The following is a 144,179-nucleotide window of genomic DNA, read 5'->3' as shown; positions in this document are numbered from 1 at the left end:
AATCAAGGCCACCAGCCTTCCTTTCCTAAAGTTATGCCCAGGAAATTAATTTTGTACCAAAGGAACAGCTATTAGGCATTTTCTGAATTAATATGGTTTACTTTGGTTGATTACGGTTTTACACCAGTCAGTAAACCGCTGTAAACCGCTCAGTCAACAAGTCCTTACCGAGGACTACAGAACACAAAGCAGAAGGTGCCCCAGGTGGTAACCCGAGTTTGATATGCCTGTCTGAGAAAGCACTGTTCTGGGTAATTTTACCACATTCCTGGCACATTTGTGTTTATTCAGAAGAAGAAAAATGACAAAGTAAAAATTGTAAAGGACTCCATCTAGTTGTCAACCTCCTGCAGCTTCATTAAAAAAATACACAGACATTTCTTGAGAGTGTTCTGTGCTCACTGACCTCACTTCCTCATATGCAGCTTATTCTCTAAAAAAGATACTCTGCATTTATTTTTAACACACAAATATTTAGGAAATGCTAAATATATAGAAAAATAAACAAGCATATGCATATCCACCAATCAGATTTAACAAATATCATTTTTCTCTGTCATAGATCATTGTTCAAAAAAACAAAATATCACAGAAACACTTAAAAACTCCCTCCCCTAGCACATCCTTCCTCTTCCCATCTAAATGTAACCCCTATTTTCAGGTTGTTATATGACATTCCGTGCTTATGTTTATAAATTTAGTATGTATGTGTGTAGAATTTTTTTCTTAATCTAGTATCATATCCCTAAAATTGCTTCTTGGAATTTTAAGGATGGTTTTTCACCTTTAGGACCTGGACCCACAGGGAATTTCGTTTCCATCACAGTGTGATGGTATGTGGTATTGAAGATCTGGGCCCCGGGACAGACTGCCATGTGTGGACCACAGTTCTGCATCTGCCACCTACTCACCATGTGCCTGTGAGCGAGGCTGCCTCTTTCTGAGATTCCATGTACTCATCTGTAATGTATCTCATTGGTAGAAAGGATTAAGTGAGTTACATGTACAGCATTTATTAGACCAGTGCCTGGCAGGTAATGAGCACTCAACAAATGTTGATTATTATTGTTATTGTTGTTGTTGCTGCTCTATTATTATCAGGTGAAGTAGATATTCACTTTAATATATTATGAATGGATAATTACTGCAGCAATATTTATCATACAGTTAATTTTTTTTCACCACTGGCTTCTAAAGCCACCTCATACAACAGGCTTCTATACATGCATGTGTCTATTCTGGTCTGTCTGCTGTTCAGGTGTTCCTATTGCCTCTTCTTGTATTTATACCACACTGTCCTGATGAGTAGCCGCATAATAAAGCTTGTCTCTAGGATACCTAGTCCATCCTCCTCTTCTCCCTCTTTTGTGTAGTTTTGGCAATCCTTGGCTCTTTATTCTTCCATGTTAAGTTTAGTATCCATGAGTTAAATTGCTTTAAAAACGGCAAACAAGGGGCCGGCCCCGTGGCATAGTGGTTAAGTTGGCACGCTCTGCTTCGGCGGCCCAGGGTTCACAGGTTCGGATCCTGGGTGCGGACTTACACACCACTCATCAAGCCATGCTGTGGCGGCATCTTCCTCTTTCTCATAGAGGAAGATGGGCACGGTCGTTAGCCCAGGGCCAATCTTCCTCAGCAAAAACAGGCGGATTGGCAACAGATGTTAACTCAGGAATAATCTTCCTCACCAAAAAAAAAAGACGACAAACAAGCAAACAAAAAATCCACTGAGGGGGTAGTGGTTAGAATTACAGATATTTCATGTTGCCATTCAGGTACATGACTTATATCACCAGTTATTTTGATCTTTTTAGAATACCCTTCAATAAAGTTTTATAATTTTTCCATAAAGTTTATTCTCTACTTTTCTAAAATATGTTCCTATGTACTCTTGCTGCTGTCAGGGATAAGATTAGTTGAATTATATTTTCTAAATTTTTACTGTTGCTGTTAAACATTATTGTTCTATCCAGTAATGTCGATGCACTTTAATTAATTCTAATAGTTTGTGCATTTTCTTTCTTTTTTGTCTAGATAATCATGTCACCTTTGAATAATGTTCATTTTGTTTCTCCCAAATTGCACATCTTTTACATTTTCCTATCTTATTGATCTGGCGAAGACTGAGGGTACAGTTCTGAAAGAAATTGCTGATAGCAGGCAGCCTTATCTTCTTTACTTTAGAGGGAAGGCTTTAATGTTTTAGCATCAAATACAATGTTCAATTTCAGATGTGGATTGACTAGCTTTGTAAAGTTAATGCCATTTTTTAATGCCTAGTTTAAGAGATTTTTAAAAATCATGAATATTGAATTTTAGCACGTGCTTTTTTGCATTTATTAAGATAATCATACAGTTTATCTCCTTTAATCATTAATTTGTTAAAGTGATGAATTATAGATGTAGATTTTCTAAGGCCAAACCATCTGTGAATTACTGGGATGTGCTCTACTTGTTCACTGAAGAAATGGCTGGATTCAATTGACTTTACTAATATTTTATTTAGGGTTGTTGCATCTGTCTTCCTATATAAGATTGACCTATAGTTTTTCCTTTTGATACTTTCTTGGTACAATTTTAGAACTGAGATTATATTACCTTTATAAAGTGATTTGGAGAGCTTCTTCCCTTTGCCCGTTTCCTGGAATATATTGTCTATTAAGATTGCTTTAACTTACTTTCTAGGTAGGATTTTTTGGGGGGATGGGGGAAAGGAGGGATGGGTAGATTTTTGACCATCAGTTGAACAACTTTAATAACATAATTTCTAACCAGGTTTCTCTCTCTCCCTCTCTGTCTCTTTCCATCTCTCTCTCTCCCTCCCTGTCTGTCTCTATTTCTCTGCCTCTGTCTCTGCCTCTGTGTCTCCATCTCTCTGTCTCTGTCTTTCTCTCTCAGGGATTTGCCTACATCACTAATCTTTTCAAAGAACCAGCTCTGATTTTTGTTAATCGTCTTTGTTTTCCTTGTTCTTGTCTTTCTCCTCTTTATTATTTATGCTTCATTCCTTTCTTTATGCTCACTCTACCAGTCTTTTCATACTTCATAAATTGAACACATAGCTCACCAAATATTCTAATCTGGGTTCATTCTCAATTTGTGCACTTAAGGCTCCAGCCTTCATATTACTTCAACTGCATCTCGTGAGTTTCGACGTGTGGTTTTTCAGATCTCTAGATGTTCTAATTTCCATTCTGAATTCCTCTTTGACTTATGAAGTGCTCAAATATTCACATTTTAAAATTTTCAAACAAGTTGTTTGGTTACTTGTGGGGATATTTTTGGTAATTTGTTTTTAATGTTGTTCATACCTTATCAAATTCTGGCACATCTTGGGATATTGTCGATTTTTTATCATTATTATTCTGTGTCTGTTACAAAACAATGAATATCTTAATTGTTGGGTACAGAATTTTATACAACAATTTAGCAAATTTGTTATTGTGCTCTTTGATTTTTTTTACTTTTTTCCCATTTTTCCTGATTGTTCTGTTTCTGACAATTGACAAGTAAAATCTTCTGCTATGATTTTATTTTATCAATTTTCCTTGTAATTCTGTCTATTTTTTGCTTTATATATTTTGAAGTTATACTGTTAGAGATGGATGAGTTTAGTATTATTTTATTTTCCTGGGGAATTGTTTATTTTATAATCTCTATGATTATCTTTGTCACTAATATTCCTTGGTACCTTTAAATCTAATTGGCTGCCATTAATATTGGTATACAATTTACATCTTTATTTAGATTAGCATTTGGCTAATGTCTTTTCCCATTTTTTATTAGTACCTTTTCTGTAAAATGCCTGTAAATTGCATATAACAACTTTTTGTTTATCCAGTTAGATGATCTTTATCTTTTAACTGATGAGAATGCTGTATATTTATAGGGATTAATGGATATGTTTGGAATTATTTGTATAATTATTTTTTGTGTATTCATGCCGTTTCCTGATTCTTTTTTTCTCCTTTTCTTAATCATCTTTCTGTGGGATAATTAGAATTTCTTTCTGCTTTTTCCTCTCCTACAAAATTAAAATATATTCTATATATTTTGTCTGATATAATGATGTAACGTTAAAATGAATGTCTGAATTAACAGGGTCGTCTCGTGAATAATAACAGACTGTTGAATGGCCACATCTTCCATATTATTGTTGTGTAGTATTTTAGTGACATCCTGTGTTACCCCTCCTCCACAACTAGGCATTATTTTAATAATAACCATTAATTTTTACAATAATCTTCTTTAAATTTACTCATGTTTTTCTGATTTATTTTCTAACCACTCATTTTTGCTTCCTATTTCTTCCTTAGGTTCAGTTTCCATCTTTGCGAGACACATCCTTCTCCTTCCCTCTGCAGTTCGCTATGACGCATCTCACTGAATGTTAGTTTTTATTTATCCAGCTCAGGAAGTCATATGATTCTTTATGATGAAGATTCATAGTTTTTTTATCAGATCTGAAAATTCATAGCTATTTATCATTTTGTACATATTTTTGCCCAAGTTTTCATATTCTCTTCTTTTGGAACTCTTATTAGACACATGCCAGTCATTTTTATTCTATTTGCCTTGACACTCAATCTTCTCATTTTCCATTCCTTTATCTCACTGGTTATTATTTCCTGTAGTAATTGGCACACACTAATTTTTCAGTTCACTAATTCTTTACTCGGTTGTGTTCAAAATTATTTGTTCAGTTGTGTTCAACATGATGTTTAACTAAACCTTCAAGTATTTAATTTCAATGACTATATTTTCATTTTTAAAAATTCTATTTTATTTTTCTCTCAAAAGTATTATTACTAAAATGTTACCTTTTATTATAATTTTACTGTATCTTTTAATTCTGTAACAATTTTAAGCACATTTTATGATTTCTCTATTACTTCTAATTCTTGAGGCCTTATTCCTAGTGTATATTATTAACCCGATTCTCCCTCAGGATAGATTATTTTCTTGTGTGGTTTGTAATTTTTGTGTGTCCCTTTTTATTTAGCTAAGATATGTGTGTGCATGTGTGTGTGTGTATTTGTGTGTGTGTCTGTGTGTGTCTGCTGGGTGAAAAATCCTCCTAGAAAATGCTTTTATCTCTGTTTGCTTAAGTCAGGATCGCAGCATATCTTCGCTCTGGGACCAATATTTATGCAACTTTTTCTCCCCATTTGGCTATACTGTAGATTGGGGCTTCCATTTCCCTATGAATATTTTTTCCCCACTTACATGTCCAGGAAGAAATCAGGATCTTTGTCCCTTCCTTGAGTTAGTGAATGGATTTATTTTAGTTTTCCTTTCACTCAGCGAGCAACCCTCCCCAGCTCTGGACTTTGTGCCAGAGCCTGGGTTACATATTGCTTCTTCCATTGTGCCTGAAGAATGACCCCACCTCTTCTCAAGCACCATCACTCTAGCCCTGGAAATTAAGAATCATATTGGAGTTTGATTCCTTCCCAGGCTGCCAGGGCATCACTCATGAGCTTTCCTCGCTGACGTTAAGTTCTTTCTTTGTTTCTGGCATCTAGAAATTTCGTTTTCTTTCTTTTTAGGTGAAATATATATTGTATTTCTAACATCCATCTCTGTCAGGGGTTGGCAAACTTTTACTGTAAAGAGCCAAATAGTAGATATTTTAGTCTTTTCAGGTTACATACGTACATACATTCTCCGGCACATCTTCTTTCCTGCGTGTTTGTCTGTTTTACCTGTCATAGAAATGTAAAAAACATCCTGACCTTGTGGATTGTGCAAAGATAGGTCACCGTGGATTTGTTTGACCCATGGGCTGTAGTTTGCTGACTTTTCATCTATGTTATCGCAGGCAACTATAGTTATTTATTTATATTGCCTTACAGCAGGTTACATTTTTTCATTCTAATGTTGATGTGCATTTGAGTTTTTTACTATTATTATTATTCTTTTAGGAACATACTTGAACATATTTCCTGGTATACATATCCAAGAATTTGTACTTAAGGGTGGAATTGCTTAGTATGCATATATGCTTAGTATGCATATTTGACTTTTGAAAATATTGTCAAAAACTTTCCAAAGTGGTTATACCAATTTATACTACCACCAAATAGTATAACAGTTCTTATTGCTTTATATCCTTGCCAACATTAGTAGCAAGGGAATGTCAGATTTTAGCCAATCTTGCTGATACACATAGCATCCCATTGTGGTTCTAATCAATGTTTTCTTGATTATTAGTGAGGTTGAACACATTTTCAAATGTTTATTGGCCATTTTGATTTCTACTTTTGTGAAGAACCTGTTCACATTTCTTTTTACCAGTTTTTAAATCGGCGTATCTGTTTTTTTCTTCTAGGTCTTTTTTTTTTTTTTTTGGTAGCAGTTCTTTATATATTTTGGATAGCAGTTCTTGACCAATTATTTGGGTCACAAATATTTTCTTCTACTCTGTGACTGGTCTTTTCTCTCTATAAATGCTGTCTTTTGGTTGACAGAAGTACTTAATTTAAAAGCAGCTCAGTTTGTCGATCATTTATTTTTGGAGTCTCATTTAATAAATATTTTTCTATTGCTAGATCATAAATATATTCTTTTATATATATAAAATTTTAATATTTTACCTTTTATATTTACATTGTCCACCCAACTGGAGCTGATGTTTTGTGTATGGTGTGCAGTAAAGTTCAAATTTATTTTGTCCACATGGAAACCCAGTTGTTCTAAAACCACATATCAAAAAATGATAATTCTATTGTATATTAAATACTTAAAAGTTCATGGTTCAGTGCCAATGACCTCTATTCTACTCCATTACAGTACCCCAGTGCAAATACAAAGCTTTTTCCATTATTGTAGTTTTATAATAAGACTTGAAACCTGGTAGAGCAAATTCTTCTGAACAGGTTCTTCTGGAAAAGTGTCTTTTCTTTGCTTGACAAGTGCATTTCTGTGTTATTTTCACAGTAAGCCCATCATATTCTAGAATAAAACAACAACTGCTGGGTTGTTGATTGTGATTGCATTGAAAGGTATTAAGGTAATATTAGAGCTTCCAAGCCATCAATAGAATCTATTCATTCTTTTACTTATGTTTTCTCCTTCAATGTCTCTCAAAAAACACTTGATGCCTCATAATTTCTCCATAGAAATCTTTCACACATTTCGTTAGATTTTTCTTAAGTGCTTCATAGTATTTGATGTTATATGAATAGTAAACTTTTTTCTAAATTTTATAACTTCTAATGTCTAAATGTTCTTTTTTTCGCTATATTGCAGTAAAATTAGTTGTCTTTTTATATTGCTTCAATGTTCAGGTACCATTTAAAAACCACCCATTAATTCTAATAATTTACGTATAGTTTTTTAGAATATATATATAATCATATTATCTCTGTATGACTGCTGTTCACTTTCTTTCACTGCAATCCTTATAATGTTTAATTCTTTATCCTGCTTTATTCTATCAATATAATGTAAACTAGAAGCAGTGATAGCACACAAACTTATTCTGTTCTAGCCTTCAAAGGGAATGCTCTTACTATTTCACTACTAAGTATGATGTTGCTTTCAGTTTTACAGAGAGTTCTCCGAGATTAAGGAGTTTTTCTTCTACTCCTAGTTTGGGAGTTGTATCATGAATGAATGTTGGATTTTATGAAAATTTTTTTCTAAATGTCTTAAGAAAATCATATTAATTTTCTTTTTTAATCTAATATTGTGAATGAGGTAAAATGTGAAGGTAAAAATTTAGTAATCACTGGTATATAAGTTATTCTTAAAACCAAAGGAATTTATAAGCTAATATATGGAAGAATGTAGAGACAGAGGAGAAAAGGCGAGAACTGAGCCTTAAGTAAATACAGGTTTTGTAAAATAAAGGGAGCTGGAAAATCATTCTGAAAAGTGATATTTGGTGAAGTAGAAGAAACACCAGAGAATTGAGCAGTCTAATAAAATATCTACTTGTTGGCAACATGGGAATCTTTAAGTAACTTTTGCAATAAACATCTTAACTGAGTGGTAAGGGGTCGGAAGGTGGGTTTAGAGAAGCCAAATTGGAAAGAATTTAAACTGGATTCTCAAAAAAAATGTTTTGAGATCAGTGCTCCCAATAAAAACAGTTTCAAATCTAGTCTAAAATATTTTCAAAATCTCTTTAAAAACACTGAAGAGCTCACCAGAGAGTGTAAACTTGCTGGAAAAGTTCTAGAGGAAAGCTGGAATCCAGAGATTCAAGCAGAATGTTAGGGTAAGCAAGTCAATTTTGTCTGAGAGTATTTTGAGTGTAGTAATCAAGGGCAAAAGATAGTGTCTGAGAATTACCCATTGGCCCAATACTGTCCTTAAACCCAGGTAGGAAAGAGTCTTGTCTAAACCCCCTGCTTCAGATTTCCGCTCACACCACAAGTCCAACAGAACAGCGAGGTTACAATTATTCCCCCTGGGCACCCCTGTCTTCTGGGATACACACTCGGTGTTGGCGCAGCACTTCCACAGCAACTGCCCACACCTGCTCACTGACTGACACCACCCGAGGAAACACTGCCACAATTCTTGCACTGTATTCTTGAAAGAACAGGCAATTTTGTTCAAATGCTGTAAAGATTTCAGGGTTGTGTTATTGCTAACATCGGAGAAGGACAGTGCTTTGAACTGCCCGGTGGGTTTGAGGGGGAAAAGCACTTAGACACATAATTTAACCCGTCCAGCCCTATCTCTTAGAGAGCATGAATACCATCAATTTTCATACTTCCCATGAGTGTATAGTGTCCATTTTTGTTTTCTCTTTGGTTTCAGTTTGGTTCAGGAGATCTCTACAAACAAGCATAGAATATGGTACTAGCACAAACTGCACATAGTGTCTGAGGAACATCTGCCATATCAAACAATTAACACTGCTCTTGAATTTGTATATATGTCAGACTAGATGTAAAATGCATGAAGAATGATACCATTTATTTACCTTTGCTGCGAAATGGATATTAACTGTTAAAAGTTCAAATAGTTTTACTTTTGCAAAATTGTTTAATAAGGCTTACTTATATTTAAAAGAAAACATTAAATTTTCACCTTTATTTAGGAAATTTGTGTTTATAAACTTTGATATTTAGACATATGGTATGTGGGCCTCCTTTTACACTTCTGGCCTAGGCCTCACAAACATAAGAGACAGGATACCACATGGGCCACATCAATAGGGCTGGGTAGGTCATAGTAAGGCAGTAATTGTATTCTTTATGTGATAGAAAACTATAAGAGAATTTTAATCAAAAGAATGATATTAACTGACTTTGATTTAAAGGAATGATTCTCATGTTATGTGGAAAATTTACTGTGGATGAATAAAAGTAAATGCAGGAGACTAAATTAGAAGATTCTTGTGATAATCTAGGCTGTGTAGAATGATGGTTAAGACCATAGTATCTGGAGACAGGTTCTCAGGTTTGAAATCCCTTCTTGGGCACATGTCATTTCTGTGACATTGTGGACATGACAACCTCTGTATTTTTGCTTCCATATCAGTAAAATGAAGGTAAAAATAACCTAGTTTGTTAATTTTTTGTAAAGATTAAATAAGTTATGAAAAGCGCTTGCAAGTGTGCCTAGCACCCATATAGTGGATATAGTAAATGCTATAGGAGTGTTAACTGTTGTTACTGAATGTGGAATGAGAAAGAAAGAGTGAAATTGAGGGCAATTTTAATGTTTTTGGTTCAAGCAACAGAATGAATAGTGGCAGCGTTTACTGAGGTAAGGAAGACTGAGAGATAAGCAGGTTTTGGTGAAGAGGATGGAATCAAGAATTCAGCTTTGAATGTACTGAATTTACAATTTCTATTAGACATTTAAGAGGAGATTGGATGTTGAGCAGGCAGTTGGATAAATGAGTCTGTAGCTGAAAGGAATAGTTAATTTATATAAATTTGGGAACCAAAAGTGTACTCAACAGATTGAGATTACCTAAGGAGAGAGTATAGATTTAAAAGAAGAGACATTCCAAGAAATAGCTTTGGGATGCTACAACATTTAATCATTTCATAGTTGGGAAGAGGAGAAGATTCAGCAAAGAAGAATAAGAAAGAGCAGTCAGTGTGGTAGAGGAAGAACCAGAACACTGGTGATACGGAAGTCACGTCTGAAAAAGGGTCTTAAGAATGAATGGTGGTCATTTGTGGAATAAGCTCCTGGGGGGTCAGATAAGATGACTGCAAACTGACCATTAGATTTGATGTTGTGGAGGTCATGTGGACCTTGATGACAATGGTTTCAAAAGAGTGAGGAAGAGGTAAATATATCCAATAGATTCAAGACTGAAAAGGAAGAGGGAAAGTCAAGAGTGAATATAAACAAACTTTTGAGGTGGTGTCTGCCAGGATTTTCCACTGTAAATTTACTCTTTTCCTGTTTGAAGTATGTAAGTTAGTTGCGGGTAGTTACTTTGACATTATGTAAATATTCCATTTCAAAGCAAACATTCAATTTATTCCTTTGTTTATTTATATCAGAATAAGACTCATGGTTTTCTATTTTATCCAATGGGTTATAATCTGTTAATATAATTACTGATTTTGATACTCAAGTTGTTCCTTATTTGGCCAGTGGGCCCTCGTTCAAGCTGGCTTCTATGTCCTTTTGATATCATGCCCTCTTTATCCTGTTTGGCTTTGACATCTCATGCCAGGCTGCCCTCTTGCGTGGATGTCCCCCTTATCCTTCCTGGGATACGACACTGTTTGTTTTTCCACCCCCAATGCCTACAATAGATCCCTCCTTACCTTGCCTGCGCTCAGACACACTGAGCCACCATGGGTCTTAAGATCTGGCTCAGATACCTACCTTGCTTGACTCCACTTAGTGACTTGTGCATAGAATTGTTCCAGAAGGGATGAAAGTGGAAGGGAAATAAAGGCAGAAGAAAAGAAAGGATATAAAGGAAAAGAAAAGGAAAGGAAGCAGCAGAAGAGGTAGAGCCAAAATAACTTCTCAGTTGGTCTTTCCGTGTTCACCCATGTCCCTTCTGCATCTATCCACAGAGCAGCTGAGTGGTATTTGTAAAATCTCCATCAAATCATGCCAGTGTTTTGTTTATTCAAACTCTGTAACATGACCTAAAAGGCCCTGAATCATTGTCTTCTGTTGACTTCTCCATCTTCCTCTCTTCTACTCGCCCCTAAGGGACTGCGATGCCACTATGCTCAAGTGACTCTGACCTGCTTTCAGGTTCTTACACTGTTAAGCTCTTTCCTTCCTCCAGGTCCTCGGCATGCGCTTCCTGTGTCTGGAATGTTTTTTTCTCCGTCCTTTGCCTGGCTAACTCCCACCAATCCCTCTGATCTCAACTTTACTAGAACTTCCTCAGATGCCATCTCCAACATGCCGAACTATAAACTATCTCCCCTGTTTTAAATGCCCCCCTCATTGCACTGAACACAATGGGTAATTGTGTTTATGTTTTATTTTTCAAATGTCAGTCTCATTCATTAGGGATAAGGTCTACTTTCTTCATCATTATCTATGCAGTGCCTAACATATTTTAGCTATTTAATAAACACATGTGGCCAGATGAATGTCAAAATGAATTCATAAATAAAGGTATCTGACTTCAAAGCCAGTTTGAACCATTAACCTACTCATTGCTTACCACTTCTTTCCTAGGAGCCATGCTTTCTCTCTTACCATGGTTACTTTTGAACCTGCCACCTTGACCTTTAATGACGGTCTGAGATGTGTACAGGAGAAATAATTCATATTCTTGTGTTATCCTGCCGTACTTTATCCTAGAGACAGCTCCCAGAGGAGCCTGTTGGATGATTTCCTGATTCTGAAACTCTACTGTTGACAAGGTGTGAATCACATTACAGAACTGAAAAGATTTCTTTAGGGCAAGGTCACAATAAACTATACTTTCGATCAGCAAGCCAGGTAGGCCATGCTGCCACCACTGCTACTACTACTACTGATAATAATAACGTTTTCATGTATTGATCACTTCTTATGTATCAGTCATCTTGCAGATAATTTCACTCGTTTATCTCGTTTCTTTCATTCATTTATTTCAGCTAACTCTGAGTTAAATACTATGGTGGATGTTGTTGTTTTCATTGGCCATATATGAAAAATAAGTAAAATAATACCATACTATTTACCTCCAGATGAGAAAACTGAGCATCAGAGCGGTAGATTCCATGGTGAGATTCGAACCCAGAGCAATCGGACTCAAAAAATCATAACTCTTGACCTCAGGGCACTCTCCAGTATCCCTTTTCCAGGTCCTGCCCCAGCTGCCCACACACTCACACAGTGTATACACAATAAACATCTAAAAATGGCTGAAACAGAGGGCTAAATAACAAGCTCGCCATCATATGATTTGCCACATCTGTTGCTAAAAGAAGCCCCATCCAGAATTATGGGAGGGGGAGGATAATTTCTAAATCTTAGCACCTTTTATTCTTCCCCACCTCACCTTCTCAAAGTCTGAAACTATAGAGCCTCATTGCAGCTACGTCTTTTGAAGCAATACATTACCATTCTGTGCTCAGAAAAGGGAATCTTGACGGAAGGGCATTTGCCTATTAGAGCCTATTGAGGAAGGTATCTGACGTGCATTTTCCCTTTCTAAGTGCCTCCACTGATGTCTGGGAATAAAAAAGACCAGGCTTCTCTGAACTCTGTCACCAAATCGGACCTTCCTGAAGCCAAAGTCACCAGACTGAGTCACCCGCTGATTAGCACTTTCTAAAAGGAAGTGCCTGCAGACAACTGCCTTTATATGCAGAATCATTGGTGTTTGTTTTGGAGACTCTTTGCTCCAGAAGCTTTGAAGAAAATATGCTTTGGACTAAACACCCTATAATGACCTGTTACAGTTCCTGGTAGACTGACTTCGAGACTTGGGGGCTGTGATTTTGATTGTTTTTTTCCTGTTGAAATCTGAGTGATGAGGTGGCTAAATGTTTCCGTCTCTCGAAGTTATTTTTTATGAGTGGGGCACTGCCCTCAGCAACTTGCTCCTTATCTTAGAGACTGAGGTTTGATAACCTTACAAGAAATTTCATCATCCACAAGTTTTGGTTGTATTACAGTGATTTCCGGTTTCATCAATATTGACAGAAACTGGAATAATATTTTTTAGAGCCTGGAAGTATTTTTTAACTACAGCTTTACAGGATGTCCATCTCCGATTAAAATAATATATTTTATATTCTGACATTTAAGTACTGTGGTAAGTACTAGGGCTTGTATTATGCCTCATTCCATGAGATATTTGAGGCAGCTTGCCAAATTGCAGGGGAAAATTTAGATTGGAACATATGATTGAGCTTGTGGAGAGAGTTAGAAAACAGCCTCCTGGGTTATGGGAATGGGGAATGTGTCTTGGCTGAGAAAAGCCGGAACTGAAACAAGGCAATATACTGAGGAAAACTCCTCCCCAAGCTCTCCTGGATTGTGGCAGGACAATGGGAAAGTGTCACCTTTCGTATCTCTTCCTCTCTACCCCAGTTCAGTGTCCAAAGTCATTGAGTTGACTGTGGTAGCCTGTGTAGCAAGGCACCATGTGAGTCCTGACCCTCCCAGACCTGGAGTGGGGCTGCAGCATGGGGGGGTGGGAGATCTCATCTCAGCCGTGTTTTCTCTGCCTCAGGTCAGGGGGCACAGGACTCAGGATGCCCCCAACCAGTTCAGGCCTGACATCTTCCAGCAACTCCACTTATTCCCTTCTTGGCTCACACACTTGTAAATTCAAAATAGCTTAGTAAGTGCCTACAAGATTAATAATCACTATTTCTTAAAGATAACTTTTTATGTTCTGAGTTCCTAAAACAGTTAGGTTATATAACATATAATTATTATTGTGTATAATCATCTGGTTAGTTATGTTCTCCTCATTTTAGAGAAGAATGAGCTAAACCTTGAAGAGGTTAAATAATTTGCTTACCCCTATAGACTAATAAGTGGAAGTGTTAGAATTGGAACCCATATTTGGTTTCAGAGTCTACACTTTTTCCATTATTCCACATTGCCTGCTAGGAAAAAGTCCTGACAGGGGCTTTGATGGACACCCCAAAAGGAAAAGAACTGTGTCTACTGCAAGGTCCTCCAGATTCTCTGATAAAGAAGAAAAGATGTGCTTATGTGAAACTGGTCAAAAAAGACATACGGCAATAGATAAAATGTTTCAGAATTGAAAGCAGGGACTCGAAGAGATGTTTGTACACCCATGTTCATAGTGGTGTCAGTCTCAACAGCAAAAAAGGGCAGAAACAACACAAGTGTCCATGAATGGTTGAATGAATAAACAAAATGTAGTATATACATGCAATGGAATACTATTCAACCTTAAAAAAGAAGGAAGTTCTGACATGCTACAACATGGATGAACCTTGACATCAGGCTAAGTGAAATAAATCATCACGAAAGAGCAAATACTCCCACTTACATGATGTACCTAGAGTAGTCAAATTCATAGAGACAGAAAGTAGAATAGCAGTTGCCAGGGGCTGAGGGAGAGGGGAATGGGAAGTTGTTGTTTAATGGGCGCAGAGTTTCAGTTTTGCAAGATGGAAAGAGTTCTGCAGATGGCTGATGATAATGGTAGCACAACAATGAGTATGTACATAATGCCACCAAACTGTACACTTAAAAATGGTTAAGATGGTAAATTTTATGTTATGTGTATTTTACCACAAGTTTTTAAAAAATTTTGAGATCACGCAGCAAAGGCAAAGGTCTTGGTTGGTGAGGGGTCTGTGAGAGCCGTTGGGCAAGGAAGCCTGATGTCGAAAAAGCCACTTTGGAGGGGTGGATTCTGGTCTGCGCTTCTCCCCTTCCAGTGACAGCCTTGGCCCAGAGCCGCAGGACCAGAACAGTCGACATTAGAGTCATCCTCTCCTTTTGCAGCAGCCAGGGTGATTTTTCTGAAGTATGAACATGATCACATCTCTCCTCTTTCTAAAAAATTTCATGGACTCCCTATTGTCCTCCAGATAATGTCAAAAGCCCCTGATATAGCTCCCAGCCTTTTGGGATCCAAACCTTGGGGACCTCTAAGTCCCCACCTCTCTCCTGCCTTTTCCCGTCCTTGCTTCCTAAGCTCTAGCCCTACTGAACTCTTTTCAGATCTGAGAGACACTATATTCTTTTAGATCTCTGGGCCTTTACATACTTTAAGTCCCCTCTCTCCTTCTCCTCTCCATCAGCCCCTTTTGAAACACTCTTCTCCCCCCCGTTCACCTGGCTAACTCTTTACCGTCCTTCAAGACTTAACACTTGAGTCATCACTCCGTTTAGACATCACTCCCTCCAGGAAGCTGTTCTTGAGTCTCTCTGAGTCTGGATAAAGTGCTCCTCTTTGCTTTTGTATAGTACCTTGTACTTCCTCTGTCATAGTACTTATTAAACTTCATTAGACTTCCTTTTTCTTTGCTCTACATCCCCTAAAAGCCTACAAGCTCAATGAGAACAAGGACTTTTTTGATCTTGTTTACTGTCCTATCTTTATTGCTTAGCATGGTGTCTGACATGTAGTAGGCAGGCTGTCAATATTGGTTGAATAAATAAATTCAGTGTATAACAATGTTTACTTTTATGCAAATATCTACAGAAGCACCTTCTCATTTTGTCCTCTTACAAATTCTGCCAGTGAGATTGAATAGACCTTACAGTTTTTCACAGATATGGAAATCAAGTTCTTAAAAAATTAAGGCAACAATGTAGGGCTGCACGGAGAGAAAGTGGTGGAGCGACCTCTTGTTAGAACCTTTGTTTATATCATAATACGTCATGTCTTGTCTCCCTATTTCACGTAAAGAAGGTGACTTCTCTCTAGTTATCTCTTCATTTGTTTCTCTCCAAATGCAGCTTTTGTACGTGTGCACTACAGTTTCCTCCGGTGACTGCAGCAGACACTATTGACCCCATATCCCCCCAGTCCACCTCTGAGTCCACCTGTGGCAGTGGCAGACAGTTTTCAGAGTGTTGAGAACTTTCCACCTCAATTACCTACATTTCTCTTCCCTTCCACCTGAGTGTTTTCTTTAGCAGCACTTGCACTTGCTCTCTGCATAATGCAACCCAGAATTGTGTGTAGGGGGCTAATGTCCTTGGGAGCAATCCTCAATTAATGGGATTGGAGCCACTGGATAAATCATGCAGCCTTCATGCTCTCTGGTGGGACAGCTCTGAGGTGTGCGCCCTCCTCATGGTTTCCTGCAGGGTCTCCGTCAGGCCTGAACCCTAGTTGCCTGCAGAGGTTAGCCCACACAGTAATGCACCCTCTAATGGACTTTTCTCCCTCCTTGTATCGTTGTAATCACTATCTCATTTGTGCTTCCAGAGATTACTTCACAAATAAATTACTAACACTCAAGTCTTTGTCTCAGGGACTTGTTTTGGAGAAAACCAATACAAGATATTAATAAATCCACAAGAAGAAGGACAGGGAAAAGAACACAGCTTTCTCTCCACTACTAAGTCAGTGTCCTTGTGAGACACTCTCCTGCCTCCTCACCAGATCATCTTTCGGGTCCCCTCATCTCTGAGGTCACTCATTCCACTCTAGGATATACGGTGGCAGGCTGCTAACTGGCACAGAGCAAGCAATTTCCAACCTCTGTGCCCGTTCTCTCTGTCTTTTGTGTATCAGAACCGGCTGAATTACCAACTAGAATCCCTGAGGGGAGGACAGAAGTTGCAAACAACCATGGCTGTCTAGCCTCCATTAGCTGAAGCAGACAGGGCCAGCAGCACAATAGAGCATTAACTTCCAGACATAGACATTTAGTTTTAGACAGTCCATGAAAAAAGGTGGAGAGTACACGGAAGAAGACATACCCACGCAGCAAAATGCAAATGAGCGGCACAACAAACGCCCTTGGTCAACTATTGCACAACAGGTTTCTGAAACCAGTTTTCCCAGAGTTACTGAAACATTTGTTTGTTCAAAGGACAGTTCTCTAAATTCTAAAGGTCAATTTGGCTGATTCATGTCAGTGCCACTTCCACCACAAAATGTGCACTTGTGACTTGCGTCTTCCTGTCACCTCTCCTTGGGGATAATGGTGGCTCCCTGCTTGGCACCACCTGGGCAGCCACTTACTGTTTTCTTACCCCCAACTACTTCACCCGATGACTGTTCCACCACACACTCCACCCTCGAAGAAAGAAATCACAGGTGCAAAGAGGCAAATGTGCTTCATGGGCAGTGGATTACACTTGATCAAACCCTAGGCACCTAAGTAGCTCTTGTCTTATTTATCTTCACATCCCATTCTTAAGTAGAGTGTCTGGTACTTAGCAAATGTTCATTAAATATTTGTTGAATCCTTGGATGCATACATGAATGGATTAATGAATACATGTATAAGTCTTCCAGCTTGAAAGATTGAGGCTTATGCTATGAATATATTTTCTGAGTAATTAGCTCTCTGTATAGTGGGTGCTCAATAAATGTGAATTAATGGATCAATAATGTGCCTAAAGGGCTTTGCAGAGAATAAATCACTATGGAGGCCTGTGGATATTCCCCATCTTGCTGTTAATGGATCGTGTGTACCCGCTGAGTGATTATAGTCTTACGTAACTATATAAGTGATTCTTATGATAGTTTGCACTGCTGAGATTGGTAAACCATCATTTTAGTTGGGCTTTCTATTTCAGCATATGCTCTTTACCCATATCCTGTTTTGTATTAGTTTTTTGAGGCAGCTAGGCAGGGTTAGATTACAGGGGAAGACCAGAGCTATAAGTAGGTTCTGGACAAATCCCCTAATTGAATAAGAGTTTGTCTATGGTCTTAAGTATAGGCTATTAGTCCCCAAGGGGAAGTACTAGCTATGTTATATATAGTACACTGTGGGCATGCAGTACATTTTATAAGGCTATACCAGAGTAATAGGTACAATCATTCATTGTTATCTTTATCCCTTTAAAGTTGCTTCAGAGTCCTATATCAAATATAGCTTCCTCTCTTCGCTTTGTGATATTGTAGAATTGAGATAATTTGTTTTTCTATTCTCATATAGCATTGAATATGTCTGGAAAGTTGTATAAATAGTATACTCTGACTCAACATTTCTTATATTGAATAAGAGTGATAATAATAATAGTGACAGCAGTTGCCATTTTTGAATATTTGCCACGTGTTAAACTCTGTACTAAATGCTTTATATGCATAATCTTATTTATTCATTGGATGAAGCTTTTGAAGCATTTTTTATTATTTTCAGTTTATGTATGAGGAAATGGAAATTCAGACAGGTAAGTAATTTGATCAGTATCATATAGCTGGGAAATAGAAGTCTGTTTGATTCAAAATCCTTTCCTTTTAATTATTTTACTAGTATACACACAGGAATACTTTACAGAAAGCTAAAATTAGGACCATCATTTTAAAAAGCGGGACTTTGAATATTAACGGCTGTCATCAGATGTTATGCTAAGTATATTATAAAAGTTGTCTCTTTCAATATTTAGACAGCGCACCTAATAAATTAGGTACTATAGCCCTTTTATACAGATGAGATCGTTTGAGTTCCTAAAGGTCATGTGATTTGCTATAGATGACTAGCAACTAGGTAGTAAAGCTATGACCTAAACAAACTCTGTCTGACCATGAAGCCTATCAGCACCTCCATAACATTCTACTGTGTCAAGTAAGGTAGAAATTGCCAAAGTATCTTTAATATATAGTTATCATTTTTTTTTGTCTGTATAGGATCCATACCCCCTTCTTATCAGCACTTTGATTTTGCATTTTATTTTTTTGTGGGGGAAAGAGGTGATTACCTCTTCTTACGTGTGTAGAGTTGTTGAGATAGTGAATCCATGTTCCAACCTTTTACTAAAGGTGAAGGGACCAGATTTTATCTTCTATCAACTCATGTGGACAAGATGTGGACAGATGACCTAAATTTGACAATTGGAATCCTTTTTTTTTTCAGGAACTTGAATCTTGATGGACTGATGCAGGTAGGGAAGATATGACTGGAATGTATTAATCTCATTTCTTTTTCATCAAATTTCCCTGCTACGATATCATTCTTGTGATTCCTACATCACTATAACCTCACTCAGGCATGGCCCTGAAGCATAATAGAGAAAAGAAATCCATTCTTGAGCCAAATTCTAAAGAGCACATTTCATCAACTTTCCTTAGGAGAGATGGCTTGAGATAAGATCCTCACTTAATCATAGACAGTGGCTAATAGTCTGGTCAGATTATCCTATCCAAGGAACTTGGAAGGACCCTGATTAGAGAATTGATGACAAGGAAGTTTTGAGGAAAAGTATGTGGATAGATCTTGAAAAATGCATCCTACATTATTTAGGATTAGTTTCAGCTTACTATAGCAGAAAACTCTACAAAACAGTAACCAAACAAGATGGAAGATCCTTCTTTGTTTTGTTTTGTTTTCTGTTCTCATGTAAAAGGAGTTGTAGGTAGGCATCTAGGAATCATATAACAGCTCCACGGTCATCATGATTACTTCATGGTCCAAGATGTCTGCTGGAACTCTAGCTAATCATGTTCTAGGCTTTGAAAAAGAGGAAGAAGAAAAAAGCAAAAAGAGGAACACCTCCCAACTGAGTCAACTTCTTTTAAGCCATCTTCCTGGAAATTCCATAGAATATTTCCATCTACATCTCATCGGCTAGAATTTAGTTACATGGCTACACTTAGATGCAATGGAGGCTAGGAGGTATAGTTTTTTTAGCTAGATGGTTTGATACTCAAAATAAAATCAATATTCAATTTCATATAAATTATCACCAACAGTCCACCACTGTGAAAGGGAATCTTAATAATCAGGTGGACAGACTTCCTTTGTACTAAGTTCCTTTACTGGTAGCCCCAGAGTTTGCTCAATACACTCACGAACAAAGTAGCCATGTTGGAAGGCATGGAAACTTTACATTGGTTCAGACACAAGGACATCCTCTCACCAAAGTTGGCATGTAATGACCATGCTGAATATCCAGTAAGTGCCCACTGCTGAGCACCCAGTTTAGCACCATTTGCTGATAAGAGAATCCAGCATGATGACAGTACATTATTCACATTAGGCCCCTTCCATCACGAAGGGGGCAAAGACTGGATTTTCTGGCACAAACGTGTTTTCTAGATTTGGATTTGCTTTCCATGTCTTTCATGCATTTGCCAACCCTAATCTATGAGCTTGTAGAAGTCCTTATACACCATCATGGTATCTTACACTTTCATGATATCAAGGATCTTGCCTCATTGTCAAAGTAGTAAGACAATGATCCTGTGCTAATGGTATTTGTTGATCCTATTCTGTATCTCATTACTCTGAAGAAACAGTTGTACCACGGCTAAGATACAAAATGTTGCCATGTTGTGCTGCTGTCCTGAAGAATGTAATGAATGTTATGAAGCAGTGACCCAAAATATGATTGTGTTCTACCCACAGCCAGAATACATGGTTCTTAAAACTAAAAGATGGAGAAAGATAGATTACATATCTGCTTGCTGTCTAGAACATCATCGCTTTCTGTTCTCAGGACTTAGAGATTTGAAACTTTTAATTCTAATTTACTTGGGAACTTGGGGTTCCCCAGGTAACTAGGTGAATATGTTAAAAGAATGTTATGGCTTTAGCTATCTGAGGAAATTGGGTTTATTCATATACAGCTGGGCAGGAAAGAATAAGGATGAGACCCAAGTTACTCCCCTTGGGTTTTCCTTGTACAACTATGCCTAGTAGTAAAGGTTAATGAAAGTCCTTAATAAAAAGACTGCCATGGTCTCAATTCCCTAAACAAGGCAAAGGTTTTGGTCACCACGTTAGATAATCCTCTCACAAACTGGTTGTTGGCAGATGGAAGGGAACACAGCATTTGTATGAGAGGAAAGGACAGAGAAATATTAGTTATGGTCTTGTGACCAGTTATAGAAATGAGATCTACAGTCCCCAGCTTTATGCATTTATTGTGTTGTGTCTATACATTTCCACAAATATTTTTATATTTCTGTTAAATTATCTTCTTATTTCTCTTTCACTGAATAATTGTCCTTTATCATTGAATAATTGTATTTGGTTTTTGTTATGTTGTATAATATAGAGATGAAACCACAGCAGAACTAGTGGAGGAGGGATAGTCATCAAATAGAATTCTTTGATTTGGAGATGGATATATAACTTATAAGACTTAAGTTACATAGTTTCTATTGTATATCAAACAGCTGTATTATATTAGTGGGTGGAGGTATTTTAGAAAATTCATCCAAGAGGAAAAATGTATGAATATTGAGCAGCAAAATAGATAATCTGCAGTTCACATTTGATGAATATTGTGTGTGAGTGAGATCTTCCCAGTGCTCATTCTCTCTTCCCCAAAGCATCCTATTTTCCTTTGGGAAAGTTTGTGGTCTTGACAGAGCAGGAAACCCAGAAGCCTAATTCAATGAGGAAAGCTATAAGGGCCAGAGTGACACTACTGCTCATTTCTGTTATCATGGGGTAAGTACGTGGCCTAAACTTGGGCAATGGATATTCTCTTTTTCTCTGCATTTTTTTTTTTTTTTTTGGTGAGGAAGATCAGCCCTGAGCTAACATCTGCCAATCCTCCTCTTTTTGCTGAGGAAGACTGGCCCTGGGCTAACATCCACACCCATCTTCCTCCACTTTATATGGGGGAAGCATGGCTTGCCAAGTGGTGTGTCCGTACGCACGGGGATCCAAATCCGCGAAGTCCGGGCCGCCGCAGCAGAGCGCGCACTTAACTGCTTGCGCCACCAGGCCAGCCCTGTGCATTTTTAATTTTAATAGTTCAAGATTATTCATCCTGATACTGGCAACTTGACCAGCTTGATGGAGATAAATATTGGAATTCTTGTTCCTTAGCTCCCTGCTGAGGTGTTTTGCCTCTTGCCTTTTTCAAAGTCTGGTTATAGGACTTCCAATTACAGAAAAATGGACAACGCATAGTTTCCCTACCCCATTCTGTTAAGTATAGCTAAAGTCCCTTGATATTATATGTAAAAAAACATAAAAAAGACCTTGAAAGGTGAAGATAGGAAAGCAATCAGACTAGGGACCTCAGGACCCACATAATGACATAGTGGTCAGTTCACTAGGTTTTCTCTTTGCTTCATTTATCCCTGACTGGATATTGGAGAAGCCAGCAACTCAGAAATGCCAATGGGTGCCGACAAAAAAGCCCCAACAAAAGTCTGCTATCCTTAGCCAAAGGATCAGGACAGGGGCAGGCCTGCAAGACAGAAAAGTTAGAAACTAGCCACTCTACTCCAGCCAAATACCACAGAAAAACTGCTGCGCCATACCCATACCTGCCAACAAAGGCAATGGAGAACATACGCTGTAATGAGGTCCCCTAACCCCTTCGCCAGCGTGTTGTCAGAAAAGGCAGAGTGAAGACCCAGGACAGTCATCCCCACCAGGCCTCCCCGTCTTACATGGTATCAGTGGAGACCACGTGGAAGCCTGGATTTCCATCACCACCTGACAGCAATAAGGTGCCCTCCGTTTCTCTGTTGCAGTGGTATCAGAGGAGGCTAGAGGAGAATCACCACCCAGTGGTGATGAGGTCCCTCTCCCCAACCATGATCTCAGTGGGGAGCAATAACAAGACAGCACTGCACCTCTCATCCAGGAGAGTATCAGCAGAGGTCTAGTGCAGATACTGAACTCCCACCCCAATAATAATGAACACCTCCATTCCCTGGGTGTCGATGGAGGCACAGTAGGGAACTTGGGCTTCCACCCCCATCTGGCAGTAGATGAAGAGATGCCTCTCTTTCCCTGAAGAAATGGTGTCAGAGAAGGCTTGCTACACCAGAAAATTTAAATAAGGCCCAGAGTGTCTTAATATAATACACAAAGTATGCAAGTTTAATCACAAATCACTTTTCATACAAGGACCAGGAAAACCTCAATTTGAATGAAAAAAGACACTCAACAGTCACCAACAAGGAGATGACAGATATATTAGAATTATCTGACAAAGATTTTAAAGCAGCCATCATAAAAAGAATATTTCAGCACACAAATACAAACACACTTGAAATAAATGAAAAATATAAAGTGTCAAGAAAGAAATAGAAGACATACTGGAAGAATCAATATGGAAATTTTAGAACTGAAAAATAGAATAACCAAGTAAAAAATCTCAATGGATGAGCTCAATAGCAGAATGGAGAGGAAAGAAGGAAGAAGAGAAGGTGAACTTAGAACATTAGAAATTATTCAATCTAAAAAAAAGAAACACTGAGAGAAAACAATGAAAAACATAAACAGAGCCTTGGAAATCTGTGGGACAAAAATTTTAAAAATCTAATATTTATGCCATTAGAGTCCTAGAGGGAAAGAACTTACTTAACAAATTTGTCAAAAGATACAAACTTACAGATTCAAGAACCTGAGCTGACACCAATAAGGATAAACCCAAAAACATCAAACTCCTGAAAATTAAAAACAGAGAAAATTCATGGAAGCAGCAAGAACTGACACTTATCTATAGGAGAAAAACAATTTGAAAGATAGTGGATTGATCTTTAGATCAGAAGTCCAGGGAGAAGCGGCACACCATTTCTCAAGTGTTGAGAATGGGAAATGTCAAGCCAGAATTCTATACCCTGTGAAAATATTCTTTAGGACCTACACTAAAAGAATTGCTAAAGAAATTTTCTTAAAAAGAAGGAAAATGATAAAAAAAAAAGAAATCTTAGAACATCAGGAAAGAAGAAAGAATAATGAATAGAGCAAAAATATAGGCAAATACAAAAGGCTTTCCTTTTACCCTTAAGTTTTCTAAATTATGTTTGATATTTGTAACAAAAATTATAACACTGTCTGATGTGGTTCTCACAGTATATAGAGGAAATATTTAAAACAATTACACTGCCCATGGAGGAGGGTTACGGCATGTAAAGTGAGGTAAGGTTTCTACACTTCACTTGAACTGGTGTAATGTTCATACCAGTACCCTCTGCAAAGCTGTGCACATATAACACGATACTGCACATATATAATACAGTAAAGCAACCACTAAAACTGCTGTACAAAGAGATACAGTCAAAAACACTGTAGATAAATCAAAATAAAACTTTAAAAAAATGTCCAAGGAGAATTGGAATTGGCCCCACTGGTAATATACGAAATGGAAAAAAGCCACCCTCACCTTGATGCTAGAGAACTAATGGGAGTGGGAGGGTGCTCTTGCAGGTAAGATAGGACCAGACAGTGGGGAGTTAGGAGTTGGATGTAACAGCATTAGACTGTTTGAGACGATTGCATAAAAACAAACACAGATGGAGGAGGTCACTGCAGATAAAAAAAACATTTACTTCAGCATTTTGTCAGAAAAGATGTGTGTGGGAAGAGGCCACACATGGAACTATTTTGAAATAGAGATCCCACATTAGGATAGTTACACAGAAGGTCAAAGCAGGGAAAACAAGAGGTCTGAATTCCCCTGTGACCACACTGGGCTGTCTCTGGACATAACGGTTACCCCTAAGGCTTGCTTACATGGAGTAAGAAGTCTTTCATCTCATGAGGAAATGAAAAACAGATTGTGATGGGCCAGCCTGTATATCCTCCTCAGCACTGGAAGTAAAGAAACTGAAAATCTGCACCCTGGAATAGCTTTTAGTTACCCTTAAAACCACGAATGAAATAGCAGAGGAATAGGCCAGCAATATAGCTCACGTAGAAGCCTTATTAAAATACTTAATACCCAGAGAGTGACAGATGTGTTGAAGCTTTTTACCTGGTAGCAACAGCAAAGGTTAATGTGTCATTTTATGCCTGAGGCTCATGGTCTCTGGGTACTAGACAAGGCACAGAGTTAGTCCTGGTGTTTTGAAAGGTGCCTCATAACACTAGTAGTGTGACCCCACTCTTTATCTGACCCTCTGGATAGACTGACAGCTCTTTGAGGACACTTCTTGAAACCATTCTATATGTATAGAATATAGAATATATATATATATAGCTTATCTAGTACCTGGCATGCAAAGGTGCTCTAAAAATCATCATTTGATGGTCTTGAAGTAAATGTTCTGAGGATCGGGCATCTGAGGTTTGGAAGCATAAAATCTAGTCTCTACTGTTTTTATCCCTTTCTGAAATCACTAAATTATTTTACTATGCTATATATAAAAATTTACATGCTGACAATGATTCAGCCTCTTAGCTGTGAGTAGCACCCACAGGAGGCAGCTGTTTGACAGTGTTGCTGAGAATTTCAGTCTAGGCTCTATTCTTTGGACAGTAAATCAAGCCTTCCTTTCCCCTTTGGACAGAACAATCCAGATATATGGCTTTGCGAGATCATTAAGGTTTCAGAGTCAGGCACTAAAGAAGCACAAAACCAAATCCTATTCTGCTTTCTCCAGCCAGGTAGGGCCCTGCTGACAGTTGGGGAGGATATTTCAAAGCCACACCTGTGAGACTCCTCTACCGCTGCTACAATAAAGGGTGACTTACGGCAATCCCTGTCTCCAGGTGAATCCCAGGGCTAGAAGGACAGATTGCAAATGCACTTTGTATTATTCCCTCCCTCACCATTGAGGAGCCCTGGAGGTGACCACAAAGATGGAGATGTAGGAGAAGATGCCATATTAAAGGTGATTTCTATTGAGAACAAAAGGGACATCTGCTTTCATTTTCTACTCTTTTGTTTCTGTGAAGGGACTTCTTGCCATTGCTGAGGCCATTGCCCCTGATTTTTAAATTAAAGACTTCTGAACTACACGGAACTGTTTATGGAGTACGGATTAAAGATTAGAGCTAAATGGCCTGACTCAGCGGTGACTGGAGGGTGAGTCACTGTAGGGGAACCTCTGCCCAAAGCCGTCAGTGTAGATCCGCCAATTAGGGCCATCACTTTGAGATCCTGTGTCTCTGTTTCTGCTGCCAGAGTGGCACAGAAGCTCAGCGATGGAACAATGGGACAGGATAAAGCTACTAAAAGCTGAGGCTAAAGGACCGAGTCCTCCGTTAGCCACTTCAGAGGGACTGAGACAGGCTGGCTACAGCATACTCCTCCCTCTTCCCACCAGACAACATGCACCCAGTTTCTGAAATTGCTTCTCCTCTGACAACCACATCATGAAAGAACAACACAGAGGCCATTGCATTTGGAGCCATTTGGAGCCAAAACATCTAGGTTGAGTTTTAGATCCATCCCTTACAGTCCCCTTGAGCTTGGGTAGGTCACCTAACTCCTTTGAGCTGTGTTTTTCTTTACTAGCCAAACTGGGATAATAATACTACCCACCTTACCAGTCTGTGGTAAAAACTAAATGAGTAATATTCGTGAAAGCATTTCATAAATTGTATACATGTTATTATTACTTTTTACCCTGAACGCTTCTACCTAAGCCATTCCGGTATTCAAAGCTTTGCATGATATAAATTTGAATAAGATTTTATTGGTATAAAAGTGTGAGGGAAGGACTCACAAAATAATTTGTCCCAAGCTGCAGATCCTGTAAGACAAGTCAACACCTGTTCCCTGGTAAAGCAGTTTTTCCCTGTACCAGAAGCTCAAAATGTGTTCATCTTGCTGGCCCTACCTCAAATGGGCTCTATCCACACACCATGCCTTCATTCATTCAAAGAATATTTACTAAGTACTGACTTTGCTAGGCAGAGGGGACATGGAGGTGACATCTTGGGACTCATAGCTGAATGGAAGAAGCAGTTACAGAACAGATAATTACAGCTACTCCAGGAGACAAATCCAGCGATAGAGGCAGCATACAGGCTGGCAAGGAGGAGGGCGGAGCAGTGCAGGAGGGGCTCCTGGAACTGACGCCTGAGTTGAGTCTTTAGGGATTTGCAGGAGCTTGTTGGTAAAAGACAGAAGGAGAAGGTGCTGAAAAAATTCCAGGCTCTCCCTACGTGGAACAGCTGACTTAGCTAACAGTCATAAATTATGAGGAGTTAAGACAACATGATTTAAAACAGCAAGAGTCACTCAAATGTTCCATGATCTTGTCTGGAAGGAGCAGATGGCCACAGCATAGTGAGGTCTTGTTCAATGGAGCTGGTACTTGTGGGGTGGGCACCCCACGGAAGGGAGAAGACGGGTTTCTCTGGTAAATTCCATTGTTAAAATATGATTAATTGGTCTATGATTAATCATTCTATTTATCATAAACTTTGCATGTGTTTAATGCAAACAGGCAGAGTCCTGCGTAAATGACAATGACCCATCTAGGGCTTAGAATAATACCCAATTGATATTACAGACACAACTGTCTGTCCTGTTCAGCACAGGACTGCCTCTTGCACACTCACTATTGAATGTCAGAAAAGAGAGAGGCCTTAGAGACCATCCAGTCCAGCACACTCACTTCACAGTCGAAGACACTGAGGCCTAGTGAGGTGAGGCACCTGCCCAAGATGGGCAGACAGAGGGGAGTAATGGATTCACTTAGCTACACAGTGTATAATTATTTGCAGAAGAATCTGGATTTGTATTAAATCTTTTCCAGCTCTTTCTATTTTATCCATTAATTTTATCTTCAGTTAAAAAACACACCAAACTAGTTTTAATTCAAGTCCCAGGACCAGTTTTCCCTCTGATAAAATCATAGTTGGCCAGCACTTGATTTGGGATTTTGCCATTTGGAGGAAATCATCCATCTCCTTTCCTGTGTCTTTTGGCCCAAGCTTTCTTGAATTTTTACCACGTCCTTCATTTAACAATAGTATTGTTTTTTCCCTGAAAGTTGAATTTGTTTTCTATTTCTGTTGAAACTTAATGGTGCAAGAGAGTGACCAAGAAGAAATATTTCCCTTTATAATATATGCAAACACTTTTCTGCACATTTTTGGAGTAGATGGATATGTGGACCACCAACACAACTTAGGCATTTTATGCTTTATATTCCGACGATTATAAAGAACTTAAGGTTTCTCCTTTTAGAAAGAAAAACTCTCTTTCATTAAATATGAGATGAATTATAGATAATGATTCATGGCACCCTTGATAACAAGGAAAAGAGGAAAACACTGTAAGCCAGTGGTTCTCAAACTTTAGCTTGTGATGCCATCACCTGGGAACTTGTTAGAAAAGCAAGTTCTTAGTTTGAACCCAAAAGCTACTGAATCAGAAACTCTGGAAAGGAAACCATCAACAAAGCAAAAGGGCAACCTACTGAATGGGAGAAGATATTGCCAATCATACATCCACTAAGGGATTAATATCCCAAATATATAAAGAATTTACACAACTTAATATCGAACAAACTAACAACCCAATTTAAAAATGGGAGAGGACTTGAACAGACATTTTTCCAAAGAAGACCTGCAGATGGCCAACAGGCACACAAAAAGATGCTCAACACCACCAGCCATCAGGGAAATGCAAATCCAACCACAACGGATATCACCTCACACCTGTCAGAATGGCTATTATCAAGAAGATAAGAGACAATAAGTATTAGCGAGGATGTGGAGAGAAGGGAACTCTCAAACACTGCTAGTAGGAATGCAAATTGGTGCAGCCACTATGGAAAACAGTATGGCGGTTCCTCAAAAAATTAAAAAGTAGAATTACCATATATGATTCAGCAATTCCACTTTTGGGTATTTATCCGAAGAAAATGAAAACAATTCAAAGAAACATATGCACCCTATGTTCACTGCATTATTATTTACAGTAGTCAAGATATGGAAGCAACCAAAGTGTCCATCAATAGATGAATGGATAAAGAAGATGTGGTATATATATATGTGTATATATATATATATATATAATAAAATATTACTTGGCCATCAAAAAGAATGAAATCTTGCCATTTGTGACAACACAGATGGATCTAGAGGATTTTATGTTAAGTAAAATAAGTCAGACAGAGAAAGACAAATACCATATGATGTCACTTATATGTGGAATCTAAAAAGCAAAACAAATGGACGAACAAAAAAAAAAACAGAAACAAACTCATAGACGTAGGAAAAAAAATGGTGGTTATATAGCATGGTGACTATAGTCAATGATATTGTATTGTATATTTGGAAGTTGCTAAGAAAGTAAATTTTAAAAGTTCTCATCACAAGAAAAACATGTAAATTTGTATGGAGACAGATGGTAACTAGACTTATTATGGTGATCATTTTGTAATCTACATAAATATCAAATCACTGTGATGTACACTTGAAACTAATAGGATGTTGTATGTCAATTATACTTCAATAAAAAAAAAAAAAGAAGCTCTGGGAGCAGTCATACCAGTCTGTGTCTTATCAAGTTCCAGCAATTCTGTTGTAGGGCTCAAGTTTCAGATACAGACTTCTGTAAACTTATGGAATGCAACCCATTTAAAGAATTTACTCCTGACTGTGGCAACAGGTAGAATGTCTTCCAATCTGATTGCAGCTACTTTACACAGGCAGGACTTTTTTCATATTTGTATGACTGCAAGTTGAAGATAATATGACAACTTTTAGTGCAAGCTAATGGCCCAAGGTGAGGAGTGAGTTGTCCGTGCGCTGTGATTTCATACCCTGTTCCCATCAAACACTGCCTCTACTCCCTTAACTCCCTTCTCCCTCCCTCGGAATTTTCTGGCAATGTTTAATAACTATACTTAAGACTTTAATCCTATTATAATTCAAATTCCTTAGGGAAGGTTAACACTTCCATCCTTTATCAATCTCTTATACAATGGAGTGAGTTTTAGATTCCCGTCTAAGGAAAAGTTTTGAGAAACATGCAGGGCACTGAGAAAATTGGACTATTTAAGGAAGGTATAGTATAAATGTGGGTTTTGTTGCCTACTTTGCATGCACTCATCTTCTTCTTCCTCTTTTAACAGAACCTATTTTTTTGTTGGGTGTATGGCTCTCCTGTTAAAGGACTACATTAGCCAGTCTCCATTGTAGGTAGAAAGGCTATGAGACTAAAATACAGTCAATAGGAAGCAAAAGATATGTAGGGCGACTTCTTGGAAGTCTCCTCAAAAAGGAGGAAATTGCTCTTCTTTCCCATTTTCTTCCTGTGACCTGGAAGGTAGAAATAAAGGCGGGAGCTCCAGCAGCCATCTTAAACCATGAGGTGGAAGAAATCCTCTGAGGATGTCAGGCCAGAGAGAAAGAGCAACTTGAGTCATTAATGACTCAGTGAAGCCACCATTCCATCCCTGGATATTTTAAAACATGAGAGAGAAACTTCTATCCTTTGGATTTTTTTTTATTATTATATAAAATACAGCAGTGTCCTGATAGAAGAGATGCCACCAAGTTGGGAAGTTGGCAGCACAGAAAGGCGAGTTTAAAAGTGTGGAAGCTAAATTTTCCCTACTTTACAGCTTACCCAGCCTGTCAGACAGTAGGATACTACATTCTTTCTCTCAGAAAATTAGCTTCTCCTGCCAATATTCTTAGGAGTCTTTAGCTCTGTAAATCTTAGTTCCAGTTTTTTCTAATTCTCTAGTATTTTCGCTTCTCTCAAAGAGTGTTGTAAAGTCTAACAACACTGACATGTTTTTATTTTGATTTTAAAACTAGATATTTTATATCATTTAGAACTTAGGAGTGGAATTAGAGAAGTTCTTGTATAGTAAACATGACAGTAATCAGACAGTATCAGAAAAATATTTTCCTAAAAAGATGAGAATGCAATACCATAAAAATTTCTCAATTTTTCCAAAGATCTTCCTCTGTGGTTCTTAGATTACAAATTTCCCCTTCCAGGTGAAGCCTGAGAGAAAAGAAATGAGTGGAACTCTTCCACGACTCTGCTTTGGTTTTAAGAAGGCAAACTTTCCTTCCACACTGTTCAACAGTGTGTCTAACAGTTCCTGGCAATTAATAATAGCAATAAAAATAGCAGCAAATAGGTATAGGATGTTTGCTCTACACAGACACTGGTCTAAATTCCTTACATATATTAACTCATATAATCTTTATACCCTATAATGCAAGTATTGTTATGACCTGAAAATTGACACACAGAGATGTTACAAGTGTGTTGAATGGAGGAACTGGATTTGTACCCAGGTAACCAGGCAAGCAGCATAGAAAGGAGGGATGTTGTGAGTAGAAGATCTGTGTGGGCTTCATACTCTGTATTAAGATCAAATTAATCCCAAATTTATGCTTACTATGCGGCTAGGGTGATTAAGTAGTATATAGTCTAGATTTGTTGTTTTCATTAGTTTCATATTAGAATTATTCTCTGTTCAGTATCTTTACTAATCTTTGGAAATGAATGGACAAGGGAGATGATAAATAATGACTCCTAAAGTTGGTTTTCTTTTATGCTTGTTTTGCATTTTAAATGAAGGTTGGACTTGGTGACAATGAGCAGATTAGCTGGATATCACATTGCCTAGTCCATCTAGTATCTCAGTCCGTCCATACTTTCCCACCAGAGTTTGAATATCACTTCAATGATTGTCATCAGATGATATTGTAAGTGGACTATTTGCGTGTGCAGACTGCATCACTGAGCTCTGACGATGGTAAATGTTCCACACGGTCACTCGTGCTAAGTGCCATAGAGTCAGGATGAGTGTGTGTGGGGTGAGGCGGGCAACGAAGACAGAAATATTTAGTCACTGATGATATTTGTCTTTTCTTGTAGACAAAACCCCAACTAATCTCTTTCTAAGCCCAAGGCAGTGATCTGGCTTCTCCTCTTTGTACTGTTTATGTGATCCTTCTTTTCAATGCTTATGCTTGTTACGCATCTTCTTTTCACAATTCGGCAGCATTTAAGCTTCCCTGACAGGAAAGATTCTCAGATAACACTGGTCATGGAGGTAGGATGAAGAATTCCTCTCCAACTTAAAAAAAAAAGAATTCTTAGTGTTTCTCTTTTTAATAAAGAAAAATATTAAAAGAACACAAATTATCTACAGTTGGACCACCCAAAATATCCCTATTAAATTTTACAGATAAAATATGATTTGCTTTTGGACAGAGAGAGATCTATGAGGATCGATTTAGTGTGGTTCTGTCTGGAGGGAGGGTCTTGGGTGATAACCTCTCAAGCTTCTCCCCAGTCCTACTGCGGAAAAAGAGACACTTCTAGAAAAACAGGCCTGCGAGGTCAGTTGGGAATCCATCTCTTGCTAGGAGCTTGGTGCTGAGTATTGCAGGTCGCTATTGCCCTCTGGTGGTAGCAGCAGACCAGAGTTGCAAGCAAAGTGGAAACTTTTCAAGCATAATAGGCAATCCCCACCCGGATGTTTGCCGGGGCCTGGGGTAAAGGTACAAATGGACATCCACATACCATTCCTACACATATCCAAAACTTATACATAAAGCCAGCAAATTATTAAGTAAAAGATGTTCCATCATCCTATCTAGGAAAAGACACTTTCAAAATGACCTGGAAGCCCATATTCAAGCTAAGATGCTCTGACTCCTTGGAATGGCACACCAAACAGGGAGACAGTCGGTCTCATGTCTAGCCTGCCTCCTCCCAGCCCCCTCTGCTGTACTTTCAGACACTGCTCCCCCACGCACCTAGACACCCCAGCCTCCTGGCTACGCTCCCTCCACTTATCTGCAGAGCCCCCGCCTCCCCACACACTCACTGTGGGCAAATGAACACCAACAGCACGGTCAGGAGCAAGCCCAGGAGACAGTGCTGTGCAGTTCCAGAAGCAGTCTTGGGACCGTTCGTGCAAGGAATTCTGGGGCTCCAGAGACCCAGAGCCTGATCCAGAAAACAGTGCTGGTGGAGGTGGTGCCGACTCATGCAGGACAGTTAGGGTGACCAGACTGGTTTGCCTAGACGTGTCCTGCTTCTAGCACTGCAAGTTCTGTGTCCCGGGAAACCCTCCATCAGGTAGTGAAAAGTCCCACTTTCAGTCTTGTGTCAAAAGCTTATAGGAAAAGTGCAAAAGCCGTATGACAACCGCAAAAGCCGTATGACAACCGCAAAAGCCGTATGACAACCGCCAAATAGAAGCTGAAAGTAACACAGTTTCCAGTGTCAAACGGATACGGATACGGGGTAAATTATCTGCCTTCCTGAGCCATTTTCTCCGGTTTTTCCCTGATGTTGGAAACTGCGGTCTGCGGTTCACGCTGGCTCTGAGGAAGCCGCCTGCGGTTCAAGCAGCTGGGCACCCTGTGTTAGCAGTCTGTCTGTGACCGTGCCTGTGGATTAACTGCTGTGCTTTGTACTGAAACACGAATTTGATTTTTCACATTGTGAATATCGTGAGCATGTTTTCTGAACTCTTTTGAAAAGTTTAGATACTAAAAAATGAGAACCATGGCATATTATTTTTTAGTCCTACTGTTAATTACTACTAATTGCCACTGCTAACTAGTCAATTGTTTTGTTTAAATAACAGCATTTATATAACAAAAAAGTCAGTAGTGCTGAACATAATTTCAATTATAGATGTTTATTTTTTATATTTTAATAAAATATGTGTTATGGGCATAATTATTTACTATCATTGTTTTTGCTGTTATTTTGCCCACTATAGCTGTATCTGTGATTGATTGTCTAAGAAGCTGATCATTCTAAAAGCAAGTCGTGCAGCCCGAGTACTCCTTGCCTTGTGAGCAGGAGTATGGCCTGTGAAGCGCCAGAGGGGGGTCTCAGGACTTTTTGCAAATGGCTCCCAGCATACAGTGCAGGGCAGATCTCTGACTGATACCTTGAGGAAGGAAAAAAACTGTTTATGGACAATTAAAGACAAATGCATAATAGATTTTGGTTTGGAATCTGTATAGCCACAGAACCACTTGGGCCAATAGATTTGTGAGTTTACAAAGGAAATTACTTTGCAAAAAAAAAATCATTTATTTTTGATGAGGCTTACATTCAAGAACTCAGTTTTTTAATGTCACTGGGAAGCAGATGCTAAACTGCAGAAATTAACTAGCAACTGCATTTCAGAAAGCAATGATATCCGACTTCTTTATTAAGTTTACTGTTAAGTGAACAAACAAAGAAAAGAGCATTTCTTCCATTAGCGAAGCAAATAGGACATCTGTGCACAAGAAAACGCAAGACAAAATTTGGTGGGTGGAATTCATTGTTGTGGAAGGAACAATTGGCTTGTCGGGACTGAAAGTTTTATACCCCAGATCTTTTAAATTGGATAGGATCTCACAGGTTTTAAACATTTGTTGTTGTTGTTGTCGTTGAGTTTTATTTTGATTTAACCCTGGTTTGGAAACAACAAAAAATGAATTTCAGACTAACAATGAGGGAAGGAGAATTCAATCAATGAGCCGCCCTGTCTTGACTAGATCCCCTAAGTTGAGAGATCTTTGCGTCCAGGTTGGAGGGGTCCATTCACCTGCAGGTGGCCCGGGAATCCCGACAGTAGAGAGCCTAGGAGCGCCGAGCATTACATGTTAGCCATGCCATCTAGCTGGTGTTTCCTTTGTTTGTTGTTTATTTGCTTTTAAAATCATCCTTGAGTCTTTACTAATGTCTCCTAAAAATTACCAAACTAATGTTAGCTGGACGTGGGCACCAGATGAAAAGGAATCAGTGCTGCTTTGTCACCAGCAGTGGTAGGTGGTGGGGGCAGCCAAAGTGAAGGTGAACCTTATGTACAAGGCTTAAGACTTCAAGGTCTTGTTTCCTCTTCCCAGGTGAAGATTTCCCCTACATTCTCAACCTTGGAGCAGTGGGTTTTATTTTTAGTAAGAGAGACAGTGGTTTCGTTCCACATGGATAACCCAGCATAGGGAGCCTTTAGTTGTAAACTAAGTCGGGTTTTTTGGGGTTGTGTTCCCTGCTTCTCCCTAGCAGCTTCTGTCCAATCCACTGCCCATCCCTTCCTGGCACCTCTTAAGGGATAGTGATACTCGGCACCCTGTTTTACTTCCTCTCCATCATTACAAAAGAAGATTCTTCTTCTGTAATAGTGTGGGAGGAGTGTATGTCAGACCCCACAACTATCCTCATTCAGAGTCTTCTCAAGGAGACTTGTGATGGCTAATTTTATATGTCACTTCGGCTGGGCCACGACGCCCAGATATTTGGTCAAACATTATTCTGGATGTTTCCGTGAGGGTATTTTTTTGGAGAAGATGAACATTTAAACTGGTGGACTTTGGGCAAAGCAGATTGCTCTCCATAATGTGGGTGAGCCTCATCCAACCAGTTGAAGACCTGAGTAGAACAAAGACTGACCCCCCCTGAGCAAGGATGAATTCTACCAGTGGTCAGCCTTCAGACTTGAACCACAGCATTAGTTCCTCCCCCAGTCTCCAGCTGAGATATATAGAGACATATGCAGAGTTTCTAAGCCTACACTTTTGCCATTTCTTCAAGCTTACAGTAGCATTTGCACATAATAATAAAAATAAAATTGTTTCTACCATTAGATAGTCATTTTTTCACTGATGCCAATACTCTTTATCCCTAGAAATCTTGAGAAAAACATGTTCTCTTCTGTACTGGAAGCTTTACTTTCACCACTGTACTATAAAGCTTAAAAAAATACATCTAAATCTAGATCTAGATCTAGTTATAGATATAGATGGTGTTCTGTTTCTCTGGAGAACCTTAACTAATATAATACAAGGGTCTAATTAAGGAACCTCAAATAATTATAAGGCAACGAGGGAGGAATCTATGAGTTAGCATAATTTAGTGAAACTTCAAATTGAACACATAAGTGGTACATACTCCAGCTATTTGCAGGACTGGCTCTCTACAATAATCGAAAATGCAAGCTCCCTCAGACAGGAAGAAATGTGAATTTTCCTCCACCTCCACTTTACTCGATGGCAGTAAAGGTGAGTATCCCGAAGGCAACTATTTTTTGAAGGCAAGAATTTGTAGATCGCGCCTCTATTCCACTCAATTTAGGTGTTGACTTATTCTACAGTTACAAAAAAACTACTGTTAGACACTACAATTGGTTTTGATTATACCTGGATGAATTTAAAATATAATCCCGTGACAACATCTTTCTTGGTTCTCATCATTATGAAACAAAACCTACAAATCCTGGAGCATGGTGCACCTGTGCTGGGGCCTGGCCCTGGGCTGATTCAGCAGTCTCTCTGTTCTCGGTCTCAATTCTGACGCCCATATACAGACACCCGTGCCTCTGCACGTGCTCCAAGAGGATGGTTTCCGCAGCCCCTCCTGACCACACGTCTGTTGGGCCTCCTTTCCAGTCTCCTGGGAACTCACAGAGTGGGGAGCGCAAGCTTCCCTCTCCCCCTACTGCTTCTTTTCCCCATGCTTGTCTTCTTGTCCAGATCAAAGGGTAGTCAGGGAACATTCAACACTGTCGTAGTAATACCATTCACTCAGGGCCTGGCATCTAACAGATATATATTAGCTTTACTTTTCACAAAAGCACTGCAAGGTAGCTATTACCGTCCTCATTTACACATGTGATTACTATGACTCAGAAATATTAAGCAAGTGAAGAGTTTACCTTGTCAGTAAATAGCAGAGTGAGGATTCAAACCTGCAATTGTCTGGTTTCTGAGCCTACGCTTTTGCCATTTCTTCAAGCTTGCAGTAACCTCTTCCCATAATAATAATAATGATGATAAAATTATTTCTACCATTAGGCATTTTTTTCACTGATAGTCATTTTTTTCAACTAGAAATCTTGAAATAAATGTGTTTTCTTCTGTACCAGAAGCTTTACTTTCACCATTGTATCAAAGCTGAAAATGGAACTCGCTGACCCAAGAAATCAAACCTTGACACGTGGATTAGCAGTTGGTTCATCGGCAAAGGAAATACTTTGGTTTGCATTTATTTCACCCTTGTGTAATGACAATAAAACATATTCTAAAAGCTTTGAAAGGCAAAACTTTGTAAACTTCCCTTCCCACCCTATTTAATCTCTCTGGTTTTCCAATTATTCAACATTTATTGAAAAAACCTGCTCTGAATCAGGCTCTGTGGTCCAAAAACGGACTTGGATCAGTTGCAAGTATTCCAATTAAGATGATTCTTTGTTAATCTCATCACTGTAAGGGACAAATCAGGGCCCTATTTGGTGCAGACCTAGAGTTAAAACCTACACTGGCTGGCATCCTTCCTTAAGTTCTCAAACGTCCTTAACATTACTCCTCCCATGTGCCCACATTATTTCAAGAAAAATCCAGGTTCTGTCTCACTTTGCTTGCTTGTTTTGAGGTCATGTTGTCTCTTTTCTTTACCAAGTACAGGGATATAGACAGCCAGTTCCAACTTCCCTTCTGGTTCTCAGGAACTAGACAAGGGTCGCTCCGGTTCAAGGCCTTATACGCTATAATAAAAGTATAATACCTACCATTTAGTTACTCATCCTATGTATCAGCGCAACATAGTAATCACCATGTTCCTCCTTTTACAAGCAAGTAAACTGTGACTCTGAAAGATTAAATAATTTGTCATTATAAAATATGCCAAAGCTGAAAAACAAACCCAGGTCTTTTGGCTCTTTAAGCCCATGCTTTTGTCACTTTCTACTTTCTAGCATCTCCAAATGATAAATAATAAATGGTAATTTTATTGCTGTGCAGACTCTGTGAATCCAAGAAGCCTAAGGAATCCAGTGGTCTCTCCTGAACTGGTATCTACTCTGTGTTCTGAGCCCACCTCACCACCAAATACGCTTTCATTGTTTTTCCCTGCATGCCGAGCACTATCCCTTCCAGAACTGATGTTCACCCTGAGGCCAGTCTGATGATCTGATTTTACAAGAAATAGGAAGCCGAGGATGAGTGACTTTCTGAAATTGGTCAAAAGCCACATTGTTGGAAAACAAATGCAGAATGCAAACATATTTTAAAGGTCGCATTGTTTTCACCGAGAATGATGTTGAGAAGGGGTGATGATCTCACCAGCAGGTAAGACAGTCGGGGTTTATTGATACCAAGGCAGGGCAGTTAGAAAAGCAAATCAATGAGAAAAAATATATCCATGCTCATTTTTTGAGTTTCATAGTAGACTTTTCAAGCACAAGACAAGGATATCATATGGAGAGAAAAGGCTTTTTGAATCATGAGAGCCTCAGTCTTTTGAGTTATGAGACTCTGACCTAAAGAGAGGCAGAGAGGACACTGTCAGATCAGGGTTTTCTCTTGGCCCACCCTGATTGGAAGCTCTCAGCCCTGTCATGTCCCACCTTCCATTTTTTTCGCCAGACCAAGCCCCCAGAGGATGTGGGGCAGTAGGAGCCCTCCTGGGACCCCAAGTTGGTATATACTGGTTCATGGCTTCTTAGCAAGGGCCCTGAGAATTGACAAGAGTCCAGTAATCCCCTCCACCGTGGCTCTGGAGAGTGGACATGGTTGCTGTGGTGCTGGGCAAATGCTCTGAGCCAGTCCCGCAGTGCTCCTGGGGGATTCGGGAAGTAGTCAAACGCTTTTCCAAGGGGTGTGATAGGACCTTGAGGGCTGAGCAATCTGGAAGGCCTCTTAGACAGGATGAGACATGCCACAAGCTCCAGCTGCTCTGCACCCATTTGGGGAGGGGGACTGCTTAGTAGATGCTAACTCGCCCGAAGATCAGGTGCCTCTCGCTGATGCTGAGATACTAGATCAGCCCTCTGGAATTTAGATACTATCCCAGGTACACATGTGTGTGTGCACAGTGGGAGGCAACACCAAATTAATGGAGTTTACCCTAAATTGGCAAGATTAAAGTTTTCTAGCTTTCTACTGTCAGATGGATTGAGACCTTGAGATAGAAACTAAGTCAATAAAGAGTTACATTTATTTGCACATTAAACATGTGGATTTACTCTTTATTTCTATTTTGCTCATTTACTTCCAAAGGGTCAATTAATTCATTTTACAAATACAGACTTCCAGTGTAAGGAGAAAGAATCATTCTTTTAAAAATAAAGCAGGAAATTAAAATAGAATTTACAAACTTATAAACCATGTGGAAAAGTCTCATCTGTTTCCAAATCATTAACTATTCATTTTCATACTGGTGACTTCCAAGTCTTATTGTCAGCCTGCTCTTTCCTCCACATCTCCACTGGAGCATTTCCAACCTCCTGCCACCAAATTCAACACGTGCAGGGAGAAGAGGGCTGGACCGGGCCACAGAAATCTCTGTTCTAATCCCCACACCAGTACTTAGTGGGAACCTAATAAGTTAAGTGAATGAATGAATGCATGAATATTTAGGTTGCTTTTTCAAGAAATCAACAAAGTGATCTGTCCACAAGCAATTTTATTTGGTTCTTGAAACTTAGAGTGCTTTTCTATCCCTTTGTAAAGAGAATAGGGGTACACTCGCTGCTCTGTGGGGTTCTGAAAGGGAGCGTGCCCAAAGCTCTTTGCTATTAACCAACAATCAGGCAGGGAAAGGAAAGTTTCTGGCCATGAAAATTCTCTGTGAAGACTAATAGCTCTCAACAAAGGAGAAGATGGTGTTCTACAGAGCATGAACGTGAACAGGGCTGCGGTCTCTTTCAGACGATTCCAGACAGAACTCAGACCCTCATTCTCCAGGCCCACCTGCCCTCCAGTGGGGCAGAGGGTGAGCGGAAATGCGTTTGCTGGTTTTGCCTTGCTGGGGAGAGCACAGTCTCTTAACCACGCTGGTGGAGGATGGCCTCTAACGTTTTATCCCTGACGCTCTTCAGGAACCTCAGCACTGAAGTTCCACCCGTGCCCCTCTGTTCTGAGGCCTGGGGGGGCCCTGGGAGATGGCTTGGTCTCCTGCTCTTTGCTTTGGCTGCAGCTGTGATGAGGTATTTGGCCACTATGGTGATGTGATAGCTGCGCAGCTCTGCCAGCACCTCCGTACACTGGTTATAGGCTGTCAGAAGTTGGCTATTTCCAGAGGACAGGACATAGTCCCTCAGGGGAGGAGCTGAGCGGATTTCTTCTATGAAGGCCTTATGGGAAGGAGGCATGTAGTCCCTCATGCTGTGTAGAAAATCAGCTGAAAGAAACAATCCAGAACAATGTCATGGCTCCACATGGAAAGATAAGAGAGCCTGCCTGCGTTTCCAGATAGCAATGCAGCAAAAACTGTTGCTATCCAACCTACTGTCCTAACAGTCCAAGCTACTTTGCTAGCTCTTTTGCTTGTAAACTCCAAATACTCAAATGCACATTCTTGACAGTTGATAGGAGATGGGAAGGGGAAAAGAAGCAAGCACACCTCACTTGAGCTGCAACTAGATCTATCAGTCAGTGTATAAATATATATCACATATCAAATGTGGACAAAGTATCTTGCTAGCCACCATGAGGGATATCCACAAAGGTAAGGCTTATAAGCCTTTAAACTGATTAGCTAAATACTCTGCTGAATTTTGTTTCCTGAGTGCTTTGTTTTGGAGGGAGTGCTAAGAAGAAGAAAGTTATAAAGTTTATAAGGGCAAAAAGATAAAGAATGAGCAACAAGTTCAGTAATAGCTTCTTGAAGTCAAGTTGTTTAAAAATCAAATCAGTAGATATTTATAGGAAATATAGATAGATAGATCATTTGTAGAAAATCTTTTCTGTATTTAACATTATGCGTGGTAAGTCAACTACCAACATCAAAAATCCATGAACGATTATCATAGTTCTAGAGAATGGGGACTTTTGTGGATGAGACGACCCTATGACACCAAGTTGTAGTCATTTTTTTCCTACTCAAAAACTCTGCACTATGAAGTGCCTTTTTGCAGCTGTTGAACATTTGGCTTGATGCTGGCAGGTAAGGAAATGAGCAATTTCAAGCTTCTAAAATGGTAGACCCCTCTTCTGGTCTCAATAGACTTGGCTTGAGGTTGCACCACTTTTATGGGGAAGGGCTTTAGTGGAGGAGCTCAGACTCATCACCAGCTACACCCAGAATTATCAACATAATGCCATTGCCTTCAACACTGTATCTCTCCCTCATTTTAGAGAAAGGAGCTACTGCCAAACAAAATTACAGTGACCAGTTGGAAATAGAGCAATGTTTTAAAATTTGGAAATGAAACCAAATATCCTGCTGAGATCCGATATTAATTGACTTGACTCAATAACATGGCAGACACACAGTTTCCTGGTAGACTTGGAGAAGTACAAATTTCATGACATTTTAATTTATACTTGGTTTTATCAATTGGTAAAAACACCTCTGTGCTTTCTCCTTATTAAGGAAAAACAAGGAAAAGAAAAATGTCTGACTTACCACTTTCCTCGCTATGACGAATGCCTAAGAACTCATCAAAGGCATGAAGCACTGTGCTCTGAGCTGCGCTCCCTCCAGAGTATTTCAGGGGCTTTTTGGAGACTCCTTCGTATGTCAACCCTGCAGGCATTGCTGGGTTATCTTTCCATCTAAACAAGATTAAAAGTCAGAGAGAAGGAGGGGCTGCTAGGAGTTAAGAGCATATTTTCTGATATGGAAACAGAGACGGAGCAAGAAAGCAAACATGATTTCAGTGGTAGTTTTAGGGCAAGAGACTGGGTATCTTTGTAGGATGTGTACTTAAGCATCATTTTGATCCCAACTTCATAAGAGGCCACAGAAAGCAGCCCTTCTCTTTCCTTATTTAATGGATTTTTTCACAGAAGTAAAGGATGTTTAGAGAGGAATCCTTGGCATTGGTCCCATGACATATTCCTTAGAAAAATTCAGTTATAAAGAAGACATCAGTGCTGATCAACAGGAACAAATTAGGGGTTCTAGAACTATCTTCACTCCCTCTGCTAATCTCAACCTTGATGACCTGATGCCTGCAACTCCACAAGTAGAGATTCGAAAACACACACACATAAACACATGCATATACACACACAAACACACACACTCACATCTTTACCCTTCCCTGAAACAGTTATAACTATAACAGTTGTCACATTAAGCTATCAGTTCTAAATACTACCTGACTTCATGTGAATGCCTTTATCAAACACTTTGTTGACAGGTATTGAAAACAAGGGTAGCAACAAAGAGAACATAATACAACCCTGCAAGTTACCAGAGGCCAAAGTCAAGGACGTGTAGAAGCACTGGAATTGAGGCTCTTAGTGATGCTCAGATCAAGTGGGTTTTCTTCCCCTCTCCTCCCCTCTCCTCTCCTCTCCGCTCCTCTTATTTCCTCTCCTCTCTTCTTTCCTCTCCTCTTCTGTCTCCCTGATTCCATTTCTTCATCTTTTTGTCTCTGAGTCCCCATCCTTCTACCTCCAACTATTCTCATTTCCCGTCTGGTTTTTGATAGAGTCCTGAACCACCCCAGAGTGTACGTGGGTGACTCCACAATGAGACAAAAACAACAGCACCAAGAACACATGACATCTGCACTTTGCAGTTTATAAAGCACTTTCATATTCAATTTCTCATTTGACCTCTTTGGAGTAGATCAAGGCAGATATTTTTAAACCCATTTTACGGATAAAGAAACAAAGAACTCAAAGCAGTTAAGGCTCCAGGGCCACACTGTTAGAGAATGGGGAAACCTCAGCTTGAATCCCAAACTTGTAATTTTCTATTTTCATTTTCCCAAGACCCGTACATATGGGTTGCTACTTTTACTAAGGAATAAAATCTTTTTCTCTTATTGCCAGGAACAAGCTCCGTCCCTGTTGTTGACGGTTTAAATAACAGGCTGATGTCGATGTCTCACCTTCTTCCTGCAACTCTGACTTTGCCCAAGAGAAGGGAAACACGCACATCAGACATGTACAAAAGCAGTAGACAGACTGCTAAGCTTGCTGTTCAGGACCTTTTCAAATACTCCCCTGAGGTAGGAAACTCTATAAGACCTGGGTTGGTTTTTTGGGGGCCATTTTGGGTTGGCTGTTCTGTGGTTTTCACTGGGTGACCATCAGAGTGGCCTTTGCAGCTGGAGCAATATCACTCTAGAAAGAGATGAGGCACAGGAAGTGGGGGATACAAGTCAGGGAGCAAAGGAACGATTCTGATGGTAAGATCACCACGTGCTGTAACTGTTAGGACAGAAGGGCCTCTTTTAGGCAGATACGGAATTTAACCCCAGCTTTGATATTTAGCAGCTGTGAGCCTTGGCTTAGTTAATTAACTTCTCTGAGCCTCAGTTTCCTCATCCGAGTAATATTAGTATATACCCTGTTGGGTTGTTGTGAGAACTAATTAAAATAATACCTGCTCAGTGCCCGGAACATATTAAGCACTCAATAAATAATAGCCATTTGGTCACATTATTCAGAGTGAGTTGGAATCCCTGCTCCTCCCCTTGTATTATTTTGTAACTTTGTACAAGCCCTTCTGAGTCTTAGTTCTCTTAATTTGTATCTACTTCCTAAAGCTGCTGGAAGAATTAAATGGGTTCCAGAGAGGTTTTGAGACTTGTCAGAGTTCAGGACACTGTCCAATAAAATTTCTAAACAACATTTTGTGGGGAAGAAATATTGAAGATGTGACCGCTACTGTGTGGTAAGTGGACCAAATACAATGGCCACGCTTGTTCAGATTTTCCTCCATAATCCTGTTGATGGTTTTACAGAGTCATTTCAGTCTCCTTCACTAGTCCTTCCCATCATGACCACTTCTCAGCGCTGGACTCTCTCGGGCTCAGTCCTTGGGCTTCTCACTTTCCCAAGCAATCTTGTCCAGCCTCACAGATTTTAAAACCAACTATATTAGGACTATTTACACATTTGTACCTATACATGGACCTCTCCCCTATATTCCAGACTCATATATTCGACTGCTTACTAGATATCTCCACAGCAGTGAATATGCCCCAAACGGACCTCTCCATTTGCCAAGGCTGTTTCTTCTACAGTCTTCCCCACTGGAGAAAATGGCAGCCCCGTTCTTTCAGTGGATTGGGCCAAAAACCTCCAAGTCGTCTTTGATCTCTTTCTCTTCCATCTGCGTGTAGTCCAGTAGGACTCCAGTAGGAGGGCCCGTCAACTCTACCTTCAGTCTATACCCAGAACTGACCATTTCTCAATACCTCTACTGCCACCACCCCAGTCCAGGCCAGCACCCTGGATTGTAGTGATAGCTTCTTAAGTACTTTCCTTGCCTCCCTTCTTGTCCTCAAATAATCTACTTTCCACTTAGAAGATAGAGTGCTTATTTGACAGCGCGTGTCACGGTTCTTCTCAAAGCTTGCCAGTGTCACCCTTCTCACTCAGAAAAGAAGCCAGGTCCCACAGGGTCTGGCCTCCTGTTCTCATCCCCATGCCTCCCCATGCGAGCACTGCCGGCCTCCTTGCAGCTCTTCCTCCACGACAACCGTGCTCCTGCCTCAGGCTCATTGTCATGTCTGTTCCTTTTGCTTGGAACAGGTATCTGGGTGGCTCACTCCTCACTTCCTTCAGGGATCTGCTTAAACATCACTTAGACGTGCATTCCCAGATCACAATAAATAAATAAGACACTTCGGCCACCACCCATAACACTTTATAATGCCCTGTGTCCTACTTCACGTTTCCCCATATCACTTATTGCTGTAACATACATTGTATAATTTACTGTTAATGCCGTGGAGTCGATTCAGACTCCCAGCAACCCTGTGCACAGCAGAGTGGAGCCCTGCCTGGTCTTTTTGTGCCATCCTCTCACCATATGGTGCTGTATCAGACAACGCTCACTGCTATTCACAGGGTTTTCATGGCCATATTTTTTCAGAAGTGAGTGGCCAGGTCCTTCTTCCTAGTCTGTCTGAGTCTGGAAGCTCTGCTGAAAACTGTCCACCATGGGTGACCCTGTTGGTATTTGAAATCCCAGTGGCATAGCCTTCAGCATCTCAGCAACACGCAGCTGCCAGAGGATGACAACCAACAGACAAGTGGTATGCTTCCCTGACCGGGAAATGAACCCGGGCTACAGTGGTGAAAGTCTGAAACCTTAACCACTAGACCACCAGGGCTGGCATTGTATAATACTTGCCTTTATTATATTAATTTATTCTTTATCTGTCTCCCATCATTAAAATGTAAGCTTCACAGGATCAAAGTTGCTGTTTTGTTTCACTGCTCCATTCTCAGCACCTAGAACTGTGCCTGGCATATGGTCCGCACTCACTAAATGTTTGCTGAATGAATGAATGAAAAAATACCATTCTATAATTATGTATTATATATCTAGAATATGTAGATCCAAGTGTATTTCTTGAAAGGACCTGGCCAGCTTAAAAGAGCCATCAGATGCTCAAATGGCCAAGAGACATCAATCAATCTCCTTTTCATGCCCCGACCTGAAGAGGCCGTGCTGAAGCCACATAGAAGATGATAGAGAAACACCAGCATGAAAGTCAAAAAAAGATAAAAGAAGGGCATCTACTTTCAAAACCCATATTCTCCACCCAGAAAGAGACGTCTGAGGAAGGGAAATCAGGTTTTTCTCAACAGCGCAAGGATTGCTCCCTTGCATTCTCAGGCCCAAACTGCTATTTGTGAAGGAACGGAATTATTTCCTTTCAAATCTCTGTGGGCAAGGTTATTTTTAGCCTTTCTTGTAGTATATTTCTAGCAAACCCAAGAAAAGGGGAAGTTTAAACAGAAAAAAAAGAAATGAGGTGATATTTTTTTCCCCAGGGGCTGTTAACTTCCCTGAGAAATTTAATGTGAGTAAAAAATAAAGAGAACATGTTTCATCTACAGATGAAATCTCTCAACTCTCCTAGATAAAAATGTTTTTTAAAAGTAAGTAAACAAAAATAATAAATCAAAAATAGGACAAATCAAGAACACAACAGCAGATTCAGATTTTTCAAGACAACTCTATTGGGAATTCTCAACAATCCAGATGTTTTTGTCCATCAACACTTGTCAATATATTTCAGATTTGATACCGGTCACTTAGTTTAGCTACATGAGAAATATTTCTGAAGGTCAGAAACAGAGGGGAGGCATTTATGTAGATCACAGATAAAAACGTGTCACTGACCCAGAACTTATTTTAATGAACACAAACTCACCCTCTGGTGCTCATCTAATCATGACAGGCAGAATTCTAAAGATATTCCCCCAAGATTTCCATTCTAATTCCCCGAATTGTTAAGATTATGAGATATCATGCCTGCCAATATAATATATTATATGGCAAGGCAAAAGGGACTTTGTAGATTAATGAATGTTAACTAATCAGTTGACTTTAATATGGGGAGTTATCTTGTATTATCTAGGAAAGCTGAATCTAATTAGGTAAGGCCTTAAAAGCAAAGAGTTTCCTCTGGCTACTGGCAGAAGGAGAAATCAGAGAGATCTCAAGTACTAGAAGGATTGGAAGAGCCATTGCTGAGTTGAAGAAGATCATGTGACAAAGAATGTCGAGGCCTCTAGAAGCTGATAGCAAATCCTGTCTCACAGTCAGTAAGGAAGCAGAGACCTCAGTTCCAAAATTACTAAGAGTTTGGAAGCAAATTCTTCCCTAGATCCTCTAGATAAATTCCCAGCACAGCAGATCCCTGAATTTGGCCTTTTGAGACCCTAAGCAGAGAATCAAGCTAAGCTTGCCTGGTCTTCTGACCTACATAAATGTGAGATCATAAATGTGTGCTGTTTTAAGTTGCTAAATTTGTGGTAATTTGTTCTGCAACAATGGAAAATGAATACAAACTTAAAGAGCAAAGTGAAGCACAAAGAGATTTTCCAGAACTAGGCACTTCCTAAATCCAAGTCTACTTAAAACGTTTGAAAAATGACCCTTTTTCTTCTTGTCTATTCCCACTAAAGCATATCTGCATGTTTTACTTAATATTCATTGCTAGATTCTCTATTCTACAATCAGATCTTTGTCTTGACCCTGGCTACATGCAAAAAACACAGAGAACAAGAAGAGTCCTACAGGACAGATCTTCTCTTTGGGGAGGGTTTCAGGGGTGAAGACGTACAGGGGAAAGTTTAAATTCTGAGATACACTCCCAATTCCATTTCTGTATCCTTCCTTTTTCCTTCTCTTTTCCTCATAAACCAGGTACCCATTACTCTCAAGTTATTCTCTAGAAACCTTCTTGCTTCCACTCTCTACCCCCTACAATGAGGAATCACCACCCAGGCTGCCTGCCCTTAGACTGTCACACTCCACACCTACCCAGTCTAGAGAAAATACTTAGGACATGTTGCCATTCCCTTCTTGCACCAATGGAATATATCATTAAATCTATTGATAAGTCAATAAATCTATTGATTTTGGTACTTGGCATGTCTCTTGCTACATCCAGGGACAGCTTCTGATCCTTCTATCTATAGCATCTCCTAGTTATCATGATGGCATGCTAGATGATATCTACTTCACATTTTTCACCTCATCCATCCACTATCGCCACCTTTCACTTTTCACCATTAAAAAAAAAAAAAATTTTTTTTTCTCTTAGTTAATGTGAATAGGAAAGCAATCTCATTAAAACCTGTCAAGGCATGACTAATGTATTTAACATAAGAAATGCATCTAAGAGTAGAATTCTGTATCTGGAGAAATTACAGGCCATGTGACAAAAGAGGAGTACACATGAAAACATGGCTTGAGGAAGCTCTTCCAGGAATGTTAGAAGAAAGCCTTTAAGTTACTGTCTGTGCCTCCATGTGCCTTGATGACAAGGGGAGAGAATACATATAAATGACAGAGCTTTGTGGGTGGCATACTGGGCTTTTTACTCCTTTTTGTCATCTCCCTTTGTGTCATTAAGATGAATACACATGAATGTAAAATGAAGGCCCAAGGACAACTACTCAGATAGCCCACCGTCAGTGCCCAGTGCCGTTTGTTGTGCAGACCGCACCCCACTTCTTTTCTCCAAGTGTGGATCCAGTGATTACTTTGCTAGTAAGGGTTACTTGGTCTGTGTTTTACCCTAGAATATGCTGTCTGTTTCTCCTCTCATAAATTTGGAAAACGCTACAGAGGCCTCATGCAGGAAAACAGTTGAACTGTACTTACCCATAGAGAAAGACCCGGATGACTGTATAAAATACGTCTGGATCTACGTGATCTGGAAGGGCAATCACAACGTGAACTTGACTACAGGTGAAAAGGAGCAGTTGGAGACACGAGCACGGGCCCTGCTGCCCGCCCCGGGTGCCGCTCCCTCTGATCTGCACAGGAACCTGGAGGAAGGCAGCAGGAGGGAATGGAAGGTTCTCTTCCGCAGTCCCCCTCGCTGGTGCTGACACAACTTTTAAACTGCTCCAAATGCTGCTCTTTTCTGTTTGCGGTACTTCCTTTTTCTGTACGTAATAACCACAACGAAAAGAGAGATCAAGGCCATCTTTAAAGAATTAATATTTTAAACAGACCTGATGTCTGAGAGAATGTGGGAAGTGGAAAGGAGAAAAGCTGAGAGGAAGAATCCCCTCTCTCAAGGCTTTCATAAGAGAGGAGAACTGAAGCTGTCCACACTCGAGAGAAGTTCTGTGTAGTCAAAAGGACAGAGGGGTGTAGAGGGACGGTCACACCTGGCAGACACAGGTTCCTTCAGCTCCGTGTTGAGCCGCGGTCATCAATCTGTGCAGCTATTTCTGAATCTAAGCCAATGCTTGGGGATAATGGATTCCACTAGTTTATTAACCTGTATATAAGGAAGCAGGGCCTTGCATGTGTACATGTCTTTCCATCAACTTTTGAAGGTTGTTCTCTCTTCTTCACATAATGGGGCCGCTCTGTGACCTGGCATGTTTCTCTTAACAAGATTCCTGTCTATGTCTCTTTGTTTCTGAGAGAAAAAGAAATATCTTTTTTATGAGACCTAAATAATGACATCGCTATACCATCAATTTCCCTTTTCTACAATCACCTTAGTCTCTGGTCTTCCATCTGTTCTCTCTCTGAAGCCACATGGGCTGGGATAATTCATGTCTTCCTTTGGTCTCAGGGTTTCCCAGTGCTCCTGAGTGGTGTCACATTCTCTTTGCTCTTCTGTGACAATGCCCCATGTGTTGGGCTTTTTTCTGGGACCCAATTTCTGGGTCTTTCCCATTTGGTGCTCTGTTCTCATAAAAATGCTAAATATAACATATAAATTTTTGCTGAAGCAGTAATGACTGGCAGTAATCTAATATTTTACCCAACTTACCATATTTAAGGAGGAAAAATCACATGATTATTTCAATAGATGTAAACTAATTTTGACATTAAGAAATTTCAATAGATATAAAAAAAATCCATTCATGATTAAAACAAACAAAACACTTTAGCTAATTAGGAACAGGAGGGAACATCCTTGAATGGATAAAAGGAATCCACAGGGGCCGGCCTGGTGGCACAGCGCTTAAGTACATGCACTCCTCTTCGGCTGCCCAGGGTTTCCAGGTTCGGATACCAGGCGTGCACTGACACACCGCTTGTCAAGCCATGCTGTGGTGGCGTCTCTTATGTAGAGGAAGATAGGCACGGATGTTAGCCCAGGGCCAATCTTCGTCAGCAAAAAAGAGGAGGATTGGCATTGGATGTTAGCTCACGGCTGATCTTCCTCACACACACACACAAAAAAGATAAAAGGAATCCACAGAAAGCCTACAGTACTATTATAAGTAATGTTGAAATATTTAAAATACATCTTTTGAAATATGGAACAAAACAAGGATCAGCACTTCCATTCAACACTGTGTTAAGAGTCCTACCCAGAAGGAAGACAAAAAATTTAAAAAGAAATAAAAGTTATAAGTATTATAAATGAAAAAACAAAACAATATTATTCTCAAATGATATGATTTCTACATAGAGAACTCAGATAACCTGCAGATAATCATTGGAATTAATGAGTGTTTATCAAGCTGCTAGATTCAAAGTTAATATCAAATATAAATTTCATTCTGTAAACCAGCAACAAACAGATAGGAGTTAGTTAAATCAAAAGATACCATATTCACTAGAAACAAAAATATAAAGTAACTATGAATAAAGCAGAAGATATCCAAGTCTCTTATCTTGACAGAAATTTTTAAAAATTAAAGAAAAACTTGTCCATGTTCATAGACAAGAAAACTCAGTATCAATATGTAAGAAAAGAAATATATCTAAAGAAGAGTTTTCCATCTGGATAAATTTCAGGCCCTGTGACAGAATAAGACTATCCAGCAACATGAAGACATGATTTGGGGTAGCTTATCTAGGAACCTTAGTTAATGCTTTTATGCTATTCTCTACGTCTCCACCTGCCTTGATCATAAGACAGAAAGACTCGGTATAATATCAAAATCATATAATTTTTCTCCAAATTAATATACAGATTTAATGCAATTTGAGCAAAATTCCTAACAGAGATTTTTTAAGTGGAATTTGACAAGCTGATTCTAACCATTTATACAAAAGGCAAGAGTCAAAGAGAGGGCAGGCACCCCTGGAGAAGAGCAAGATGAGGGGGTTCTCTATCTGAAAACGAGAAGTACTATGAAGCTATAGTTCTTCAGACGGATGGTGCTGGTGGAGGGAAAGACAGACAGACTATGAAACAGAATAGACAGCCTGGAAATAATTCCAGTCATTTAAGAAAATCTGATGTAAGATTGTGTTCATATTACAGATTAGTAATTATTCACAGAAGGAAAATCGAATTTATTCCCTATGTCATACTATATAGAGATAATAATTATATATGAATTAAGGAACAAAATGTGAAAGACAAAAAAACAGTTTCAGAAGAGAATGCAGGAAAATATATTTATGAACTATGAAACAATATCTTATGCACGACCTCTTAAAACATAGACTTTTACAAAAGAAATGACAATACTTTGACGATATTTAAATTAAGAACTGCTGCTTTCAAAAAGCATAATAAGACAAATCACAACATTCGCAACACATATAACTAACTAAAATCAGCCTCCCGAGTGCACAAAAACCTTATAAAAATCATAGTAAATAAAACTTAGTAAATAAAAGATAAAAGACCATTAGAAAAAAAAAGAAGGACATTCATTTCACAAAAGAGGGACATGAGAAGTGAGCACGCACGAGCTCGCGCGCGTGCACACACACACAGAAGATAGTGAACTAATTAGAAATCAGGGAAATGCAGGAGTGATGTCATTGTCATGGCAGAATAAGAGTTTTCTGTTATCTTCCCTCCAAAGAACACTGATTTAGACAATCACCCATGGGCAAGGGAGCCTTTGTGGAAGCCCAGGAGTCCAGTGGAGAGTTCCAGCATACCATTGGAGCAAAAACATCCAAGACTGGCTGTGGTGAAGAGGGTAAGATGAACACCTCACTTTACCCACGTCACGCCTCCCCCAAGGTGGCACAGCTTAGTGCCAAGAGACCTTCTCCACCTGTGATTTCTCCCACAGGGAAAGTGAGGGCATGAGAGTGAGTGCCAGGCTTCCCCTGCTGCACGGAGTGCTGCCAAAGAGACCCACTTCTTTCTCACCCCATCCGGAATCCTGAGGTGTGCTGCATGACTTGGGGACCAGGAGGGGGGGAGCGGCTGGGAGAGTCAGACAGTGCTCTTGGAGGGCATTGTAGGGATGCGGATCCTACTAACCACCTCACAGACTCCAGCAAGAAACCCACCCTGGAGCCACTGGGATGCCTCACCTGCAGATCCCCCCAACTGGACCATGGGCACCCCTAGTGCTCAGGTGCCTCACCCGCACATCCACATGCCCACACCCCACTCTGTGGCCAGCTCCTTGTGCACACTCCTGATGACAGCAAGACTGAGTCTTTGCAGATGGTTAGTGAGCTTGTTCAGCAGCTGGCTGACTCTGCGGGACTGGGGGAGGCACACATACTTGAGCATGCAGTGCTGCCTTAGGGAGAGCACATGGGAGAATGTCAGCACTGAGCCTGGTCTTGCAGGGGGAAACCAAGTGAGAATTCTGCCACAAGGGGGAGCGAGAAGTGTGGAGCAGGCAGGCCCATAGAAGGTCTGAGAAAGCCTCAGAAGCCCTACCAGCGCTGATGGAAGGTACTTCTCTCCTGAAACCAGTCAGTAAAGACTGGAGGAGGTGAGTGCCTCTTCAAATGTGAAGACAGCAATGCAGACTTCAAGGAACAGGATCTATCAAGGAAACTTGACACCATCAAAGTAACAAAACAATTTTCCAGTAACTGACCCTAAAGAAATGCAGATCTGTGATTTGCCTAATAAAGAATTCAAAATCTCTTTTAAGCTCAGTGAACTACAAAAAAAAAAAAAAAAAAAAAAAACCCACAGAAAGACAATTCAATGAAATCAAGAAAACAACACACACATCAATAGGAGAAAATATTTGCAAACCTTATATCAGATAAGGGGTTAATATCCAAAATATATAAGGAGCTTATACAACTCAATAGCAAAAACCCAAATATTCTGATTAAAAAGTAGGCAAAGGACTAAATAGATATTTTTCCAAAGAAGATACACAAATGGGCTACAAGTACACGAAAAGATGCTCAACATCACTATCATCAGGGAAATGCAAATCAAAACTACAATGAGATATCACCTCACACCTATTAGAACGGCTGTCATCAAAAAGACAAGCGATAACAAGTGCTGGTGAGGATGTGGAAAAATAAGAACCCTTGCGCACTGTTGGTGGGAACGCAAATTGATACAGCCACTATGGAAAACAGTATGGAGGTTCCTCGAAAAATTAAAAACAGAACTACCATATGATCCAGCAATTCCACTTCCGGGTATATATCTGATGGAAATGAAATCACTATTTCGAAGAGATATCTGCACGCTGCATTCATTGCAGCATTATTCACAATAACCAAGATATGAAAACAACCTAAGTGTCCATCGATAGATAAATGGTTAAATAAAATGTCGTATATGTGTGTGTGTTCGTGTGTGTGTATACACACACACACACAAATGGAATAATGGAACATTACTCAGCCATAAAAAAGAAGGAAATCCTGCCATTTGCAACAACACAAATGAACTTTGAGGGCATTATACTAAGTGAGATAAGTCAGAGAGAGAAAGACAAATACTGTTATCTCACTTATATGTGTAACCTAAAAAAATTTTTAAAAGCCAAACTCATAAAACCAGTAGATTGGTGGTTGCCAGAGGCTGGGTGGTCGGGAAAATGTTGGTCAAAGGATACAAACTTCCAGTTATAAGAAGAAAAGGTCTGAGGACATAACGTACAGCCTTGTGATTATAGTTAACAATACTGTATTGTATATTTGAAAGTTGCTACGAGGGTATATCTTAAATGTTCTCACCATTACAAAAACAAAAACAAGATAATTACGTGAGGTGAAGGATGTGTTAACTAACTTTATTGCGGTAATCATTTCTCAAGATATACATGTATCAATCATCAAGTTGCACACCTTAAACTTACACAATGTTATGTCAATTATATGTCAATAAGGCTGCAGGAAAAAAAGCTTTACAGTGTAAAAAAAGAGAGCATACCAGATTGGCACACAATCAATCAATCAATCAATAACTGAATGAATGAATACATGCGTAAAGCTGACAATATTAAATGTTGATGAAGTGGGCTTTCAAGTTAGTACAAACACTTGGACAACAATTTGGTGCTAGTTAGCAAAATTGCAGATGCACCTACATTCCCCACCTGAACACACCTGGAGCCATGTGCATGAATAATTACAGCAGCAGCATGGCTTGTTATAGCAAAACCAATCAAAACAAAACAAAAATAAGCAGGAGAATAAACAAATCATAGTCTATACGAAAAGATGCTATATAGCAGTGAAAATGTACTGTGTCTATATGACCAACATTGATAACCCTTAACGAAATAGGAAAGCTGCAGGAAGAAAACATACATTTAATTTTTTGTATATAAAGTTCAAAAATAAACAAACCAAAATAATATGCTGCTTAGGAACAATCCCTAAATGGTGACATTATTGAAAAGTGAAAGTGAATGGTTAATATCATAATCAGAATGATGGTAACTGGAAGAAACATTTAGGGGACTGATGTTGAAAAGAAGCACGTAGAAGGTTTCCAAGTTTTAGGTAATAGTCTATTTATTAAGTTGGAAGCTGGGTATGAGGATATTTATTTTATAATTTTTCTATATATTCAATTTATTTATTCTATATTGTATATACATTAAATATTTTATTAAAAAGATAAGAATCGGGCCGGCCCCGTGGCTTAGCTGTTAGGTGCATGTGCTCTGCTACTGGCGGCCCGGGTTCGGAGCCCGGGTGAGCACTGACGCACTGCTTCTCCGGCCATGCTGAGGCCGCGTCCCACATACAGCAACTAGAAGGATGTGCAACTGTGACATACAACTATCTACTGGGGCTTTGGGGGGAAAAAAAAAGGAGGAGGATTGGCGATAGATGTTAGCTCAGAGCCGGTCTTCCTCAGCAAAAAGAGAAGGATTAGCACGGATGTTAGCTCAGGGCTGATCTTCCTCACAAAAAAAAAAAAAAAAAGATAAGAATCTAGGGCCCTATAGTCATGTGGCTATTAATAGTCAGAGCTAGAATCCAGTCTTCTGATTCTGAATCCACTATTCTTTTCATCTCCCTGAAAGCTGATTTTGTCAAGGAGAAATTTCCAGCAAACTAGTAGGGAATATATTTTGGGGACTGACTCTGAACACTGTTCAGAGAATACCAAGTGGAGAACTTCCTCCTCCGTTATCACGGGGCTGGTAAGGGATGAGAATCACGTAAGCACTCTTGTTTCTGGATCTAATGTGTGTACATTTTGGCTCAGAAGGGTGGTTCCTAAAAGCCAGTGACATTATCCTACAGGGAACACAGCAGATCTAAGAACACACCTTTCCCTGTGCTTCCTAGTGGAGCGGGAAAATGGCACGGGGGCTGCATTCTGCCCAGAGCGCCAAGCCCTGGTCCATTTAGTGCCTGGCTAGATGTCTTTCAATGTTTCTGCTGTTGTTGTTCAGCAAAACACAAAGCATAGTGGTCAAGCATCTTCCTCTTTTAAATCCAAGTGTATCTCAAGAAAAATATAATGCCTGTTTTTGATTAGTTAACACTCATCTCATGAAGATTTTGTGTCCTAAGCATTTTTGTTTTGTTTGGACAACCTAAGGAAACTTGCTTTTTAAACTTTCCAGGGGTGGGGATTTAGGTCTTACACTGAGAAGTGACCTTTAAACAAAGCAAAACTCAGCAAATCCTTGCTTTGGGTCAGTCCTATAAAACCACAGGCCCAGAATTACTGCATCGCTTTCGCATTACATTCTTAATGTTCATTATGGTCCCACTCAGGGAAGTAACGCAGCCAATGACACCTAAGACAAAGCATTGTAGATGCATAATCGAACTAAACATCTGATGGTTGTGACAGCCAAACTGCATCTTTTTTGTGTAATTCTCACTTTTAAACCCACATATTTCCACTGGAATCTCTCACCGTCATGTTAAATGTGACATGCCTCGAAGCAAGTTCACCACCTTTTCCTGTATTCTCTATTTACTTTGAAAATCAGTCGACCAACCAAGCAGAACTTGATTCAATCCTCCAGATGAAGATCTTTGCCAGAGGCATCATGATTTCTTTTAACCAGCTTTGAAATCACACACACATCCTTGACACCTCCTTCTGCTTCTGATCATACCTAAACTCCACCAGCCCTCCGTCCTCTTCCTTGATGGCTCTTATTCATCTCTTCAGCTGCTGTCACTGCTCCAGCCCTTTCCCCTATTTTTGGGTTTGGTAGCACTGTTGGTAGGGTTTAAGCAGCTATATATGCCTGGACGAGACTAGGGCTTAAATCTGAATATAAGCAGGAGTTAACTAGGCAGAGGGTGAGTGGGGAAGAATGTTTGAAGCAGAAGGAATAGTGCATAGACAAGCCTTGAAATGGAAGAAGGATCTTTTCATGAACTGAAAGCTAGTTCAGAAAGAATCAATGAAGGGAAACATGGTGTCCAATAAAGCTACATTAAAATTAAAATAGTCTAGGGTCAGATCCTGCTGTGTCTTGCAGAAGACGTTAAGGATTTTGGCCTTATTCTTAGAATAACAGATTAACTAGTGCTGTTCAATAGAAATACAATGTGATTGACATGTAATTTTAAATTTTCTAGTAGTCAAATTTCAAAAAACAAAAAAGGCAAAATTAATATCAATAATATATTTTATTTAACCTTAAATATCCAAAATATTATCACTTCAGTATGTAATTATTCATGAGATTTTTTGGGTAATGTCTTTGAAATCCTGTGTATATACATATAGAAAAAATTTATTTTACACCTATAGTGCATTTCAATTTGGATGCTAAATTTTCAACAATTAAGTGAAACGTAGTCTTCCTAATAATAAAGCTATGTTTAACAAAAAACTGTTTTACACTGATTCAGTTTTTAAATCTCAATTTCAGTTAATTAGAATTAAATACAATTAAGAATTTAGTTTCACATTGGCCACATTTCAAGTGTTCAACAGCCACATGTGGCTAGAGGTTACCGTATTGGACCGTGCTGGGAATGAAACTGAAGAGTTTTAAGAGTAAAAATGATGCAACTTGATTTGCATTTTAAAAGTCTATTGAGGTTTCTGTGTAGAGAATGAAGCAGATGAGGTAAAGGGCAGACGAGGGACAGGATTTAGAAGACTACTGCAGAAGTCCTGGCAAGCAATGATGAGAGCCAGGTCCAGAGTAAGGGATGGTGGGAACAGAAAGGAAGAGAAGCAAATGATATTCCAGACAGAGACTTCTGTTTGTGGTAACGGAGTGTTATTTTATTTGGCCATATCCTTCCACTAAAAATAACCAAAAAGCTGTATAAAACATGAAAACTTCTTAAAGGCATCAAAGAACTGAAAATACAGCAAGGAACCCCTAAACAAAAATTTAAGGGAAAGCAGGAACCCAGAGAGGGAGGCAGAAAATAGAGTGGCAAAGCCGCTTCTCCATGAAGGCATTTGCCAATCCAGGTTCACCTGTGCTTTGGTTTTGGTGGCTTCTCTGTTATGTGGGAGCAGAAGTACGGCTCTGGCCTCAGCTGTGGTGAGGAAGTTTACATGATACCCTCCTTATGTTAACCTGGGAGCCCCAAACATGCCCTCAACTTCAGTGTGAATCAGAGCTCCCACTCCACCCCTGCTTGCCACAAGAGACAAAATTAAGGTTACCTTGGCACTGAGCAAAGCAGGATTAAAAAAAAATCTGTCCCTAAAAAGTTGTGACCATTTTTTGCACATTTTCAGCCCAAGTTCAGTTGCCTGATTGCTACATGGATCCTCACTTGCTAAACTTGATGTAAGATGACCCAGGATTTTAGTGTCCCCACGAATAAGGAAGCACTAAATATACATATTTCTTTACCTTAATCCCCAAAGACTGCCTACAAGCGATGTTTCAAGGACAGTGACATTTACATAGTGAAAAAAAATCAAGCAAACAAAAAAACATGAGAACCAATAGAAAAAAGGAAATAAGAAGCAAACAGAAACGTTTCAAATATTAGAATTATCACACACAGATTATAAAACAACCACACTTACTACGTTTCAGAAAACCAAAAGGAAGCGTGAAAATATCTATAGGTAACAGAAAATTACAAACAACGAACTAACAGATCAGAAAATAATAAAATATATGGGGGCAGGCCCAGAAAATAATAAAATATATGGGGGCAGGCCCAGTGGCGTAGCGGTTAAGTGCGCATGCTCCGCTGCGGCTGCCCGGGGTTCAGATCCCAGGCGCGCAGGGATGCACTGCTTGTAAGGTCATGCTGTGGCGGCATTCCATGTAAAGTGGAAGAAGATGGGCACGGATGTTAGCCCAGGGCCAGTCTTCCTCAGCAAAAAGAGGAGGATTGGCGACAGATGTTAGCTCAGGGCTGATCTTCCTCACAAAAAAGAAAGAAAGAAAGAAAGAAAATAATAACATATAACTTTTGGAAATGAAAAATAAAATAATCTACTCAATGTACATATTTAGCAGCAGACTGGAAGTAATTGAAGAGAAAATCAATTAATTAGATCCAAAGAATTAATCCAGAATGCAGCACAGAGAAAAAAAGAGATGGAAAATAACAGCAAGACTTTAAGAGAAGGGAGAATAGAGTGGAAAGGTCTAAGATTCTCAGTTAAAGTTCAAGTAGGAGAGAAGAAGGGAAGGAGGCATAGACAATTTGTGAAGATTTAATGGCTAAGAATTGTCCAGAGTGTTGAATCACATCAATTAAAGAAGCATAATGAAGCCTACATGTAATAAACTGAACAACGCAGAAGATAGACAGATGAAGAGTGACTCTTACAAGCAGACAGAGGAAAAAGAGATTGCCTCCAAACAAGTGACAGTCAGGCTGACAGGTAACTTCTCAGTGGTGACAATGGAAACCAGATGATATTGTACTGATCTATTCAACATCTGAAAGAAAAGAGCTGCTAGCAAAAATATCCTTCAGGAATTGGAGTGAATAAGGTAATTTTCAAATGAGCGAGTTTGGCAGCAGCAGACCCTCACTAGAGGAAATCCTGCAGGTACACTTCAGGCTAAAGAAATGCGTACAAAGGAGTCAAGAGCTAAGAAGGCTACAAATACGTAAGCAGACCAGAGTGACTCGTACCCATATACGACAGTAATAATCATTGTAGATTTTTAGATATTTTTGACGTAAGATATGCAATTTAAGTTCTTCCTTATATTCCTAAGAATTCTTCTGTGAAGATTCATAAAACTCGTCACTATTTTGCGAATTGGTTCTGTGTATGTGTGAGTGTGCATGCTCCAGATTGGATGCTGACATGACAGAACTGGACTAAGGGATGAGATGGTGGTTCAGGTGATTTGGGTACATGCAGATCACTGTGTAGCTAATCTATGAGTGAAGACATTTAGGAAGCGTGAACATGGTCGTATTATCATGGCACTTAGTAGAGAAGAATTCCGGTGTTTATTTTATAGATAGGTTGAGACGAATAAGTTCACAAGTTAAGAAGGAAAATTCCTTGGACCAAATTAATTGAACTAATCAGAAGAGGACGGCAGCAGAAGTTCACACTACAGTTTAGCACCAATTTACTGACTCAGAAACGTGATTTAAACTCATATCAAACTGTGAGAAGGAAATATTTTGACTCTTCGTTACCACTAATAGAGAAATTCTTATGGCTACCAATAGGTCAAGCAGAAGCTGGAAACTGTGTTGATTCAGAAGAAAATACAAGGCAAAAATTTCCATGGCTTTTTGGAGAGAAAATTACCCCTCAGCTTTTCCGAGGAAAACATTAATTCTTAGAGAACAGAAGCTATTAATAAGCATGTCAAGAAACACGCCGGTATAACCCAGACGCTTGAAAGCCTGAATGTGTTTTAGCCTTCCAGTGGAGCACAAAGCTTAGACTGGGCTGAGTTCTCTGTAAACCACCACAGACGGAAGACTAAACATGGATCCTGCAGCACGGTGAAGTGAGGATGGTCCATATGTGCAGTGTTGTTATGGACTTCTGCCTTGTGGGAGTCAGGCTATGAATTTTATGTATTTTCCAGTCAGTGGTGAGAGCTGTGTAAAACTGTGACGTGGAAATCATGTGTGGGCAGGGCAAAGGCTTAGTGACTTAGGTCCTCAGAAATGTGAATTGCAGCCTTAAAATGAAGGGTACCTTCTCCTCTGCCTTGGGCATGACTTCAGACCTACGTGCCTGGAAAGGAGGTCTTTATGGAGGAAAGGAGGAGAGCACATAACTCTTGCTAAAGTTGAGCTCAGAAAGAAGGAATTTTTGGTAAGCTCCATTTTGCGGAACAAAAGGCAGAGGGAAGAAGTTCAGTCAAGTTCTATGTATCTCGCAGAAGAAAGTTAGCAACTATAAACCAGAGACAATGACTCAAAAATTTGTGTGATTCCTTAAACCTTGAAGTTTCTAGTATTTGTTATTATTTTTATAATTTCATTTTTCTAGTTACTATGGCTGTATAACAAACCACTGCAAACTCAGTGGCTTAAAAGAACCATTATATTACACTCATGGAGTCTGCAGGTCAGGAATTTGGACAGGACACAGTGGAGATGGCTTGTCTCGGCTTCACAGTGTTTGGGTCCCCAGGTGGACCCAGGTGGGAAGACTTGAAGATTGAGGATGACTTAAAGGTAGGAGCCTAGAATTATCTGAGGGCTTACTGGTTCCTGTGCCAGGTGCCACTGGAGCACCTACCCACGGCCTCTCTGTGTGGCTTGGTGTCCTCATTCACAGCCCAGTGGCCTCAGGGTAAGTGGACTTTTTACATGGTGGCTCAGTATACAAGGTGGCAGCTGCTTCGCCTTTTCTAGCCCTGCCTCCGACGGCATGTGGTGTCACTTCTGCTGCATTCTATTGATTACAAGCATGTACCAAGCCCCCCTACGTCACAAGCAGGGACACAGTCTCCAACCCGAAGTGAGAGGAGTGTCAAGGTCTCATCACAAAGGACCATATAGGATGGCAGATGTTGTTGTCGCCATCTTGGGAAAATGAAGGCTGAAACATTCATCTGTTTCACTGTAGTGACTAATAGTAAAACCTTCAAAATAATTTATGTCTGTGTGGGAAAATTTGCTTTTGGGGGAAACAAGGGAAATAGCCCTGGCACCTCCCCAGACTATCAGACCTCCTGCAGAGGCTGATCAAGAGAGCATCGGAGTTGGTCTGGGCTGAAGAAGTGACTCTGCTAATGACACTAGGAAAGCCTGTGACAATCAGACACAGGCATGCCATCTTACTGTAACATGTGCTGGGTCAGGTGGAGGGCCACTTACAACCTTCCAAACTTCTCACTTTTCTGCCCGTTCACAGATCTGAAGACACCTGTCATGTACCTCTAATGGTCTTGATACCCTGAGTAACAAACGCAGGGTATCTTGGCAGAACTAAAATCTATCTCACTAAGTGTGGAGAGCTTGTTTGGCAGAAGATCTACTGATGTGATTAAGAAGACTTTAAAATTAAAATCCAGGGAAATGGAGGAAATGTGAATCTAAAATGTAAAACAGGGAAGTTGAATGAAAATAATACATAACCCTGTGACTTCAGATGGAATTCTGCTGGTGCAGAGTCTGAGATGACAAATAAATTTACTCTTTTAATCAAAAGTAATAAAGCTTGGCACCACCTGTCTCCCTCTCCCTCCCTCCTCTCCTGTTTCCTGTAAACACTCTGCTTTCCCAGAGTCCCTCTTTTTTTCAGTGAAGCAGGAGTCAGGGAAATTTAGGTGCCTCTCCCTTGATAAATAGATCACATTCCTCTCCTACACCTTCCTTAAACACACACCAGATACGTATTTTAGATTCTCTGTTAGAGGTAGTTGAAGAGCTGCCCAGACATTGGAAAAGGAATGTAGTCACCAGAACAAGATTAACCAATGGCAGGAAGGGTGGGCCGCTTAACTGGCCACACCTCTGACAACTCATCTCTGTGCTATCCACAGAGAAGGAGCACCAGGAGGGCCATCAGATAAGGCCTAAAGCCAAGGTCAGTCATCTCCACCCACCTGAGAAAAGAATGAAAGGGGCATTAGAGAACTCCCTCATCACATTCCGACCTGCAGTAGCCTAACACTGCTGGATGGAGCAGGTGCAACCAACGTTGCTGTGTGCCTCATCCCCTCCTCCCAAGCTTCATGCAAGACTTCAACATGCCAAGAAATGTATGGCCACTGAAGAGAGGAACTACTCTAATCGCAAGACAAGAAGGACAAAACCAGCAGAATATCCCTGCAAACTGAGAGATCCCTTTCCAGTAACATGAACAGCAATGGGCTACCTTAAAACAAAGCTGATACACCAGCATCATCTCGTGGATGTTGCCCAACCTCCAGGCTCCTTTCCCCCCAGCAGAGCAGTCAGCCTTCAGGACCCATACCATGCATTCGTCCTAAGGTTCTGGTGATGTCCTGAATGCAGAGTCTCAGGTGCTGCAGAGCTTGAAGCAGGGAGTCCTGGCTGGGCTGCATGATGGCATTCACTGCCTGAACAAGTGCCTGGGGAGGAGATTCATTCACTCAATGCATTAGCATTCACCAAAGTCTGCTGAGGTGGAGTGAGCTGCAGAGCTGTGGGAACCCTGGGGAAGGGCACCCTCTGACTGCTGGGCTGTTTGACAGGCTCCCCCAGGAATGCTCCTAAACTAGATTTCCGGTGAGGTATGCCTGAAAGGAAACTCCCTCTGGGATAGACCCCTGGTTAGGTTTTTCTGGATCTTTCCACTGACTGTACTTCTTAATATACCTCTCAGGGGCCTACCTCTATCATTTTGCTCCTTCCTTCTTCTGAATTTATCACACATTATGATCATCTCCACCTAGGACACCTCATTCCTGAGCTCTGTCTTACATAAAATCAGACATATTCTGTAGGGCCTCCAGCTCCAGAGCCCCCTCCATCATGAATCCTTCTCTGTCTCTAGCAGTTTCTACCTGATTGGAGCTATACTTGGAAGACCAATATTTTATTGTGTGTCTTTTGATGGACTAAACACATGGATGAGAGATAAAAGGACCATAAAGTTTCACTTTTGGGAGTGAAAGACAGAGCTATATTATGCCACGACTGGTCACCCTGCGGAGGACACAGTAAGCCCTCGAAATACGCTTACCAGGGAAGGTGGTGAGGGAAGACGTAAACCTACCCTAAATATGTTCAGGCATGACATGGATTTAGCGGATCACCCACTGCTCCACCATCTTCTGTCTTATCCCCGTCTTTTCTGTCAGCTGCCTAACCCTTGGAGGAATTCAAGTTTGCAGGCCCCCAGGGCTAGGTAATCTCAATTATGGTTATTTTCCTCTGAGCCTTTATACAGCAGTTCTCTCTGCCAGGAATATGTCTGTCTGTCTCTTTCTGTCTCTCGGTCTAATTCCTATATATTACTCAGGTTTTAACTTTAGCTCTCATTTCCTCTGGGAAGCTTTGCCTGACCCTTCAGGCCTGGATTAAGTTTTAGACATCTTTTCACACAACACTGCATTCTTTTCCTGTTACCCTTATATATGGACCCATCTTCCTCCATTGGATTATGAGCTTCCGTGCGGCCAGGACAATGTCTGTCTTGTTCCCCTGATGTTCCATTGCCCAGAACAATGCTTGTTTGTTGACTGGACAAATTCAACAATTCCAAGGTTTACAGGAGTTGAGGAAAGGGAGATATCTCTGTGGGCAAGAACTTAGATCTCTTTCCTCAGACATAAACCAAGTGGGACAAGGCCTGTGTTCATCTATATTGACTAATTCACAGCAGGGGGAGGGACTGGGTGGGAAGTAAAGCTCAGACAGATTTCTCATTTAGAAACAAAATAGTGCTGTGAGTGAGAAGATACCTTAATCCCAGGTACTGCTGCTTTCTCCACCAAAACAGTCACCAGTATAAAACCACGCAGGCTTTCTCCCCCAGGAAGTGAGATGATGGTATCCAAGTTCCTTGGGAAAGAGATGACCACATGGTTAGAGAGGTTCGGCCCACAGGTCCCCTCAGAGTTAGACAACCATAAGTGCAAGGTGGAATCAGCAAACAACTCTTTCCTCTCCACAGGACAGCCGAGGATGAGCACCACCTTCAGCAACATTCAGGAAGTCAAGGGAATAGATCTCGTCAGGCCCAAGCTCACCTGACCTGAGGACTCTCAAAGTCTAGCATGGCCCTGCCGGTCCTGGACCACCCGCTCAATGGAACAGCTGAAGCAGGAGTGGGCGGGCACTGCGATTCCTCACAGGGCCAGGCTGCTGCCCATCACACCATTCCTACCAGAAGCACGGAACTGCAACGACCACAGGCCACAGCTAATTCCACGCTCCTTTTACAGGCAGGAAACAATGGCCCAAAGAAGCAAAACAGCCTCAAGATCATACAGCTGGTTTCATACAGTTTCACAACTCAGGCTACTGCCCTTCCTGACCAGTCATTTCCCCCCAAATGTTGTATAATAGAGTGAGAGCTGGAAGACTGTTACAAAGAAATCATTTTTAAATGATCTGTTATCATACAGATTAAAATATCCCAGATGTAGATCTAGTCTACAAAAACCTAAAAATTTCACTGCATAAATCACTTCTGCCTCTAATATATTAAACATGAGAAGAGATAAAAAACAAATACAAAAGAAAAATAAGTCAGGAACTCCACAGTTCCAGCAGTTACATTCGCGTGGGAAGTGGCGTCTCCACCTGTCCATTCCTCCATCTCCTGAGCTGCAGCTTTTATACTGAACCCCTTTATTGAGCTGAGGTTTAGTGATGGGAGAGGCAACATCAATTTAGAGGCTCATTTTGCTCTCTGGGGAAAGAGGAGCCTAAGGATGTCTGGACCAGACCTGCCCCACGAGCTCTAGTTCGTGTAATAACAAGACATTTCAATGGAATTCTCATGTGGCTATAGCAACCACTGCCCGCAATTTGGCCTTTCCTAGAAGTTATGGTGACATGAGAGACCTTTCTCAGATCATTAGACTTCAAAGAATCACAGAGAATTAGAGAATTGGTGAATTTCTTTTTCTTGCATTGCACTTTACTTGTTTTATTATATACAGATTGGAAAATATAGTAAAGAAAATTAATCCCATAATGCCTACAAGGCAGAGGCAACCATTGTTAACTTTTGGCACATTTCTTTTTAGCCTTATTTTTTCGGGCTTTTTTACATGGGCCATATACTATACATACAATTTGGTATGCTTTCTTTTTTGTTTTATTATAAGCTTTTAAAGTTAGAGTGAATTCTAAAGTGAGTGAAGGATTTCAGAGAACTTACCCGATATCCATGGGTCTAGTCAAATTTCAGTTATTGACAACCACAAAAAGAGAAATAAAAGAACAAATCAGTTTGTAAACCAGATATGCCTTCTGGGGTCACATGTACACAGGTATGCACACTCGTATGCAAATGCAGATGCACACACATCCATGCACACTTTGGATGTCACAGGTTGTGACTAGACAGTGGGTCACTGTGTGACAAAGAGTGAGCCAAATCTCAACTCATATATCAGTCCCAAAACATTTAGTTATGGCCATCATGATCAATTATCTTACTCCTTTTATATTTTTGTAATTACCTGAAACTCACATTTTTCTAATGACTATCCTACTTCTACTCATCTTTTAGCACCTACCTTGGATCAAGTTCCACCCTCTCATCAAGCTTTTTCCTGGTTTTTAAAGCCTGCTATAATGTAGTTTCTTTGAAAACCTAAAGACTGTTCGTGTCACTCTTTGACTGTCATGCACTGTTTTGTCTCATTCTTTAACCACTGTGGGTGTACTTTGCTTCCATTTCTCTCATTTCTTCATAGCACTTAACTCTGTACTTGGCATATTAAAAGACTCCAAAAAATAATTATCAGGAAGAGTACCTACTCCACCCCAGGACTGTGTCTGCATCTCTGGGATTAAACCAGCCCTGCACTCTCACCCACTGAGAGACTAGCTTTTTGTTGTTGTATTTTTGACTTTACCATCCTAGTCCAGCCATCTCTCCCTTCAACCTCCCCTCCGCCTCTCTTTTTGTTTGAATCAGAAATACAGTTTATTCAATATTCAATGTCTTGACCAGAACCCCTTCCACACATATGTCTATTGTTTCTTTCCATCCAAATCCTGAGCCAGATTCAGCAGCTTTCCATGGGAATGTTGCTTGCCAATTTTGTTGTTAAAGCAGAATTGGTCGAGGATCATAATTAATAATTATAGAAAACATAAAATCCTGGGCTGAGAAGTCCTTAGAGAGAAGAGATGGCCCCATCTCACTTCCTCCAAGGGGCACATAAATTAGGCCCAAAAGCTATGTTGTTTACTAAGTATTTAATCCCTTAAAGCAGAGTCTCATCATCTCCTCTGGCAACCCTGTAGTCACTCCTAACACTTATGCTAAGGAAGTTCTTCCTCTCATCTAACTCAAATGTCCCTTCAAACTATTTTAGTAAGTCATGAAAGTACTATCTCTTGCATCTAGGGCCTGAAATAAATTTGGTTGTGATAATGAAGTTCCAAGGAAAATTTAATACTTCAACTCTTACATCTCATTCCATTTATTGGAATTTCTTGCTTGTTAAAAACTCATGCTGGGGCCAGCCCTGTGGCTTAGCAGTTGAGTGCTCGCGCTCCGCTGCTGGAGGCCCGGGGTTCGGATCCTGGGCGTGCACCAACGCACCGCTTGTCCGGCCATACTGAGGCCGCGTCCCACATACAGCAAACTAGAAGGATGTGCAACTATAACATACAACTATCTACTGGGGCTTTGGGGGAAAAAAAGGAGGAGGATTGGCAATAGATGTTAGCTCAGAGCCAGTCTTCCTCACCAAAAAAAAAAGAGGAGGATTGGCACGCATGTTAGCTCAGGACTGATCTTCCTCACAAAAAAAAAAAACAAAAAAAATCTCATGCTATTTCTTTTTTAGACAAATGCCAATATTCCCAGCCCAGCTTCCAAAGGAATGGTGCCAGGTGGGTAGAATAGATAGCATCATTAATCAGATTCTCAATCCAACACACCTAGAGCACCTACTCTCAGTTCACCCACAACACTTCATTTACGATCACTGTATAATGATCGCTTACTGAAGTCCCTGGTCCTAACTGACTTGAATGGAGGGCATGCTAGGGAACAGTAAACAATTTGGTGAGAAAGAATGAGTGAAGTCTGATTATACAGGCGCTTGAAGGTCAGGCTGAGAAATTCAGATTTGATGTGGAAGCAAACAAGAAAACTAGCCTGCACCAGTGTATTCAGAGTGAGTTGAGAGGAAACTTGTGGGAACTATGATTTGTGTACTTGTGTTCAAGGTCACCCCTTCTTTGGAACCATAAAGCAGACAATAAACATGAACATCTCTAATCACAAAATAGCTGAAAACACCTGGGCCTTTCTGGTACGAGAGTAAAAGCTACAAGACTGCCCCTTACTGAGTTTCAATCTGTTCAAATCCAAAGCACTCTCTCCCTTCCTTACCCTTCTGGATTCCTCATGGTCCAATTTGTCAGCACGAAGTCTGAGTGGACCAGGATAGGAGGGAGCCCCAAGTTCCTGGAGACTTCAACAAAGGGAATGGCAAGATTTCTCGGCAGAACCTTTCAGACATAAATCCAGACAATTAGCATATTCTAGAAAGAATGCAGCAGAGGAAGTCATCATGGTTATCTTTTATTCCAACAATCCTGTGGTAGAGAAAGCACCTGGGGCTAAAACTGGAATTATGTGAGTGACCTGTACACACACACCTCACTCTCATTAACAACCTAGCAGATAAACTGTTTACAAATACCATCTGAAATATATGTGAAAATTACAAAATTGGAACACATACATACATACATAGTATAAAATAATCCCTGAAAATTGACTGTTCAAAGAAGGGCATTTTTAAGCATGAATTGGGGGCTAAGTTGACGAGCAGTGAGAAAAAAATCTTTATCTCTGTATCTATCCATTTATCTATAGATAGACATATATACATAATATGTAGATGTATGTGTGTGTATAAAACTAAGAGCATTTATATATGTGTGTGTGTGTGTTTAAGTGTCAATCAGGGAACGGAATGGGGAGGACAGAACATTTCATCCTGTGTGGCAGCCGACTGTCATTCACTTCATAAGTCAAACCCAGTAACAACTCAAGTAAGTCACCTCAAGACCGTCCCCACTCACCCCCCAAGTTATCTGAGGAACACCCTGAAGAGCCTTATCTGCCCACAAATCCAGAAAAGCTACCCGGAGCCACAGTGTGGGGTTTCTATTCGTGGACAAGGCTAAATGAGTCTAACTCCAGAAGAACATTCTCCTGCTCCCAGGTCTCACTTCCGTTTTTACTTCCCCTTAAGACAGAAGTATCTCTAACAAAGCCCTGCTTCTGCCTTTGCGTCCCCTTAGCTCTTTAGATAGATTTGGGACGGAACCATTCCTCAGGTAGAAAACACTAAAGAGCTTTAAAGAGTTCTGAAGTTCAGATGTAAGGCTAGCTTCCCTCGGGACGCAGGGGATGAGGAGGGCAGTGCAGAGGTGAGGTGTCTTCTTAGCTGAAAAGACGGAGAGTATACAAAGAAAGTAAGAGATGATCCAAGCTGGGGAAAGTACACAGACACACCTCGAAGCTGGAGGCTTCCTCCTCTGTCACCCTTCTCCACCCATCCCCCCAGTTAGCATTATGTTTAGAGAGCAGAAGGGGGAGAGAAACCCAGGGGGATGTTCTGTCGTGTGCCTAGATTTCAAACTTTCCAACATCGGATGCACGTTTTTTTGAAGTAAGATGTACTGACATTTAAAATGTCTGAAGCAGCTCTATCCTCTCCTTCTCTCTCCTTTCTCTTTTCCTTTCCTTTTCTCAGGGGAGTCTCCTGCATTTACTTGAACAGTAAGAAATAGGATCAACCAGGCAAACAAAACAGGCGTGGGCTGTTCACTTAACCATGGAGTCCAGAAGAGGCGGGCTCCCTGACTCCTGGAAACGGTGCATTTACAAAAGATGAAAGGGAGTCATAATTCATACTGTGGGCTGTGGAACTCAGAGATTTCATGTCTCCAGGTTCAGGCCGAAACTATAAAAAGGTAGGCAAAGATTCTGAAGAGATTTAAATGAATTGTTAAGAAACAGATCAATAATCAGTAGAAAGAAAGCATCATTAGGAAAAAAATAAAGATTAGTGTTGTAAATGTCAATGTGTGCCTCCGGGGAAGGAAGCTGGCCTGAAATCAGAAGGTCTCTGTCTGGCCATGGCTTTTTCACTAACTTGCCATCTGTCCTTAAACAAGGAATTTAACTTCCCTAGTCCTCAGCTCTCTGTCAAATGGGCACAGAGTACGTAGCTCTACTTACCTTACGAGATTGTGAAAATCCATCAAGATACCATATGTGTATAAGAATACACAATGCTGTAAAATGCAAGCTATTTTATGAGCTCTCAGAACTTGTCTTCAAATGCAACTCTTCAAGAATTCTTGGAAGAGGGTGCCGGAAAAAACAGACTTGAAAGCTAATGAAAGGGAGAAATGGCTACCATTTCTAAAGAAAATTAAATTCCTAGTCAGGGAATAAAAGTCTTTCATTTAAACGGGCCCTTCACCCTCCCTCAACTCATACCCAAGAAAAGAATAGGAAAGGACCCATTTTCCAGGAAAACAGGACAGTGCCAAGCAGAGTGTGTTCCTGGCTCAGCAGACCCACCAGATGACCTTCATGTTTTTCCTCACCTCTTCGGGCTTTGTCTCTCCTTCCTGCCAGATATAGCCCGTGGAAATAAAGCTCAAGACCAAGTGGGCCAGTCGCCGTTCCCGGTGGCTCTTGAGGAACTGGCAGCTCAGGAGGGGCATCTGTTCGAGAGAATTATCAGTTGCAGGAGTGGGAATGGACATAGGGGTCTGTGACTTGACGGGTCTTTGTGGGTGTAAGGAACGGGTTCCACTTCAATGAAGGAACTAAGAGCCTCCATGTACACCCATTTCTCCCCTGATGCTAGGACCCTGCAGCGTAGGAGGGATTTCAGACAATACTGTTCAGGAGGTACCTAACTGCCCCACTCAAGCCCCCAAATTGTCCCCATGGTTGTGCCAGACACCAGTCACCATCACTAAAGTGAGAGCTTGGTTAGAGTGTTCCAGAATAATTAACTCCCAAGACTGAGACCATTTATTTCACAGGAGCCTCCTGTGGCAACTTCTACAAGCCTGTCCTATCAAGACGTCTCTGCTTACTGGTATCCTCAAGCCCTAATAACAACCCCGTGCTGTGGCCGTTACTCTCTCTAACTCCTAAGCAAAGCCAGGCCCAGTGGAGTTAGGAACTTGCCCAAGTCTCCAGAGGGAGGTAGCTGAGCTGGGCCAAGTGGTTGTTCAGCCCGTGTTTGAACTTCCCAGGGACGCTGGCTAGGTCATTTCACCTCTCCATGCCCATTCCCTCTTGTCAAAATGTGTCACCGCGAGGTTTAAAGGTGGTTCTTTATTGAAAGTAACACCCTGTAGAGAAGTCAGTTATTACTGACAGCCCCACCCAAACAAATATTACCCGTTTCCCAGTTTTGCTTGGCCCAGCCCTGCCTGGCTTGCTTGACACAAACAACCTCTGATCTCCAGCTTCCGGGCACACCCCCCTCCTCGGCTTTCCACCTCCCCCCCATCTCTTCCTCAGTTCCAGACACAGCTTGAGCTAGATCTTTCCAGGTGCGCCTCTCCGGGGCGCAAAGCCCCAGAAGGGGCGGCGCTGGACGTCTTGTGTACCCCTTTAAGCTCCAGACCCCGCGGAGGGGGCTGAGACTGGTGCCCCTCCCGCCCAGGGTCCTGGCAGCTCGCGCTTGAGCCTCAGCGACAGAATCCTTCCTCCGCTGTCCGCTAAGGGGCAGCCTTTCCATATCTGTCGGCAGGGCGCCAGCCTGCCTGGTCTTCCTAAGAAATGGCTCTGGGACAGAATTGCTTGTGTAATATGTGCTAGGCTTGTGAGTGTGTGTGTGCGTGCGTGCGTGTGTGTGGGAGGGGGACGGGGTGTTCCTGAGATGTTCCTTTTTAACGAGAACCAGCCTGAGAATTATAACAGCAGTTATTTATTAAGTATTTACTATAAGGCTCTTATTCAAGAGTGTGCAAGGCAGGATGCTAAAAACTTCCCACGTAGAATGGTACTCCGTCTTCCAGAGAACCCACAAGACAAACTGAAAGTCAGAAAAGGTAAGACATTTGCCCGGAGTCACAGAGGCAAGGTGCGGTTTCACTTCTGCTGACCACAGCCCTGCTCTCTCAAATGAGCACTGCCTGATAGAAATGAGAGCCACACGTGTAATTTTAAATTTTCTAACAGCCACATTTTAAAACTAGTAATTACTTTCAATAATATATTTAATCTAGGTCAATATACCCAAAATATCATCAACGCCTAATCAGTGTAAAAAATGTTGAGATATTTTCCAATCCCTTTTTATAGTAAGTCATCAAAATCCAGTATCTTACATCTCAATTTGTCCTAGTCACATTTCAAGGGCTCAATAGCCACCAGTGGCTGCAGGGTACCTACAGTGCAGCTTTAAGGTAAAGGAATAAGGTCCAAGTTGAGAATGTTCTCTTGGTTAGAGGTTTTTCTGGAAACTTCCTGCACATTCCAGAGTCCCTGGGCTCTCCCCTCAAAGCAAAGGTACAAATAATTTCTTTTTTAATGGATTAAAGAACAAAAAGCCTTTGTAATGGGTCTGTTTTTTTCCTACAAACAAGATGAAATGGTTAGGGAGAGAGTGAGTCCTAAACTTAACATTTCCGTCAGTTTAAGGCAATCAACTTGATTTCATATTTGTTTCATTGTAATATGGAAAGTAAATACTTGGCAGAAGCAGTTTAGCTTGATTTCGTCTTAATATGAAACGGTTTTCTTTTGCCCTTCGCAAGTGAGCTGGCCTGATTTCCTGATTTTCTTGACTTTGGTTATAATCTCTCTCTGTGCAGTTATGAGAGAGGCTGGATTGAGGATACTTTAGTAGTGACACAAGAGCGAGAGTCAGTATTTCCACACTTTGGTCTCAATAACTCTTCTTTAGCCACCATTTTCTTAGCTGAATGACTGTTGCATTTGTCACATACTACTTTCCTGGTGCCAACATTATAGTATTTAAAAAGGGCTACTATTAACCTTTATTATTGTCTGACCCTCCCACTAGACTGAGCTTCTAGAGAAGAATGATGTCTTTAAAATAAGGTATTTAAAAAGTGTATACAAAAATAATAGAATGTCACTGTAAAAAATACCATATACAGATGTTACGTATAAAGTAGAAAATGGTTTTTGCTAGCTTCAATATGACTCCTTAGACATAATTGCCATGAAAGGTTCAAGGTCTCTACTTCTAGCTATGTAAATATCTATAAATTTTAAACAATTATGCAATTTAAAATATATTAAATTTATATATCAACTATATATTTATATATATTATATATTATACATATATTTATATATGTAATTATATATTTATATCATTATATAAATTATGTATTTATATACATCAAATATATAGTTTTATACTGTTAAACACCTTGTTTTCAGGAAACTGTAGCAAAGGTATATGTATATACAGAGGGGGGGAGGGACATATTGTCACTTAATGGCTCATAGCTTTCCATTTATTTAACAGATCTATTTATTAATGGCTATTTAGGGGATTATATTTTTTGTTCTATTTTTTCTTTTTTGTTTATGTTGCTATTGCAATTTCTGCAGTAAACACCTTCGCTTATTCGTCTCTGCACTTTTTAGTATTTGTGCAAGATAAATTTCTTCAAATGAGATCATCGGATCAAAGTGTATGCATATTTAAAATTCTAAGGGATATCCCCAAATTGCTTGTCAAAAAGATTGTACTGGTTTGCTCTCCTGTTTTCAAGATTGTTCCTCCACATCTTGACTAATGCTATATTAATGGGTTTTTTTTAATTTGTTGCCAACTGATAGCCAAAAACAGATATTTCATCATGATAATTTGCATTTTTTTGTTTATTCTAGAGATTGAGCATTTTTGCATGTTTATTATCAATTCAAATCTCTCTCTCTCTAATTTAACTATTCATACATTTTACCTATGTTTTCCGATTGATCATCTTACTGATTTGGTGGAACATATTTTGTATTACAATCCTGATCTTTATCTGATATAAATGTCCTAAATTATTTTCCTAGTTTATCATTTATCTTTTAATAATTTATTTTGAACATTATCTAAACAGTATTTATATTATGTTTAGACACATTGCAGAGATATATTATCAGAGAATTATTATTAATACTTGTTCACAAATGAATAAAAATTGACCACATTTTATGTCTAAGCCAATTTGTTGTGTGTTTTGTAAATGACTTTGGGGACATGAACACATAATTATTTCTCTGTTATGACTGGGGTATTAACCATTCATGAATTCATGTAAAATTGGACTAAAAACAGGAAAAACTAACCTGCGGGTTTCACACCATGACAGGAAGGTACCCTACTGATCGAACACATCTACGTTGCTGATACTCAAATAACACTTTGACACTTCCTGGCCTCAGATATGTTGGCAGAGACAAGTATGTAGTTTTTCTTCTTAGAGCAAAAACATTGACTGAGGAGCTTTTCAGAAGCAGTGTGAACATTTCTTTAGAATCTGCAGCATGGTACAGGGCCACAGATTTGCACTGCATTTTTCCACTGAACATTTTGAAGTGCATTTCATCATTTTTTAGTTATTAAAAATATTTTATTAATTATATAATATGCATATTAATTAAATACATGAAATCTCTATTTACAGCTTGAAGAATATCTATAAATAAATACTTATTTACCCATCACCCAATTGAAGAAGTACAAGTTTACCGAAACCTTTGCCACCCTCTCTGTGCCTCTTGTTAGTTGTTTATCCTGCCTGCTCCTCAGGAGTATCTATTTGCTGAATTTTGTGTTGGTTATTTTCTTGCTATTTATATATCATTCAAAATTCACATATATATGATCATTAAACAATATATTAGTTTGAATGATGTTGAGATTCACCCACATTACTTCCTACAGCTGTAGTTCAGTCATTTCTACAGTTACTTCACCTATTTTTTTCTCTTATAAATAATAGTTTTACACCTCGTGGCACACACATGTCGGGTAAGAGGGATGTATATCTTTAATGCTTCCAGATAATGACAAAGTTTCTCAAAGAGGTTGTACCACCCTCGGTGCATAAGATCCCGATGCCTTAAGTTCTTGCCGATGCCTGGTAATGTCAAACTTGCAACATTTCTCAGTTTCGTCACTGTTATCCCATTATAGTTTTAATTTTTATTTTCCTGGTTATTAATAAAGGTTAGCATCTTTCATATGGCACTTGGTCATTTATCTTTCCTATTCTGTAAAATATCTGTTCATGTCTGTCACACACTATTTTACTTGGTTGTTTATCTTTCTTACTGATTTCCAGGACTTTATATATTCAGGATACAGATCTTTTTCTCAGTTATATGTGTGACAATATCTTCTCTCAGTTTGTGACTTGGCTTCTCCTTTTCTTTATGGTCTATTTTGATAAACAGAAGTCCTATATTAATGAAATCAAGTTTATCATAAAATATCCCAATTTTATGTCATTAGGAAATTCTTCCTTAGTCCTAGTAAATATTTTCTTAAATTCTCTTCTAAAAGGTTTAAATTTTTGTCTTTTACATTTAACTTTTTAATCTATCTGGAATGAATTTATTTATGTTTATGATAAAAGGAGCAAATCCAATGTACTCTTTGCTATATGCCTGCTGTATGTGTGGACAACCAGTCATCCCAGCGCTGCTATGTTCCCCTCTGATCTGTCATTTTATCTCTGCTATAGCTTAAGATTCCATGTATATGTGGGTCTGTGTGTAGGTTCTCTGTTAAGGTTTTTGGTTCTCTTTCTTTGTTGCTGCTGGTCTCAATTTCTATAGTTGCCATGGTCTCAATTTCTATAGTTTCCGTGATAACTGATGAGGCAAATCTTCTTACCTTGCTGTTAATATATATATATATATATATATATATATATATATATATATATATATAGGTTGTTTTTGTTGTTGTTCATTTACTTTGTAACACAGCATAACAAACTAAACATGATTTTGCTTTTACAACTTCCACACAACTACATCTTGTTAAAAAGAAACATGGAATTTTAGATCCATCACTTTGGCCACGAGAATGTGTTCATACACATGCATGCTGCATACGTTATTTTAGAAATCCTTTCTTATTTCACAGCAGCATTAGAAAAGATTATTTAGAATTGACCATACATTTCATTAATTTCATTGGTTGGCCATATTTTTTAAGTACTCATATTTCTCTCTCCTGAGTTCTTTAGTCTGATTTGTATTCACTGTGCTGGAATAATTCCTGAGCAATTAAGATAAAAGTATGTGGATGGGGGCCAGCCTAGTGGCACAGTGGTTAAGGTCCCCTGCTGCACTGCAGCGGCTCGGGGTTTGTGGGTTCGGATCCCAGGCACAGACCCATGCGCCGCTCATCAAGCCACTCTATGGCAGCGTCCCACATACAAAACAGAGGAAGGTTGGCACAGATGTTAGCTCAGGGCCACTATTCCTCAAGCAAAAAGAGGAAGATTGGCAATGGATGTTAGCTCAGGGCCAGTCTTCCTCACCAAAACAAAAGTAAGTGGAGAGTATACTTTCTTATATCTTGATTTGACTGATTATTTATTTTCTTTTGTCCTCACAGATGAATAATAAAATCTGAGTTCTAAATATGTTTTTCCTAAAATTTTATAAATGTGTGTACATTATCTTTAAAAAATATATCAGTATTGACAGTGTAGACTTTGGGGTATAATCTAATGCTACTTATTTATTTACTTGCTCAAATTGTTCTCACTTAGCCACTGGGAGCTCTTTCAGGTTGGCTTCTATGTCCCATTGGAGATGTCTACATTCTTTCATTTTCTTTTTTAGTACTCCTTTGCTTTCTGGCAGTACAAGATGATTAGGGTCATCTTGTATTTTCCCTGTCCCAAGTTTATAATCAACTCTTTCTCCAGGGAGCCCTAGTTCCTTTCACTGAAGAAGGGTATTTATCTGGGCACTGGATTTGCTCATTGCTAATGGGGTGCCATTGCTTCTAGGTCCTCGCAGTGGACAAAGCTAGGAAATGTATGTGTGTGGGTGTGTCTGTGTGTGTACAAATATTATACAAATACACACACATATAATATTTATATATCCATATATATTTGTCTATTTATCCATGTGTATATCCATATATATATATATGTTCGTGTCTGTCTATATATATATGATATATAGATATATATAATGCTAAACATGGCTTTATACTGATGTCTCCAACTCTAATCCAGTGCCACGGGTTGATTCTAGTATTCCGTCCTTGCTAATTTGTAACTTTTATCTTTGACAGTGAAATATCATCCCCATCCATTTGATTATCTGGTCAACCTAGTGTACATACAAAGCAGTTTTAGAATTGTTAACCAGCACCCCATGAGAAACAAATTTACCAATAGAGTACAGTGATTATGTGCAGCCTTGTAGATTCCAGTCAGAGCATGATTTTCCATAGTAACTTAGGTCAGCTTCTTTTTTCCCCCACCCTCTTCCATGAAGTTATGTCATACATTTGTGGTACAATTAGATTCAGTTGTCATAGTCTGCATTCCATCCCAGGAACCCCAAACATTCTGGTTAATTTTTTAAAATTTGGATATAATTCACTCTTTGTGATGTACAATTCTATGGGTTTTAAAAATGCATGGAATCATGTATCCACCACCTGAGTACCGTACGGAACAGTTACATCATCCTAAAAATCCCCCTTTAGTAGTGGACCACTCATTCCTCCTTAGTCTTTGGCAACTATTTATCTGTTTTCTGTACTTATTGTTTTGCCTTTTCCAGAAGGTCATATGAATGAAATCAAGCAGTATGTAAACTTTTGGGTCTGACATGTTTCATTTAGCAAAATGTATTTAAGTTTCATCCATGTTATTGAATACATCAATAGCTCATTCCTTTTTGTCACTGAATAGCATCCTATCATATGGCTATAACTTCAGTGTCTTAGTTCAGGTTGCTATTACGAAATCCCATGGACTAGGTGGCTTATAAACAATGGAAATTTAATTCTTACAATTTTGGAGGCTGGAGGTCCAAGATGAGGGTGCCAGCAGGATTGGCTTCTGGTGAGAGCCTCTCCCAGGTTGTAGACTGCTGTCTTCTTGTTGTATCCTCACATGGTAGCAAAGGAGGGCCAGAGAGCACTACGGGGTCACTTTTATAAAGGCACTAATCCCATTTATGAGGGCTCCATCCTCCTCACCTAATTACCTCTGTGTTGGTCAATTTTATGTGTCAACTTGACTAGGCTAAGGGATGCCCAGAGAGTTAGTAAAACATTGTTTCTGGGTGTGTCTATGAGGGTGTTTCTGGAAAAGATTAGCATTTGGATTGGTAGACTGAGTAAAGAACACTGCCCTCATCAATTAGGATGAGCATCATCCAGTTCATTTTGGGAATGAATAGAAGGAAAAAGTAGAGGAAGGGTGAATTTACTCTCTGCTTGAGCTGGGACGGCCATCTTCTCCTGGCCTCAGACATTAGCACCCCTGGTTCTTGGACCTTTGGACTCCGACTGGGACTTACACTATTGGCTTCCCTAGTTCTCAGCTTTCCTATGTCTCTAACTTGCAGGTGGCAGATCATGGGGCTTCTCAGCCTCCATAATCATGTGAGCCAATCTTCCATAATAAATCTCTTTCTATATATCTCTATATGTCCTATTGGTTCCGTTTCTCAGGAAAATCCTGACTAATACACCTCCCAAAGGCCCCACCTCCTAATACCATCATCTTGGGGGTTAGGATTTCAATATGTGAATTTGGGGGAGACACAAACATTCAGTCCATTGTGCTCAGTTTAACCATTCCCCCTTTGAGAGACATGTTGGTCGTTTCCAGTTTGGGTGATTATGAATAAAGCCTACTATAAACATTTACACACAAGCTTTTCCATGAACGTGAATTTCAGTTTACTTGGGTAAATACTTATGAATGCAATTACTGAGTCATATCATAAGTATGTATTTAACTTTATAAGAATCTGCCAAATTGTCTTCCAAAGTAGCTATACCATTTTGCATTCCTGCCAGCAATATGAATGAGACTCTGTTTTGGTAAATATCCTCACCAGTACCTGATACTGCCAGATTTTTTAAAAGAATTTTCACCATTCAAATAGGTATTAAATTGTCTTTTAATACTTATTATTATAAATAAATAGTCCTCACTCTGTAAATAACCTAGTTTCATTTTTGTTTCCTGTTAAAACTTGCAAAATTTTCTTCTTCATCTAGAAAATTTGAAATTTCGCCAGAATATCTATGTGTGTCCCCCGACCCCCATTATTTTTCTGATAGAAATACTCAAATCTTTTATAAGATCTGAAAAATTTTATTCTTATATGCTTGATGCTTAGATTTTCCTCCACCCACACTACTCTGCTTGTGAAACCTCTATTTTGTGGAATTTGGATCATCCATTTCTCTTTTTCATATAATTTTATTTTTCTGATGGCTGGCATTTCTTTAATTTTTCCTTTATGCTTTATGAAAACTTTTCTTTCTCTTTTTTTTTTTTTTCCTGAGGAAGAGTCATCCTGAGCTAACATCTGTGCCTATCTTCCTCTATTCTGTATGTGGGTCACCCCCACGGCATGGCTGGCGAGTGGTGTTGGCCTGTGCCCAGGTTCTGAACCTGCAAACCTGGGCTGCCGAAGTAGAGAACACCACACTTTTAACCACTTGGCCACGAGGCTGGCCCTGAAAACTTTTCCAGGGAATCCTAAATCGCCATTTCTTTTCTATAATCAATATTGTTTCCCTGATTTATTGGGGTTTATATTGAGTTTTTTTGTTTGTTTATTTCTTTGCTTGCCAATAGCTCCTTTTAATAGCAACTTCACTTATTTTTATGAAGTAAACATACTAGAGACATTAATTAGAATTTTAAAAGCATTGATCTCATTTTTTGTTTTTTATTGGAGGCCATTGGCTGTGAATACCCTATCCCTTCCTCCTACTTTTTGACTTGCTCATTCTCTTCACATCATTTGGTAATTTGGGGTTATCTATTCATGTTGAGAAATTGAGGTCAGGTTTATCAGAATTAATAGCTAATATAGCTTCCCTTATCATGTTTCCAGACTGCTGATGAGTTTCCTTTCGTGTAGCTTCCTCCGAGCAAGTCAATTGCCTGTAGAGTTTTGTGGCAGGGGTATAGTGGAGGAGGAATCTTCCTGGAAGGAGATGGATGAGTCTAAACCAATGAATAAATTTTTTGCCAAGATACAGATAGGTGAATTGGAGCTTCCTAAGAGCAAGGTGGTTGGCCTGAAAGTACTGTAAGATCCAAACTAAGTTAACTTACTGTGTTGTCTGTGCCAAGTAGAGAACTCAAGAGGACTAATGTTTTAGTCTGTAGCTCCATGTGTGGTCCTGGAAGCCAATATATTTGCTTCTCATGACTGATTTCCTAGCAATTCAATATCAGCCTGTGGTGGTGAAGTCTTAAACGTGGTTTTATATAGTTAGATGTTTTATAAGAAATTATAAGTATAGAGACTGGCCAAGAGTGTTGCGTTAGTTTTCTAGGGCTGCCTCAACAAATGAACACAAACTGGGAGGCTTCAAACAGCAGAAATTTATTTTCTCACATTTCTGGAGGATAGAAGTCTGAAATTAATGTGTTTGTAAGGTTGGTTCCCTCTGGAGGCTCTAAGGGAGAATCTGCTCCATGTGTTTCTCCTAGTTTCTGGGGATTTCCAGCCACTCTTGGCATACTTTGGCTTATAGATGTATCAGTCTAATCTCTGCCTGTATCTTCACATGATATTCTTCCCTGTGTGTCGTTGTGTCTACGTCCAGATTTCTTTCTTCTTATAAGAACACCAGTCTTATTGAATTTAGAATGCACCTTAATACAGTGTGACCTCATTTACCTTGATTACATCTGTAATCTGTAAAGATCCTATTTCCAAATAAAACATTCACGGGTTCTAAGTAGACATGATATCTGGAGAAACACTATTCAACCCAGTAGAAGTGTCAGGGGGTTAATTTCACTGCTAAACTAAACTGTTTCCCTAACTCCCGTGTTTTCGGTGGCCAGGAGTTAGCTGGACACTCCTGGCCTTTTCTCACTGACATTTAACATGTGAGGAGCACCAATTCAACAGGTCCTTCACTTCAGTGATGGCAGTCTAATCATATAAAGCCTGAGGAAAGCCTGGTACAGAGACTGTGTAGTTTAAAAACTGAACTCTAATCTGCCCTCCTGCAGGCTGTCCCAGACTCCCCTTTGCCTCTGGGCCCTGCTCCTCTGAGATGGCAGAGGGAGGCTCCAGGGGGTCTTCTTTTTGCTTTGATTGAATGCTTGGCATGGGTACTGTAGATTCATTTGTGGATCTGATATAATTTGCTGAATGTGGCACAAAAATCTTTAAAGTTTATTATTCCATCATTGTTACTTTCTTTGTTTTCCTGCATTTACAGATATTTTCTTATTTTTTTTCTTCTTTTTATATTTCTTTGGTCATGTTAATGAGACTTTATGCAGCAGGAAGGTAAATTCTTAGGTTTAGTTTGCCATCTTCATAGACATTGAGGACAGTTTCTTGCATCTCTTACAGGGTTTCTAATCTTGTGCCTGCACTTAGCAGGCATTCAATAAGTATTTTTAAATGAATTTGTAATTATAGACATTAAGTATGTATAAATCAGTGAAGGAGAATTTTGGAGGGTGGAAAACCTTTCCTGTATCTCTGAGGTCACATGGCATTCCAAATTGATGAGATTGAGACAGATAGAGAAGAGACTAGAGGGACGTATATATATCTATCGAACACTACTGTGTGGCAGGAAATATGGAAGGGCTATTTCAAAAGTCTCACAACAGGGGGCCAACCCCGTGGCGTAGTGGTTAAGTGCACGCACTCCGCTGCTGGCGGCCTGGGTTCAGATCCCGGCACGCATCGTTGCACTGCTTGTCAGGCCATGCTGTGGCGGCATCCCATATAAAGTGGAGGAAGACAGGCACAGATATTAGCCCAGGGCCAGTCTTCTTCAGCAAAAAAAAGGAGGACTGGCATGGATGTTAGGTCAGAGCTGATCTTCCTCACACACATACACACAAAAAAAGTCTCACAACAATTTAGTTCTCACAACAATTCTATGAGACCAGAATTTCTCCCATTTTATAAATAAGGAAGCAGAATAAGTAACTTGTTAAGTAACTTGTTCAAGTGTATATAGGTGCTAAGTGATAAAACCAAGATTCAAACTCAGGTCTTGCTGAACCAAAATCTATCTCCTTCCTATTGCACCTTCTTATTATTCCCATGGGATAATGTCAGTTCTCCCGGGATCAAGAAGTTTCACTGTTCCTTACATACTCTTAGGAAACATTGCTCGTCTTATCCCATATGTGGTATTTACAAACTTATCAATTATGTCTGAAGAACCCGCCAATCCTGACTTTATAGCTCAGAAATTCTCTTGACTCAACTATTCCATGAGACCCCCATGGTAAAATCAAGTTAGACTCACTCAGAGGCAGAGGAGACATGACCATGCAACATGGAATGAGAACACTGAGAATGTTCACGCTTATTCTTCCCCCACTAAATCTTACCCATCAGCTTGCCTACAATTCCCGACCAGATTGTCTTCCTTTCTTAAAAAAATACTTGTTGACTGTTTAATACGTTCTAGAAATTGTTTTGTGCAAGCTCTGGGAATTTTAGGAAACCGATGTGTTACATCAGGAACAAGCCCAAGTCATTCTGTTCTTTAGGAGAGGTGAGATGGCTTTGTTGATAAGCTCAATGGAATGATTGGTGACCTGGGGTCAATCTACCCACTTCAACAATGCTGAGAAAGAAAAGTGGTGGGAGGGTGAAAATAGGATGGTGAGAAGGGGTTCAAGAGAAGGATAAAAAACGGTATACCTTGTTAACTTGAGCTCGAAGCTGGTGACTTTCAATCAAGTGAGGAAGTTTGTTGGCTATTTCCATCCAAGGCCTATAATGATCCGGAAGTTCTTTCTGCATTTAAAATAGAAACATCTCAGTACTTTAGAACTCTCTGGGTAGCAGCTTAGGAGAGTAGCTGCTTTCAGATTTCAGTCTTAAAGAAGAATTGAGGTCAATTCAGTTCAACAAACATTGAGAATTCACTATATACTAAGCACTGCAGATACACAGAAGACTAAAATACAGTCCTTTTGCTTAAGCAGCATATGGTCTAGTAAGGGAGAAAAAAACATAGTCAGATATATCCCAATGCAGTATCATATGTTCAATTACTGATGAGTGTGTAAGCTTTAAGAACTTGCAAAAGAGGAGGAAGTGGTGAATTCTGTCGTTGTTGTGGGGAATTAATGGGAAATATTTGTAGAAATATAACAGGTGAGTCCGGTTTTAGAGTCTGAAAGTGACTTTTCTAGATGGAAATTTGAAGAAGGGAAGGCAGTAAAGCAGAAGGACTAGTGGATAAACAGAGGTAAGTGTGCCTCAGGGACTGTAAATGATACAGTGTTACTAGAATATAAAGGTCAAGAGAAAAGGTGATGAAAGATAAGACTAGAAAATCATATCAAATGTGCTTTGTATAGAATATATAGAAGTTTTCTTTTTATGTAAGTTGGTGACATGGTTCAATTTGAATTTTAGGAAGATAATTTTGCTTATATGATTTTAAGGTATAAAGTCAGATTAGGAAGCCTTTGAAATGCTGTTGAAAGACTACACTTAGGCAAAGACAGTGAATTTGGAAGGAAGAAGACATTTATTCAAGAAATATTTGGGAAGTAAAATTGAAATGATTTGATGATTAAATTTGGGGGGGGGGGAGGACAGCTAAAGCTAGCCCAAAAGCACCATTTATGTGCCCACTCTGGGCCCATGGTTTAGCAAGTAGAGCATAGGCTGGATTTCAGCAACCCCGATTTTATTCCAAGAAATAACAAACTACGTCTATTGTTGTAAATAAACTTTCAGGGGAACACCACCAGTCTCGGTTGTTTACCTATTGGCTATGGCTACTTTCTCATTCCAGCAGCAGAGTAGGGTAGTTGCAACAGAAACTGTTAAGCAAAGCTTAAAGTATTTACTATTTGGCTCTTTACAGAAAATGTTTGCCAACTCCTGATCTCTCCTTGTGGCCTGGACCTCCTTTTTCAGAGTACAGTCTGTGCACTGGATGTTGTGCCCCTGGGTTAAGAAGAAGAGCAGATGAGGATGCTTTCTATGTTTATGAATTGGGTGACTGAATGAATTGGTGGGAACACAAATTGAAACAGAAATGCAGGTGGAAGTCAAAGAGAAGGCATAAAGATAGTGAATTTCTTTTTAGATATACAGCTCAAAATATGTGTGGAATGTCAAAATATGGCTGTATACTGGGCAACTGGATATACAGTTTAAAGTTCAGGGGAGAATTAATTTTATAAATGCGGAATTGGGTGGCATAACTACATAAAAACTCCCCTTTGTGGTTAAAACCACAAGAGTATGTAAGATCATTGGGGAGAAGTTGAAAAGTGAAAGAAGGCTTGTTTCTTTCTTTCGCTGGGGGGATGTTTACAAGGGAGACAGAGGAACTGAATCTAGCTATACAAATCACAGAGACCTTTATAGAGATTCAAAGAGCCAGAGGGGAATCACCCTACAAGACATTAGGGAATTTCAGAAAAGTAGGTATTCATCAGGTCAAATGTATCACTTGGAACTTAAAGTAAGATTGTCCCCTTTGGGGAAAAAACCCAGAAACTGTGAAATCACTAATATATGATTAATCTTTCCATGTATATGGCATAGAAATTTAGGTCAGAGTCGTGAAAGCAGAGTTCAAATTTTAGCTTGTTGAGGAAGTAAGAAAATAGAATCTGAAAATGTGAATTACTTTTTTAAGTGAGCCATAAGGCATTAGCAAAGAGGAAATTTGTATTTGAGAGCCCTCTCCATTGAGGAATGAGAAACTTGAGTGGTTTAGTCTGCTATTGCAAAAGGGAGAGCTTGAAGATAAAGGAGAAAGGGAAATAGTTAAAGCCTGGATGTCATGGAGGAAGGGAAGGAGGAAAAGCGCCCGAATGGAGCTCTGGCTTTGAAGTGATGGAAGGAGAATGTATGGAGTTTGAGGGAATCCACTTTTCATGAACTCAATTTCTCTGCAAATGAGAGTGAAGATCAGGTTTAGGATCTTCACTGTTGAAGAGAGAGGTGGGTGTAAAATTAATTATAAAGGGAAAAGAAACAGGAAATTAAACATAAAAAATACAAGTATAAACAATAAGATATCTTATGTATAATATAATAATATGGAAGACCCAGGGAAGTTTGAAAACTATGAGTTTGGAGAGAGATCGATCTATAAATTACCCATGAATCACTTGTTGGAGGCCCTCTGTCTCTCAAAATCTGAGAGAAAACTGGTTCAAGCTCCTAAGTAATTCATAACCTGGGTGAATCCAACATTCAATTCACAATCACTGAAAATTATAGACTTTATTTAATCCTCTCCTTTCTATCTTTGACCCAGATTCCATTCAGGACAAACTGGGCACCCTTTACTAGCTTTCACAACAAATCAAAGTTACACCAAAAAAGTTTGTAAGTGTGGAGGTATAATGAGCAATGCTCAGCAGTGGGTACAGAATTGGAGAAATTAAATTGACCCAGGTTTGGGGATTTACAGAGTGGTGGCAGAGTTGAGAACGCTAGCAAGAATAAAGGCAGAGAGATTTATGGTGAGCTGACTCTGAACTGGCAACTTGTTTTTCGTCTTATGAACGAAAACTGAATGTGGGTACAGAGACAATGGAATATAATCTTCATAAAAGAAAATCAAAGATGCAGAGTCATGGTACTCAAAAGGTCCTTTTAAGGAGGGTTTTAAGAAAAGTTGTAACCAAATCATCACCTCTATTTTTCCTTCTTTGGTGCCTAGATAAGGAATCCTATTCCGAGAATTAAATTAGAGCATTCTATATTTCTGCTTGCTGGCTTGCATGGAAGTCCTTAAATACTACATTTTGTCTCAATCTAGGCTGTACTCTAGTATTTACTTTCTCTTTCTCCTTAGATTTCTAGATTTCTTTCCTTCCTTCTCTTTTTCGTCTTCTCCCCTCTTTAAAAAGTTCTAACGATTGGACTTCTGTATCACCTCACAAATACGAGAAAATCATGATCTTTGAGATCCTCTGGGCTCTCAAAGTGTGGTCCCCAGTCCAGCAGCATCAGCATCACTTGGGAACTTGTTAGAAATGCAGATTCTTGGTTGGCCCTTGAATAAAGCTTGTGTTGACTGCTCAAAGAAAAAAAGAAATGCAAATTCTCAGGACCCACCTCAGACCTACTGAATCAGAAACTCTGGGGTGGGGCCCAGCAGAACCTGTTTTAGCAAATCCTGTAGGTGAAGCCGATGTACCCAAAAGTTTGAAAACCACTAACGTAGGGACCTTGTAGGAAATCTAGAAGGGGAGAAAGGATTTTAAAGATATGTCACAATCCATTAAAAATGTACTCTTCCTTTTGACTTTTCCTCTAGAGACTGAAGAAAGTATTGAATTACGTTAATTATTTTTTGATTGCCAGACTTTTTTTTTTAGGTTACAGTGTGGGAGACAGAATTAGCTGATGAGTTTTTCACTAAATAGAACTCCTTTTGGTGTCAGCTTATACATATCTATCATATCTGTTTTAAAACCTACATAGTATTCCAATATTCTATTAATGAATATTACTAATTGCTCATAATCTTTCACTATTATTAACAAATCTGAAACAGTCATCCTTATACATGTATTTTTAGATTACAGTCATTATTAGGATAAATTTTTAAAAATGGATTTATTTGATTAAAGATTCTGCACATGGAAAGGTTGAAAACTACTTCTTGATTTTCTTACAGAACAATGACATGAATTTATAATCACATTTATAGTGTGTGATATATAATGGGAATGCCTGTTGATCTATGAGTCTAGCAACACTGAACATTACCAAGCATTTTTGTTTTGTTATGTTTTTAAGATAGGACATGTATTATTTGCATTAAAATTTTATAATTATTTTAATATTTAATAATAATTTATTAAAATAACCCTCCAAGAAATATATCTTTCTCAGAAATGATGATTAAAAATAATACAATCAATGTTTAATGGCACCATGCAAAATTTATAAAGTGGAAAGTAAAAGCATCTTAATTCTCATCCTCCCGTCTAGCAATGACAACCCTTGAAAGTTTCTTGTGTGGTTTTCCAGAAATTTTATATGCCATCATTCTATTGTTTAAATTTACATGTCTCTGGTTATTAATGAGTTTGAATATCTTTTCATATGTTTTGATCATTTGCATTTTGTGTGCGTATGTGAAATAGCCGTTCATAACAGGCTAGTCAAATGAACCAATATTATCATTTATGCCATTGGATTTTAAATCATGCTTAAAAAAGTTCTTCCCATCCCAACATCATTTCTTTTAGAGTATTTCTAGTTTAATTGTTGATGCTTGCATCTTTAATCCAGCTACATTTCTGTTGTACATGTTATGAGTTAGGACATATTATCTCAATATTTCCATTTTGAAATGGATGATTTTCCCAAGGTTACACATCTGGTCAGGTCAAACCTCTTCTGACTCAAAGTTCAGTGTACTTTCCAATACCTCTCTAGAGTAAACAGATGGAGAATGGTGGGGATTGGGGGAGGGGGAATGGAGGGTTTGTGCAACGGGATAGGAAATGGAAACTTTCCATGTTTTCCTTCCCCTCATTCCAATAATCGGAAGACCCAGAAGTGGGATGGACAGAAATAATAAAATATTTGGCTTTCCTTTCTTTATAAAAACCAATTTTCTATTTTATGTTATTCTTTCTCTTGACTTTTACATCTGTCAAAGTATAATTTTCAAAAAGTCAAAAAAATGACTCAGGCAAATATGAAATTTATGTCCAAAATATATTTAGTTCATTAATGAGGAAATCAGCAGGATGGTAAAGTTGGTTGAAAAGCACTTGATAAACTGAATGTTTACAGAGTTTTGAATGAAGAATGTTGAAATCAAACTACTAGGTTCAAGACATAATCAGTTAATGATCTATAGGGCAGTACAATCACATGCTTTAGGGTTCTATTTTCTACTCAACAGAAATCATTTGCAGTTCTTTTGTAGAAAAATCTACAAGTTAATATGTAACTTAAGAACTGGGCCCTAATCAATAGTAAGCAGCATGTCAAACAAAGGGACATCCCTTAGATGATTAATAATCCCAAGGTGAGACAGACAGTGCTCCAGGTGGTACTGAAGGAAAACACAGCCATCCTTCTGCTTTATTTTGGGTAATTTTTCTTAACACACTTATAATCTAAAAGAGAATGGGCTTTTTAAAATAAAGCCTTTTATAGAAATAAAAAATTCTTTCTTAGATTAACACTTTGGTTAGGTTAACTAAAATGTCTGGTTAAGAAAATAGTGCAGAAAGGTTAAAAATAAAAGTTTAGGGCCGGCCCCGTGGCTTAGCGGTTAAGTGCTCACGCTCCGCTACTGGCGGCCTGGGTTCAGATCCCGGGCTCGCACTGACCCACCGCTTGTCCGGCCATGCTGAGGCCACATGCCACATACAGCAACTAGAAGGATGTGCAGCTATGACATACAACTATTACTGGGTCTTTGGGGGGGAAAAAAACCCTTTAAAAAATAAAAATAAAAAAAATAAAAAATAAAAGTTTAAGTAAAATTAAACCAGGAAAATATCAACAAAGGAAAGTTGGGTGACAACACTAATATCATAAAAATTGGAATTTAGACTCTCAGACAGATTAAATTTGAAGCAGATGGTTTTAAGTGAAATAAAAGACTTAAGTTTCAATGGAAAGAGGCTAGTGTGACATTGCAGCAAAGTAAAGTGAGGAGGAAGAGATATTAGATGACTTTGGAGACAGAGGTAAGCAGCATCAAGGGCCTTGTAGGCTACACTACAACACTTGATTTTGTTCTAAAGAGCAGTTAGAGAGTTTCAAGGAGTAAAGTGATATGGTTTGATTTCTTTTTTTTTTTTTTTTTTGCTGAGGAAGTTTCATCCTGAGCTAACTTCTGTTGCCAATCTTCCTCTATTTTTTTTTTTTTTGTATGAGGGTCGCTGCCACAACATGGCCACTGACGACTGGTGTAGGTCTGCAGCCAGGCGCTGAACCTGGGCTGCTGAAGTGGAGTGTGCCGAACTTAACCACTAGGCCACTGGGGCTGGGCCTGATTTTTGTGTTAAAGGGTCACTCTGACTGCTGTGCAGAGAGTGGAAATAAGGAGACAGGTACAAGGCAATAGTCCAGGGGAGAAACAATGGTGGATTGAACTAGAGTGGAAATAGAGGCAGGTGAACAGCTGGGAGGTACATTTCAGAGATGGGGCTGAATTCATCCATTATCTAATGAATCATTTGTGAGCAGTGAAGATTAGTCTGAGGCTCAGGTGAAAAAAGTGTAGTTAAGGTTAACAGAAGGCCTAGTGCAAAATGAGCACTTACTAAAGAGTAATTGCTACTATTATATTATAATGTATTATAAAGGGGCTATAACAGAAAACAGAAAAAACCCAGCTCTTAATGAAATATAAAGGAACGGTATAAATAAATTTTTCTAATACATTTGAAAATCTGAATTGAATCCTCGCTTAGAGAATTGTAAAAGATCAATATTTTTTGTTTAGAAGTGGAAAACCTAAATAGACCAATAAACATGGAGGAAATGGAAAATGTAATTAAAAACTTATCACCTAAAATTTCTCCTGTCTCAAGAATTATGATATATTATCTGTTCCAGAGCATAGAAAAAGATGAGAGAGCATCTAATGCATCTTATGAAGAGAACATAATCTCAGGACTAACCCTTGAAATAATAACACTACTCTTATTCATGAATACAAAAGGATAATTCGTAAATAAAATATTATTGAATTGAATTCAATAGTGTATTAAAAGATCAATCAATTTTGAGCAATACTATGAGTATATTTTAATATTAGAACATTATTATTATACATGGAGTCAGGAAAACCCAGAAAAAGTATAGAAACGGTTTGGAGAGAATATTTTTATAAGCTTCTTGAGGACATACCAAAGTAAGAATAAGTGCTTGCTAAAGTGCCTTTTAAGATGGAACTTGACAATAGTAAGATTTTCTTTCCTTTCCTTTTTCTTTTGTTCCTGATGGATGGGTAACTACATTTGGGCCTGAAGCTCAGAAACTGTGGAGAACAGTTACCACAGAGAGTAGTTCACCTTCTCTATCCTCTCTCTCCACCTAGAATGAGAGCTCAGTCATATCTCATAATACACACTGGACAAATAGTAAAGACTACAACTTTTTTTTTTTTTTTTTTTTTTTTGCTGAGGAAGATTCACCCTGAGCTAACATCTGTTGTCAATCTTCCTCTTTTTGCTTGAGGAAGACTTGCCCTGAGCTAACATCTGTGCCAGTCTTCCTCTATTTTGTATGTGGGTCGCTGCCACACCATGGCCACTGATGGGTGGTGTAGATCCACACCCAAGAACTGAACCCAGGCCGCCAAAGTGGAGGATGCCAAGCTTAACCACTAGGCCATGAGGCCGGCTCAAGACTACAACTTTTAATTGGCACGAAATTGATTACTCCTTCTAGGGTGCCCAAATCTTTTGTTCTGGTATTATTCTATCAAAAGCTTCAGTCTGGGAGTACAGAGTTCACATTGGTCCTTATGCAGGAGAGGACTCTTTTCCCGTGTGACTTGGTCACAGAATTACTGTGGTCACATATGAAAAACAAGGCTGGAGCTTGAGCTCAAGTGGGCTAACATAGTGCCTACCCTTAGCCCATATAGTGTTTTCTCATATTCTAGCTTTCCTCTGGCCTTAAAGCTGCAATTTTACAGCATGAGACATGACTTTTCTTCAGAAGGTCAAGCTCATACCAGTGAACAAAGCTAACATTATGCTGACAAAACTAGGCAGGATTTAACTGTGTCCACAGGACTCCTTGATCATTTGATACTTTGCATCCTGCTTTGCATTATCTTTCACCCTCCCATGGTTGTATGGTCAGGTTTGGGAATCTCAAGACAAGATGATGTTTTAGTTCTCGTTGCCCAGGTCCCTCCCTTCCCTCCCTCTAATCCTCTGTCTTTTCCCCACACTCTCTGTAGTGGGTTGAATGGTCTGCACCCCTGGCTCCAGAAAAGATATGGCCACTTGGAAACTGTGAATATGACCTTATTTGGAAAAAGAGTCTTTGCTGATGTAACAAGTTAATGAAACATGAGATCACCTGGATTTGGGTGGATCCTTAGAGGAGAAGACATAGAAAGGAGGGGAGAAGACACAGACCCAAAGAAGAAGGCCACGAGAAGATGGAGACAGAGCGGAGTTATTCTGCCACAAGCAAGGAACGCCTTGGAGCCACGCGAAGATGGAAGCAGCAAGGACGGGTTCTCCCCTGCCGTCTTCGGAGGGAGAGTGGACCTGCAGATGCCCTGATTTTAGACTCTAACATCCAGAACTCTGACAGAATAAATTTCTGTTGTTTTAAGCCACCAAAATTGTGGTAATTTGTTACAGCAGCTATAGGAAACTAATACACTCCCTGCACTTCATTTTGACTGAAAGTAGCAGATACGGATTTTCCTATGCTCAATTTTTACATCCTTTCTTAGGATCTATCAGCTCACCTCTCCCTGTGTTTTCTCAAGTTTCTCTACAGCTTGGATATCCTGAGTGAGAAAACTCTAAGTTGCTTTGTTGTTTAAAATTCCAGTTTCCAGAGGACTGTGTTGGCTGTCCCTGCTCCCACTTCCTTATCCCTGACTGTCCATGCCCGCTTTGGCTCTACTCACCTTTCTTGGTTCTTTAATTTTGGCACAGAATTCCATTTCCCATATAACCTCCCCTTCCCCAATGCATTTTTCTTTAGTAATCTACATTAGCTATTATGAAAGCTGACCTCTGTCTCTATCTCTACTGTATTACTGTCATTGCCACAAGCCTGCATTCAACAGGATCAGGTATGCCCCAGACGCTAGCAGAGATGGCAATAATGTCTCAGGGAAATATCTGAATTCTTCCTACCTACACCTTCTGTCTGGGAACTACAGCCTCCTGTGGCAATTATTTTTCTACTCTTCCTTCTAAGCAGCTGGAGTCCACTGCTTCTATCAAGTGCTTTGAATTTCTACGTGAGAATATATATGTATTTATTTTTCCTAAACAGTTGCTTGATCCCTATATAGAATAAAGTTCCCAATGTCCCTATGTCTATTTGCACCAGTCTTTTTCTTCTGCTCTAAGGCACATTTAAAATTTCCCCTTTCCTTTGTTTTTGTATTTAAACTACTTCTAAGCCCTTCTCAGCGTTGTGTAAAGCCATGGCAACTTGATTTCCACAGCCAGCCTGCTAAGTGTAGCCCCTCTTCTCTCACCTGGACCTGCACCGTCTTCTGTGTATTCTGTGGTTTTCAAGTAATGAGCCAGTGAGGCTAGAGGTTCTGAATTAACTGTTCTGGGGGCTCTGCCATCGGTGTTTTTTAAAGCTCTCTAACTAGTTTTGGTGTGCAGTCCGGGAACGACTACCCTGACCCACCCTGCACGTAACATTCTGCTAGGAAAATATTCAGATGCCAGTTGTATCACGTCCTTTACCAGATGTGTGAAATCCAAATTCCCGAGCCAAGTGTTCGAGGTTTCTCAGTTCTGCTCCAGTCTAATCTCCTGACATAATCTACCTCGGCCCCTCCTTTCCTGCCAAACTAATTTCCTCGTATTCTTTATGTCTAAAGAAAAATTACTTTCCCCACTCCCCCAAACACACACACACACACACACGCACACACACACCCCACATGATCTGGTGAAGTATTTTATATTTATGGACATGAGTCCAACATGAAACGTTGGAACCTGCAAATATTCAGGTTTATAGAAACAGTGGGGTAGAGCATTTGAAACCAAGTCAGCCTCCTCCCCCAAAGCCAGAATATTTACATATTCATTAGCTTGGCCTTGTTTTCTTCAGAGAGACTTAGAAGTAAGTATTTACGGTAAGCAGCTCAGCTTGCTGAAAGAGCATCTTTGGGCAGATTGACATGAAGGAACAGCCCTCCCATCGCTTGCCTTTAAACTAAAGGAAAGGAAAGCCTATTCATGCCCTTAGCGAAGTCGATGACTGATACTTCCCAATTTGTGGTCAGTTGCCACACTGCTGCTGCCTGGTGATGCTGTTGACAGAGTCTCTCTTGATGGGTGGAGCAACCTGCAGCAGATTCTGATGAAAACATCCTTCCCCACCTCTTCCCAGAAAGGAACATGTTTAAAATTCTCACACAAATGAAAGAAAACTAAAACTGAAACGACTTACATTTTCAGAAGTCTAACATATGACTATAATAGAGTACACCCAGTTTTCCAGGGCATGTTTTTTATAAAAGAGCTCAGGAATGAAATTTCTTATAAGGGTTGTCCATCAATCAAGTCACAGAGCAAATATGATCTGACTCAGAGCCTCACAAGCTCTTGATGTCGTTATTGTTTCTCATCTGGTTTTCTTATTAATGAAAAAGCAAACAACAAAGAGGAGAACTCAGTAATTATAGCCCTACCCAATGTTTACATACTTTATATTATTATTTTTCCTCAGCTCACTGTACATATTTAATCCCAATAAGAGCACATTAGCCTATTGACCTTCTCTTCCTAGTGAACTAGGGATGATGGGAATATTCCCAAATCAAGTTGCACGCACAGAATGGAGTTTTTAACCAGCACTGGACTGAAGGTCAGGGGGACTGGCTTCCAGTCCTTACACTGGATTTATCAAAGTGCTTTGATGCTCCACATCAATCCAGTGGGGGTGGCACTAGATCTCCATCCAATAGATGTGAAAACTGAGGGTCAGGCAATTCTTGTGATTCACTCAAGATCACAAGAGTTAGTAACTGCAAGTTAGGGTGACTCATTCATTCTGGTTTTCCCAAGACATTCCTGGTTTAGCACTAAAAGTAGCAGATGGTGGGAACCCCTTCAGTTCCTAGCAAATGGAAACTCTTGGTCATCCTAGTGGCTGTGTCAGAGAACATAGTCCAGTACCCTGGGCTACGAGCCTACTCTGCATAATACCCTGAAGTCATTACTTTTAATGCTTAAGTTACTTGCATATCTGCAACTTGATCTTACAACTAAGAGCTCTACAGAGAGCTTTTGGGACCAGATAATAAATCCCATCTTCCTCTATATTCTTCTAGTAACACTCAGAAGTAAACGAGCATCAGAATAGGTATTCAATAAAAGCTCATTGAATTCCAGACCACTCTTTAATCACAGTTAAATGACAAATTAGGCCCATGTGGGGAAAAATTGGATCTAATAACTTATTGCAATGACTGCAACATTGGATCCCTAGATTCTTAGCTGAATAGTCTTGGCTGTTATTATTAATTTTTGTGTGTGTGAGGAAGATTGGCCTTGAGCTAACATCTGCCAATCCTCCTCTTTTTGCCGAGAAAGACTGGCCCTGGGCTGACATCCGTGCCCATCTTCCTCTACTTTATATGGGATGCCGCCATAGCATGGCTTGCCAAGCCGTGCGTCGGGTTCGCGCCCGGGATCTGAACCAACGAACCCCGGGCTGCTGCAGCAGAGCATGCGCGCTTAACTGCTTGCACCACCTGTTGGCTGTTATTTTTGGTATAGTAGAAAAAAGACTTCAAGAGTCCTGAGTACTAGTTCTGTTTTTGCTACCAATATGACTTTGGGCAAGCCACTTCCTCTGAACTTTGGCTCGCCCAAATGTGAAAGAAAGGGGGGGGAACCAGGTAGTTTTTAAGAACTCTTAAAATTTTAACACTCTAAGAGTCAGACCACATTCAAAGAGTAAACAATGTTAATAAGGGTTAACTGAAGAAACAGAGTTCCATTACAGGTTGAACCTTAAGTAGAATTTAGAAACGGGTCCTGTTTGTTCTCAAGAGTTCCTTTCTCTTCTCAGCAATTTCTGTGAATATCGAATCCCTCCTACCATCTTGCAAGCACCCAATGTCCCTTGTGTTCTCTTTTCTCTCCCACTAGCAAGTCAAGATAAACTGATTTGCCCATATAATTGATCTTTATCTAAGTTCTGTCTTTTTTTTTTAACTACAGATTTGCTCATAAGTTTACTGGACTGACTGACAACCTATTAAAAACAAACTGGCATTAAAACATTCCATTTCAACTATCCTTTGCTGTTGCTGTATTTCTCTTTCATTGATAATTACACTGGGCATTGTTTGTAGCATTTTTCCCAGGTCAAGGACTTGGTGTTTATATTGCATCTCTCTTAAGGACCACATAACTTAAAAAAACAAACAAACAAATCAGTATCTCAAGAAACATAATTCTGAGCTGGTCCAAGCCTCTATCCTTACCAGAGGGTTTGGAAGAAGAAAGCCATAATCTTCAGAAATGTGAAATCGTCCTAAAGACAATGATGGTGTTGTCTTCAAATTCTGACTTTGAGGCTCCATGAATTTGTCTGAAGTATCTGCATGAAGCTGCTACTGAAGAGACAACTGCTCCAAATATATCAAAGTCCCAGGTTAAGAGAGCTTCGAAATAGCATCTTTTCACTGTAGTTAGTTATTCAGTGTCTCAGCAACAGGGGAGAACCTTGGCCTCAGGTTGAAGTGCAGTCTGCATGGACTTTCTCTGACACAAGGCTGAGTAAACAATTAAAGACTGCTGAGAAAAATAAACAACCAAACAAAACCACCTCAGAAAAAAATTCCTCCTTTCTTTTCATACATGTGTAATATGAGAAGATTGGTTTTAAACCCAGAGACAAATCTGTTCAACTTTGGAAAAGGTGAAATGAATCAGATCTTTGGTCACGGCTGATCCCAAATACCCTGACAGGAATCTGGTACACAATGAACTTTGACCACTGAGTATTTATCCCAAAGGAGTAAACTGTTGAAACTAGAAGTGACTTACATTTAGGCACATATTTCAGTGACTGGTGAAGAGTACAGAGGCGAGAAGGACTCTAAATGCATATCAGAACCTCAGAGAGGTTCTGCATGTAGTTTGAACAGCATATTCTAAGATTATGATTGCTTTGATTTACTTTAAGAAATAATATTTAATCATTTTTTGAAATCTTCAATCACATTCAAGGAGGATATATATATTTTTAAGTTTAACAAATGAGGTAGTGGATACTTACAAACTTAAGAAGAGCCTGAACAGATCATTTGATTTAACCCACGACTTTTATCAAACATCTTCTGTGAACCTACCACAAAGATGGCTGATTTTACCCGTGAGATAGGTACTACCAGATCCATTTTACAGATTAGCAAACAAGGCACACGCATGTGAATAACCCTGTCCACTGTCACTCCACTAATTATTAGCAGAGTGAGGACTAGACCTGAAGTATCTTGATTTCCAAGCCATTGCTCTGTTCACTAGATCAGGCTGCTGGGCTGTCTAAGGTGCCATCACAATTTGAATTCCCTTTAATATGGAGCCCAGTGATGAGTCCCAGACCATAGATCTGCACTGTGGAAATTTTGAAGACTCTGCCTTTTGCCCAGTGACCCTGAACTTCGGTCGTGAGGTTGTAAACAAGTTTATTGGGAAGCTAATTTATCTATACTCATCTTCTCCTTTCACCTTTTCTCGAAGATAAATATAAACTCTAAGAGCAGGAAGTGCTCTGATAATTCGTTTAACAGTTTCCATGGAGGGTTCAGCTCTGAATGTCATTTGTCAAAAGTAGTCTAATTGGTTTACGGTTCATCAGACACCCAAGAGCCTTCCTCAGTTATCTACTTCCCCTCAGCCCGATATCCAGCCAGTCTCGAAGTTCAGGTTCTTACTCCTCTATTCCGTTCTTATGTATTTCCAATTTCTCAAACTTTATGTGTTTAATCATCTTCTTGTTCTTTCCTTCAATCTGAGATGAAAAAATGTGTCAGTTATTTTTGTTTATGCTAGTCATGTTATTTTTCATCCATTTCATCTGCACCCTCTCAAGAATTTTCTTTAACAGTATAAAAGAATCATAAAATATCAGAACTGAAAGGAACATTATAGAATAAATTATTTAGTTCAACACCCTCATTAAACATATGAAAAACCCGAGATTTATGGGAGTGAAATGACTTATCAAATGTCCTCCTGAGTGTTGACATCGGAATGGGACTAAAATTCTGACTTGCTGCCTCTCAGCCCAGAACTTTCACACTGTTAACTCAGCCAGGCCTGCCTGAGCATGAATCTCTACTCCATCGCCTCTGAGCTCTGTGGCTTTTTAACAAGTGGCTGTGTTTCTACAACTGCAGGAAATAGAACAAATGAGAAACCATAAGTGAAGCACTTATCAGATAACCATTAAGTGCTATTTTTCTCATGCTCTTTTCCCCATATTCTGGAAATCCTTTTATAATATTATGTTTTTCTGGTTTTCTTTCCTATCATTCTGACTATATCTTTTCTCCTTCAGTTGCTGACACTTTTTTCTAGTTCAGCCCTTAACGTGTAGATATTTGCAGCCTTGTTATAACCACTTCTCTACCTCAGTGTTCCTATATATCTCCATCTGATCTTAATTCTATGCCTAGGTTCCCATGTCTGCACATTCAGTCTTGACTTTTCTTGCTCCCAAGGTTTAGATCCATGGAATTTGTGGGTCAGCGAACATCTCAGCTCCTGCCATAAAACTTTTCAAGAGCTCCTCACTGTAAATTGAAAAAAGTTCAAATTTCCTTGTCCTGGCATTCAAGGATGTCCACCACCTGACTGCTAAACACCTTTCTAGCTGTGCAAAATTTTACAATCACCTTGGACCTCTTTCACGTCACATTTCAAGTTCTATCTGATTTGATTGTTACGAATATATTTGTCTCATCTTTTCTGTTAGATTGTAAGCTTCTTGAAGAAGCATATATAACCCCACTTTGTATTTTCCTTCAGCAGCAAGTCTAGTGTCTGGCACTCAATAAATATTTGTCAAAGGAATGAACTCTTAGTCTCATTGTGGACTCTCTATTTTTAGAACTGGGGTCTTGATGCCAGGTAGAAGTTTGTGCTGGGCTCTGTTGTACCACTTTAGGCCCAGCCTCAGAGATTTGCTCTGCAGTAAAGAACACAATGGCCTCCATGAAGAACACACACCCTCCCATGAAGTTCCACTTAGCATATTTCTTATTTACCAAGAGGAAGTTGGTTAAACATAATTGTGCAGAGAAACTTCCTCTCCTAACAGTAGGGCTTGGAGTTTCAGAGTCCTGGGTTCCCTAATCAGCTTTCCCATGAACTGCAGTAGTTTTGGTACATAACAAGCGTTCCATTTCTCTTAGACTTGGTATTAGGGCCTTTTGGAAATAGATCAAGGAGTATTCAGAAAAAGGAAAAGAGATGTTCACAACTGAAATTTTTAGGATATCATTTATGTGTTTACTTGTGGCCGCATCTGATATACTTAGTTTCAGTTTCAAAATGATGAAGTCCAAAATCTGGATTGTTAACAGCCATCAGCCTGAATCGTACTGGTACACTGAGACTGTTCTTGTACAACTCATTAATTACTTCTTTGTTCATAAATCCATTGGGACTTTCTAGTCCTTTCCTTGATTAACTGTTCACGCATCTGGTATTTTGCCTTTTTTTTTTAACTCTTTTCTTGACATCTCCAATGACTTATATTCCTTTTGATTGTACTTAAAAAATAATAAGAAAAAACTAATAGTGAGCACTCATTAATTTTTCTTCTGTGCCAAGTCCTATGGTAAGCATCTCCCATGGAGTATCTCATTTAACCCTCATAACAGCCCTGAGAGTTAGGTACTATTATTATTCCTATAATTCAGTTGAGGAAACTGTAGCCTGGAAAAGTTAAGTAAAAGCCTAAGGTCATACTTTTTGTAAGTGGTAGAGTCAGGCCTGGAGCACAATCTGACTTTAAAGTAGTCACTCATGACCGCTAGAGGCATGGCTTCCCTTTCTTGGTCATTCTCTCTCATTGTTCTGGTTACAGCTTACCATTGGTGATCTCCACAGATCAGGTCTCGACTTCCCTCTCTTCTCACTTTGCTCCCTCTCCCTGGGTGATCGCATCCATTCAAAGACTTGAGTCATCATCTCTAGGCTGATGACTCCCAACATTTTGTTTCTAGGTGGATCTCTCCTGCCATCTACTAGACATCTTCACTTGACTATTCTAAAGAGACCTCATATGACATATTTTAACACATTTAAGACATACATTAAGTACTTTCCATTAAGGCAGGGGTAAAGGCTTATAAAACCTTCAGCAACTAGCTCCAGATCTTAAGCAGAGAGCTCACTGCCTAGTGACAGGTCCAAGCTGTACTTATCACATACTCTCTCATTATAAGAACAGAGTTCATCTTCCTTGTCTATTCCATGTGGTGGTGAATAGTATCTCTCAGCACCAGCAATATAATTTGAGGGGCTCCATGAAGAATGAAAATGTAAGGATCATTGTTCAAAATTTTTAAGAATTTAAGACACTGACAGTAGAGCATTAAGCCAAGTATGAGGTCCTTCTGCATGCAAGACTCTAGGTGACTGCACAGGTTGAATGTCCATGAAGCTGGCCCTAGGGACCTCTGTTGCCAGAGTTGACCAGTTAGAGACCTGGAAGTTGTCTCTCCATAACATCCAACAGGACACCAATCCTGTCAATCCTACTGCCTTAATATTTCTCATGTTTCCCTTTATCTCCAATCCCACAGCCATTGTTTTCAATCCCTAGCCATTTACTATTGGAATATTATATCATAATAAATCCCTAACTGATCTCTCTGCTTCAAATCTAGTCTCATAATACTTTCCCATCATTTCAGACTTGGATTACTTTCACAATCTCCAAACTCATCGCCCTGCCTTTATTATTACTCCCCATTTTATTGCACCCCTACGATTTTTCTTTCCAACTACTGCCAGAGTCATTTAAATATTTATTTATTTACAATGGACAACACTTCATTTAAATATTATTCAAATATACAAATATAATAAAGTAATTTCTCTGCTTAAAAATCTATCCCTTTGGTTTCAGGGTAAATTGAAACTACTTCATTGCATGGGCCTTGAAGCCAGTGGTTTAGCTTTACTGACCTATCACTCTTTTAATTCTTTTATGCTTCAGCTGTATTGAACAGTGTGCACTTCCTTAAGCAGACCATATTTATGCCGCTGTTCTTTGCACACCCTTCTCTCTCTCTCTGAGACTTTCTAAACTTTCTTTCACTTGCATATATATACACTCTTGAAAATGCAACTCATATATTACCTAATCTAGAAAGGTCTGTTCTTAGCACATACTGTTTCTAGTCCCACCCTCTCATTTCCTGATTTGTCCATGTAAAGCCCCATTCTCCCTCTGCTGCCCTCTGTTCTGGGTTAGGGATTACTGCTGTATGCTCCTATACTGTCTGTTTATATTTATATAGCCCTTATTCCATTGTGTTGAAATAATCCGTTTGTCTACTTCCCCACTAGGGAGCTCTTTGAAGGTAGGATTGGTGCCCTCAGTCTTTCTATCTCTACTATCTAGCTCAGGAACTAGCATACTATGTTTGCCTGTTAAATGACTATTGAACAAATGAGTAATTAGGGTAGAGATTCTGATGTTTGTAGGGTTAGGTCTAAGCCCATTAATGAAACAATACTCTGAATCAACATGTCATTCATATATTGTTTTAATAGCCAATATTTTAAATACGTTGCTAAGTGCTATGATGTAAAATGAAAAAGCCATGGGTCCTATCTATAGGGAACTGACAAATTAGCAAGTGAAATAAGACACACACACACAGAGCCATAATCACTACGTAAGAGCAAAAGTGACATGTGCTAAAAGAGAAAAAAATCCATGGGGATGGAGTTGAGACAGAAGTCCTTACAAGTTAATCCTCCTTTAGGCCATTTGGGCAATGGCCTAACATAGCAGCTCTCAAATAGAAATGGTGAGATGGGAGGTGGTTGTATCAGCACGATCATTGGAGCCCTTCTCAGGGTCCATGAGGCTCTGACTATCCTTGGACAATTAGAGGATCTGGTAAGTATATTCTACACAAGTCACGCTCTTCAAAAGACAGGTTCCTCTGGTGTTACATTTTCTCATTCACCCTGCCTCCAATACTTTTGAAAACTACTAAAGATAAGAAAAATAGTTCCTGTTCTGACTTACTGACAGAGTTATAGATAGGAAACAATGTCATTGAGTAAAAACATTTTGTAAACTTAAAAAATATATACAGATATAAATAGTTATTACATCAAAATCATTGTCTTTATGATGATTGGTGCTATTCTGCTTTTGAACACATGTTGACTTTTGTCGTTTAAAATTTCCATTAGATTAACCTAGTCTATCGATTTTTTTCATAGGTAAATTTGCAGATCACAAATATCATTGAATCATAGAATTGGAAGGCACCTTAAGAATGACTTATTTATCTCTGATCATTTTAGATATGCAAAAACAGACCGTAGAGGTTAAGTGAATTGTCTAAGGTCACACAACAGTTTTTTTTTAATAGACTTTACTTTTTAGAGCAGTTTTAGGTTCACAGCAAAATTGAGCAGAAAGTACAGAGACTTCCCCTACGTCTCCTGCCCCACACAAGCACAGCTTCCCATGCCAGAGTGGTATACTTGTTACAAACAATGAACCCACGTTGACACATCATTATTATCCAAAGTTCGTAATTTACATTAGGGTTCACTCCTGGTGTTGTACATTCTATGGGTTTTGGCAAATGTATAATGACATGTATCCACCATTAAAGTATCAGACAGAATAGATTCACTGCCATAAAAATCCTCTGTGTTTCACTTATTCATCTCTCCCTCTCCCCTAGCCCCTTGCAATCACTGATCCTTTCACTGTCTCCATAGTTTTGGCTTTTCCAGAATGTCATATAGTCGGAATCATACAGTACATAATCTTTTCAGATTGACTTCTTTCACTTAGTGATGTGCATTTATGGATCCTCCATGTATTGTCATGGCTTGAACACTCATTTCTTTTTAGCACTGAATAATGTTCCATTGTCAGGATGTATCTGAGTTTATTTATCCATTCTCTTACTGAAGGACGTCGCCGTTGTTTCCAAATTTTGGCCTTTATGAATAAAGCTGCTGTAGACATCCCTGTGCTGGTTTTTGTGTAGATAAAAGTTTTATTTTCCTCTCCTCAAATTATGGATTCCAGTGCTAAACAAATGCAATGACTCTCATTATCATAACCATAATATTTTCATGTCCTCTTACAAGCTATTAACTTTACTTCTCCTATCAATGTGTAAGTTTCCTTAGTTTTTTCAACTATCTGAATTAAATCTTCTCTTTTGGTTATTTTTGCCACATCATAAAACCAAACCTCAAAATCAACACCAGGATAATTTCCCATCAAAATGCATTTACGGTACCTTGTAAAATAGATGTTATTTAGAGATTTAGATTTTACAAGCTGAACAAATCTGGAAGCATATTCCTATTTCCTCCAATACTTTTCTGGTAAATTGTCAAGTCTGTACCTACTGATGTTGCCAGTAGGTGAGCACATTCTATCAACAAGAGAAAACCTTTTCCATCATTTGGATAATAAATAATAATCACATTTCCATCACTAGATATATGAGCAACTCCTTTAGAAACTCTGCACACACCTCCTCTGGATGAAGTATGTTCACCACCGCCCTTTTGGTTTTCAGTTTGATTGATTTTAACCTGTGAACAGTTAGAGGAGATGTAATGGTTCACAAGATACATTTCTGGTAACCCAATGGTGGCTCCACACCTCAGGTTTTACTTTTTTCAGAAAAAAAAGTTAGCATTTCATAATCTGCTAATAACACTTTATTTAATGTGTTTTGGGCTGTGTCACTGTCAAAAGGTGGCCTCCCAATAAGTAACGTATAAAGCATGCAGCCCATAGACCAAACATTATCTAACTCTATGTGCACTATGAGTTGTAATTTCTGGGAAAAATGTAATTAGGAGTTACACATAAAGTAGAGTGCTTTTTATACGGCATTTTCAATTGAGTTGCTAGCCTCAAATTGGCAATCTTGATGTTCACATTATACATAAGTAAGAGGTGATTTCCTGGTGTAACATATCATGAAAATGAAGAGACAACATTTTTTTTTTTTTAATTGATGTTTTAATGGTTTCTAACATTGTGAAATTTTGGGTTGTACATTTTTGTTTGTCCATCACCATATATATGACTCCCTTCACCCCTTGTGCCCACCCCCCACCCCCACTGCCCCTGGTAACCACAGTCCAATTTTCTCTGTCCATGTGTTGGTTTATATTCTGCATATGAGTGAGATCATACAGTGTTTGTCTTTCTCTTTCTGGCTTATTTCACTTAACATAATACGCTCCAGGCCCATCCATGTTGTTGCAAATGGGACGATTTTGTCTTTTTTTATGGCTGAGTAGTATTCCATTGTATATATATACCACATTTTCTTAATCCAATCGTCAGTCGAGGGACACTTAGGTTGCTTCCACTTCTTGGCTATGGTGAATAATGCTGCAATGAACATAGGGGTGCATAAGCCTCTTTGGATTGTTGATTTCAGGTTTGTTGGATAGATTCCCAGTAGTGGGATGGCTGGATCATAGGGCATCTCTATTTTTAATTCTTTGAGGAATCTCCATACCGTTTTCCATAGAGGCTGCACCAATTTGCATTCCCACCAGCTGTGTATGAGGGTTCCTGTTTTTCCACATCCTCTCCAACATTTGTTGTCTTTTGTCTTGGTGATTATGGCCATTCTAACGGGCGTGAGGTGGTATCTTAGTGTTTTGATTTGCATTTCCCTGATGATTAGTGATGTTGAGCATCTTTTCATGTGCCTATTGGCCATCTGGTATATCTTCCTTGGAGAAGTTGAAGAGACAACATTTTTGTGATGATCTGGTGCATGAAGGTGTGGGAGATCAGGATTTGGCCACCCTGAAATATATCTCTTTACCTTGATTGTTTTCTCTGAGGGACATTTGACCTCCCCCACTAACTGCCTAAAGAATTTGACATGGTGGCTCCTTCCTGGAACAGATCTTCTATCATGATGGCTGTAAAGATAATGTAGGATAGAGGTTACAATAGGAAAGGCACCAAGGCCTTTTATCAAAAACTCTGTCTCTCCCTGACCACATTATCTATAGATGACCCTGAAAAGAATTGTCTTCCTGCCCTCTGAAGTCCCAGACCACTACCCACCCCCAACACATTCCTCGCCTTTAGCTGCAATACTTAAGCAAGCAGCTTAGACAGAGGGATGAGTTACTCATTTCTGAGTTTCTCCCATGTATACATGTTATTAAATTTGGTATTATTTTCTCCTGCTAACCTGTCTTGTTAATTATTTGGCCAGCCATAAGAACCTTAAGGGAAAGGGCAGAGAGGGATTCTCCCTCTTCCCCTGACAAAGGTTTAATCTTTGTTTTTTGAGAAAGCTTTCATTCTGTTCTGTAAATGTCTGTCTCTTTTTCTTTTGTGGTACATTTCTAATACTAGGTACACATAATTACTATCTTCAAAATAGCAAAAAGCTCCAATGTAGAAGGATATTCTTATTGGCAATGTATTTTCACCTCATGTTGGATTCTCTGAACCATTCCAATTTTCTTATCTATTATCTTGACTGCAACTTCCAAATGAGTGTGAATGGACTCGGCTCTGTAGACACCAGCAAATGATCCTTTAATGAACAGATTTCCAACTTTCAAATTTCCCATCTTCTCTCCCATGTAGGTCACCTATTTCCAGGCACTGGCTTAGCTCCCATTAAGCTCAGCTCCCATGACTGCAGCTCCTGTAGGAAAAGCTCCAGCACCGAAAGGTCTCCAGGGCATCTTCCAGGTCAGCGACATGCCTCCAAGCTCGCATTTTGAAAAGCTTGAGCTGGTTGCCACACATAGCGGTAATGGGAACAAAAATAGGTCTTCTTACCGCCCCACCTCCACTACTCTCTTGTTACTACAACATAATGAATCATGCGTGAGTTGGGAATTTTCGAGGGAGCCCACGAAATCAAGTATCCAGTACTTTGATTGCAAAAGGCAAAAGGAGCAGAGTTCCCTTCTTAGAAAAATTTTTCCTTCAGGGGAAGTTGCACCGTGTGGTGGTTTGACCTATTATGGAGCCAGACGGCCTGAGGTTAACCTTTTACTTTGCCGTAGTCTAGCTGTGGCTTTTGAGAGCAACTGAACTCCATCTGGTCTCAATTTCCTTAAAAGTAGCTAGTACTTATCTCATAGGCTCATTGAAATGATTAAGTGAATTGATACATGTGAAACTTTTAGAATAGTACGATGTATTTGGAAGAATTAAGTATTAACTATAATTATTAATTTACAGATTTAAAAGTTGCTCTATCAGGAGATTCCATATATTAGATAATTCTGATGCTTGTTTGCAGAATTCATATTATTTATGTTTACTTCTTGAATTGTAAAAGGCTAGGTCGACGAGCAAAGATATGTTTGCTTGTTTGTTTAATACTGGAAATTCAGGAGAAATTTTTCAGTTAAGCTATAACAACTAATTAAACTTTAAAAGTAAGCATCAAATGTTACCTCCTCTTATGAAACTTTTCTCAACCTTCCCAAGCAGAATGAATTTCCTATTCTGTGCCTCTATAACACATTATTTTCTTATTAGACTAACAATTAGAAGGTTAATCAATCAATGAGAATACAATATGATATCTTGTCTGTTACACTATGAGCTAAGATTAGAAAACGTGTTTTTTAAACTCTTAAATCCCAAATGACTAGAAGAGTGGCCATTCCAAAGTGAATCCAGCTGTATGTGTGTTAATGAGTTCCTTTTCTCTAGAAGTATTTCCATAGAAGCTGGGTAAATTTTTTCCCATGGTGATTTAAGAGCTTAATCTTTGGAGGCAGATTACCTGAGCTTGTACCCTGACTTTGCCTCTTACTTGTGTTTTTGAACAAATTTCTTGACCTCTTTGCATCTCAGTTTCCTCATCTGAAAAATGGGGAGAATAATAATACCTACTTCATAGAGTTGCTTTGCAGATTACATGAGTTAATGTACAAAGACCAGTTGGAGCAGTAATTGGCAAGCAGGCTCCAAATAAGAGTTTGCTACATTGCCAAGAGGTGTTGGAGAGGAATTCTTGCATTGTATGGGCCATTGTGTGTCAGAGTTGGCAGGAACCTTAGAGACCATCAAGTGAATGTTTATATGCCAAGTTTTTAGCTTGTCTGAACTTTCAGATTTCAATTGTTTATTGTCACATAAAACAATTCTGTGGAAATGAGCAAACATCTATCTTTAGGTCATGACTGACCAATAATAACTACAACTCTCCACACACCAGCTCTTATATAGGGTATTATGGGTTCAGAGTGGTGTAAATTGAGCAAACTTTTCTCTGTACCATGTAATATTATGTTTAATGGAGTGAGAAAAATAGGATATAAATTAAACATAGGGAACTTCAATCATTTATTGTGTAAAAGTTAATTAAAGGAGGAAGGGGATAAAGAATACTTAATTTTCCGAATACTTAATATGAAAAAGACACATATTTTAAGCTAGATTCTCCTCACTCATGGAAAACAGCATGTGGAGGAATACACCACTACAAACTTCTAATTTTACTAGGACAGAGAATGGGATAGAATTATCAATAATTCTGCTCAAATAGTATCCGTATTACTAAGAATTTGTTACATCTAGCTAAAACCTCTTATGGTAGGAAACTACCTTCACCCTCCAGTGACCCTTCCTCTCCGAGGACCACCCACCATGATGAGCAGAGACCACAGGGCACGGAGTGTGGGAGGATCAGGACTTCTTCAGAGACTATCCAGTCTTCTGTTTTACCTCTCCCAGTCCAGAGAGGGGTTAGTTAGAGGAAAATCAGGAATCTTGGTTTCTATTATTTGCGTAGATAGAAGAGAGTAGACTCTGAGGAACAGGTGTCCACACTTTCTGTGGAGAACTTGAAGCCAGGCTTCAGTTTCTCACCTACACAGCGACCAGTGCAGTGTCAGCGACAATGCCCTTGCTACCCCTCCCTCTACTTGCCTCTCCTCCCCCAGGTCAAATAGATGTGATGTTCTAAAGGGGAAAATGTGGATGCAGGGTCTTGCTGAGGGAACCAAAGATGTTCTGCATCTCAAGGTGATTCGATACTAACTAGGTAAAACCAGCTCTGGTTTTACCTGAAGCGCAGGCCTGGGATGTGGAGCTCTGGAGCCAGAGTGATCACTGTAGCAGACAGGATAGAAAAAATCTTAACTTGGAGCCAATAAATGATCCTCAGCAATTTACTTAATTAGATTCTAGTAGTACTTTATAGTTTCCTAACACTTTAGCACTACAGCATTGTATTCAGTCCTCACAGCAACCTTGTGAATGAGGTCGGGCAAGTATTATTATGCTAATTTTACAGAAATACAACGTGACTTGCCTAAGGTCACAAAGCTCATAGATGTCCAAAACAGAACCCATGTCTTGGTCTCCTGACTCTCAGTTTACTGCTTTCTGAACCGTGTCAAACTCTTAGACATGATCTTTCTGATCATCCCTTAAAAATTACACACATGTGGACACACATATATGTATTGGGTACGTATGCATACTTTTTCATTATAAACTTATATATGCTCACTGCAGAAACATTGACAGGAGAATAAAGAAGAAAATGTGTCCTGTTACCCGAAACTATTACCATTGACATTTGGTATACTTTCTAGGGGAATCAAGTGCAATTTTGCTGTGAGTAGGAAGATGTTACCTGGGTTCACTGGGTTAGGGTATATTTGAGAAACGATAGTTTTTAGACCTTTGATTTTAGAAATATGTGACTCCATTTCCTTCCTCAAATCTACTTGGGTGTACTTAACCCCTCTCCTCAGAGCTGGGCTTTTCATAAATTGAAAGTGCTTGCTAATCCTACACCCATGCAACCACTGCGCCTTTTTTATCTTCTCATCTTTAATAGCTTACCCAATTTCTGGCTGACCATCTACTACCTAATGAGATCCTGCCAAATCCTCTCATTTCCTCCCTCTTACCCTTCCAAAATTCTCTTCCTCTCTAACCTAGTCTACTCCAAGTCTAGTGAAAAAGATGAGAATTATTAAAAAAACTTAAGTTCTCCTCCCATTTATAACTAATTGTGTGACCGTAAGTAAGTTACTTCACTCTTCTGAGCCTCAACATTGTCATCTTTAAAATGAGTTTGGCTCATATGATTTTTAAGTTCCTCTCTAGTCCTAACTGCCTTAGATTCCAGTATCAAATAAATTCATGCCAGAGTGTGGGTACCTGATAACCCTGACCTCCCAGGAGAAATTATATTTCAAAGGTGACCTCTTCTTGTTAGCCCAGATTAATTTATTCATAAGTTCACTCAATCTTTTATATATTCGTTCAATAGATATTTGATAAGTATCTATTAAGAACTGGGGATGCATGAGTCTGGTAAACAATATAGAGCATCCCTGGCATCATGAAGCTTATCATGTAACAAGAATACAAACAAGTAAACAGATAATTATGAAAAAGTGTGATATTACTATAGGGAAAGTACAGGAATCCAATAGCCATGTTTGAAGGGTAGCAGTGTGAAGTAGGTCTCTTCTGGAGCAATATTTAATAACAGTTATGAATAAAGCAGTTTTTAAACATTTTATTATATCTTATCAATTTTTATTGAATTTCATCATTACATTCTAATTACAGAATATAGATTCTAATATAATTGGAATCTTCTAATATAATTGCTTTTTATTGTTTTATACAAGGAATGCACAGATATCAGAAAAAATTATTTTGAAATCTTTCATAATGTACTCTTGAGAAGCTGTTGCATATTAATAACTCAGGGGTCTGATAGAATTAGCAGTGACGTTAATATACACAGACATCTCTGTCTTGAAAAATGTACCCATGCTTAGGTTTCATTACTTTTCCTTCAATAGGGCGTGCTCGGTTGTACTTCTTACAGACTTTAGGAAATACATGACTTCAGTGCCTCCAGTTCCTTTATTTTCCTTTTCTGATGGCTCTTCCGCTGTTTGGTTTTTCTTGGACTGCTGGCGTGCAGGAATCACAATGTACTTAGTTACTATTTGCAAATGGTAGCTTCTCAGGGAGACCATGGCTTTCACACAGTCATTATAAACTGCCTGCAGGCCAGCATTATCTTTTGAAAGGACAAACTCACGGACTGAGGGCGCTGACTCTAATGAGTGAAGAAAGTTTTGGTGAGCTGGTGGCATATAAGTTCTCATTTCCTGGAGGAATTCAGCAGCAGATTCTGAAGGAACAAGAGAAAGATGAGTTAGTAGGGAGACTGAAGCATTCCCCAATCCAGGGGAGAAGGCAGAGTGAGGTCAGAGTGGGTAGGAGATCACAAGCCAACATTGCAGCATGAGGCAATGAGTGTACAACTATCCCATCAGAAAGCTATTAGTCTTGCTACTGGTAATGGTAACTGTTGTAAAATGTACTTAATTCTGATAACCACATGAGCTAAACTCATTCCGTCAGAATAAAGATTTTTGTTTGTGCTTCCTTTCTCTCTTTCCTACTGTATTGGATCCTTCTACGAAGCCAGTGATACAGACAGGGTATATATTATCTATGCTTGACAGATCATGACACTAAGTCCAAGAGAGTTTAAAGGATCATTTTTAAATAAGTGAATGAACTAAAGAAAAAAGCATATTTTCACCCAGCCCCATGCTTCTCCCTTTGACTGTTAAATAGAAGTTTGGGAAAACAGAAAAACAGAAAGAAGTTCTTCCTGGAGCTTCTTCCTCTCCCCCCTCTAAGGCCCTAGAAGGACTACAGTGAGTGCAGCTCATCTTTAAACACGGGTGCAGACGCTGCCCCTGGGCTGCTGGGGCAGCAGGATGGAGGAACAAGGGCAGTGCCAAGCCTCTCTTTGTCATTAAGGTCTCCACCTCCCCAACTTCAACTCACGGTCACAGTCTCATTTGCAGGTGACGTTCTCTTTCTGAATCTGATCGTACATTTTCAGAACATGTGAGACTGGCTTCACCATGGCCAATCAGGCCTTATGTACATGTTCAAATTTCAAGATCAAGAGGGCGATGAACTTGGGTTTGCACTCTGGCTTCACTGCTTTCTAGTTTGTTAAGAGGGAGCCAGTCACTTATCCTCTGTAAGTTTCTGCTTATTTATCTGTAAAAGGGGATGATGGCAATAAAGTCTCTATTGTGTTGATTCTCCTAGAAGCATCAGGTAGGCTCAGATGAGATGCTGATGGGAAAGTAATTTTTAGATATTAAAATACTATTGTATTAACATAAGAGATGATTATTATTTGTCATTTTCCACTCACTTTCACCAGCACTCTGCTGGACACCGAGCAGAACATCGAAGCACTGAAAGATGCTGCTTTGGGCTGCACTGCCCCCTGCGAACTTCTTTGGGGTGTCCCAGACGCCTTCATACAGCAGACCTTCTGACAGCTGGGGGTTGCCTTTCCAGCTAGGCCAGGAAGGAAAAAGTAACTGTTATTTGGATTAATTGCCAAATTTTCCGATATAAAATCTTGCAATACAGGATGAATGGAAGGTGATGTGAGATCGATTTCATTTTTCTTCTTCCACACTTCCCCCTTCCCCTCCCATGCATGTTCATGCATGAGAATAATAAATAAAATGATCTGGAGCAAATTTGGCATACGTATTCTATGAATGGAACCTTACCTTGCACTAGCAAAGCTCATTCCACTCTCTTTAAAATGACTAGCTTTCCTGTCCACACTCCAGTGCGTGCCTGGCTAAGTAATAACAGAGAGAGTAGTCCATTCTTTCTCTACAACATGTATTTTAGGATGTAAATTATTTCCTAAACCTGATGGATAGTGGGGACCATCAGTGGGTATTTGATGTGTTCTTTAGGTTAACTGTCTAAGAGAAAACAAAATAAAGTATAAGACTACATACCCAGACAAGTATATGCGAAGAATACCGAAAAATTCGTTTGGGTCCACGTAGTCTATAAAAAGATGGGATGTGTTTAATTAAGCAGCATCAGAGCTATTGGGAGAAATCAAGATATTGTAAACAACTGATAGTGAGTGGATTTTAGCATAGGCTGCAGGAAAGGCATTAGGTCTGTGCAGAAAAACTCCTGAGGACAGGCTCTCACTCACCTGCCCTCTCCCATGTCCACTGAATGGAGTCTACCATAGAGCTAGCACACAGCTTGTGTCAAAGAGCCTGGGCCTGCCAACTGTGCATCCTCAGGAGACCAATTAAACTACCAACATTTCTTTAAGGCTACTTCATGTGCTTAGTGACATAACAGATAAACTACTTACATAAAGAAACAAACCTAAACAAAAAGACAAACAGAAACAAAGCCACCAGGAGCCCTATGGAGCACATTCCTGGGTCTCCCTCCCCAGTCTGCTAACATCTTTGATGTGAAGGTCAATCTTCTTGCCAAAGACCAATCAGCAGTAACTCAGAGCCCAGTGATATACAGTCTAGGAAGGCACACTTCCTTTTGCAAATCCTTGGTTATGTACTTTGTTGTTTTTTAGCTGTTAATTCTGCAATAACTTTTGAGCTCAATGGGTTTTCTCTGTTGTTTCTTAGTTCACTCGTAAAAAAGCAGAATTTCTAGAGAGTTCCTGTCAAGCAGAAGCTACGTTTTTCAGAACTTAAAACAGCCTGCACCTTTGGCAAGTTTCTCCGTGGTTTTTAGGGGGAGGCAAAGACATTCCTTAGAGCTAAATAGACCTAGCTTGGACTTCTGGCTTCATTAGTTACTCCCTGTGTATCTTAAGTCATTTATCTTATCTCTCTGAATTCAAATTCCCTTCGCTATAAAATGGACATAATAAAACCTACCACATGGAAAGTATAATGATTTAGTGAGATAAAATAGACAAAATGAGAACACAACCACTAAGTGCGAGTTGTTTCTCTTTCATTTTCTCAACAACTCTGACATCTCAGATAATCAGAAACATTTGACTGCCGGCGTACAATGTTGTATAGCACACAATACTTGCCATGAATTTGGTGAAACACTTCAAGGGCTTTGTGCAGACAAGAAGTTATATCAACCAATGCCTTTTGCAAAGTATCCTGGTCCTGATGTTGCACAGCATTGAATATAATGGGAATTTCCTTAAAAAAAAAAAAAAAAAGATGAATACTTAAGATTGCCTAGCATTAAACATTGGCATAGAATAAAATTCTCCTAAATCTTAATCCCTAAATTAAATTTGGGATTTCCATTTCTTTCTTCAGCTGAGTACCCTACGATTGTTTGACTAATTTCCTTATTTTTAATTACGCTTGCATTTGTCTTTATTCATTTATCATTTAGAAATAAGTTTATATAGTTTTATATATTTGTATTTCTAATAGTCAAAACCATTTAGTTTATGTGACTATGTGATACAGTTCCACTGCCAAATTGCAGTCAAAATATTTCTCTCTTATTGTGGTTTCAAATTTGATTCTAAATATTACGGCTCCTACATTTTATATTTTAGGTGATATACAAAAATAAATAAAATATTTATTTCTACCGGATGATACTTTACCTCCAATTAAATGGTCAAATGCTGTATTTAGTCAGGATAAAGTTATATCACGCATAATATAGCTCAGTTACTAAGTGACTGCTCTGCTTATGTGAATCAAGATACAAATTTTCCAATACAGATGAACATACTTTGATTGCAGAAGCAGCTGCTAGTTCCACCAATAAAGAAATCAGGAAGAATCCTTTGCCACAGTCCCCACCAGGAAATGAGAACAGAATGTCCATGTTCCTAAAGAAATCAGTCAAGGAAGTCAAGAATTCAGCAAAAATATTGGTATATTTATTGAGTACTTTATAGTTTTCAAGGATTTTTATTTATCCTATTTTATTTTCAAAATAATCTTGTGAGATAAATATGGCAGGTTTTACTCTCTCTTATTACATAGCTGAGAATATCAATGTTAGGTCCTTTATCTAAGATCATATGATTAATGGTAGATTAAGCTGGGACTTGAAATTCCATTGTAGAACTTTATACATATATTTAATATAATATATATATAATATATATATATGTTCGATGTTTATAGAGATATTTGCATTAAGGCATAGTTTTAAGAAGTAGTCTTTTTGCTTAAATAAATATATTCATATCCACATTTTTATCTGGAAACCTGATTCAGTTTCTCAGTGGTTTATCTGCCTTGCAAAGGAACTGGCTGGGAAATTCAAATAACTGATTAGACCCTATTTTCTTTTTTACTGAAGTTTTGCATTGGTGCAAACATGGTCTTAGTATCTGTGTATCTGTGAGTTTCATGCTGGTGAAATTTATGGTCTCTGAAGGTACACCGCTTCTGCAGCTTATTTGCTGTGTGACCTGTTTCTGCCTCAGTGTTCTCATCTATAAAATGAAACTGACGATATCCTCCCATTTAAAAACTTCCCATAGCTTTCCATTTTCTGAAGACACTGTTTAAATCCTTTATCATAGCCAAAAGTCCTATCTAATCTTTTTTTAAATTTCTTTATTCCTTTCCCATATCGTTACTTTCATCATTCACTATGTATCAGCAACACTAGCCTTCCTTCAGTTCTGATAATACACCAAGATCTTTGTCACTTCAAGGCCCTCACTCTTGCTGTTTCCTCCACGATGAACACTCTCATCTTCTCCTTCTTCTAGTTAATTCCTGCTCACTCCTCTGGACTCAGCTTAACCAACTTGCTGCAGGGACTCCTCCTTCATCTCTTTCTTTGGTTAGAGCTCCCAGTACTACTTTATCTTCTCACCCTTTTCTCTTAATCATATAGCAATGTACATAATTTTTATATATCTTCTTTCCTCCACATCGGCCCAGCTTCACTAGGGCAGGCTTATACCTATGATATTTACCTTTCTTTCCCTAGCTCTTAACCTCTGCTTGGTACATAGATCAAAAATAGTGAGGACTGAGTAAAAAGAACAGGTTTATGTTTCTGGCCGCTGAGGCTATTAAAGTCGTAGATACACAGGTGTGTGTGCATTTTGTATTATACATATTAATTACATTTCTATACATGCGAGTACTATTTTTGTATATATCTATAGCTATAATATCGAGCAGATACAGTCATATCACAGTCGTAGATATAATTAAGTGCTGGGATTATTTGCTCTTTAAACAATTACTTGAATTACTTTTTGCCTGAATTCAATTGGTCTTTTAAAAAATGCATTTGGAGAATATCGATGAACCTACATTTACTTCAAATAACAAATAATTCTTAGACTAAAATAAGAACCAAATACTTACTCATAAGTCATGGGCCTTATGAAAGCAGTCATGAAGCAATGGACCAATTGGAAGAGAGAAAGAAAACCAATTTAAAAATCAAATAGTTTTGAATTATTGTTATTAGATTTAATACTACTGATCTAACAAAAGTAAGACATAGTCAGATAAAAAAGAAAAACATACTTTTTTTATATTTCCTAAGTAGGCATTGCAAACACTTAACTCAGGACTTTATAAGTGAAATAAAAAATTAAATATGCAAGGAACGAACACATGAATAGTCAAAACTAGCTATAACTAATGAGAAACTTTTCTAGATCAAATCCTTTCATTTTCTGGTATCCCCAGGTCTAGAATACTCCTCTGCAGATACACACCCAGAGCCCTGGGAAACCACAATTCTCTTGTCCCCTTATCGTAGCAGATCTCATCGCTAAATGGTTAGTGCTACTGAAGATGTGCTGACTCTTAAACTCATCTGGATAGTTAAAAATTAAATTTGTAGAATCTCAAAAACATGTTAATTAAGAGCAGCCAGAAACAAAAGAGTACATACTCTCTGATCATTGATATGAAATCCAATAACAGAAAAAACTAGTTTTTGATGTGGCAAATCAGAATATATTTGCCTGGGGGTAGGGAAGGAAATGGAATGAAAAGAGCCACAACGGAATTTTCGGAGGTGATAGAAATATTCTATATGTTGCTTAGGATTACACATGTGTATGTAACAGTCAAATTCATCAAACTGAACACTTAAGATCTGCGCATTTCATAGCATGTTAACTATACAGCTCCCTCTCATATATGTGGAATACATTGGTAAGTATAGATACACCAGTCAAAGAAATCGTACCCCCAAAACAGAGAATAAAGCTCTGCTGCCAAAAATCAAACCGATGACGAACTCCCTGTTGATTCACACAGCAGGCACCCCTTTCATTCCTGTGATGACCACAGTTTACATACCCTCTGGGATCCTTTTTCTTCCAGTTTGCCAAGACACAGTCTGCATAAACCAGAATAGGAGGAAGTCCCAGCTTCTCAGAGAGTTTGCAGTAAGGAATAGCAATATTGCTAGGCAGGACCTAATTAAAACACACTATTTAGTATTAACCTTTGAAGTACCTTACCTTGTCTACTACTTCCAGAGTGCCAAAACATTAGCTGTTCTACATAACGGCATTTTGAAAGCCAACAAATGTAATTTTCTTTTCCTCCGTTTCATAACTTAATCCCGGTAATTGTTAAATGTTTACAGTTTGGATTTGTGTTGATGTGGACATAATCTGATTATATAGAGAAAAAAGAGGTAGATGGCAGGAAGAACAAAAGCTGTATCCTTGACTGTCTAACGGCCTGTGAATTATTCGCAGTTATTTGTTCATCCGTCCATCCCATGAATGTTTGTTAGGCAACTCCTCCATGCAAGGTACTTATTATCCACCAGCAATACAAAGATAAAATCAGTTGTCCCAAAGAAGCTCAAAGTAATCTGTAATTATGACTTTTGAATATGATACATATTAGAAGTGTAAACAGACTGCTGCTCTTGGCGCACAGTGATGACAGAAACTCTTCTCCTGGGTGATTTTTTAGAAAACCTTACCGAAGAGTGACATTGGTGCTCGGCCTTGAAGACTTAGCTGTGACAGAAGGAGGACTCTCCTTTACCCTTGCTTTATATTTCCATGCAGAATATATGAATTGGACTGACACTCTTGGCTTATCTCAGCTCCTTCACTCACCCTTCCTCAAGGAGGATTAGAGGCTCATCTAATTGTTGAGTTTGGGAGTGAAACTACAGCTCAGCCCTCTTTTCTCCTCAACTCTTTTCCTGAGCCTGTTATTCAGAGAATTCTGCTCTGTGTTTGGCCATATAGTGAAAGGCTCCTACCTTCATGGAGCGATCCTGTTGGGTAAGTGCACTCAGCAGGCCCATTGTTGCCCTGCTGAGTGAGAGCATATTCAAGCCATGTTCTCCAAACGCTCTATTAGTCATAAAGCTGACATTTTATTCTCTATCTGCCTGACTTCTTCATCTAACTATCATTTGCTTTGTAATCGGATGGTCCCATGTAATATTAAGGACATCCTTGTCATCAGCAGCCTAGGGTTGGAATATGTGTGTCTAACTAGACAAAGGACAAGGATGTTTGGTCCATCTCGGGTAGTGCATGGTGAGACTTCAGTGGTAAAGATGGTGTGACTATGTGGACCACTCCATAGTTCTGGGAAAATCATGGGAGCTATAACCCAAGTGGCTTCAGATTAGCTTAATACACTTAGAGACAATGATTTAATCAAGGGAACACAATGTTAGAATAGAATCACTGACTATCAAAGCAACACTTGGATATGTGCTTCCTGTTGCCGAGCTTGTGCCCCTGGGAATTCAAACATTTTGGTTGGCAAATGATTTACACGTGTTTCAAAAGGAAATAAATTTGGCCTCTCTCTGATTTAGAGAAGAGATCAAAGGGAAACAAAAAGGGAAGAAGTTTAATTGAATAATTAATTCGAAATGACTTGGGAAAAAGGAAGGAAATGTTCAAATACATCTTAATGTATTATAGACACTCATGAAGCTGCTAAGAAACTCAGATGCTAATTTCTTGTCCATTCTCAAGCCAAATGTGCCTTACATTGATCTTATTTTTTATATCTTATTTTTTATCCATTTATTTTCTCTTTTCACCAATTGCCTCATTTAAATATTTTTATCTTTTTATATATCTATTTTTATTGCCATCTTCTAAGACCCTGTTTTCAGAATGATGTGGTATACAAAAACTGGGTAAATTAAAAAAATACATTTTCATGTTTTCTTTTATAATTCTGATCTCCAGTCTGGTAAATTTATTATCTTTTGAGGTTGCCCTGTACATTCTGGTCTCCACATTTTTTGCTAGTCCTCTCTTTCTTTTCGTCTCCTCTCCTCTTTGGATAAGCTCTACCAATCTCTCAAGAAGTAATTCAAGTTCCACCTCTTCCTTGAAGTGTTTTATGATCATATCAACTATTTAACTCTTCCGGACTCTCGTTCTTCTGCACATAGTATATGCTACCCTTCATTATGGATGCTTTTTTTATATGCAATGCCCATGCATTTAGCAAGACTCGGAGTCTAGCAAGTCTAGTGAGACTGTGTGCTTAGCTAAATTTTAAGGTAGGTTGTAAGACCAGAACTAATCTTAAACTTTTTTGTGTCATCGCAGAATCTAGACACGGCAGTTTGATAATTATAAGGAAGTATAAGGTGTTCTCATGATTATGCAAAGCAACTTCTTCCTCTTCTTTACATAACAGGAGATGACATCACATAGGTGGACCATATGTGTTGTTCCATCTTTAAACAGGGTGTGCAAAGAAAAACAAGATAAAATACCAATTATCCTCGTCAAAAAAGAAACTTTCACTAAATGGCAGAAAGTACTTCTGAAATCTATTTTATCCCTTTGTTTGTGGTTTAAAGGTTAAGTATTACAGTCTGTATTTGTTTCATGCGATTAAGGTGCCAGATAAAATACAAGATGATATTATTTTAAATCTAAAGTTATCTATTGTTGATGAGAGTAGAGTGAAACCAATATCTTTTTCTATGTTGACAGATGTAAGATAGCACCTTAGCATTAACTAAGAAGAGCCATAAAATGTTCATATTTCCCAAAAGTCATAGAGAAAAATGACTCATATTCAAATATGTTGATTGTAGTGTCATTTACAATAGTAAAATATCAAAAATAAGTAAAGTATTTATCAACAGAGGATTGAATAAATAAAGTTAGGGAACTCAATGAAAAATTATAAAGTGATTTCCAATGATGACTAGAATGATTGTGTAGTAACTAAAAAATGCTTACAATATAATTTAAGTGAACAAAGCAGGATATATATGTATATGCACAGGATGCAGCAACTGTGTTATATAAGTAAAAGACTAAAAATCCAATAATGATAACAGTTGACATGTTAAGTCAGTGAATGTTTGTTTTCTTTTCCTTTTTTTTCCATTATCCAAACTCCACAAAATACAGTTATAATACTTTTCAATTTTTTTTACATTCAATGTAAATAGAATGTAAATCTACCATGTAGCACAAGGAATATTAGAAAATCTCCATACCTTACGGACATCTCCGTCACCTTTATTCCACACATATGCCATGGTGATATACCCCAGGACCAGATGTGCCAGGCGCTGCAACTTGTGCCCTTGGAGGTCATCAATGTTGAGTGTTTTTAACTGAGAATAAATGGAGAGGTTGACTCAAATCACTACGAGTGACATTATGGCTTCAAAACCAAGTTAAAAATGTCAATAAGCTATAATAGAAGACAAATGTAATATTTTTTCCAACCTTCTCAACTTCTGCACGTAGTTGGTCATTCTCAATCAATGTAGGCAGATTTTTAGCAATGGAAATCCAGACATCAAAAGGGTAAGGTAATTCCTCCTTGAACAAAAGAAAAAGGACTTTTATTTACTAGTGGAAGTTATTGTAAAGTAGTTTGGCCTCCCGCTGATAGTCCATCTTGCCTCTAAATCAATTCTGTGCAACACTGCCCTGACACACACTTACCTGTCAGGTAACATCAGCCCGTGCATTGTCACCTGCACACTCAGAGCTGAAGCCCGACTCTATGCCCCTCCTCTTCCTCTCTCTTCAAGCACTCTCATCTGCCCCTTGTGCAAAGGTTACCTCAGAAGTTCCACTAAAATCTTCCTGACTACTACAGTCTATACCCGTATGCCCAATTATGAATTCCATGGATTATTTCTTTTCACATTGTTAAGTAATTTATCATTTTTTTCTTCTTGGCTAGATTTTAAGTTTGTTTGAAGGGAAGAAAAATAGACATTAAATGTCAGTAGCAGAATAGGCACTTCACTTGATAATTTCTCATTTAATTATTATAATGACGCAAAAAATTATCATCTCCATGTCATAAGTAAGGAAAGCAAGACTCAGACAGTTCATGTGACTTTTTTCTATATATAGTTTATTATGATTCAAACATAAATGTTTCCAACTCTCAAAAATCCATGCTTTTTTAACATCTCACTACCCAATGGCAAGGATTTTACCATGCTTTTAATTCTTTATTTCTTAGAGAACCTGGCACAGTACTGGTCATGTAGGAGATGCTGTATATACATGGTGACTTCCTGCTTTTTGCCCAGTAAGTGCACATAGAATCCAAATGAAAGTGTTTCCCAGGATCTTATATTTACAATCTCATCTCAAGGGAAAACATACCAACAAAAGACCTAGGCAACACCTTGAAATAAGATTCAGACCCCTGAACAACTCCCCACATGCCCTGTCCCCATGCCTCCTTCATTAAGCTGCTTCTGGACATGCCCTTGGGGTCATCGGTACTGAACTATGGGGATGGAGTACAAATCAAGAGACTAACTCAAACCAACATGGGTAAGATTTTAAGCTTCAAAACAAAGTTCATATTATAAGTAAGCTATAAAACAAGAAGACAAATGTATTATAAAATTCAAACATTTTGGGGAGCTGCAGATAATTGGCCAGTCTTAATCTGTTAGGGTAGCTTTTTAGTAATGAAAGATACAGGCTGTATATTCACTAGATATGTCACCTTGTTTGCTCTGAATTTTGCTCCCTAACCACACAAATGCTGTGCTATAGTGTTTTCAGTAATATGTATATATTTTTTTGGTGTGCATTTCACTGTGTGGCACACTCGAATTTTTGGTTGTTGCTATTTTCCCCAAATAACAGAAATGTTTTTGTCATGTATCATGATTAGTGTCCTGACAGAACTTTCAACAAATGCAAGATTCAATCAATAATATGCTTCTGGTTCAGAGGATGGTATAATATAAATCAACGAAGAATAACACGGAGGGCCATTCTACTTCTGCTAGATTAGAGAATGTACTTTGTATCTATATGGAATCAGAAGACATAATATTTTCCTTTGGACTAGAAGCTGATAGATTAAAACAGATGAAATGGACATTTTTGAGCTCATAATTTCCAGGATCTTTAGTGAAGAAATAAAAGTAACTCTTTATTTTTCATGTTTCAGGACACTGACTCTAACTTCCTAAGCATCTCAAGTAGTAGTATTATTTTTTAAGTAGCTCAGGAAGAGCTTGTTTTGCTTTTGTGTGGGGGTTTTGCTTTAACTCTTGCAATCTATTCTAGAAGTCTTCATAATTACCACAACTGTTTTATTTTTTAAGAGAACCGACTCTTTGGGGAAAAAAAAGACTAAACTTGATATGAAGTTTTGTAGTTTCTGAAAAAGAATTTTTATCGTATCGTTGATAAGTACATCCTTGAAACCATTTACCCTGGCAAGTTTATGTGCTTGTACGGAAGGGGGAGCAAGTCTGAATATTACTGATTTGCAAATATAAAATAAACCTGATGCTTTTAGCAATAAAATTAAACATATGCTTAATTTTCTTAACTTAATAATTTGAAGAGGAAAATTAGATTGGGAGGAATTTGCTTTAGATTTGCCTTATTAGCATGGTGTTTACAGGATGTTATTTCTAAGTACAGTGAGATTGGAACTCTGAATGAAAATATATTTGTTGCCTATAAAGGTGCTCTCTAGAGTGTGGACTCTAACTGTTTGAGCCACAAACAAATAGAGATGTACTGGCATACAGAATTGTTACAACATGCCAACTGGCTCCTAGAAATCCTCTCCTATAATCTCACATACCTTGTTAAACCCAAGAGTGGAAAAAAAAAGCAATGCCTTGTAGTCTCTTCTTCTCTTAAGACAGGCAGCATAGCATAATAGTATTAAGATCATGAAGGCTCACATCCCCTCTCTACCACTGCTAGCTGTGTGAGTTTGGATAGTTACTTAAATTCTGCACAGCTTACATTTCTCATCAGGAAAATGAGGTTACTAACATACATAACTTTTAGGATGGCTGTGAAGATGGAATAAGTTAATATTTGTAAATTGCTTTAAAAATGCTGTATAAATGTTTGATAATTAAAATATTGATGCTGAGATGGTTCTCATGGCATTCTTTGGAGGACAACTTGGGAATATGTAGTTTTTAAGGTAAACATGTACTCTACATGCCTTACACTTTGCAGGCGAAACTTGTCAAATAAAAAAGTTAGTTCAGACCCTCACTTGAATCTTATGCTCGGTAAACAACAAGCAATATTAACACATCACTAAGTTGCTTGATGTGCCATCTCAAAAAACCTAATCAAAGTAAGAACATATACTTTGTACAATTTAAGGTATATCAGCTGAGAAAGGGAGTTCCTTTGACTCATGGATCATTTATTACTTTGTTTTTTTCCGAATGCCCTCTGAAAATGCAATTTTATTAAGCCAAAATACTTCCATAGTTTCCTTATCTCATCACCCTCTGCATCTCTGTAAGATAAGTAAGTGCATCTAAGAGTAAATTTCTAGGCAGAAGATTTTAAGAAAGTTAAGTGAGACCCATTTATTAAAACTCTGCCTCCAATTCAGGCACTGCTATATCCATTTGTTAGTAGAAATTACCTATCCACATTTGTTCAACAGAAGTTAACTTATCCAGGTAAGTAATGATAAGAAAATACTTTTGCCCATATTTCAGTGCCCTCTCTTACCAGTGGATTTGGCAGAGCGAAGCCCAAATCTTCATCTATGTGGTATTCTTCTTTGATTTTCCAAGAATTTTCCACAGGAGATGCCATACCATACACAATTCTTGCAGCCTACTCCTCAGTTCCTCCTCAGTGTCTCAGGAATTTCAGAACATCTATTTATTTCAGAGGTTGCCATAGCCAGTGACCACAAGTTACCATGTAGGCAGCTAAGAAATCACTTCCCCTTTTGGAATAGTTTCATTTTCTTTCTTTCTCTCTTTGTAATTTCATCAACATTAAAACTACAGAGGCATCACTTCACTATTCATCATACGAAGAAACTGAAAATTTATATTCTATATCAAATCTTTATCATTGGGAATATTATTTGTTTTCTGCCATAGGGAAAGTCAGAAAGAACTTGATTGAAATAACAAAAACCATGAAAACAGGTGACCAGAAAAGAACATTTTTATTTTATGAGAACTTTTAAATCTGTGAATTAAAATAATAAATTTGATCAAGGCTAAAGTCCTAAACTATTATTTAGTTATTACTGTCATTGGCTTTCTTTTAAACTTCCAGGATTCTCATGAAAATATTACTGTCCTCTTTCAGCAGTCATGAAATACAACCTGTGGCACACTGAACTATTAGTCAATGACTCTGAAGTAGAAAAAAAGGAGAGCACATAAAGAATTTAGAAATATAGTACCTCTCCACCTCCCATTTTTTCTTATCAGTCTTTTATCTGTGATCATAATGATACAGTTCTTTCTTCTTCATATTCCTAGTAAGTCATTTTTAGGAAGATTTTCCTGCGTCTCTACTATATCCGACTGCTAAGGACTGATGAGGTAACAGTCCTTCACATTTGGAGACTTTGTAACACATTAAAAGTTGAAAGAAAGGAGACAATACCTTGAAAATGTTTCTTTCAAAATGCAAATTAAAACTGCATTTGGTAGAGGTTTTCATGGTGCATGCAGGTCTATGATCACTTATAGGCACTGTTCAATCTTAGGAACAAAGCTGAAGCAAGTCGTATCGTTCCATTTGATGATCAAAAGGAGAAAAGACAAGGAGTTATTGTTCAGTACATTAAAAGAAAATGCAGTTTTGTCATCCAGCTTAATCAGTACTTGAAATAAATTTTAATAGCACATGGCTTTGACTATGTTCTGGAATAGTTCTCACACTATTCTTTCCTATTACATTACGATTTTTTTTAAATGCTGTAGTTTTACAAGAATATTTTCTCTTTATAGGAAAGAAAAAGGAAACTGAAACAAAAATTACGTAGCAAAGAGAAGACAATTTGTAAGCTTCTTTAAAATGAATGGTTCATGAGGCTGATACTTTGGAAACCAGGTGAAAGGAAAAATCAAACAAAAAATATCATGTTGGCTTATCATATCTATATGAAAGCCAAAAATACCAACAAAATATTGAGAATTAGAAAATGTGTGGTTATTCCTATGACTTTTCATTCTTGTAGCTGAATTTTTTTATGGATGAGTCAAAACACAGGCATGAAGTTTTAGATGCTTCTGTCTTGGAAAAATCTCTGAGGACTGATTTTTTAAGAAGCATGGCTTGATAAAACTTTTTTTTGACTCTGCTTATCCTGCTTTTGACTGCATAAACAATAATACTTTACTGTTCTACTTTTATCTCTACTTTTTTAACTCCTTCAGATTTCAACACCTTTCCTATTTCTGAAATTACATTCACAGTTGATCCTCAGTCTTCATTCATCTTGATTTTTCTTCAACAATAATCACATCACCTTGAAAATCCCTTTTCACATGGGGTTAGAACATCTCAATCTTAATATCTTGTATAAATTCTTTATCTTTTTCTTTAGCTTTTTACCTGTGGCCATGCCATTATGATAGAAAGCTCCTGAAAGTCAGAACTCAGCCTTTTGCTCTGTAGCCTCTTAGCTTTGAGACTTTATATGACTCTGTCTGTCTTGTATATGTCACCTGTTTGATGACTTGGATAATCTCTTTTCTATGATGATTGTGCTGCCTGACTTATCTCCATAGCTTGTCAACTACATTTCCAATTGCCAGCTGAACACCTCCATCTGAAAATCCTGTTATCCTGTTTCATTGAGTATTTCATTGAGACCAGCACAATTATGAGTAGACCCACAAAGGGACTTTAATCCAGGACCATAATAAACACAAACTTATTCCCTCATAACATGTCATCCTCTATAATAAATCCAACTTCCTCTTTGCCATTATGCTATGCTAATTTATAAAGGGTAGTTTTGTTTTAATAAAAGAATTCTCAGTTAATAAAGTCAAGTGATCTACAGCATATAAGAAGAATGAAAAAAATCATTAAAATTCCAACATCTACTGACATTCACCACTCATATTTTGGTGATCATGTGTTCCATCACTTTTTGTGCAAATTAATAACATCAAGTTTTCCTGAGCACTTATTGTGAAAATTCAGGTGTACATTATTATTTACCAGTCACCATCTATATGTGAACCAGTAAGTAGGAGACAGGTTAGATAGATATAGAGAGATAGATAGAGAGACAGACAGACAGACGGGTAGATTATCAAGGAAGTGAGTTACGTGACTGTGGGAGCTAGGAAATCTGAAATCCTGGGGCAAGCCAGCAAACTGGAAACTCTCTGACCGGATGTAATGTTGCAGTTCACAGGCAGAATTTTTTCTTTTTTGGGGAAACCTAAGGTTTTTCTCTTAAGGCCTTTCAACTGATTGGATGAGGGACACACAAATTATCACCTTTAATCATCCTTACTTAAAGCCAACTAATTATAGATGTTAACTACATCTACAAAACACCTTCACAGCTACCAAGATTAGTATTTAATTGAAGAAGTGGGTACTATAGCCTAGCCAAGTTGACATACAACTAATCATCACAAACACAAAAAGGGAGTACTTTATAATGTAAAGTGTTTAGTTTACCAGGAAGGTGTGATAATTCTAAATTTCTATACATTCAATAACATAACCTCAAGATGTGTAAAGCAAAAATTGATGGAGGTGGAACACAAAAGACAGAGAGATAAACCCACAATTAGACTGCAATTTTTTTGTTTTTATTTAAAATCTCAGTGACAGAACAAGCTAAATACATAGGCAATTTTAAAAATAGGATTAATGAACTTGATTTAATTAAGATATATAGAATATCAAACTCAACAATTTCAAGACATGTATTATTTTCACGTATACTAGAACATTTACAAAAATTGACCATATATATGTAGGTCCCTAAACAAGTCTCAAAAATTTCATAAGATTAAATCATACAGAATATATTTTTTAACCAAGAGAAATTAAGCTAGAAATAAAAACAAAAAGTTAACAGGGTAATCCCTGTATGTTTGAAAATGAAGAAACATTTTATATAATTCACAGGTCAAAAAAAAAAACACATCAAAATGGAAACTAGAAACTATCTTGACTAGAATAATGGCAAAAAAAAAAAAAAAAGATATACTTCCTGGGACGCAGCTAATGGCATACTTGGAGGGAAATATGCAGCCTACAGTGTATAAATTATTTCAAACAAAGGCTTTGCATCTGTCTCTGATTTTGGAAAAATAAATAACACAGTAATCTCAAAGAATATAAAAGTAAGAAAATAATGTAAAAGGAAGTAAATAAGTGAAGACATTAATGAAATAGAAAAATATATACATATGTTTGAAAAGAATTGTAATCCGCTGATAAGACTAATAAAGAAAAAATAAAGGAGCAAACACCTAATGTCAGGAATGAAAAAGGAAACATAACTGTAAGGCTATAGCCATTACAAATATGTTAATATTCAAGTGAGAATCTGAGCCACGTTTTTGTTGTTGCAAATTTTAACTGAAAAGAAGTGCAAAGTATACGGAGTAAATATGTTTTCCTTAAGAACTACATTTCCTTAATTTCTCTTTGAAAGAATGCCATGTAAACTAAATAATCACCAATATTTTAATTATCAGTTAAACAGCATTTTTTCTAAACATTTTACAAATGTTAACCCATTCCATCCTTGCGACTACCCTAAAAGGTATGTATATAATTATCCTCATTTTCCTGATGAGAAATACAAGACATGAAGAATTTAAGTAATTGTCCAAACTCACACAGTTAGTAAGTGGAAAGACAAGATTTGAGCCTAAGCAATCTGGCTTCAGAGTCCATCCTTTTTTTTGCTTTGTCTTTCACTCTGGGGTTTAACAAGGTACATAAGGTGCCAGGAGAGGATTTCTACATACTAGTTACATGTGGTGACAATTCTATAAATTTTATGCTAGTACATCTTCATTTGTTTATAGCTCAAACAGTCAACACTCTATAGAGCACTTTTAAATGCAGTAAATACATTTTTAGTCAAAGATCCCAATTTAACTGTACTTAGAAATCTCAACATATTAAATAATAAAAGGAAAGGTGAAAAGCAATATGCGATAAGAACAAAACAGGAAAAGGAAAAAAGGAATCAAGTACAGATGATCAGTATAGAAAATGTAGTAATTAAAGTCCACACTAAATAGCAGATTGGATACAACTAAATAAAAAATTAGCAAATTAGAATTGTTATGAATTCAGTTCATCATTGTCCTCTGCTTTGAGCTTCACTCAAAATTCTGAGATAAGAGAAAATCATTTAATGTCCTTCTAAATCAATTCATAATAAATATGTGAAAGTATCTCTCTGAGTTTGTTACCTGACTCTAATGTCAAGGGGAATGCCAGGTTGCCAATCCAATTTCCTAAATATTCTGCCACACAGACCCTGTAATACTTTTTTGCACAGGGGCCATGAATATAGAGGGAACCAAGTATTGTGAAAGGCAACAATAACAGCATATACACAAAGACTGGGTTCAAGAACATGTACTTGAGGAAACCTCTTCTTATTCGTCATAGTATTTTTCACTTAATATTTGGGTGTATTTTTTGTTTCCTTTTTTACATTTTACATGTTTTTTTAAATCATGAAATGTTGGTAAAGACAAGTGAACACATGAAGACTATGTTTAAGTCATGAAGCATGATTAACCTACAGAAACAGAACATTACCAAGTATCAAAACTCTAGGTGCTGTTTCCCCATCATATTCTCCTAGAACCCCATCCTTAGTTCAGAGATACATTATCCTGAATGCATGTTTTTTTAATCATTATCTTCATTTTGTAGTTTTACAATATATGCATGTAACCTTAAACCATATGATGTTTACTATTGCTAGTTTCTGAAATTTTGAAAATGATATTCTATTGCATGTTTCACAATTTCCTTTTTTTAATGAAGATTATCTTTCTAACATCCATCCATGTTGATATGTTTAGTCATCATTAAATTTCACTGCTTTATTGTATTCAACTGTATAAATATACCACATTTAATTCACTTTCATGTTCCTGGATGGAAGTGCCATTTCTAGGGTTTTTTTTTAAATCATTTGTTTGCCTGTTTTTGCCTTTAGAAACAATGTTACAAAAATCTTCTGGTGGACTTACGAAAGAGTTTATCTAAGGCAAAATTTCTCAACCTTTGTCTTGTTAACATTTTGGGTTGAGTATTTTTGGTTTGAGAGAGGCTGTTCTATGCATTGTAGGATGTTTAGCAGCATCACTAGCGTTGATTAGCAGACATTAGGTCCTGTCTAAAACATTCATAAGACATTTGGTCCACAACAAAATATCCTTGATATGTGGTCATATTTGGTCCTATCCAAAACATCCATAAAGACATTGGGTCCATGCCAAAAGGTCCTTGATATTTAGTCCCATCCAAAACCATTTGTCATGGACCAAATATGTTTGTGAATGTTTTAGACAGGAGCAAATGTCAAAGACCTTTTGGCCTGGACCAAATGTCTGATGGACCAAATGTCTCATAGATGTTTTGGACAGGACCAAATATCAAGGACCTTTTGGTGTGGCCCAAATGTCTGATGGACATTTTGGACAGAAACAAATATCCTGCAAGGCTGGCCTCTATCCACTTGATACCAGCAGCGTCTCTCCACCCAGTTCTAATAGCCAAAAATGTCTCCCAACATTGCCAAATGTCCCCTTGGGGGAAAAAGTCACCCATGATTGAGAACTCTGATTGAAGATATACATGTAGTAGAAGAGGATATTAAGGTGAGAATGTGTCACTTTTTACAAGATACTACTGCCAGTACATTTTCCAACCAACAGTAAAAGAATATCTCATCATATTTTTGAGATGAGAATTGATGATGTTGAGATGAACCATTCTTGCATCCAAGGGATAAATCCCACTTGGACATGGTGTATAATTCTTTTAATGTGCTGATGAATTCAATTTGCTACATTTTATTGAGGATTTTTGCATCTATTTTCATCAGGGATATTTTCATATAATTTTCTTTTCTTGTGTTGTGTTTCTTCAGCTTGGTATCCGAGTGAAAATAACCTCATAAAATGAGTTTGGAATTGTTCTCTCTTCTATTTTTTGTAATAGTTTAAGAAGGATTGGTATTAATTCTTTTTTAAATGTTTGGTAGCATTCGCCCATGAAGCCATCTGCTCCTGGGCTTTTCATCAATGTGGGGCCTTTGATTATTGACTCAATCTCCTTGTTATTGATATGTTCAGATTTTCTATTTCTCCTTGATTCAGTTTAGCATTTGACAAAGTTCAACATCCGAAGGAACTTACCTCAACACAATAAAAGCCATATTTGAAAATTCCACAGGTAATATCATAATCAGTGGGGAAAAACTAAAAGCTTTACCTCTAAGATTTAGTACAAGGCAAAGATGCTCACAATCAATACTTCTATTCGACGTAGTACAAGAAGACCTAGTGAGAGCAATTTGACAAGAAAAAGAAATAAAAGGCATCCAAATTGGATAGGAAGAGTAAAATTAACTGTTTGCTGCTGAGATGATCATATATGTAGAAAACCCTAAAGACTCAAGAAAAAACTGTTAGAACTAATAAACAAATTCAGTAAATTTGCAATATACAAAAATCAGTTGCATTTCTACAGACAAACAATGAAGAATCTGAAAAGAAAAATAAGAAAACAATACCACTTACAATATTGACCAAAGAAATTAAAAAGCTAGGAATAAATTACCAAAGAGATAAAAGACTTTTACACTGAAAATTGTAAAACATTAATGAAGGAAATTAAAGAAGACACAGAAAAATAGAAACACATCCCACGTTCAAGGATTGGAAGAATTAATATTATTAAAATGTCCATACTATGCAAAGCAATCTACAGATTCAATTCAATCCCTATCAAAACTCAATGACATTTCCCACAGAAATAGAAAATATAATCATAAGATACACATGGAACCACAAAGGACCCAAATAGTTAAAGCTATCTTGAGAAAGAAGAACAAAGCTGGAGACATTATATTTCCTGATTTTAAACTATGTTACAAAGCTATAGTAATCAAAACAGTATGATACTGGAATAGCCCAATGGAACAGAATAGAGAGCCCAGAAATAAATGCATGCATTTATGGTCAGCTGACCTTCAACAAGGGTGCCAAGAACACACAATAGGGAAGATAGTCTCTTCAGTAAAGGATGTTGGGGAAACTGAATATCCATACACAGAAGAATAAAACTGGACTCTTATTGCTCATTATATACAAAAATAAACTCAAAATGGATTAAACACAAACATAAGACTTGAAACTGTAAAACAGGTAGAAGAAATCATAAGCAAAAACTTCTTGACATTGGTCTTGGCGATGATTTTTCAATATGACACCAAAAGCATAGGCAACAAAAGCAAAAATAGACAAGTGAGATGACATCAAACTAAAAAGCTTCTGTGTAGCAAAGAAAACAACCAACAGAGTGAATAGGCAACATATGGAATGGGAGAATATATTTTCAAGCCATATATCTGGTAAGGGGTTAATATCAAAACTATATAAGGAACTCAAACAACTTAATAGCTAAAAAAACAAATAACACAATAAATGGGATAAGGACCTGTACAGATATTTCTCAAAAGAAGATACACAAATGGACAATGGGTATATGAAAAGATGGACAACATGACTAATCATCAGGGAACCAAATCAAAACAACAATGAAATATCACCTCATACCTGTTAAAACAGTAATTATCAGAAAGACAAAAGATAACACATGTTGGTCAGGATGGAGAAAAGGAAACCCTTATTTACTGTTGGTGGGAATACAAATTGGTACAGTCATTATGAAAAACGGTATGCAGTGTCCTCAAAAAACTAAAAATAGAATTACCCAATGATCCAGCAGTCCCAATTCTGGGTATATATCTAAAGGAAATGAAATCAATATCTTGAAGAGATATGGCACTCCTATGTTCATTGCAGCATTATTCACAATAGCCAAGATATGGAAACAACCTAAGTGTCCACTGATGAATCAATGGATAAAGAAGATGTGATATATACACATAAAATTCAGCCATAAAAAATGGAAGTCTTGCCATTTGCAACAACATGGATGGACCTTGAGGATATTATGCTAAGTAAAATAAGCCAGGCACACAAAGACAAATACTGCACTATCTTGCTCATATGTGGAATCTAAAAAAGTCAGACTCATAAAAGCAGAGAGCAGAATGGTGGTTCGAGGGGCTTGGAGGTGTGGAAAATGGGTAGATGTTAGTCAAAGGGTACAAAAGTTCAGTTATACAGGATGAATAAGTTCTGGAAAATTAACTACAAGATGGTGACTATAGTTAATAATACTCTGTTGTATACTTGAATTTTGCAAAGAGAGTTGATCTTAACTGTTCTTACCATACACACAAAAATTGTAATTATGTGAAGTGATGGATGTTAATTAGCTAGATTATGATAATAATTTCACAAAGTACATGTATATGAAAACATCATGCTGTACAACTTAAATATATACAATTTTTATTTGTCAAATATAACTTGGTGAAGGTGGAAAAGAATATTCAAAAAAAAAAAGAAAGAAAGAACGGACAAAATTTCCCAAATCTGGGGAATGGACATGTGATTCAAGAAGACCAAAAATCTTCAAGTAGGATAAATTCAAAGTACTCAACACCAAGACACATTATAATCAAATTGTCAAAAGTTAAAAACAAAGAGATAATTTTGAAAGCAGCAATAGAAAAGTGATTTATCATGTAAAGGAAACCTGCGTAAGACAATGAGCAGATTTATCAGTAAAATCCTTGCAGTTGAGAAGGGAGTAGCATAATATATTCAAAGTGCCAAAAGAAAAAAAAAACTGCCAACCAAGAATATTATATTGGGAAAAACTGTCCTTCAAAAATGAAAGAGAGATATGGACTTTCCCAGATAAATAAAAGCTGAGAGAGTTCATCACCACTTGGCTTGCCTTACAAGAAATGTTAAAAAGAGTCCTTCAAGGTGAATTAAAAGAACATTAAAAACAAAATTAAGCATATGAAAGTATGAAGATCTCTGGTAAAGATAAATATATAGACAAATACAGAATATTGTACTATAGTAACAGTGATGCATAAATCACTTTCGATTCTGGTATAGAGGTTAAAAAACAAAAATTAAAAAAATAACTATGACTATAGAATATGCTAAGGGATAAACAATATAAAAAGATGTAATGTGTGACATCAATATCATAAAGTGTGTGGGGGGAAGTAATTGTGGTCTTTGTATGTGACTGAAGTTAAGATGTTGTAAGCTTAAAATAGATCATTATACCTATATGATATTTTACTTAAATCTCATGGTAACTACAAAGGTAATACCTACGAAGATAGAGAGAAGAAAATGAGACAGGAATCAAGGCATGTCCCTACAAAAAATTCAACAAAACACAAAGGAAGACAGGAATGGAGGAAAGGAGGGACAAATGGGCTACAAGACAGGCAGAAAACAATGAAGAAAATGTCAATAGAAGTTTCTCTCTAGCAATAATTACTTTAAATATAAATGGATTAAAATTCCCAATCAAAACACATAGAGTGGATGAATGGATTAAAAAAATGGACAAGATACAACTCTATGCTGTCTACAAAAGACTCACCTTAGATAAAGGACACATCTAGGCTGAAAGTGAAAGGATGAAAAAGATAATAATTGCAGAGGTGACCATACTGATATCAGACAAATTAGACTAAGTCAAAAACTACCACAAGAGACAAAGAAAGATATTACATAATGATAAAATGGTCAATTTACCAAGAAGATACAACAATTATAATTATATATTCAGTCAACATCAAAACACCTAAATACATGAAGCAAATATTGACAAAACTGAAGAGAGAAATAGCAAGAAAATAATAGTAGTAAATTTCAATACTCCACTTTTAATAATGAATAGAACATCCAGAGAGTAGATTAATAAGGAAACCAAAGACCTGAATAACACTGTAGACCAAATAGACATAACAGCAGAAACAGAACATTCTATGCAACAGCAGCAGAATACACATTCATCTCAAGCACACATGGAACATTCTCCAGAATAGATCACATATCATGTTGCAAAACAGTCTTAACAAACTAAAAAGATTGAAATTATACTAAATACATTTTCCGACCACAATGGAATGAAACTACAAATCAATAACAGAAGGAAAACTGGAAAATTAACAAATATGTGGAAATTAATCAGCACACTCTTGACAAGCAATGCATCAAAGAAGTAATTAAAAGAGAAATAAGAGAAAATCTTGAGACAAACAAAAATAGAAACAAAACATGCCAAAACTTATGGTATGCAGCAAAAGCATTACTAAAAGGGAACTTTATAGCACTAAACATTAAAAAAGGAGCACTAAACAGCAAAACTTTATACCTCAATAAATTAGAAAAAGAATAAAATTAAGCCCAAATTAGCAGAAGGAAGGCAACAATAAATATAAAGGCAGAAATATAGAATATGGAGAATGGAAAATCACTGTGTGTGAGGGTTCCCTTTTCTCCACAACCTCTCCAACATTTGTTATTTCTTGTCTTTTTAATAATAGCCACTCTGAAGGACGTGAAGTGATACCTCACTGTGGTTTTGATTTGCACCTCCCTAATAATTAGTGATGTTGAAAATCTTTTCATGTGCCTTTTGGCCATATGTATTTCTTTTTTTGTAAAAATGTCTGTTGAGATCCTCTGCCCATTTTTTAATTGGGTATTTGTTTTTTTTGTTGTTCTTGAGTGGAATGAGTTCTTTATATATTTTGGATATTAACCCATTATTGGATATGTAATTTGCAAATATCTTGTCCCAAGTGTTAGGTTGTCTTTTCATTTTGTTGATGGTTTCCTTTGCTGTGCAGAAACTTTTTAGTTTGATGTAGATGCATTTTTAAATTTTTCTTTCATTTCCCTTGCCTGAGGAGACATGATATTCAAAAAGATACTGCTAAGGCTGATGTCAAAGAGCATACTGCCTAAGTTTTCTTCTAGGGGTTTCATGGTTTCAGGTCTTATATTCAAGTCTTTAGTCCATTTTGGGTTAATTTTTGTATATGGTGTAAGGTAATGGTCTACTTTCATTCTTTTGCATGTGGTTGTCCAGGTTTCCCGGTACCATTTCTTGAAGAGACATTCCTTTCTCCATTGTATGTTCTTGGCTTCTTTGTTGAAAATTAGCAGTCCATAGATATGTGGGTTTACTTCTGGGCTCTCGATTCTGTTCTATTGTTCTGTGTCTGTTTTTCTGACAATACCATGCTATTTTGATTACTATAGCTTTATAGTGTATTTTGAAATCAGGAAGTGTGAAACTTCCAGCTTTGTTCTTTCTTCTCAGGATTATTTTGGCTATTTAGGACTTTTGTTGTTCCATATAAATTTTAGGATTCTTTGTTCTGTTAACATGAAGAATGTTGTTGGGACTTTGATAAGGATTGCATTGATTCTGTAGATTGTTTAGGAAGTGTGGACATTTTAACTATGTTAATTCTTCTAATCCATGAGCACAGAATATCTTTCCATTTCTGTGTGTCTTCTTTGATTTCTTTCAATAATATTTTGTAGTTTTCAGTGTATTAGTCTTTCTTCTCTTTGGTTAAATTTATTCCTGGGTATTTTATTCTTTTTGTTGCAATTGGAAATGGGATTTTATTCTTGATTTCTCTTTCTGGTACTTCATTGTTAGTGTATAAAAACTCAACTGATTTTTGTATGTTGATTTTGTATCCTGCAACTTTACTGTATTTGTTTATTATTTATGATAGTTTTTTGTGGATTCTTTAGAGTTTTCTATATATAAAATCATGTAATCTGCAAATAGTGACAATATTACTTCTTCCTTTCCAATTTGGATCCCTTTTATTTCTTTTTCTTGCCTGATTGCTCTGGCTAGGACTGCCAATACTGTGTTAAATAAAAGTGGCAAAAGTGGGCATCCTTGATTTGTTCCTGTTCTTAGAAGGATAGCTTTCAATTTTTCACCATTTAGTATGTTAGCTGTGGGTTTGCCATATATGGCCTTTATTATGTTGAGGTATTTTCTTTCTATACTACTTTATTCAGTGTTTTTATAATAAATGGATGCTGTATTGTATCAAATGCTTTCTCAGCATCTATTGAGATGATCATGTGATTTTTATTCTTCATTTTGTTAATGTGGAGTATCATGATGATTGACTTGTGGATGCGAACCATCCTTTCATCACTGGAAGAAACCCCACTTCAACATGGTGTGTAATCTTTTTAATGTATTCTTGTTTTCGATTTGTTAACATTTTGTTGAGGGTTTTTACACCTATGTTCATCAGTGATATTGCTGGGGGATTTTCTTTTTTTGTGTCATTCTTATCTGGTTTTGGTATCAGGGTAATGTTGGTCTCATAGAATGAGTTAGGAAGCATCCCCTCCTCTTCAATTTTTTGGAATAGTTTGAGAAGGATAGGTATTAAAACTTATTTGAATGTTTGGTAGAATTCACTGAGGATTCTGTTTCTGGACTTTTGTTCTTTGGGAAGTTTTTGAGTACTGTTTCAATATCTTTTAATGATCAGACTATTCAAATTCTTTATTTCTTCTTGATTCAGTTTTGGAAAGTGGTATGATTCTAAGAATGTACCCATGTCTTCTAGATTATCCAATTTGTTGGCATATAGCTTTTCATAGTATTTTCTTATAATCCTTTGTATTTCTGTGGTGTCTACAGTAATTTCTCCTCTTTCATGTCTGATTTTATTTCTTTGAGCCTTCTCTCTTTTTTTCTTGGAGAGCTTAGTTAAAGGTCTATCAATTTTGTTTCTCTTTTCAAAGAACCATCTCTTAGTTTCATCCATCTTTTCTATTATCTTTTTAGTCTCTATTTCATTTATTTCTGCCCTGATTTTTATTATTTCTTTCCTTCTACTAATTTTGGTCTTTGTTCTTCTTTTTCTAGTTCCTTTTGGTGTATTGTTAGATTATTATTTGAGATTTTTCTTGTTTCTTCAGTAGGCCTGTATTACTATAAACTTCCCTCTTAGTACTGCTTTTGCTGTATCCTATTAATTTTGGTATGTCATATTTTTATTTTCATTTGTCTCTTGGTATTATTTGATTTCTCCTTTGATTTCTTCCTTCATCCAATAGTTGTTCAGTAGCATTTTGTTTAATCTCCACATGTTTGTGACTTTTCCAGTTATTCTTCTTGTAGTTGATTTCCAGTTTCATATTGTTGTGGCAAGAAAAGATGCTTGGTATTATTTCAATCTTCTTGAATTTATTGAGACTTGTTTTGTGGTCTAATATGTGACCTATCCTGGAGAATGTTCCATGTGAAACAGAATGTATATGCTGCAGTTTTTGGATGGAATGTTCTATATATATCTAATAAGTATATCTGGTCTAATGTATCATTTAAGGCCAATATTTCCTTCTTGATCTTCTGTCTAGATGATCTATCCACCGATGTAAATGGAGTGTTAAATTCCCCTACCATTATTGTGTTACTGTCAATTTCTCCTTTTATGTCTGTTAATATTAGCTATATGTATTTAGGTGCTCCTAGGTTGTGTACATAGATATTTGCAAATGCTATGTCCTCTGTTTGGATTGTTCCCATTATTAATATATAATGCCCTTCTTTCTCTCTGGTTACAGTTTTTGTTTTAAAGTCTATTTTGTCTGATATAAGTATTACTACTCCAGCTTTTTTGTTCATTTCCATTTGCATGGAATATCTTTTTCCATCCCTTCATGTTCAGTATGTGAGTATCTTTAGGTCTGAAGTGTGTCTCTTGTATGCAGCATATATATAAGGGTCTTGTTTTTTTTCATTCATTCAGCCACCATATGTCTTTTCATTGGAGCATTTAGTCCATTTACATTTAAAGTAACAATTGATAAGTATGTACTTATTGCCATTTTGTTATTTTTTTTCTGGAAGATTTTGTAGTTCTCTTTTCCTTTCTTCTTCTTTTGCTCTCTTCCCTTGTGATTTGATAGCTATCTTTAGCGTCATGTTTGGGTTCCTTCCTCCTTATTTTTTGTGTATTTATTATAGGTTTTTGGTTTGTGGATACCATGGGGGTTCATACAAAATAACCTATGTAAATAACAATCTATATTAAGGTGATGACATCTTAAGTTTGACCTCTTACTAAAAGCTCTACGATTTTACTCCCTTCCCCCGCGTTTTGTGTTTTTGATATATTTTACCTGTTTTATTTTTATGTATCCTTTAATCTCTTATCATAGATATAGATGATTTTAGCACCATTGTCCTTTATCCTTCTTACTAGCTTTATAGGTGGTTGATCCACTGCCTTAACTGTATATTTGCCTTTACTAGTGATATTTTTCCTTTGATAATTTTCTTATTCCTATTTGTGGTCTTTTCTTTTCCACTTAAATAAGGCCCTTTAACATTTCTTGTAAGGGTGGTTTAGTAGTGATGAAGTCCTTTAGTTTTTGCTTGTTTGGAAAGCTCATTCTCTCTCCTTCCATTGTGAGTGAAAATCTTCCCAGGTAGAGTATTCTTGGTTGTAGGTTTTTTCCTTTCATCATTTTGAGTATATTGTTCCAATCCCTTCCAGCCTGTAAAGTTTCTGCTGAAAAGTCAGCTCATAGCCATATGAGATCTTTTTGTATGTAACTTCTTGCAGCTTTTAGGGTTCTTTAATTGTTGATATTTTATTTATAATATGTCATGGTATGGGCCTCTTTGGGTTCATCTTGTTCTCTCTGTGCTTCCTGTACCTAGATGTCTGTTTCCTTCCCCAAGTTAGGGAAGTTTTCATCTGTTATTTCTTCAAATAGTTTCTCTGTGCCTTTGCATCTCTCTTCACCTTCTGGGACACCTATAATGTGGATGTTAGTATGCATGATGTTGTCCCAAAGGTCTCTTAGACTGTCTTCATTCTTTTTTTCTTTTTTCTGTTCAGCTTATTGATTTCCTCCACTCTTTCACCCAGCTCACTGATCTGTTCTGTGTCATCTACTCTGCTGTTGATTCCTTCTACTGAATTTTTCATTTCCGTTATTGTATTCTTCAGCTCTGATTGGTTCTTTTATATTTTCTAATTCATTGTTCAAGTTCTCACTGTGTTTAACTAGTCTTCTCCCAAGATCAGTGAGCAACCTTATGACTATTAGTTTGTACTCTCTATCCAGTATATTGTTTATCTCTGTTTTGTTTAGTTCTTTTTCTGAGGATTCACCCTATTCCACTATTGGGAACATATTCCTTTGTCTCTTCATTTTGCCTACTTCTCTGTGTTTATTTCTATGTATTAGATAGATCAGCTACATCTCCCAAACTTGGAAATGTGGCCTTATGTAAGAATTGCCTTATGGGGTCCAGCAGCTTGCTCCCATCTTATCACCTGTACCAAATGCTCCAGGGGTGTCCCTTATGTGGGCTATTCTTGTGGTGTAGTTGCTATTGCTGTGGGCATATGGATAGGTTAGGCTGGCCCCTGGGGCTGGCTGGTTTTGTAGCTCAACCAGGTGTGGCTGCTACAGGGACTTTAATGAATGAGACAAACCTCTGGCATGGCTGCTATGAGTTTGGTAGCACACGACTATTGTAAATTTGCTGGTAAGTGAGTTAGGCCCACAGTGTGGCTGGTTGCTAGGCCCTGGGGCATACAAATGCTACAGGCCCCTAGTGTGGCTGCTTGCAGTGCTCTGCTATTTCTATTTTCATGAGTAGGAAGTGGGGCAGGCTTCAGGTGAGGTTTGCCATGCAGCACCTGTGGCTCTTGTCAGCTAGCTTTGGGTGAGGCAGGCCTTTGGCAAGACCTGCTATGGCAGTGCACAACCAATTTAGGCATTGAAAAGTGGGGCAGATGCTCTGTGTGGTTGTTTGCAATGCCCAGCAGCACCATTCAGCCACGAGCCTGCAAGGCTACCATGGGTCCACATGTTTGCCACAGGTCCACATGACTGCTGAGGGATTGCTGTGGGGAAATGCTGGTCCTTGGGGTAGGCTCTCTGCTGCTTGGTTTTGCTTGATTGCCTTGGGTTTCTAGTGGGTGGGGTAGACTCCTGCACAATCACACTGGAGGGAGGATTGTAATGGCACCTGCCAGCCTCTGTGTCAGCACAACTGAACTAGGTCTCAATAATAATTAACTCCAGTGTCTCAGTCCCTGGGTGGGGGGACTGGGAGGTGGGCCCAGTCACCTCTTGCCTTCCAAAGATGCATTCCAAACTTAGTGAGTCTCTTTTACCAATGGACTATGCACTTTCCATATGGTGTTTTTGTGCTGGTTTCTGGTTGAGTGAGTCTCTGGGTGGGCCCTTTAACAGCAGATTTTTCTTTCCCTGAAATCCTATAGTTTTCCTGGGTGTATTCCCCTGTTGGTTTTCACAGCCAGCAAAGCCAGGTATTGTGGGATCTCATCTCTCTTGCACTGGATCTAAGGCCTAGGGTGCCTAATGTGGAGCTCAAAACCCCCGCTCCTCCAGGAAAAGGTCCATACCTTTTACATGGCTCCCAGATGTGAAGCACCATGGCTAGAGTGTGGTTTTTTCCTCAGCTGGGCTGTTTTTCTGCCTCTTTCACCCCTGTCTGTGCTGTTCCTTGTTGTGGGGGTTCTTTTAGCCAGTTTCCAGATCTCTCTCAAAGGAAATTGTTCCACAAGTAGTTGTAGTTTTGCTGTGCCCTGTCCACGGGATTAGGCAAGTTTAGGATCCTTCTATGCCACTGTCTTCTAAACTCCCTGAAAATTTTTAATATAAGACTTAAAGCTGAGTCCTATGCTTAAAGTTTCAGAAGGCTGAGCTCAAAGTGTCACAGACTTTTCTTCTTTTCTGGAGGTATGGGGATGGATAGCTTCTATGTTCATTCAGGTTTTTGGCCAAATCCAGTTGATTCTAGGATATTGGTTGCCATTTTCTTCCTGGGTGTCAATTGGTGGCCACTCCTAATTCCTAGAGGCCCTTTTCCAGTCCTTGTAAACTCCACACCTCAGAGCCAAGAAAGACAGGTCTTACCTTTCTCACACTTATAATCTCTCTGACTTCTTTTTCTGCTCCATTTCTTCTGCCTGACATGAAACTGACTTTTGCATGTTGATTTTGTATCCTGCAACTTTGCTGAATTTGCTTATTAGTTCTAACAGTTTTTTTGAGAAACTTGTAGGGTTTTCTACATATAAGATCATGTCATCCATGAACAGAAATAATTTTACTTCTTCTTTCCTGAGTTAGATGCTTTCTATTTCTTTTTCTTGCCTATTTGTTCTGGCTCAGACTTCCAGTACCATGTTGAACAGAACTGGTTGAAAGCAGGCATTCTTGTCTTGTTCCTAATCTTAGAAGGGAATCTTCCAATCTTTCATTATTGGGTACGTGAGCTTTTCCAATAGGCCCTATGTTACATTTCTTCTACTCCTAGTTTGTTGAGTGTTTTTATACTGAATGTTTCCTAAATTTTGTCATACACTTTTTCTGCATCAGTTGAGATGATCATTTTTTTCCCTTTCATTCTTTTAATGTGATATACTACATTGATTGATTTTTGTATTTTGAAACATGCTTGCATATCAGGAATAAATTCCAGTTGGTCATGGTGTATAATCTTTTCAGTATGTTGTTGAATTTGGTTTGCTAGCATTTTGTTGAGGATTTTTGTATTAATATTCATCATGGTTATTGGTCTATAGTTTTCTTTCTTTGTAGTATCTTCGTTTGGCTTTGGTATTAGGGTAATGCTGCCTCATAGAACACATTTGGAAGTGTTCCCTTCTCTTCAATTTTTTGGAAGAGTTTAATAAAGTTTGGTGTTAATTCTTCTTTAAATGTTAGGCAGTATTCACCAGCGAAGGCTTCTGATCCAGGGCTTTTCTCTTTGGGGAAGTTTTTGATTACTGATTCAATTTCTTTTCTTGTTATATGTCTATTCAGATTTTCTAGTACTTCATGAATTAATCTTAGTAGATTGTGTACTTTTCTAGGAATTTGTTCATTTCATTTAGGTTATTCCATTTGTTGGCATACAACTACTCATAGTACTCTCTTATAATCCTTTTTTATTCCTGTAATATTAGTAATAATGTTCCCACTTTCATTTCTGATTTTAATAATTTGAGTCTTTTTTCTTTAGTCAATCTTACTAAAGTTTGTTAATTTTTTTGATGTTTTCAAAGAACCAGCTTTTGGTTTTATTAACTTCTCTATTTTTCTATTCTGTATTTTACTTATTTCCACTCTAATCTTTATTACTTTCTTGCTCCTGCTATCTTTGGATTTTGTTCTTATTTTTCTAGCTCCTTATTATGTAAAGTTAAATTGTTGATTTGGGATTTTTCTTCTTCTTTCTTTTCTTTTTCTTTTTTTTTTTTGCTGAGGAAGACTTGCCCTGAGTTAACATCTATTGCCAATCCCCTTCTTTTTGCCTGAGGAAGATTCACCTTGAGCTAATGTCTGTACCAATCTTCCTCTATTTTGTATGTGAGTTGCCACAACAGCATGGCTGCCAATGAGTGGTTTAGGTCTGCTCCCAGGAACCTAACCTGGGCCGCCGAAGCAGAGTAATCCAAAGTTAACAACTAGGCCATGGGGATCTTTCTTTTCTTTGAGGTAAGCATTTACAAGTATAAATTTCCCTCTTAGCCTTGCTTTCCCTATATCTCCTAAGTTTGGGTATATTGTGTTTTTGTTCTCATTTGTTTCAATGCATTTTCTAATTTCCTTTGTGATTTCTTTTGGACTCAATGGTTGTTTAATTACCCCTTTTTTAGCTTTCAGCCACTTCTTATTTTTCTTCCTGATAACACTAACCAAGGTCAAAAAGATATGACCTCATATTGTATTCTAAATGTTCAATTGGGTTTATATAGAAGAAATAGACACATGACATTTTAATAACTACATCTTTGGAGAAACTGTCCTTGACAACCTTTGTAAAACGCACTGTTATAAAACAGAGTAGTTCATATGACTTTTAAAAGATAGTTTCCATGAGATGGAGGAATACAGTGGAATTTAATTTTTTGCTTTTTATTTGCTTTTCATTTAATATTGGTATGATGAAGCCGAGATGGAGTAAACTGCCTATACTCTATTTTTATATTGATAATAATTAAATACTCTGAAGAGAATACAAAAGTAAACAACTTAAAACTCTCAAACAATATCAGGTGGATTGAAGACTAAAGTCAAAATCTGAATAGTAATGTGTAGGAGGGTGAGATTTGCAATTTTATTTTTTCTTCCCTTTTTCCTGGTTTTGACCCCAAACTGATCTGAATTCTAGAAGAATGCAGCAGGCACTAAGTAAAAAGGGCATCTTTCTAGTAAAAGCAGTGGAAAAAAGGTGTTGTTGCATGTTGGAAATTTTGTGTGTGGAGGGAATCTCCACTTTTCTTGTTTTCTGTTTTTTCTTTCTCTGCTCTATTCTGAAGCTAGCCCTAGTTGTGGAATAGCATTGACATAAAGGTACTAGCACTGGTGTCTAGATCTTGAAAGAAGGATTTTTGGTCAGAGGAACTAGGAAAGGAGGCCTCAAGTGTCTAAAGAGTTTGGGAAGAATATCCACTATTTTTGTTTCTCTTTTCTCTAGCCACTTTACCCTAAAGACAACTCCAGTTATGCAGAATTGCACAACAGTACAGAAGGCTAAACCTCTGAGTCAACATCATCTCTCTGAACAAAGAAACTATAAAAAATGATCAAGCACCCAAAAGTGTGGAAGAAATCACAAAGAGAAGAGAGATAAAAAATGGCATCCCCTAATTCTGGTATGAAATAAGTTCTGGACTCTAGCCTGAGCTATGCACACACAGAATAGATCCAAAGAAGTAAACTTTTCAAGAACTGAACTGTGATATAAATGATTATCAAAATTCCAGACTAGGGGCCAGCCTGGTGGTGTAGTGGTTAAGATTGCGTGCTCTGCTGCGGCAGCCTGGGGTTTGCAGGTTCGGATCCCGTGCCTGGACTGACATACCACTTGTCAAGCCATGCTGTGGCAGGCGTCCCATATAAAGTAGAGGAAGATGGGCACAGATGTTACCGCAGGGCCAATCTTCCTCAGCAAAAAGAGGAGGATTGGCAACAGATGTTATCTCAGGGCTAATCTACCTCACAAAAAAGAAAAAAAAATTCCTGACTAAACCTTGAGGAGTATATCCATGAAGAAAACCCAGAAGCATAGATTTTGAAACTGCTCTACAGGGAAGATGAGACAAAACTTGTGGTTCTGATTGTCTGCTAAAACAAACAAACAAAAAATCAGCATCCTTCAGAGGATTTTAACAGGATCTAGAGCCTCATATCACAGTATTAAAAATGTTAAAGATATAATTTAAATTGCATGACATTCAAAGAGCCATGAAAATCTGACCAAAGTTTAATGGAAAAGATAATCAACTGATGCCAATCCTGAGAGAATGCACATTATAACCATTTTCCATTAAGTATATGCTAACATTACTAAAATTAATGAAAAGATAAACATTCTTAGCAGAGAAACTAAAAATAGGAACCAAATGCAAAATTACAATGTACACTATAAAACAAATACATGCTTCTGAGCAACAAATGGGTCAAAGAAAATAGCAAAAGACAAATAAAAAAACCTTGAGACAAATGAAAATGGAAATGCAACATACCAAAATTTATGAGATGCAGAAAAAGCAGTTCTAAAAAGAAAGTTCACAGAGATAAATGCCTACATTAAGAAACAAGAAAAATCTCAAATAAACAACCTAATGTTACACCTCAAGGAACTAGAAAAAGAAGAACAAATGAAGCCCAAAGTTAGCAGAAGAAAGACAATAACAAAGATCAGAGCATAAATAAATGAGAGACTAATATGACAATAGAAAATATTAATGACAGAAGAGCTGATTCTTTGAAAAGATAAACAAAATTGACAAACCTTTAGCCAGACTCACAAAGAAAAAAAGAGACAGGATTCAAATAAATAAAATCAGAAATGAAAAAGGAGATATTAGAACTGATGCCACAGAAATGCAAAGGCTCATAAAAGACTACTATGAATAATAATATGCCAACGGATTTGACAACCGAGAAACATACAACCTACTAAGACTTAATCAGGAACAAATGCAAAATCTGAACAGACCAATCACTAGTAAGGAGATTGAAAGAATTAATACTAGTCTTTCTTAAATTCTTGAAAAACATTAAAGAAAGGAGAATACTTCCAAAGTCATTTTACAAGGTCTGATGAACATAAATGCAAAAATCTTCAAAAAATACAAGCAAACCAAGTCAAATAGAAAATAAAGAGTTATCATACAACATGATCAAGTGGGATTTATCCCTGGGATACAAGGATGATTCAACATATTCAAATCAATCAATGTGAATAGCACATTAACCTCTGCTCTCTTTTGGTTTCCACATGCATTGAATATCTCTTCAATCTCTTCACTTTTAGTATCTGTGTCCTTAAAGCTAAAGTGAGTCTCTTTTAGGCTGCATATACTTGAGTCTTATTTTCTGTTTTTATCCCTTCAGCCACTCTTTTGAATGGAGAATTTAATCCATTTACATTTAAAGTAATTACTGGTAGGCAAGGACTTTCTATTGTGATCTTATTAATTGTTTTCTGGCTCTTTTGTAGTTCCTTTATTCTTCCCTTATGGTGTTCCTTTGTCATATCATGATTTTTTCCAGTGTATAGTGATTCCTTTTTCTTTACCTTTTGTATATACTATAGGTTCTTGCTTTGTGGTTACCATGAAGTTTACATAAAATATCTTATAGTAATAACAGTCTATTTTAACCTGATTACAACTTAACTTCAATTCCACACAGAAAATCTACCCCCTGACTTATTTTTTGGATGTCACAATTTACATATTTTTATATTGTATACCCATTAAATTATTAAGTAATAAAAAGTTACTTTTATTTTTTTCCCTTTTTTTAATGGCTTTATTGAGGAATAATTGACATACAGTAAACTGCATATATCTAAAGCGTACAATTTGATAAGTTGCCTTACAAAAGGCATAAGTATGTGCTTTCACACCTGTTATCACAATTGAGATAGTAAATCACTCTCAAAAGTTTAATCATGCCTCATTTTAATCCTTCCCACCCTCCCTTTCTACCCTCTACTTACATCTTCAAGCAACTACTCATCTCCTTCTGTAGCTATACATTAGTATGAATTTTCTAGAATATTATATAAATGGAATTATACAGCATGTAATCTTTTAAGTCCTGTGTCTTTCATTCAGCATAATTATTTGAGGTTCATCCATGTTGTAGTGTGTATCAATAGTTCATTCTTTTTTTGTTGCTGAGTAGTACTCCATTGCATGGATATACCATATGTGCAAATCCAGTCACTTGTTGATGGACATTTGTGTTGTTTGCAGTTTTTCACTATTCCAAATCAAGCCATTGTGAGCAATCATGTACAATACTTTGTGTGCACATATCTTCTGAGTTAGACAAAGATTTCTTGTATACAAAATTTAAATCACATTCCATAAAAGAAGGAATTAAAAACTGCTCTTTGAAAGACACTGTTAAGAGAATCTAAAAGCAAGCCAAAGATAAGGAGAAAATATTTGAAAATCATACATGTGATGAAGGACTGATACAAAGAATGTATTTTTTTAAATATCAAAATTCAGTAATAAAAAAACAATCAAGTTAAAAATTGGGAAAAGATTTTAACAGACAATTCACCAAAAGTGATATATGGATGGCAAATAAGCACCCAAAAAGATGCTCAACATTATTAGTTATTAAGGAAATTCCAATTAAAACCACAAAGAAATACCACTACACGCTTATTAGAATGACTAAAATTAAAAAAGACTGACCATACCAAGTATTGAAAAGATCGTAGGAAAACAGAGACTCTCATACACTGCTGGAGGAAATTTAACATGGTTATAATGACTTTGGAAAACGGTTTAGCAGTTTCTAAAATGTTGAACATATACTTCCCTTATGTATCACAATTCCACTCTTGGCATTTAGTTATGAGATATAAAAGTATATCCATAACACTGTTTATCACTCTCACTTAGTAAAAGTTCCTCTTGCCATAGTTATTCACCAAAAGTAACCTTTTTTTAAGTGAAATTTCCATTTTCAGGTAGTAATCAAAACTCCAAACTACAGTTAAAGTTCAAGCTTCCTCTCTCCCCAAACTCAGGCTTGCTTAAGGTTGGCATCTGGAAACAAAGGTTTAAGTGGCTGGCTTCTTCTTCTCCCCTCTCCTACCATCAAATCCTTCATCTCCACGCCACTAGCTGAGATTTCTGTCTCCTCTTAGGTCTGGCCCAGGAGAAGGAGAACAGATGAGGATCTTGTGTGATATTAGGATTCTCTGGTTTCTCTGGATGTGTTAAGTGTTCAAACTGACGTTTTTTCTTTTCAGGCTCTTTGTGGGTTTGTTCAAGAAATCTGTCTCATACTGCCTTCAGTTGCTGAAATGTCTCACTATAGATCCCTGAAGTGGGTGTTGTACTTTCTGGCAGGAGACTTGTGACTCCCAACAGTTTTGGGAACACAGGTATAATGCCCCTATAGACAGGCCTTTAGGGCAGGATATTAAATGGCTACAGACCAGTTCTCTCTCTACGTGGCTCATATCTTGTCCCCAGAAAATGCTTAG

At 38.3% G+C, this 144,179-nt stretch overlaps 2 protein-coding genes and 1 pseudogene across 2 annotated transcripts; all 3 read right to left on the bottom strand.

Annotated features, from left to right (window-relative positions):
- Positions 1-39,020: 39,020 nt before the first annotated feature.
- On the bottom strand, positions 39,021-93,758 carry IDO2 (indoleamine 2,3-dioxygenase 2). Its single transcript, XM_058525402.1, has 10 exons — positions 93,648-93,758; positions 81,170-81,265; positions 68,857-68,976; positions 66,620-66,738; positions 64,424-64,438; positions 62,997-63,096; positions 61,544-61,661; positions 47,728-47,779; positions 41,044-41,192; positions 39,021-39,816 (listed from the first exon to the last, which is right to left on the bottom strand). The coding sequence occupies exons 1-10, from the start codon at positions 93,744-93,746 to the stop codon at positions 39,461-39,463; spliced, it is 1,224 nt and encodes a 407-aa protein (XP_058381385.1). The 5' UTR covers positions 93,747-93,758; the 3' UTR covers positions 39,021-39,460.
- Positions 93,759-100,450: 6,692 nt separating this feature from the next.
- On the bottom strand, positions 100,451-103,023 carry LOC131394136 (serine/threonine-protein kinase PLK4-like; annotated as a pseudogene).
- A 3,997-nt stretch (positions 103,024-107,020) lies between these two features.
- Positions 107,021-120,452, bottom strand: IDO1 (indoleamine 2,3-dioxygenase 1). The gene is made up of 10 exons (XM_058525272.1): positions 120,186-120,452; positions 116,931-117,026; positions 116,696-116,815; positions 113,539-113,657; positions 112,588-112,602; positions 110,981-111,080; positions 110,310-110,427; positions 109,234-109,285; positions 108,624-108,772; positions 107,021-107,573 (listed from the first exon to the last, which is right to left on the bottom strand). The coding sequence occupies exons 1-10, from the start codon at positions 120,270-120,272 to the stop codon at positions 107,218-107,220; spliced, it is 1,212 nt and encodes a 403-aa protein (XP_058381255.1). The 5' UTR covers positions 120,273-120,452; the 3' UTR covers positions 107,021-107,217.
- Between the last annotated feature and the right edge of the window lie 23,727 nt (positions 120,453-144,179).

The sequence above is a fragment of the Diceros bicornis genome, chromosome 29 (assembly GCF_020826845.1).
Source record: "Diceros bicornis minor isolate mBicDic1 chromosome 29, mDicBic1.mat.cur, whole genome shotgun sequence".
Classification (NCBI taxonomy): domain Eukaryota; kingdom Metazoa; phylum Chordata; class Mammalia; order Perissodactyla; family Rhinocerotidae; genus Diceros; species Diceros bicornis.
The sequence above is the reverse complement of the archived record's forward strand: the minus strand, read 5'-3'. Positions and strand labels throughout refer to the sequence as shown.

Excerpts from the sequence above, each read along its gene's own strand:
- IDO1 (XM_058525272.1), bottom strand. The coding sequence starts at position 120,272 with ATGGCATCTCCTGTGGAAAATTCTTGGAAAATCAAAGAAGAATACCAC. Across the intron at positions 113,658-116,695 it reads GTGACGGAGATGTCCGTAAG|GTCCTGCCTAGCAATATTGC; the intron begins GTATGGAGATTT and ends TGTTTTAATTAG. Across the intron at positions 110,428-110,980 it reads CAGCTGCTTCTGCAATCAAA|GAAATTCCCATTATATTCAA; the intron begins GTATGTTCATCT and ends TTTTTTTTTAAG.
- IDO2 (XM_058525402.1), bottom strand. The coding sequence starts at position 93,746 with ATGGAGCCTCAAAGTCAGAATTTGAAGACAACACCATCATTGTCTTTA. Across the intron at positions 41,193-47,727 it reads ATCCGGGTCTTTCTCTATGG|ATGGAAAGATAACCCAGCAA; the intron begins GTAAGTACAGTT and ends AATCTTGTTTAG. Across the intron at positions 39,817-41,043 it reads TCGTCATAGCGAGGAAAGTG|CTGATTTTCTACACAGCATG; the intron begins GTAAGTCAGACA and ends TGTTTCTTTCAG.